The 112789-nt window shown below is 38.1% G+C and overlaps 6 protein-coding genes and 1 long non-coding RNA gene across 8 annotated transcripts in view; 2 read left to right on the forward strand and 5 right to left on the reverse strand.

The window, feature by feature from the left end:
* Positions 1-2919, forward strand: part of LOC148853913 (GDSL-like Lipase/Acylhydrolase superfamily protein) — a 2988-nt gene extending 69 nt beyond the window's left edge. Inside the window, exons 1-5 of the mRNA XM_088986742.1 lie at positions 1-411; positions 634-828; positions 977-1155; positions 1335-1605; positions 2398-2919. The exon at positions 1-411 is cut by the window's left edge and continues 69 nt beyond it. Of these exons, the coding sequence (XP_088842868.1) occupies positions 174-411; positions 634-828; positions 977-1155; positions 1335-1605; positions 2398-2639 (1125 nt within the window). The 5' untranslated portion in view covers positions 1-173 and the 3' untranslated portion in view covers positions 2640-2919. The remainder of the gene's footprint in view (positions 412-633; positions 829-976; positions 1156-1334; positions 1606-2397) is intronic.
* An 8203-nt stretch (positions 2920-11122) lies between these two features.
* Positions 11123-15626, reverse strand: KLCR2 (Tetratricopeptide repeat (TPR)-like superfamily protein). Of its 2 annotated transcripts, none has more exons than XM_088986332.1 (3): positions 15151-15626; positions 12497-14530; positions 11123-11618 (listed from the first exon to the last, which is right to left on the reverse strand). In XM_088986332.1, the coding sequence occupies exons 2-3, from the start codon at positions 14494-14496 to the stop codon at positions 11408-11410; spliced, it is 2211 nt and encodes a 736-aa protein (XP_088842458.1). In that variant the 5' UTR covers positions 14497-14530; positions 15151-15626; the 3' UTR covers positions 11123-11407. The 2 variants fall into 2 exon arrangements, with proteins under 2 accessions (XP_088842458.1, XP_088842457.1); XM_088986331.1 differs by having other exon boundaries at positions 12497-14535.
* Positions 15627-21643: 6017 nt separating this feature from the next.
* Positions 21644-28671, reverse strand: LOC148853915 (serine/threonine/tyrosine-protein kinase HT1-like). Its single transcript, XM_088941106.1, has 3 exons — positions 27440-28671; positions 25019-25474; positions 21644-22040 (listed from the first exon to the last, which is right to left on the reverse strand). The coding sequence occupies exons 1-3, from the start codon at positions 27797-27799 to the stop codon at positions 21792-21794; spliced, it is 1065 nt and encodes a 354-aa protein (XP_088797232.1). The 5' UTR covers positions 27800-28671; the 3' UTR covers positions 21644-21791.
* Positions 28672-46641: 17970 nt separating this feature from the next.
* Positions 46642-48681, forward strand: LOC148853916 (uncharacterized). Its single transcript, XR_016112818.1, has 2 exons — positions 46642-47189; positions 48506-48681. It is a non-coding gene; the product is annotated as an uncharacterized LOC148853916 (long non-coding RNA).
* Positions 48682-48951: 270 nt separating this feature from the next.
* Positions 48952-50502, reverse strand: LOC148853917 (CASP-like protein 4A3). Its single transcript, XM_088983957.1, has 3 exons — positions 49626-50502; positions 49355-49490; positions 48952-49247 (listed from the first exon to the last, which is right to left on the reverse strand). Exons 1-3 carry the CDS (start codon positions 50147-50149, stop codon positions 49050-49052), a joined length of 858 nt encoding a protein of 285 aa, XP_088840083.1. The 5' UTR covers positions 50150-50502; the 3' UTR covers positions 48952-49049.
* Positions 50503-51567: 1065 nt separating this feature from the next.
* LOC148853918 (protein EXECUTER 2, chloroplastic-like) lies at positions 51568-62871 on the reverse strand. The gene is made up of 11 exons (XM_088983958.1): positions 62327-62871; positions 60011-60127; positions 59867-59932; positions 55452-55558; positions 55295-55376; positions 53983-54684; positions 53137-53263; positions 52850-53019; positions 52692-52766; positions 52242-52334; positions 51568-51986 (listed from the first exon to the last, which is right to left on the reverse strand). The coding sequence occupies exons 1-11, from the start codon at positions 62582-62584 to the stop codon at positions 51885-51887; spliced, it is 1899 nt and encodes a 632-aa protein (XP_088840084.1). The 5' UTR covers positions 62585-62871; the 3' UTR covers positions 51568-51884.
* Positions 62872-65124: 2253 nt separating this feature from the next.
* LOC148853919 (E3 ubiquitin-protein ligase SIS3-like) lies at positions 65125-97293 on the reverse strand. Its single transcript, XM_088985483.1, has 10 exons — positions 96918-97293; positions 96735-96773; positions 96469-96535; positions 96283-96356; positions 94859-94997; positions 94678-94770; positions 69567-69632; positions 67465-67584; positions 66344-66457; positions 65125-65758 (listed from the first exon to the last, which is right to left on the reverse strand). Exons 1-10 carry the CDS (start codon positions 96944-96946, stop codon positions 65345-65347), a joined length of 1155 nt encoding a protein of 384 aa, XP_088841609.1. The 5' UTR covers positions 96947-97293; the 3' UTR covers positions 65125-65344.
* Between the last annotated feature and the right edge of the window lie 15496 nt (positions 97294-112789).

The following is a 112789-nucleotide window of genomic DNA, read 5'->3' on the forward strand; positions in this document are numbered from 1 at the left end:
GTCCTCCACACACTACTCTTTCTATTATGTATGTAGATTTAAGATAATATTCCACGTTTGCAAGCCTCCTCAGGTTTGCCTTGTTTCCATCGGCAAAGCACTAGCCCCTTCTGAACCAGAGAGATAGAAGTATTGAGCTGATGAACTACTGAGGAAGAGTTTTGGTTGAAGGCATGGCGTTTGTAACGACATGTTTGGTATTTGGGTTCTTGCTTTTAGGATTATTAGGAGGAGAAACAATGGCTTCATCGAATTGCAATTTCCCAGCCATTTACAACTTCGGAGATTCGAATTCCGATACCGGGGGTAGATCTGCTTCTTTTGATGCGCTTCCTCTTCCCTTTGGCGAAACCTTCTTTGGCAAGCCTTCTGGAAGGTTCTGCGACGGCCGCCTCGTCATTGATTTCATAGGTGAGCACAACCGTTTTCCTTTTCTGTGCATTCATCACTTAAGTTATATGGTACCTAGCTCCGCCGTGAGGGGCTGCCGGAGTCCCATTATTGGAGCGGTGTAATTACATTAATCCGTGTCTAGTCACGGGTCAATAGGGAAGTATTTGTGTTTATCTCCAAATGCTGGAGAGAGCCAGCGGGCATCCCTATTTTTAATCAATGTGTTCGATTTCTGTGCAGCCGAACAACTGGGATTACCATATTTGAGCGCGTATCTGGATTCCATCGGAACGAGCTTCCGGCACGGAGCAAACTTCGCTTTTGGAGGATCGTCCATCCGCGTCGGTGGTTACAGCCCGTTCCATCTGAGCATCCAGATCTCTCAGTTCCGACAGTTGAAAGCACGTACCACTGACCTCTACGGGCAAAGACAAGGTTTGTAAATAATGAAGCTTTATCATGACGCCTTGCATGCAGAGGGGTGGGCTCAAGGACGAAGTGACGACAAAATCATTTGCCATCACTAGCCATCCCCTTTCTATGAAAACTCGTTTGACTCGTGACTTCTGTGGTTGATATACAGGTAAAGCACGAACACCATCGTCGAAATGGAATCTACCAAAGCCAGAAGACTTCTCTAAGGCTCTCTACACCTTCGACATCGGACAGAACGATCTCGCTTACGGATTTCAGCACAAAACAGAGGATCAAGTTCGAGAGTCCATCCCTGATATGCTGGACCAGTTGTCTGATGCCATACAGGTAACGTAAAAACCCAGAATGTTAAGCTAGCTGTATATAGAAAAGAAAGATATCGATCGATGCCGGGAACCATTAATGCAGGGAAATTAATGCTGCGAAATTGCAGCTCATGTGTTGGATAATTCTTTCCTTCACAGCAGTTATGTGACTGTTGTTGTGTTGTTGATGGTGGTGGCCAGACGCTTTACGAGGAAGGAGCAAGAGTGTTCTGGATACATAACACAGGCCCGCTTGGTTGTCTGCCTTACAGCTTTATATATGACCAATCGAAGCCTGGTAATCTAGACGAGGGCGGGTGTGTGAAGCCGGAGAACGATGTGGCTCAGGAATTCAACAGGCAGCTTAAGGACAGAGTGACTCAATTCAGGCTACGTCTCCCTCATGCGGCATTCACCTACGTTGATGTGTATTCAGTAAAATATGAGTTAGTCAGTAATGCAACAAAGCAAGGTACTTACGGTCCGTTTGGTTTATAGGAATTGGAATCAAAATTCGGAATTAAAACAGTCTATTCCCATAGTCTATTTGATTCAAAAAGGAATGGGAATGAGAATTAAAATTAACATGAATGAGATTTTATTCCTGTGGGAGAGTCAGGGAAAGACCTTCTCTCGAATGGGAGAATGCCATACCAACATAAATAGAAATAGGATTTTAATTCCAACCAACCATACAATTGAAATCAGAATAGCCTATTTCAATTCATATTCTAGACCCCTATTCTTGGGAACCAAACGGGGCCTTCTACTACTACTTCTCTTCAATGGTAGAGATTATAGGCCGAGTCTGAAATGTCACGGTTCTAACTCGTAGCAATGGGCCAATCCTATCACAATAGATCGTGTCAATTTTGTGAGATCGGCTTCAGTCAGTACAAAACCCGTTCGAGCACTATACGAACAGGCTATGATGGTTGTTTGAACAGACTTTGCTCTGAATGAATCCGATTTCCAATTATGTCACGTGAACACTGCCACGGAATGCTGTGTCGGTTGGCCTTTATGTCACGAGCGACTCAAATGAGGTTGGCTAAGTACCGTAGTTTTGACGAGTGGAACTGTATATGATCCCAAGTCGGAGACCGGATATGCTCCTTACACAGGGCGCTTCACACCGACCTTACAGATACATGGCCATGTGTTTGTGAGGAGCATATCCCAATTCCCCAAGTCCCAACCGGATATGCTTATAAAACGGCGATGGTGAGTCTTTTGACGGGGAGGGCGCGGTTATCTGTTGCAGGTTTTGATGATCCAATGAAGTTTTGTTGCGGTAGTTATTACGGTTATCATGTGGACTGCGGTAAGACGGCAGTGGTGAACGGTACGGTGTATGGTAAAGCGTGCAGTAATCCCCGAGCGCAGGTGAGCTGGGATGGCATACACTACTCCGAGGAAGCCAACCGACGGATTGCCGACCGGATACTGGGCGGCCAGATGTCGGACCCACCGGTTCCAATAACCCAAGCATGCCGTAAGTCGTAACTCTAAACTCATGGGCCCGTACGTGCCTGTTGATTCTTTGAACTTTAAAGGCCATGGCCCATGGGCCGGTATCCACAGTTCCACCCTTACTTTTTTAATAGTTTTTTTGGCTATTGAAATGTAATAGTAATATTATCCACAAAAAAAAAAAAAGGAAATGTAATAGTAATAACTAATATTAGGAAAAAAGTAGAGTAAAAGTGTAAAACCGTAAAAGCCGAGAGGCGCTTATATTGGACTAAGTACTTACTCATGATTGATTATAACTTTTCACTACCAACAGTTCTCCCCCCTCCCCCCCTCCCCCCCTTTTTTTCTGGCTTTATGATGTGGGCCCATTTGGACGAACTATAAAATATATGGTTTATTTGCTGAAGTTTTCCTAGGCTGGTTTGAACGCGGTTTAAACACAGGACCAGAGGAATTCTGCACCGTTGGAGTTCTACACCATTAGTTTAAAACTCGACCAACGAAGAATTTTACATTGATTTTCGATGGTAATTTATGCTTTATCCAAATGGCTATGGCTACAGAACCAGACCGAAGTGTAAAATTCCTTCGCTCCGATATTTAGACAGCAAACAATTGCAGCCTTAGTGACTGTTTTAAGAGAGTTCAGTCAAAATTACAGCACTCACAAGTCTTTGAATTAAGGGTAATTCTTTTAAAGCATTTTTAAGGTTTAGGAAATTGACTAACTGTATATTCTTTTTGAGTCTTCTTAATTCTTCTGGCAATTAACGCCATCACATTTCGTTTTCGTTGAAAATCATTTGAAATCCTTGTATTATCATTTGAACTTTAGGCTTATTTGGTTGCAAAGCAAATAAATTTGCACTCATGCAAAACCGTGGTAGTGCATTGTTGTTTCTTCTTTAGAGAGGAGACCCTTGTTTACGGTTTTTCATTTTTCCCTCCCTTCCAAAATCAGCTTTTAGAAGAAGAGTTTTTAATTGGGTGTCATGGAATTAGGCCGCTGCAGATATTGTAATTAGTTTGGGTTGAGCATCAGTGGGTGACATTGAACAAATAAATTGCTGCACAGTTATAGAAAATTCCTCTGGATCTCCGGATGATTGAAGTTGAGCAGGTTTGTTTCTATCAACTTGTCTCTTGGAGATCAACAGATTGCTGCACAATTTCAAGAAATTCTTCTAGATCTTCGGATGATTGAAGCTGAAAGGGTGGAATTTGATATACTAAAGACAACAATGGTAGACAAAGGCCCTTCACCGTTTTGACCTCTTCATGGGGTTTAATTAAAAGATTAAAGTATGATTTTAAATCTTTCTGTGAGAATTTCGAAGGTTTTGATTTAGTTTTGTTATTGCGTCAGACATAGTATATATTTAAAATTTGAAGAATAATAAAGGATAAAACAAATTTGAAGAAAAATTTAGAATTTAGATCATTACAAGACCTTGATTACACCCTGTAAGTTAAGTTGAAGGACTCCATTTTGACAGCTAAGGAAGCTCATTAGCTGACTCTGAGATGAGAAGTAGCTGGCCGGGTAGAGTTCGGATCGGCTGCACCTTTTTGTTCTGTACTTGTCATTCACTTACACTCACATTCAATCTGTGACAGGTGGGCAAGAGCTGGACAGGTAGAATCCGGATCTACTTCACTTTTTTGTGCTGTACTTTACATCATTCAGTGTGTAAAGCTGGACTTGGACCGGTAGAGTCCGGATCTGCACAGTGAAGTGCAGTGTAGTTATCCAAAAAAAAATCGAAAAAGTACAAATTGTGCATTCAGATCTGGATTTGATATGAATTTGGATATGTTGTTTCTTAACCAATTGGATCTGCTCCTCACACTGACCTAATAGATACATCTCACCACATTTCAACATAAATTGAGAACATCTCCTGTAAATAATAACGTACAAGTATCAGAAATATTTTCAATGCATAGTGGAATATTTTTATAAAGTCGTTATAAAGCACCCTGTGTGAGGAGCAGATCCAGTCTCGTTTGCCCAAACCCTAAGGCTGACAATCAATAGACAAGCCTTGGCTTAGAGCTAGCCCCGTTTGTATTGAAATTGATCATCCAGCTAAACTTTTCTGGACCAGGACTACCAAAATCCATTGACTATCAGTATTTATCATACCCAACACACTTGATACCGATGAGACATGCCTGATAACCTGGACATTACTTGACCCAACCTACTTCCGATCTCTGTTTCATGTAACAGAACTTGTACCGTTTAGTTAGTGAATACTCACATTGATCTCTGCTCAAATAATAATAATAATAATAATAATAATAATAATTTCCTTTAATATTTTAGGTCTCCTATGGGTTACATTTCACATGGAAGGATCGAGTTTGATACAAAAAGAGCACGGATCTGTTAACAAGTAAAATCTTTCACATTGCATCCAGCCACATATTAGGAATATCTCCCATCTATAAAATTATAGAAATATTCCCAATGTGAGGCAGGATTCTCATGCTTTCACGGTGTGTACAGAGTTTTTTGGTTATAGGTAATTTCGTCATACAAAACACCGTTGTTTGTCACCGAGCATCCCACCTAAGTGAAATCAGCAGCATAAATTTTGTTTCTCATTCTAACGCTTAGCTTAGCAGACAAATGATCTTGATTGTTATGCATCACTAACACTAAGGTGGCTGAAGAGCTAATGAAATTGAAAGCTTCTACCTTTGCTTTTGAGTAGTGGTAGAAGTGTTGAATGATTGGGGAAGAAGGAATGACATAAATATGTGGTTGGTGAGGGGCTGATGGAAGCCATCTACCTGAAGCTGAACAAGAAATGTCGCATCCAAAGTCACTCATGATAATAACTAGTTACTTACGCCCACAGAACTCACTTTTAAGGCAATGAGACAAGGAGTTAAAAGGGAGAAACCCTATTCATCAAAGCAATCAATTGGTTTGGTGGAAAGTCGATTTTCATGTAAATTGAATAATAGTTACAGTCTTTGCTCTTTTCTTTATCTACATCACTTGAGATCTTATCCTTCATGTGTTCAAACTAATTCCCTGCAAGGGTCGATACATGCCCTTATCAATCAGGTGTTCGATAAAAGATGCAACACCCAACCTTGTGTATTGTCAGAACCAAGGTTTAAAAATTATCAATACGTATTGGGCAAATTTTTTTAGTTTTTTATTTTTTTCAATTTCGGTTCAGAGGGGCCGGTTTAAAGTCTGTTCACCCCCTGAACCGGTCAAAACCCTGATACATCCTCTATATGGGCGTATAGGGAATCTCTCGATACAATATATATGGACTGGTATGTATCGATATTTTGAATCTTGGTCAGAACCCAGAAGTGGCTTTTCAAAACATGTCTGTCACCTCTTGGCGTCTCTAGTAGCAGAAAAAGATTTTGGTTGTTGGTTGCGCTTGGTGCTAATCCTGCTTAACTTCTACCTGAAACATTATTCTAAAATTGTAGAGAAGTAGAAAAGGTAATGTTTATTTCATTCGGTTAAATATTTATAGTCAAGACACTTATCGACTTATTCAGGAATAACAAACTCATTTGTTGCCAGTTGTACAATTCTTTCTAACACCTCTAATATGCCTCCTCAAGTTGGAGCATGGGGATTGATCATGCCCAATTTGGGTATAATAGGAAAGCAAAATGATCAGCTCCTAATGCTTTAGAGAGCAAATCCGTTGGTTGGAGACGGGACGCGAGATGATGAGTAGCAATTTGTCTTGCCTGTAAATGTTCTTGAACAAAATGACAGTCAATTTCCACATGCTTTGTACGTTTACGAAAAAATGGATTATTGGCTATATGAAGTGCGACACTGTTGTCACAATATATACCTCATAGGCCGTGCATGTAGTAGTCCAAGATCATGAAATAACTGTCGAAGCCATAGTAATTCACTAGTAGTTGTGGCCATTGAATGGTAGTTAGTCTCGGCCAATGATCAAGCTATTATTGGTTCCTTTTTCGTTTTCCATGACAAGGGAGTGTCACCAAGCATGGTAAGAAATCCAGTGGTGGAGCATCATGTTAATGGACATCCAACCCAATCTGAACCACAAAAAGCACGGATCACTAGATCACTGTTGGAAGGAAGAAATAATCCCTATCCAGGAGAGGATTTCAAGTATTGTAGCACATGAAGGGTTGCATCCATGTGGACTTGTCATGGTTTAGCCATGTATTGACTGAGAATATGCATCGAATAAGCTATATCGGGGCTTGTGACAGTCAAATAAATAGGTGACCCATTAACCGCCTATACTAATTTGGGTTTTCAATAATGGGCCCATCAACCAAAGCAAGAGTTTGTTGGTGTTGTTGGGCCATTGGAAAATTACTAGGCCTACATCCAAGCATACCAGCTTCACGAAGGATATTGAGTGTTTACTTCCTTTGACATAAGAAGATGCCAGATTCCAAATGGGAAATCTCAATCCCGAGAAAATACCAGAGAAGTCCAAGATATTTAATGAGAAAATAGGCTTGAAGATGAGCTTTAAGGCTATCAATATGGACTTGATTGTCACTTGCTATGATGATGTCATCCACATAGATTTATACTGCCAAAAAACTGCCTAGCCCAGAAGATGTGAATAAGGTATGATCAACCAAGGACCGAGTAAGACCATAGTGTTTAAGTGATGTGGCAAGGTGCTCAAACCAGTTGTGGGATGCTTGTTTGAGCCCATAAATGAACTTTTTCAAGCGACAAACCTAAGTGTCATTGGGCTGAAGTAAACCTTGAGGAGGGATCATATATACTTCTTCATGCAACGTACTATGAAAAAAGGCATTGTGAATGTCCATTTGATGAAGATGCCAGTTGCACATTGAGGCTAGAGCAAGTAAACACCGTATAGCAATAGGGGCAAAAGTTTCATTGTAATCTATGCCCTCGGCTTATGTGTAACTTTTGGCAACTAAACACGCCTTATACCTATCAATCATCCCATTAAGTTTGTACTTCGATTTGTATACCCATTTGGACCCTATTGGGGTTTTTCCAGTTAGTAAATCTGTAAGTTCCCAAGTTTGGTTTCGGTCAAGTGCTTTCAATTCAGATTTTATGGCTTGGCGCTAGTAAGGATTAGAGATGACCTCAACATAAGATGTGGGTTCTTATTATGCAGTAATGGAGGTAATATAGGATGATTAAAAAGGTTCAGATGAAATGGAATGTGATATGGGATGATTGGTGTTGGACTTGGTGGGTTTCAAAGTAGAGCAAATATAGTCAAGCAAACGTATGGAGGCTTAACAAATCGATAAGGACGTGTGATAGGTTCTGATGGGCATGTAGTAGTAGGTTCAATTAAATTAGTGGGTTCAATGGGCATAGAAACACGTGCCTCGATGCTATTACGAGAGGCAATAGGCTCTAGATTGGTGTCTATTTATGTGCTCAATAGGTGCAGTAGGTGGGCTCACTTGTATTGATTCTGAAACCAAATCATTAGAAGCAGGCAAAGGAATCGTGGGCCCAGATTTTGAATCATGAAAAAAGGAAAATGAGATTCGTAAAAGACCACACGTACTCTCCGGAATCAAGGCTAAACAATTTATATCCTTTTTGCCCATGTGGATACCCATAAAAACATATTTAATTGCTCTAGAAGCAAATTTATCACCAGAATGACAATGAGCATAGCACAAACATCTCAAGACTCAAAGGTGTTCATAGTTCGGAGTCTTGCCAAAGAGTAACTCATAAGGAATTTTGCCATTGAGAACTGATGTCGATAATCTATTAATAATTTAAGTTGTTGTCAATATGCAATCACCCGAAAAGTGAATAGGTAAGCTAGCTTGAAAACGAATTACTCGTGCCATCTCAAGCATATGCCCATGTTTGCACTCAACCACGCCATTTTGCTGTGGCGTGTCAATGCAGGAAATTTGGTGTTCAATCCTATGTAGGTGATAATATTGTTGCATGGGCTGAGAGAAGAACTCACTTCCGTTATCGGATCGGATGATCTTAACCTATGCACTGAATTGAGTACGCACCATATTGTAAAACATGATAAGAAATTGTGATGTTTTTAATTTGAATTATATCAAAAATACCCATGTAGCCCGTGTAAAATCACCCACTACTGCTAAAAAATACCTTGCACCTGAACATGTTGGTATTCAATATGCACCCATATGTCACAATGAATTAATGAAAAAGGGGCAGTTGTCTTGGTAGTGCTAAGGAAGAAAGGCAGTCCGGTGAGTTTTGCTTGATTACATGAATCACACAAAAAAAAAGAAAGGAATTCAAATGAACATCCAAACTATGTATCAATGACAACTTATCAGAACCGACATGTCCAAGTCTCTGATGCTAGTGCTCTAGATCTTTGTTAACACCAATATATAAGGCAATAGAAGAAGAGGGGTTGATGAAATGTTACAATCCATTTCGCATCTCACCCACTCCAATTAATTTCTTCGAGTGTAGGCCATGCATTACATAGAAGGTAGGGAAAATAGAATTGCACAATTTAAGTCTGCGGTTAGTTTACTGATTGAGAGTAAATTGCACTTAAAATCTGGTATTTGTAAGACACCATGTAAGGAGAGATCATGCCCCCAAGTCATTGTGCCTTGTTGTTGCATTGGCAACGAAGCACCATTAGGGAGTTGGACATTTTTTATTGTAATGGTATTTCTGGAGAAGCCAATCGATGAACAGTTAGTGGGCATCATATGGTCAAATGCACCATTATCTATAATCAAGCATCAATATGAGGATCAGACAGAGAAGACAACTTACCAGCAAAGTTGGCCAAGGGCAAGACCGATTTCTTATCAAGATTGAGCAATTCCATCAATTGATGGTATTGATCCATATTGAGAGCTGAAACTGGTGAGTAGGTTGATGCATTGTCATTTTAGGAAGTACTGGAGTTAGCTCGTGGTTTTTGACAATTCTTTTGACAACCAAAATTGCCCTATTCTAGAGCAGATAGCCCCCTTGCTTCCCAATTAGGTGGGTAGCCCAGGAGTTCATCACATCGATCTTTGGTGTGGTCATTGTGCTTGCAATGGTCACAACACAGCTGTGGTCGGGAATTCTTGGAGGTTGAGGACAAATTTTGTCCAGCAACGTGCACTATGGTGGCATCAAGATTCTGGGTAGGATGAGCAACAAGATTTTGATGACACTCTTCTTGGCTTACAAGAGAATACACTTTGCTAACTGATGGCAAAGGTTCCATTGCCAAGATGCTGAAACGAACTGTATTGAAGACTTCACTCAAACCCAGCAAGAACAGGTTAACACGTTCACGATCCCTTTCACCAGCAAGATCTCTTATAGGGTAGACTGCTAATTCATCCCAGGTTGCCTTTAAGCTGAAAGATTCGTGGAACATGTATCACAAGCAGAATCCACATATGTTACACTTTCATATAAATTTCTTGCAAGAGAATTAAAAATCCATGATACTACCATTGAATTACATTTGATCCATGCTTGTTCCTCATTGGTAGATCTCCTGCATTTCTGGATTGAGCCATCCACGAAACGAAACTGGATTGAGCCATCCACGAAACGAAACTTGTTTTTCGCACAGAGAGCATTTCTCATTTCTCTTTTCCATGCCGCATAATTGTCCCCATTAAGCAAACAAGAAACCAGCAAAGCACCTGGGTTATCTGACAAGCGCAAGTAGTAGGGTGATGCAGGATCAAAATGGCGATCTCAACGTTCACCGAACTCGCATTGTTGTTGCTTAATTCCGCCATGAAGGAAAATTCCAAGAAAAGTCTTTTCGCTTTACCTAGTATAAGGCTTTGATACCATCTAAAATTGCAGAGAAGCAGAAAAGACAATGTTTATTTTCATTTGGTTAAATATGGTTAAATATTTATAGTAGACACTTGCCGACTTATTCAGGAAAAACAAACTCAGCTGTTGCCGACTGTACAATTCTTTCTAACACCTCTAATAATTTATAGGTTAGCCAATAGAAATGTATTGTTATGCCACATAATGCCACATATGAGAATCACTTCAGCTAAATATGTTTGTGGGACTCATCATTGATATTTACAGTTGAAACATCAAATCGACATTTCAGGTAAGGTATAAACAGCAATTTGTATTGATCAACCCAAAAAATTTTCAGGTAGAAAATATATTTCTCATCAATTCGTATTAATAATCAACCGAACATCAAATTGTTTTGTTTATGACTTGTAATTCAATAGCGTCTGTTAATAGATATATCTGTAAAGCCTTGCTTTCCAAACAATGATATCCGGCAACCATTTGCATGATCTAGGTTAAATCTACTTGAGATGTTTCGAATTTTCTCTTGGAGAAGTAAGAACCAGGGGACATCTAATGAGACAACCGTGTGGACTTCCAGTTTAACATGATCAGATCAACGGCATCTCATCTCTTTTAAGTGTTCTTCACAACCAACCCCCCCCCCCCCCCCCGAAAAAAAAAAAAAAGAAGAATAAAAGAAAAGAAAACACCCTGACTCAACTAGAGCAGGGTTACTGTGTGATGCTTTAATTATTTGATCATATTCTAATAAGCGTTATAGAATACAAAAATCAGAATGTCACCATAGGAATTTCACCAATTCCTAAAATAATAAAAGACAAATACAACCACCGACCCCCTTAACCAACGAAAAGAATAATATAATCAATCATTCCAATTAAAAGCTCCTCCCTTTGTAATTTCTTTCAACCCTTCCAACAAGAATCTAATTAATACACCCATCAGCTAATCTTTTCCTTTAACTATGCTATTTTACACATGCTTTCATGCATCACCAGAATAATTATACCCTTAAGGCATCTTCTTTTACAGAATGAGTATTGGTATCAAGAAGGGTTTCTAGTGATCTCACTTTCCTGTTCCGCACCCTACCTGCTTCCTTCAATAATTCAGCCAACCTCCTCTTCTCATCATCCACATCAGGATTTGCTGTTCCTAGCTTCTCCTCTCTAATCCCAACAACATATTCTAAAATCTCAATGGCATCACCCAACCTGAAAAAAAAAAGATAACACTTAAAACATCAATAACAACAAACCTGGTCTTTGTGGATTTTCAATGAAGGCATGCATTTAAAAATCTGTAATTAAATAAATCTGATATTATACTTGTAGGCTCATCATTTGCAAAGAGCATTTTTGGATGTTTGCAATAAACAAGTTATCAGATTGAATCTCTCATGGCATTTGAACCTATACGTCATCATTTTAAAGAATAACTGTCTGTTGTCAAGTCCTTAACATCTCTTGAAATCATGACAATGACCTCATTTATATCTGTTTTGAGCAACAAAAAATAGATCCACACTTTGAATTAAAAAAATATAAAGGAAATTATCCATTTTAGATGATGAACTTGTGCTCTCTAGGGCAATGAATAGCGAAAACCACAATGATTATTTCCTTTCAGGTGGTTTCCAAACTCCCAGAAAATGTATGTAGTTTTTAAAAATAGTTTTGGGGGTTCCTAGTTTGTGTGCTTCTAAATATCCTAGTCACCTCCACATATGTTAGCTAATCTGATAGCATCCAAGATAACGAAAGCAGAATCCTCCATATGATTAGCCAAAACTTGAATATCCCAAAATTATTACTCTACATCTCTGTTCTCTCAAAAGAATTAATCTGCATTTATCAAAATAACAATGGGAATAAAAGAATTTAAACATTACCATCCCCTTTGTGAGACGTAATACTAGTAAAAGATCAACCCCAAAAAATATGTAGTAGTTAGTATGAGTTGGTTAAAGAAAACAAGGACATTTCCTTTAAAAATGTAAAGAGCCAATTGCAAATGGAAGTTACTACATGACAACTAGTAAATTGAATACATCATGCTTAAAAAAGGATAGATAACAGCGAAGTGGACATACCTGCCCATTGCATCATAAGTACCAGCAAGGTTGCTATAAACTCCTAATGTATCAGGATGATATGGTCCATATTCTTGCTCCAAAATATTCCTTGCTTCTTCAAATAGATCCGCAGCCTCATTTATTGCATAACGTTGAACACAAGCAAGTCCCATTTGATTCAGAGCAATCCCAAAGAAAGCAGATTTCTTCTCCCCACTCGCCCGAAGCTTTGTTATAGCATTACTGAAGGAAATATACGAGTCATTGTAGTTCCCCATCATGTAGTACATGACTCCCACCTGGGCCTCGATACCTGCAATGGTGTTCTGCTGACCAGGAACATTGTCATATATCGTTAAAGCTTTCTGAAGCAACTTCAGTGCCTGCTCGAGTTCATTCATAGATTCATAGATAGCTGAGACATCAGTAAGACCACTAGCAATCTCCTCCGGAGATATACCTGGAATGGGCTTCTCATATATCCTTAGGGCATTTTCACAATAAGACTTGGACTCTCTGATTTTCCCGGTCTTGTTATATAAATTAGCAAGACGGACAAAGACATAAGCAACACTTGGATGGTTCTCCCCTTTGCTGGACTTGAACACTGTCAGTGCTTTTTGATAAGCAAAATCAGCCTCGTCATACCGAGCCAATGATAGGTAAGTATCTCCAATACTGCAATCAACAGAAGCCACCTCTGTTTCTTGGCCATTAGCCACCATGGTCATGCTAGCTAAAACAAGATGCTCAAGAGCTGCTTCATGGTCTCCCTTTGTCTCGCAGATAAGACCCATCAGCCTTCTGTCTGCCGCTTCTTCCAGCGAAGCAGGTGCACCGTTCTCTTTATGGATGTCAAGAGCCATCTTACAGAGCTTCTCAGCCTCATCAAACTGCAATGCCTGAACATGAGCTTCAGCCAAGTAGCGACAAGTCTCACCAACTCTTGGGTCCATTTCCCCTAATGCTTGTTTCTGGACCTCCAAACCCATTGTGTAGTATACTATGGAATTCTCAAGCTGACCTAACATTGCATATGTATCACCCAACTGCATGTGTCCAGCAAATTTAGCAAGAGCATGATCTTGGTCTTCTTCCACAATTGGAATCTCAATTGAGCGCTCAAGCACAGGAATGGCCTGAGCATACTGGCCTAAGTTGCAGTATATTGCTGCTATAACATGCAAACTCATGACCAAATCTAAACTGGGTTTCCCATTCGCACATCTTTCAAATGATTTTGCAGCTCGAAGAGAAAATTGAAGAGCTTTGTGGGGATTACTACCAGAAGAAATCAAGTCTCTCGCTTGTTTAAGTAGAAAAGGCCCATGGTTTTGGTTGTCTACACCTGCCTCTGATGGATACTCGGTTCCGTTCTGTAGTATTGTCCTTCCTAGACCAAAATTTCTTGGTTTCTTTACAGGGGAAACTCCAGTATTTGGTTTTATTGAATTATTATCACCTAGTCTATCAAGAGGAGGTTTACCGTGTGTCCTAGGACTTGTTTTTGTTGAAACCTCAGAGTCTACCTGCAATCGAGAAGGTCTCTTTGATTTTATTGAAGAAGTGGACTTTGCACTGGTAGATTGAGTATTATCAGTATGCCTGGACTTCTTATCTGTACCATTTTCTTGCTTAGAAATTGAACCACTTCCACTGTCCACTTCTGGCTTCTCCACCACCTCCTCTTGCACTATCTCCACCTCCCTCATCTCTCCCCCAACAAGGTGGCGTAACTCAGAATCAATCCTTGATTCTTCACCATCAGATCCATAGCTAATTCTGGATGGTGACTGGTCAGAACTCTGCATCTCATAGACATTCTCATAAAGCTGCTCGATGGAGGTGTCGACCATGCCATCCAAAGGCATACCAAGAGCACTCTGGGGGCTTTGGGGACTCAATGTACTCCTCGGGGACCGATTCACAGTTAAATTTTCCTTAATAGGTGATGAGTTGCCATTTACTTCACTCTCAGTACCCTCTCCATTGATTCCATCCATGACAAATTCAGGCATACTTCAACTCGATACAAGCTCGCAAAACAAGTAACTAATCTGGATTATTTCCAAAAAACATAATCAAAAGACCAAATCAAACAATCTTCCGTTAACAAATAACGACAACTTTAAAATCTGACTTCTTCAATAGATATAAAACCGCTATCTAAGAACGGTTATAGAGTAAACGGTAAACAACGAAATCTGAAGACAGATTCAAACAACACCAAACGGCGACCATTGGAACTTGGAAACTTGACCAAAACCGACTGTATTTGCGAAATGACAGGACCATATTAGGGTGTAAGAAGTGAAAAAAAATTTGACGTTTCATTAAGACATGAACAAAGACCAAATAAAACAGAAAGTCCTTCTAAAGTTCTCTACTTTTGAAACAAACAACATGAAGAAAACACAGGTCAACAATATTAGGGAGCTTCTGCAGCGGATCTCCAGATTTCCACGAATCAGTAGTCTAAGCATCCAAAACTACGAAACACCACTCAAATCCTTAAGAAAACAAAAGGAGAGGCGGAAAAGAAAATCTACATAAAGAAAAGGTACTGAACAATTCTTAATTGATGCAACGGCAGATTAGAAACGTCAAACTAAAAAAAAAAAAAAATTCAGGAACTGAACGTCACACTATATATGAAGAATACAGGTCCATACCTTAACAATCCGCCATGAAAAATAAGGCCAAAGTTTTGTGTTGTCTGAACTCTGAGAGGGAGCGCGAGAGAGAAGAGAAAGTTCACTCTCTCTTATATAAAGAGAGAGGGGCGGTAGAAGAAGACAGGGGAGAGGAATTAAGCAGACGGATGAGGGCAGAACTGGAAGCCAGAGATCTATATTATATTCTAATAATAATACAAGTAAATTAATTTCCGGGGGAGGGTCGCAGCGGTGGAACGTCGAAGCAAAGAGAACTAGCGAAGGCGACCGCTCCCCCACCGCGCCTGCAAGGCTGCAACCGTGAAGTCCGAAACTCCGATTTGCTATCGTTGTTTTTGTATTGGTTGAACTTGCCACGTGGCAATACACTCGAATTTCCCTTTAAAAGTACGAATATGCCCCCGCCTGCATTAGTTAAGACAGCCGCTCAAAGCCCGAAAGTGCTGCTGATTGGAGGCCTTGATTGCCGGACTTTCATGAGATTAGGTAGAGAGAGAAGCGTTTACTTTAAAAGCGGGTAATGTAAAATTTAGTGGGGCCCACTCTATCTCTAACACGCGGAGAAAAAAAAGATTTTATAGCAATGGATTGGGGTGGTTTCGGAATTTAGTAAATTTGCGTTGAAAAAAGATTGTCCTTCTGGTTATGGCCTCATGGGTTTATTTTCCCACTCTTTCTCCGAAGGAATCAAGTAGGGTGGATTGACATGGTATCCGATGATATATAAACAGTATAAAAATATATAAAAAAAGTATGAAATAGAATAGTGGAAGCTGATAAGCAAGTGGTATTAAAAATGACTTTTTTCTTAGAATCTGCTATTTTGTGCAGTATCTAATTGCATGTAAAACGTGGCTGTAAAATATTTTCCAAGAAGTGAATAATAATTGTAGAAAAAATGATATTCCTTCTAAAATTTGGGGTTGGCGAGTCATTTTCTAAACAGAATTATATCTTCCGGCACCTGTGCATTTTTCAACTATATACTCAGGTTTGTTTTCCAAGTAAAACAACAAACCACAAACTCACTGGAAAAAAAAAATTTGACAATATGATGACCGAAAAAAAAAGTTATAATCAATAGGAATTTTTTAGGGAAATAACTTAGGGTCCGTTTACTCACAGTTGGAATCAAAATTGGAATCGAAATCTAAATCCTTTGGAATCAATAGGAATCAAAATAGTCTATTCTCATGCTTTGTTTGGTTTAGAGATGAATCGGATGGGAATTGAAATTGGAATCAAGTAGAATGGGATTTTATTTCCAAGGGAGGGAGAGAGAATGGCCATTTTCTCAAATGGGAAAAATGCCATTCCATCAGAAATACAAATGGGATTCCAATTCTGCCCAACTAAACAATTAGACCATTCTGATTTGATTCCAAACCCTTATGCCCTCAAATCAAATGGGCCCTTATTTTTCTTCATTGTACATGCAACCATGGTTTTTAAAATCGACCCGGTGACTGAACCGGTCAGGGGTCCGATTACCGATCGAATGGTCCGACCGTTCGACCCGAATGGTCGGCCCGTTTTGACAAAAAAATAAAAAATAAATTTTTTTGAAAAAATGGCCAAAACAGTTCGAACGGTTAACCGGCTGGTTCAACGGTTTGCTAACCAAAATCAATGGTTTTGGGAAAAAACGGAACTGATCTTCCCGATTTTTCTGGTCTGATCCGGTTTTGAAAACCATGCATGCAACCAAACACAACCTTTAAGGGTATTAAAGTGTTTTTTTACTTATTATCAATGTAAAACCCATCATTTTATTTCTATAAATTTTGGCTTGGTGAATGGTGATTAGGGGTGCAACTTGGGTAGGCCCAGCCCGAGCTAGAACTGGCACAACTTAAAATTTTACACGGCCTAGGCTTGGACTTTCGGTCCTCGGGTTGGGCTCAAGCACAATAAGTCAGGCTTTTTTTTATTTTTCAAGATGGGCCCGGGCCTAGCCCTTAGGTAGCTTGAACTCAGTTCGAGCCTGACCCAACTATACACGTTTATAATTACATAGGTGTATATATGTAAATTTTGCATACATATATACATATATACATATACATACATATAAATATATTTATATATTATTATTTTAGAGTAGGTTCATTAACCAACTCGAGTCGAGCCTAGGCCCGAGCCCAACCCGAGTGCATCAAATTATAGTGTGGGTTGGGTTTGAATTGAAAAAATTGGGCTTGACCTTGGGCCCGGTCTGGGCTTGGACCTTAAGCCCAAATTTTAGGGTCGGGTTTGGGTTAACCATAAACCTGGCCCAACTTGCCTAACTTGCACCCCTAGTGGTGATGATGACTAGATGCATTGAGTCCCTGCTAGCAGTGACAACTAGGAGCTCAGCAAGAGTAGTTGGGTGATGAATTTGCAAGACAAATGACATCAGAGGGACCAAGGAGAATTTCTCAGGCAAGGAACTCCGACGATCAAGTAAGTACCAAGCTGGCAAGGTGGAAGAGAGCAATAGAGCATGAATCAGAGAATCATAGTGCGTGCAGAATTGTGAGTGTACCTTTTTAGGGTGAAGGCTCGCCCTTATATAGACCTCGAGATTTGGCTGAGACGTGTCCAACATGTTTGGTCTATTAAAGTCTATTTGTTCGTTCTTTATGGGTTGTACCATACGACACTACGAGTGTCCTTAGTGGGCTTATCCTTGGCAAGTAGGCATTGTGTTCACGTATGTCTCAGGCCAACTATCTAGCGCAAACGGAGAAGAGAAACATCGTGCTACGTAGGTCAGAGGTATACTGAGGTCGAAGAAGTCCCTTAGGTTGCAAATTGCCCAGGTCAAATAAGTAGGTTGGGAGAGCAGGGACAGTCAAATTGGTTATGTGCTCCAAGTTGGTAACCCAATCTACTAATGTGCTCTTAAGTGAGGTCGGAGTTCGACTAGACTTCATAAGCCAATCTATTGAGGTGCATTAAGGCAGGGTCTGTCTCCATGTAATGCCAAAGTGTCATGGTAATGAATTTGGACTACTGCATGGCACAACATGATTGGAGGCGGTCTGGATGAGTTGGAGACAAAATTTTACACACCCAGCCAAGGTTCAAAATATCGATATGCTCGATACGTCGGTAGGGATGTATCGGGTGTTTTAATACTCATTTTTTTTATCTTTTTTATATATTTTTTTTTCAAAACTGGTTCAAGGGAGCTGGTCTAGGTCCTTTGATTCGGTCAGACCCCCGATACACCCACTGTAGGGGTATATCAGAAGGGTCCTAAAACAATACGTATCGGCCGATACGGGCCAATACGTAACGGTACTTTAAACCTTGCACCCAGCTGAACTACCTATCACTATTGAACACACCAGTGATCATTGTGGGCCCCATCTAGGACCCAACTGTATTGAACATTGGCGTATTCAACCATGATAAGTACAGCCGGGTGTATAGCCAATCCTCTCCCGATTGGAGGGGTAAATGGTGATCACTGATAACGTTATAGGTTTCGAAGGGGTATGAAAGGGAATTCAGTTCAGTCTTTAACTCTTGAATCTTCATAGCTCCTATGATGAGGGTACTCTCTTGGGAGAATGACGGTCAGCAGGGTCAGAATTCTTAGGCCCGAATTACAGTTGGGATAGGTATAAACTCGAAATTCATGCCAATTCATAAGTGGGCATTGATGTATAAAGTGATGGTATTTGACATTTTGATTTTTTATAGATTTGCAGTGTAATTCAAAAATCTACTCCGATCCTTTTCCGTACCCTCTTTGCTGCTTTGGCCTTTGCCCCACCTATGAAGCTAAAACCACATCCCACATCTCATGACTGCTTGTTAGTGTTCTGCTGTGGCTCCTTAAATCAGATGTTCAGGTATTAGTCTATTTTGGGTACGTGGGTATCTGGGATGGTATATTGGAAACTATATGCTTACAAACTTAAATTAAGAGAAGCGAGGAGAGAGATAACTAGATAACCCATTAATGGCATATAAGAAGAAAATAAGTATTCTCCAAATGGATCCATCTGTTCCTCTTTAGACAAAATTTATCATTAATGGCTTTTTAAAAAATTTCTAAATGAAAATTTACTTGTATCATGCCCCCTAACCCTTGACTAATAAAACTAAGCCAAGCAAGTAAAGTTCATAATTCTAAAATTAAATTGTTCCAACATATATTTGTTGACCTAAACATTATTAACTGAGAAAGAGTTATTACATGATAAAAAAAAAAAAAGTAAAAACTATGGATCGTTTTTTGACATCCGTCGAAATACAAAAAAATAAAAAAGTCTATCAAGTATCAACCACCGAATTATTTATGGCCTTCCAATTGAATGGACCGAATCCATCTCTGCCGATGGATGAGCCTGTAACTACCGAGCATCTCCAATTTGATGGTCCTGTTCGTCCAACGGTGTGAATTATTAAAATTTAAAAAGTCATATTTATCTCATTACGGTACCCCAGGCCAGGCCACCACCACCAGCCAGCCAGCTTTGAATTGTCCCACGAGAGGCTTGGGACCCAGTTTTTCTGTGTTAATAAAAACTGAAAGATAGTGTCATGTGTGCCGCTGCCACCTAATCTAATGGCTATCCTAAAGTACATGACCCCACCCTCACCTACTGAATGTAAGTTGGAAGTCCAGTGGGTGAGAAGGGAATTTGGAGTCTTCAATCATAGCCACCCTGGATTCTCCGTCCTCACTAAAAAAAATTAAAAAAAGAAATAGTGGAATAACACGAGAAGGGTATCTGCTAAACTGTGGTACAGGTGGCAAATGATATGGGGCGAATACAGCCCAAGCAATCAAGAAGTTAAGGACTTGTTCGTTTTCCAGTTTTTGCCTCTTTTCCTGCTACGTCAAAACACGAAAAGATACAATATTGCCGAGTTAATACAGGAATAGGATAAAGACACTATTAAGTCATTAAGTGGCTACCCAACATTTAATGGGTGGGGAGCCACAACAATCAAACACTGTGGTTCTCAATTCTGCCAGTTGCCAAATATATAGAAGAAAAAAACCCTTCTACCTTATCGATCACTAATACAAAAAGATGCAAATCTAACCAAAGAAAAGAGACCTTGTTTTTGAGCATTACCAGCTAGGCTACCTGTAACCTTTTATGTCATTGGAGATCTCAACAAGTCATCCAACGATAGAAGAAAACAAAAAAAAAAAAAAAAAAAAAAAAAGAAAACAGTTGGGATAAAGATCAACTTTCAACAAGATTCTTGTCATCTGCTCTATGTGGAAGCCATTCTACTGCAGGGCTGGATCCTCCGGTTAAAGTAGTTATGGGTCCCATCTATGGCCCCAGGCTCGAGTTTATTCCTTAATTAAAGCCAAACTCATGAGTTAAGCCTCTAAAATATTTCTGATGCGCAAGGGAGGCCAAGCAACAGGATTGTGGATAAGGCCGTGAGGTTTTCAATGGGTTTAAAACTCACTGGCCGTTGACTAGTAGGACTAGGATATATACAAATCCTCCAATCGGACAAAAGTCTCATCACATTCACATGGACATGGTTGCATAATGCTCAGGTGACCATGTCAGTATACTTAGTTGTGAATATTGGTATAACCCTAAGACTATGTCAGTATAGTGAGGATAAAACTCGGATACAGCCTTCTGGCCTTACAATGACAAGAGTTGGACAGTCGGTGAGGTCACTATAAAAAATAAGAAAAAGCCAGTATTTCCTGCCTGTCATGAGGTACTAACTGTACTAGATGATGATTACAAAAGTTGAGTTAATATGGTAGCTCTGTCTACCATGGCTTCACTCTGTGGATGTTGACTACTGTAGCCTATAGGTACATGCAACTTCTGTATAGGGCTCATATGAACAATCGACCCATAAAATCACGGCAACAACTGCCTCCTCTAACATTCTTAATATGCTCAAGTGACACTGGTGATTGATTACTCTCCCCACACTTCTGTATAGGGCTCATATCAACAATCGATCCACTTGTGTTGCAATGCTACAGATACTGGGCCTGAGCACAAAACCTAGGCCCAAGTGTGGAATTTCCTGGCCGGACTGGTTTTTGTGGGCCAGGCTGAAAATGATCACTCCTATTTTAGACTACCATTTGAAACTTGCTTCTTGTATCTCTGAATAGATTGTTTTGTTTACCCAGCAAAAAAGAATGAGAAAAAAGGAGGCACAGAAGATGGCAATTAATACATCTTCCAAATATGAGTCTACACATCTTTAATATCCTTTTTTTTTGTAATCCACATCTTTAATATCTAATGCTGCTTGATTTAGGACTAATTATCAGGATACCGTTAACAAGAAAATTTCAAAGACACAGAAAAAGTTCACACTCGATATAACATAACATGACTATGCAAAGCTTGGTCAATTTAAAACAAAAAGAGAAGAAGAATGAGAATTAGAATAATCAGATATTTTCAATAACATTTCAAGCAATTTAAGAGTTCAGTTATGGATTCTGCACAAAGATAACAAGGAAAATGTGGCAAATATACACATTCACTTACCAAGATAAGGAACCCTTTTTATTCCTGTTGTTAATCATTTTTAACCAGAAAGTTACATAGAAGGCTCATAATTTAAAATATGAACCACAGGAAGAAATATATGGTACATACTACATGTCACACAATTCAAGATAAAAAAAAATTCTAGGCTTTCAAGGAAGTGGACCTACAGAGAGTTTTACACCGTGGGATGCATTGCAGAAATGTTTGATGTTTTGATGGCTTGTAATATGAGAAAAATGTTGGATCCTCTTCAAGAGCTTCTGTGTAATTCTCAATGATTGAGATGATCTCATCAAAGTGGGGCCGCTTATCTGGGTTGCTTGACCAGCATCGGCTTATGAGATGGCGGAATGCCTTTGGGCAAGCAGGGGGCAAAGGAGGTCTTGCATTCTGCACCAGTCCAGCAAATATGGCACATAAGGCACTTGTGAATTTTGTTTTCTATGACAAATCTTAGCAAAGATTTTTTTTTTCAGTAACTGTTAGAAAAGAATTAAACTATCATACTATCTCCTGTATCATACATTCTGTACAATCTTCTCATTAAATAAACTGTACACTTTACCATCAAATCAACACATAACTTGGTTCATCTTTTTTCTCTTTGTTTCGCATCAAGCAGATTTTCCTGTCCATATAGGGGCGTTTTGAAGTTTTCAAGGTTTGAGTTTATGGATTCATATTTTTCTGATTTTTTTGTTATTAGAAGTCCCTGGATGAATATCAGCACCAGATCTGGCAGAATAGGGTATGAAGCAGAGTGTACTAGGCATTTCATCTTAGAAATTCTAATAACTGGTCAAAATGAAATAGGTTTGCCGATCTGCTGAGTGGAAATGAATGTAAAGACTAGGTCACCTTCAGTAGAACAGATAAGAGTGAATGCCAGATTACAATTTATGGGACCTATGAAGTCTGAATAATGGCATGATCGACATCTATCAAGCAACTAACTATGCTTCTAACAAATAAATTTCAAAGCACACTGACATCCTGTATCAAACTACATGTAGCTTTCTGCATTCATATGTCCTCTCTCTCTCTCTCTTTCTCTCTCTCTCTCTCTCTCTCTCTCATACACACATTAATACCACCACTGATGAACCAAATTATAAGTTCAATAAGAATTAACTGTTCAACACACTCGAGGAAGCATCATAAAAAATGCACATGCAAGCAGAGGCAGCAGCAGGCAATTCAAGAACCAACACAAAGGGGAAGGAAGAAATTGAGAGCCACAAGAATTAACTCTCTACTTCAAAGTAAATTATAGCTTTATAGCCACAAATGACCCATTTTTGTACTCATAAAGACTAGTGAAAATTAAGTATTTACAATGGGAAAATAATGTGGATTACATCTATTTTGACATATCAAGGTATTCTAGATAATTTCTCTGGCAATTCTTCCCTAGAGACTAAACTATACTAAAGAGGAAAAGAGAAGTGCAAATCCTGTCATAACGTACGTTTTCTTGCTAATTTAATGCTGTTACAATGTGCAAGGATAAAAGAGATGTCTGCTTCATTTTATTCCGAGGAAAATATAGCAATTTACATTGTAATATTATTCACAAATATGCTAAGCACAATGCCCTTCCACATTTCTCATTAGATAATAACCATGAGATTTAGTGTTGATGGGAGGCAGAAAATGGAATTGAATTTTTTTTTAATATATCAGCAATGAAGTGATGCAATTGCAAATCACCAGAGCCACAGTTAATAAAACATAGGATAGAGGATTTGAATTACATAACTTGGAAACTTTTCTAAAATGAAGAAAATAGAGTATTTTAAAAATGTAAATTGGGAAACAAAAAAAAGTGCAGAGTAGGGAAGAACAACAAACAATATCAACATGGGAAAAACCAGAAGAGCACTATAATTTATAGGGACATTCATTCACATCTTCAGTCATTCATAGAAATTAGGAATGATGGATCATCATCATCATCCAAGCCTAATCCCAAACAATATGGGGTTGGCTAAATAAATCCTGTTTGCCATTCTATTTCGTTTAATGCCAAATCCATTGTTACATTATGAGTGCTGAGTGCTTAAATTACTTCTTACTGCTTCAATCTATATCCTTTTACCTCTAGTCCTTCTATCCTCCTCAACTTGCAATAGATTGAAAGGAATGATGGGTGTATCATGAAACTATGACTCATCATATATGATTTTTTTAAATTGATCTAATTGATTGATATCTTATGATAAAACAATCTGATGTCCACTATTGACACATGGGACATAGGTCTTTTAAATCAGTTCTACTCATTTCTGATATCAGCCATGGACAAAACTGCAGATCCACACAGGAAGTGGACAAACTACTGCAAAAGGATTTTCAGGAACCAACTCATCAAGATCCAAGTGCAAGACAATCTATTAGTCATTAAAGCCTACAGTAGTCAATTTTGACATATTTTCCACCTATTTGGGGGAGGGGGAAGGTTCTCTTTACCCAGGAAACCTAATAATTGGGGTTTCTTATCTTAAAGATTAGTAAAATTTTCTTTTTCAATACCAAGGTTATGTGCTACTTAAACATATAGCTGAATATAAATGTTATTCATAAATAGCAAATAGACAAGCATGCATCAAATGGTACCAATGTTATGCATGGATGTTTTTATCACGTAATAGGGGGGTGATCATTAGAGGCTTCTTTTCTTTTTCTTTTCTTTTTTTCCTTTTTTTTTATAATAGTTCATTGGTAATATGGAAATCCTAGCAATGTAATAATCGTCGTATCATACAGGAACCCTGTTTCTCAAGAGAATCCACATTCTCATAAGAGTAATTCCATAGGTTGGTTTTAATGGTAAGATTGATAACAAACATAGTTTTTCTAGGTGCAGAAGCTGGTAGAAATAGGAGAACTTGGTAAAGAGGTAGAATGGAAAAACTGATTTCTTTTTGCTAATACCACCTTTTATTTAATTCTATCTACACCAGCAAGTTACCAGTTCCAAATTCTTTGTCTATCATTACAAAGGGCCTAACTACACATTGCCAAGGCATCATGTAATGTTAAAATCCTACTCTACTGTGGAAATATAAAAAAACAACGAGACAAGTTACTCGAGGTGCAGCAATTGGTCAGATGCTAATATAAACATTAACTAATCATGACTATGCAAGAAAATGCCCCCATATCTCAAGGAAAATTAAATAAAGGGCAGCCTAGTGCACGAGGTTCCCACCAATGCAGGGTCTGCAGCCTTACCCCTGTGCACATACAGAGAGGCTGTCTGCCTGTTTCCAAGATTTGAACCCTGGTTACCCAGGTCACAATGGAGCAATCCAACCGTTGCGTAAATTAAAAAAAGTAACATGTGAAAAATTTTAAGGTGCCTGTACCTTTTCTGAAACAGCAAAAGCAGCCTGTTCTGGAGTCATGTCCTGGAAAGGAGTCAATGCTGTTAAAATCTCCCAAAGAACTATGCCAAAACTGTATACATCAACTTTCTTCGTGTGTTTCTTTTCCTTTATCATTTCAGGTGCCATCCAGCGGTAAGTACCCATGAACCCCTTTCCACTTCCGCACTGAGATTCTAGACAGGAGATACCAAAATCTGCCACTTTGACACACATATCCTCACCAAGCAGTAGATTTTCTGATTTGAGATCCCTATGAAGTATCCCCTTAGAATGAAGATAATGCATTCCACGAGCAATATCAAGGGCCAACCTTAAAACCAGGTCAAGGGGAAGAGAATATGGTTCATGCTGGTGGAGGTATTTTCGCAGTGAGCCCCCTGCCAAATACTCAGTGATGATACAGAAAACAGGGGGTTTCTTACATGCTGCAACAAACTGCACGAAGAAAGTAGAATTAATACATTTTGGTCAAATAAAGCAATGTGGTCATGGTAGGGCTCCATTGTTAAAACAAGATAAATACATTCATTACGTTAATAACTAGTTACTTAGTTGACATAATTACAAAAATAAGGCAGTCACATCTCACACAGATACATAACTCCATACCTATATTTCTTTTATATTGAACATTGCCATGCTTTTCATGTTTTCATAGCTCAACTGCATGATTTTTTTACAAAATTGCCTGAAGCAACTGTCATTTCCCCATCATGTACTAGTTTCTATTACTTATTCCAAGAAAAAACACTTCACAAAGTTTTGGTTGTAACAAGTGACTAGTGCGATCCCCTGAAGATGAAATTTAAAGCATTGACCTCATGGGTTGAAAGACTTCTCAGCCTTCCTTACTGTAGCTTTGATTAGGGAAATGACTTCTAGGTTGCACATGAATATGTTTGAAATATAATGCATATCATATTGTCATTCTAGTTGGGTAAAATAAAATATCTACAGAGAATGAATTTTAAAGCAAATTGCCAAATGTTGTTGATTTTGAATTCTGTGGATGATATCTAGCTGCAAGGGTATGATTCTCTCAGCCCAGAGCATGATAATTGTATACAGATCCTTCATCCATTAAGTTTGTTGGTCTCCTGGTTATATGATTTGCAGAAAAACTATTCTTCATTTTCACACTCTCCTGAAATGACTGCAGTGGTAAACATGTACAGTGATCTACTAAAGGTGCAATCAGATTCTGGATTCCAGAGAAAAGAAACTTTAGAATTTGGAAGTAAACAACTATATCAGATCTTGTTCCACTCTCACCCAGAGGATGCTCAACCTGATGCAATTTTGTCTCGAATAAAAGACGGGATAGCTGGAGCTCTGGAGTAATGGAGACTTGGATGTGGATTGGGAGTGCAAACTCTGTGAGAGAGCTGATACTGAAAGACAGTGTTGAAGATGGCCAACAAATCCAAAGGCCAAAAGAAAATGTAAGAAAGAGACGCTGGTATTATTATAAACACATTCTTCAACAGAATTCTAGAGAAGGGTGAATGCATAAATAGAAATTTGTAGTTGGAAAATTTTGTCCGACTTATTTCAATGAAGATTAGATGAATAAGCAAAATATTTGATACTCATAAAAAATGATGCGTTTGTCTTTTCATAATTCGAGAACCCAGAAGGACTCGTGAAGATCCTGGATCCAGATTGATGAGGAAGTAGTGCTTGCATATATTTGATACTCATCCAAAAAAAAAAAAAAAATTGATGTGTTTTCTTGTCTTTTCATAATTCAAGAACCCAAAAGGACTCATGAAGATCGTGGATCCAGAATCATGAGAAAGTAGGGCTTGCATATGAGATTAAGAGGTCTTACCGTTTTCGGAGAAAGTGCATACACTAGAGTCTAGACTCAACAACGCCATTTTATTTAAGGACATTGATTGCGGGACTAGTAAGGCTTAAATGTTCAGTTCGTCAAAAGAAGTAACAAGTATGGTGGTCATTATTACAAGCAGATGATATGCTGATTGATAAAAGTGAGAAGTGAAACCATTACTGAAGAAGCGATGGGGAAAAAGGATGGCATGCAGTTAGGCTCTCTATGTAGAAATAAGGTTTCAAGTGAAGTGTTACCCTCGATAGCATTCTCGTCCATCCTTAGCAAGCCATTAAAGGGTAAAATTGGCACGGAGAACTTAACAAAAGGCAAAAGAAATTATAGATTTTCAAGGCGATGGTAAGTTCGTTGTGTTTGAAAATTCTATTTTCATGCAAGGCCAAACAGGAGAAAAGTAATTACGATGTCTTAACACCCTTGTACCACAAATATTTCTTCTCGATACACCCCAACAATGCAAGAACAAGGGGGAAATGCATTTCAGAACACACCCAGTGAATTGTGATATAAGCAATTTTTAAGAATGAAGGAACACCAGAGCTTACAGTCACGATATTAGGATGCCGGAGCCGAAGGAGCAAGGCGACCTCTGAGGTAAACTGCTGCTCCAACATAGTAGCTAAGTTCTCGTCTTCCTCGGGTTGGCTAATGAGCTTTATGGCCACGTCCATCTGCTTGTATACCCCGCGATAGATCCGACTGTGCCGTCCCATTGCGAACTTATTCCCGATGAACAGCTGAGACAAATCGGCACTCCATTCATCTTCTCCATCACCTTTAATTGCTGCACCAGAAGAAACCAGGTATTTGGACCAAGAAACAGTTCGTTTATATTCTCCGAGGGAGAGCCTCCTTCCGGGTCTCCCATGGTTCGTTATCTGCTTAAACCACTGAGATTCCTTCATTGATCCGAACCAGTATCATTAAATCTTTACTCATAAACCTTTTGGAACAAAATGTGGGTTCGAAAGGCCCTAAACTCTGCTCGTCTCCTAAAGTTCAGCTAAACACGATAGAGTTAAACGCAATCTTTCAAGCGAATAAATTAATAAATCATGTTTAACTTGAAAACTGAAACCGTTTCTATTCCAACTACATTTCGGACATTATCAAATTCTTCCTTATACACCACTCTGGTGCACTCATACTTGAAAGCATTCATTCACTTCATTTATTTGAAGATCTGGAAAAGAATATAAGCATCCAACCTCGAAATCGAATAAAAACACCGTTTTCTTCGAAAAAACTGAAATTAAACTTCAAATTCCCCCCACATTACGTATCTATTCGAACTAAAAAAGAAAAACTGTCGTTCTCTTTCGCAAACATCACCCGATTCCTCTGCAACAACATAACAAACAGCAAAACCATCCTCCTTCCTCTAAACCTCAAGCCTCCATCTCCAAATCAAAAGTAAAATAATAATAATTTGCAGTAATAATAATACTAATAATAATTTGAGACAATCAACAATTATTCATTGCTGCCAGACTCAATTAGGTGAAAAGGCAAGGCATTTCAAACCCAGAAATAGAAATTGTCGAAGTTAGAGGAAGAGATAGATAGCTTAAAAGGTCGACTAATGGTATGTACCCCGGCGAGGAGGTTAGAGCTAAGGATTACGAGAGAGAGAGAGAGTCAGTTAGATTTCGTTGGGGGTGGTTTTCCGGTGCAGTGAAAGCATCAGCTGGGAGCTGGCGGGTTCTCTCAGTCTTTGCCCAACGTGGGACGATTCATGTTTGAGGGGACAAAGCGGGTTTTTGTGATGGAGACTTCTATCAGATTTTCAGTTAAGTGCCCATTTCATTACACAGAATTTCGAGAATGCCACTGCATCTAGTTGCTACGGGTTTAGAATATCCCCGCCTCCTGTGGACCATAATGCCCTAATCCATCCCCCCATAGGGTGTTCAAATTCGGTTATCAAACCGAATAAGCCAATTCGTTTTTTTTACTTTGGTTTTGGTTTTTGGTTTGGTTCGGTTTTATAAATTTAGAAATGCCAGTTTTTGGTTTGAGAAAAAAGTTTAACTGAATCGAACTGAAAATTGAATTAACCAAAATAAATATATGTATTTATATTTTAATTATAAATATTAATATTAATATTAACATTATTATATTTTTAACATTACTATTTATATTAATAATAATATATATTTATATATTAATTGTAAATATTGATATATTTTAATAATTAATTATAAATATAAATAAAAAATATATTTATATTTTAACTAACCAAACTAATCGAACTGATTTAAATTTGATTCAATTCGACTTGATTTTCATAAAAATGACCTAACCGAAATATTGATTAAATTCTATTTCCGAACCGAACCAGCACCCCTACCCCATCACATCTCGATTCTCGAGAGTTCTCATTTTCCCTTTCCCCGTGGATGTACTTTTCATCTAATATCTAACCTCATAAATTAAACAAACAAAATATCTCCCCAATCCAACCCAAAGATCCAATTGCAGTGAAACGTGAAAAAATATTTGCTTTTCGAAGTAATTTTAAAGAGTGATCCCGTGTGTGGTAGAACAAAGCATTGAATCCCCAGAGTAGAAACCACTCAGGTTTAATAAATTGGTGATATGGGCACACGTGATAATGTGATATTCTATCCATCAATTAGATCCTAAATACCAGCTTTTGGGGTCAGTTTGTTGGCTGTTACATTAATTTTACACATTAATCATTAAAATGTTAAAAAAATGATTTAAGGATTCATAATTTAACAATGGCTATACAGAATGACAAAATAATATTTAAATAATGTACTTTATATTTAATGGATATTAAGGTTTAAAATATCGATACAATATTAAGGTTTAAAATACATCTAATACCAGCATTGTTTTAAAAGGTTTAAGCCTTGAGTCAAGTCACACAAAATTTATCTCAAGGCTTAAGCCTCACAAATTTAATGTCAGAATGAGGCATAAGCCTCAAGCCTCCAGGCGTGATGCCTAAAAAGGTGTATGCCTCAAATGTCAATGATTATATAGTTATTTAATGCAAAAATATAAATTTTTACAATTTAAAACATGTAGAAAAAACACTTCAATAATTATAAGTCAAATAATAAAGTAAAAAAGATAAAAAACAAATAAGACAAATCAAATTCTATTTTCAAAAGAGTTGAATTCAAAAAGGACAAATTAAGTTCTTAGTGTCTTATTATTCTAATTGTAATGCCTCAAGTTTGCTATTTTTCATATTTCTTATACTAATGGATCTTTTTTCTTTTTTAATAATAATAATATAATAATAATAATAATAATAGATCAAATCAACTAAGTTGTTTCCTTTTTTATAAATTTGTTTTTTACATGAAATATAAAATGTTTATAATTTCTAGTTGATTAGTTATTGTTTTATTTAATGCTTAAGTGTTAAACTTATTGCTTATAAACTTCTAATTTATGAATTTGTATGTTTTTTTGGGTCATTACACTTCAACTACGCCTTTAGCCTTTTAAAATCTTGGATACTAGATGTATCATATTGTTTTTTTTTTAATCCTAATACATCTGTCAAGTGTATTTGCAAAACCATTTTAATATAAAACTAAAATTTGAAAATAAAAAACTAAAAAAATTATAATACATATCCATCAAAGTATTAAAAATATTAATACATCTTTGCCGATACACAGGTGTATCAACAAAGTTAGAAGTCTTAGATGATGATGATTAGGTTTATTGATTCTGAATATTTTTTTAAGCTATATTCAGCTAAAATTCAACTTGGAAAGAACTAAATCTTAAAGTGTATTTTAAGCCTAAAAGGGTTCCAAACTTTAAAAAGAAAAAATCATTTAAAAATTAAAAGAAAAAAAATCAGAATTAATATCTAAAAGCATGCCAAACACAACCCTAATACAATACAAATCATAGCAAATTAGATGATAACAAATACATTGAACAAATTAAACAGTTCACGAACTCCCCATGTCATACACTCACACCCAAGTTGGTACGAATTTGTGGCCAGAAAAAAATAAATATCAGCAAAGAGATTCTCTCTATCTCTCCTTTAATGGGGAGAGGACAGTGGTGTTGTGTGTGTTGAGTGTGTTGACTACCTTAAAAGGTAAATGCCACATTTTAACGAGGGTTGTTTTGTCAATCAAGTGATGGGAGGGCACAGGGCAGAAGAGAAGGGCAATTTCGTTATTATGAAGGAGAGGAGGCGGTTGTGGAGCGAACATTTCAAAATTTAAACAAGGGTAGGGCGTAGGGGCGTTGGGCTTGGGACAGATGGCAGACATGGTTACTTTGGGATGGGCAAATGGGCCCCACAGAACATGACTATCCGTGGGAGTGTCGGACTCGGACAGCCGTATGCTGATTCCGTATACGGTCCATTGCTATAATCAAGAAAATGGAGATGTTGATCTTGATCAGACCCCCCCCCCAATAATAAACCTCTATTATATTATTTATTCCGTACAACACGCGGTAATACGATCGAGTTGGCATCTTCTCCCAATGTAAACTGTTCCAACAATGTCCGAAACCCACCTTGCCTGAGACATGCGGGTAGAGATGATGTTGGAACGAGTTTGTTGGAAGCTGTCCGGTAGCATTTCTCTCTAACCGAGAGTGTAATCGCGTTTAATTCATGGGTTGGAGGTGGTTGGTTCTGGAGAGAGTGGAGTGATGGAGAATGTTTGTCATTTAGCTTGGAGAGATGTGAGTTTGTTTTTAACGCTTGCAACGTGGCTGATGTGGGAAACCACGTTCCATCTCTACCATCAATCCATCATTTCTTGAGGTCATAGTCCAGCAGATAATAATAATAATAATAATAATAATAATAATAATAATGAAGACTGAATGAACTATATACGATATTCGTACTTTCAGCCGTGGGTTGGACTGGGAGCCCACTACAAATTGAATGGGTCCAAGTCCAACTAGATGATGTGACTATGGTCATCTGATTTATAAGCATTCTTGTGGTTACTGATTTGTGGATCTTGGCCCACCAGATCGTGGGTTGCTAGCACACCACCCCGTAGGCCACATGTCTAGGTCCATAGGTCTATATGGCCTATTTCGCACATCTTAGATGACAGCTAGCTTAATCCCCCTTAAAAAAATAAATAAATAAATGTCCAAGAATATTGTCAAGACTCAAGAGGATACCGTAGTAAGAGAAAGAATGCTAGCACCGAAAGATTGGCTTTTTTTATCCCTCAGACTTGGGAGATTGATTTATTTAGGATAAATAAAGTTTTAGCTTTTCTTAAGTGTTTATATAATAAATAATTATTCAATTTTTTTCTTAGTTGAATTTTACTTTTATAAAAGTATTTTCATAAAATAATTTTTATAAAAATATTTTTATAAAAGTATTTTTTATAAAAGTAATTTAATGAAAGTACTTTCAAAGGGTATGTTTTGAAATTTTGAAAGAAAATGAAGAACAAAATAGTTATAGATTCTTACTTAAGTGCTTATTAGAGAAAAATACTACCAAACGGCCAATACAAAATAAGTGCTTATTTTAACTCGAAAATGTGGAATGCCAAATGCAAATAAGTACTTATCCAACCTTACTCTCGTAAGCACGAAATTTGTGAAGATTGCTAACATGCAACGCCATGGTGCTTCACTGGCTTCAGCTCCGCTAAAAGACACATTAGGATTTTGAAAATAGCATGCACTGAATGATCTTTTATGCTTTATTTTGGTCTATATTTCAGGAATAAGATAATTTGAAGGCATTAATCTATCTATGACACACTAAGGGTTTGCTTAGTTTGGAACAGAATGGTCTATTCTTCCTACCTATTTAATTCAGATTGGAATCAGAATCAGAATTGAAACCAGTTAAAAGGAATTCTCATTCCCAAGGGAGGGGGAGAGAATGACCATTCCTTTAAATAGGAGAATGTCAGTACTCGATCAGAAATAAAAATAAGATTCCAATTCCATCCAACAAAACATTTACACTGTGTTTGGTTTAAAGGAAAAAAAAAAATAGGGAAAGAAAAGAAAACATAGGAAAACCTTTATAAACCTTGTATGAGTTTCCTTACCATTCCCTTCCTTTTCTTACATTTTTTCCTTCAAATCAAACATAGTGTTAGATCATTCTGATTCTAATTCCAACCCTTTATTCCTATGAACCAAATGAACCCGGTTGATAATTTTGCTTCTATTGTCGCTTGATGTGACTTCCATATGCCGCACAGTATCGAGTTAGGGAACAAATTTTTTGAAAAGCTGAGTTAGGCAGCCAAACTCCAACACAAGGAGAACAAATGAATTGTTTAATTAAGGACTGGTAATAACTAACTTTCAACTAAACTCTTGTCCCTCCTCCAGACAAGGTTTAATTCCACATGGGTTGTCACATATCTCATTTAGTCATCCACCCATAAAGAAAACCAATCTCTATTCAGAAAATGATTTGTGCGAAATCAGAAGGAATGCCACTTCATTCCAATTAGTAGTTGGTTACTCTTACTCAATTTTTGGAAAACTATTTTCCCTTTTTCCATAACCATTTTGCATATTTGTCTGGAATTGAGTTGGTTTTCTTAAGCATGCTGCTGAGGGTGTTCCTGTTCCTAATGTCTGCCAGTTTGTCTTTACAGTTTTCTGAATGGACATTTCTTAACGAATTTGATATTAGGATTGATTTTGTTGTTTGCCCACTTTGTTTATTATTATATCAGGGGGTCGATTAATAATTCATTCTCCCCAAATCCAACCTTCAAGGCTGGAATTTATAATTCCTTATTTGATATTAGGTAGAGTTTTATTATTGGTTTGATCTTAGGGTCCGTTTGGTTCATAATCGGAATTGGAATTGAAATCCTCCAGAATTGGAATTGGAATGATCCATTCCCATGGTCTATTTGGTTCAGGCAGGAATGAGAATGAGAATTAAAATCAGCAAGAATGAGATTCCATTCCCAAGAGAGAAGCAGGGAATGACATTCCAGCAAAAATAGAAATGGGATTCCAATTCCGCCCAATCAAACAGTTGAAATCGAAATAACCCATTCCAATTTCAATTCCAAACCCCTATTCCTATAAACCAAACGCACCCTTATTAAGCCAAGCCCAGAGGCCACGGTTAGCTGGATAATATTCTTAACAACATTCCAAAATCCAGGTCGTGAAGGAGGCCTGTATTTCAATTTTGTTTTCTTCCAGGCCTCCGACTAGACGACTTGTGGTTCATTTGGACTCTGGGCCCACCAGTCCACATACTGGTGTAATGGACCGCAGATCCATTATTATTGTCTTTAGGGGCAACTTATCAAGCTACTTCTTTTTAATTTCCAGAAAAAAAAATAAATAAAAAGTAAGCTATTGCTTTTAAGTTTTAAGGCTTAAAGCTGGTAAAAAAGAATTGTCTTTCGGGGTTCAAACAGGATGGAATATGAACACCCAATATGCAAGTTTTTTTTAGGAATAAAACAGCTGCCACGTCAGTAATATTATTTTAATAAATTAACTATTAAAATGGTTCACGGATCTACATTTCGAAAAAGATAACGGGCCTTACTTTTTTTGTATGAGCCCATAGATTGCACAAATTATTACCATAAAATAGTTTGGATTGTTTGATTGATTGAATGGGTGGAATTGATAGATAGATAGATAGAAATAGGCCACTTTAGTTTTGTGGGCTTTGAAGTTTGAACCCACTACCATGAATCGCACGGAATCAAAATCCGCCCGATTCTCAGTTCTCACTTCTTCTTTCTTTTATAGATAAAACGACACCACACTAACAAAACAAAATTACAGAATAGGGTATTATCCAAGATTTTAAAAACCGGGCCGGTTCCCGTTTTGAATGGTCCAATCATCTTATTTAAATAGATGGTCTATTCTGATATAATAAATAAATATATCAAAACTATTGTCTGGGTTGATGGTTCAACCACCCGAATTAATAAATCATTAATTAAATTAATGATTTTTGGCCAAAAAGCAGTTTTAAAGTGAAACAGAACCGATTCCTAAATCTATTGATCCGATCATCCGGTCCAATACAGTGATTATCCCACCAAATTTGATCCATCCAGAAGTTATATTTTCAAGTCAAAACTCAAAACAGGAGATTGTGAACTGAGAGAATCCACAACATTCTTTACATCGAATGGATGTCGAATCCTTTTTAACATACCTCCCATTTCACGTCCAGCTATAATAAAATTCTTGTTACAATCATACACACAAATAGCATAAATAATTCTGCTTGTATTAGCAACATTCCATCACATTTAATAATCATATTTTAACGCAAATTTCCCAAGCTTTTCTTTCAACAAAATAAAATTTTCAATAAAACAAGCAGTTGATCTATTGATGTTTTATTAAAGATATAATTATTAAAAGCTCCCAACGACTGATTCTTTTAAAGAGTGAAATTCCGTGTCAGATTTGGTGGTGTGAGAGGATAAGCGTGGCGGTGAATGACTGATTGTGTGCTCTGTTTCCTTTTTCCTTTCTTTAGTCTTCTCTTTTGATCTTGAACCTTTTTATTTGCTTTTGTCCCACTTAAATATTGTTGAATGAGCTGGAAGAACCCATCATCATCCGAAGAATGATGCGAATCTCCTGTGTGCATGGTTGTGTCACCTCAGAAGTCAGAACCAGATCTCCAGACGGGTCAAAAAGAAAAAGAAAACAGAGAACCCCAATTGGAAAATCACACAGGAGATTCTTCAAAATTCAAATTCAAAGGAAGAATCCGTTGGACCCACATAAGTCAAAAGAAAACGAACAGTTTTCTTCTAACACTCCACTCCCCACCCAGCTCAGAACAAAATTCCGAATGACAATAAATAATGTAAACAAGGAAAGATAAAACAACGCATCCCATTTCATTTCATCAGAAATCTTTATCAACTGACCATCAATTTTTCATCATCCATACAATGAAACGAATACATATAGTACAGGAAAACAGCAGAGAATCACTAACACCACAAAGTTGGGTCTCCAGCTGCAATAACTTTTGGAAAGTTTGCAATGATTTTAAGGGGAATTCTGTAAAACTATTCCTAAGTTTTAGGAAATGAATTTATACACTATTAGCAAATTCTCTTAATGTAAGAATTTTGACAATTGAGACCGTCTTTAAATAATTGATCGAAAGAATGAAATGTCAAACTTATACTTCGTTGTTCTTAAAATTTTAAGAATCTAAGCTGTAGCCATTAATCTTGCCAAATATCCCTACTGGTCATTGCTTGAGGATCCGTTTGGTTCACAGTCGTTATTGGAATCAGAATCGAAGTCGAAATCCGTAGGGATCAGAATTGGAACGGTTTATTTCTATTTGATTCAGATAGAAATCAGAGTGAGAATTGGAATCAGTTGAAATGAAATTTCATTTCCAAGGGAGAAGAAGGGAATGGCTATTTTCCATGAGGAATAGGAATGGGGATTCCAATTCCACCCATCCAAAAAAAAAATGGAATTGGAATGGTCCATTCCAATCCCAATTCCATACTCCTATTCCTGCAAACCAAGCGGGCCCTCATGCTAGTTTTGATCACGTTTCGGTGTCATCCATAACCATGCTCCATGGTGGAGAGAGGAGGGGTGGTTTGTTTTCAAATAGTCATTGTTGATATAGGTGTAAATCGGGTCGTGCGGCCCACAGCCCGACACGGCTCAACCTGACTTTGGACCGGCTTGGCACAATGGTCCGTGCTATGTTGGGCCTGGGATTCAGAGTCCATAGGCTGGTACGACACAACACGACATGTAACACCAACGGCCCACAGGCTGGCACAACCCATCATGGGCTGGCACGACACGACCTATGGGCCCATAGTAGGTTGCACTCGCACCGTCCAAGAACTAGCCATTAGGGATCCCTCCAATGACTAGTTTCAACTTTTTGGGAGGGTTTTTACAGAAATACCCCCAACAACTATAAACAGCTATATAGGGGATATTTATGTAGTATGGTTACGAGGGGAGTCAAGTTAGCAACTTAGACTCTTGGAATTGAAAGGCTTCAACCGTTGAAATCAAGTTAAGATTCCGAACCAGCAATCCGGGTAAGTCTAATTAAATTAATTTTTACTTTTTAGAATTAAAAAAAAAACAACCAGCTCCTTCCGAAACCAATTCCCCAACAGGTTCAATGTTGACGATATTTAGTCGCATCATGTTAGTGTTAACACTAATATAGATGCTATTGATATTAATGGAACTTCTACCCCTAGTAATGATACTAGGGGAAAGAAAAAGAAGGCCTCTAAGTTGATTAGCCCGACTTGAAAAGTATTTAAAGTAGAGGATGTTGAGGGGATGGGAAAAAGAATTGTTTGCAAAAAATGTAGGAAAGACTTTACCTATTGTAGTAAGGGTGGTACTGGCCATTTGAATAGACATTTGCTCACCAATGATAAAGAAGAAGAAAAAGGGAGAGAAACAACACAAACACAAATCGAACGAGGGGGATTGGTACATTTAAATATTCTCAAGAAAAAATGATGTAAGAATTAGCAAAATACACTGAACAACCATTTTTGTTAGCTGAAAATATTAAACTTGAAAAATTGTTACATAATTCTGTAAATCCACAATACAAAAAAGTTTATAGGAATACTATTAGATCAGATGCTTTAAATTTTTTTTTATTCATATAAACAAAATTCAATCTATATGTTGTCAAATCTTAATTCTAAAGTTGCAATTACATCTGATGTTTGGAATTCTAAATTTAATATAAATTGTATTTGTGTTATCAGTCATTTTATTGATGAAAATTGGCTTTTAAATAAAATAATTTTAAGTTTTATTAGGCTTGAATGGCCACATATTGGCCAAGCTATTGCTTCAAGCATTTTAAATACTTTACATGCTTATGGAATTGGGAATAAATTATTTTCTATTATTTTTTATAATGCTAATAATAATGATTCGGCAATAAATATTTTAAAGTCTCAAATAGAATCATGTTTAAATGGTAAATTATTTTATATAAGATGTGCATGTCACATTTTAAATTTATGTATTCAAGATGCTTTAAATATTATTTCTACTCATATTTCTAAAATTAGAAATTGTATTATATCTATTAAAAGTTCTAGAGTAAGAAAACAAGAATTTAAATATTTATGTCAAAATTATGGTTTAAAATATAAACATTTTATATTATATGTTAAACATAGATGGAATTCTGCCTATGCTATGTTATAAAGTGTATTTTTCATAAACAAATTGTTACTGGTTTTTATAATGCAAAAATTACTAATGATATTATATTTGAGGAAGGCTGAGAAATGACAATTTGTATAAGAGATTTTTTAAAACATTTTTATAATGCAACTAATGAAATTATCTAGTATTTATTATCTAACTAATTGTAATTTACTTTATCAACTAATGGTGATTAGTGATTGTTTTGCAGAATATAGAAATAATCCATAATTTAAAAGTATTGTTGAAATAATAGAAAATAAATTTAAAAAATATTGGGAGAACATTTCTCCTCTTTATTGCTTAGCTACAATATTAGATCCTAGGATTAGAAAATATAGTTTAGATATTTTACTTGAAACATATTGTGGAAATATGAATATTGAAATTTGAAATAAAAAAGAAGAATATAATAGTTTATTATTTGAAATGTATAGTTTATATGAAACTGAATTAATAAGAAATAATTCTACAAATTGTACAGTTGCATCTTCTACTTCTGAACTTGAGCCTAATAGTAGAAGGGAAAAACATTTTTATTTAATAAGTACAAGGCATAAATCTACCACCTCGACAACAAGTTCATTTACTAAACTTAATTTTTATTTACAAGCAAATTTTTCTACTTTAGGTGAGGAAACAAATAATTTTGATATTTTAGCCTGGTGGAGTGAGCACTCACAACCATTGTATGCTTTGTAATTTGTATCATTCAAATTTAAATGAAATAAAATTCTTATTTTTCTTCCAATTTGTTATTCCATTATTATTTGGTTAAGTTTTTTTTTTTTCATTTATTTGGTAGATTTCTCATTTCTTATTTGTTCAAATAATTCCCAAAGCCCAAAGGAAAGTTAAATATTCTAGTTTTACACATCTACTTAGCAAAGAAATAAAAAAAAATCAAAAATTAAAAAAAAAAACAAAAAAGAGGTAAAAAACCAATCTAGCCCGATTCAACCCATGCCCAAGGCCCAACCTGTGGCATAGCCCGGCATGGACCTGTAGCCCAGCCCGGCCCAGGCCTGCAGCATGGCACGGCACGACACAGGCCCGCACGGGCTTGGGCCGTTGGCCGTGCCGGCCAACCCCCAAGTTATCCCAGGGGAGGGCGGAACGGCCCAGGTTTACACCTCTAATTGTTGAGATGGGTTTTCTAACAAACAGAGCAATGACAGCCACGAGACGACGATGGTACCATTGTCCACGAAACAGAGAACTGAATGTTCCATTACTTCATGCAAATGGGTCCCAAATGTAGGGAGTTGATCAAGCATTGAAGACATCGTATAGATTAGAATTGCATTCTGGACCTACCGTCATAAGACCTGCAAACCACTGTAAAAAGTTCTTCTTGGGTAATCCAAATTCCAAATTCCAAACTATTGTTCTGACCAGAAGACCAATAATATGATTCTGTGCAAGCTTCGTCCCTATTCTCAGGAAACCAGCAATCAGTCTCTCACCTTCTTAAAATGCTCTCATAAAGCATCGGTTATGACGGCCAGACATTCCATCAGGTGTCTCTGTATTAACCAAATTATATAGCAAATTAAGCAAAACAATAGAGGTTTTGTTGTAAAGAAGAGGAATGGCAGACCTTCCACTTAGAGAAGATTGTCCATTTTTCTTGCTCACATCTCATTGACAGACCAAGCCTTGGATTATGCCCAGGTTTAATATGAAGCAGTGAATCAGTCCATGACAGAACCTTCAAAGAAGTAACTTCTCAAAAATAGTGGAAATAAAATTTTCCTCGTATGAATCAGCCCATTAATTCTCTACCATACTAGCGGGACCCATGCGGTGCATGGTTTTGTTAATCAAGAATCAAACAATCAAGACTTACTGATAATTAATGTATTGAAAATGCAGCTTTTCTGGAGATTAGATGTAATTATTAAATTATAATTACTTTTAATTACAGTTTAAATAATAAATACTATAATTATTTAAAATATGGTTAATTAAAGTAATTATTTAGAAAAAAAGTAATTACTGTTATATGTATTTAAATTATAATTACTGTTAAATTAAATGTAATACTGTTTTTCAATAAATACTTTTAATTAATTAACCATATTCATTAAAATATAATTACTGTTAAATACTGTTAATTAATAAATACAGTAATTTCTGGAAATTAAATGTAATTTTCTGCTATTTATATCTTAAATTATAATTATTGTTAATTGCAGTTTAAAAATAATTTAGTTATGGCTTAAAAATAATTACTGTTAATTTCTGGAAATAAAGTAATTAATAATATATGTAATAAAATTAAGTAGTTATTTAAAATATAATTATTAAACTACTGTATTAAAATAAAGTAATTAATTAAATACTGTTAATTAATAAATACAGTAATTTCTGGAAATTAAATGTAATTTTCTGCTATTTATACGTTATATTATAATTACTGCTAATTACAGTTTAAAAATGATTTAGTTACGGTTTAAAAATAATTACTTTTAATTATGTTACTGTTAATTAATTACTATTAATTTCTGGAAATAAATGTAATAGAATAAAATAATTATTTAAAATGCATTTATTAAACTACTATATTAATATAAAATAATTATAATTTAAAAATAATTATTGTTAATTAATGTAATGAAAAAACATTTTTTTTGGGAAATTAAATCTAACTATTAAATTATAATTATTGTTAAATTAAATGTAATGCTGTTTTTAATAAATACTATTAATTAATTAAAATACTGATATTATTATTATTGTTGTTATTAAGCAACTCGTGTAATACACGGATTAGACCCATACGATCCACGGGTTTAGTTGCACTGTGCACGGGTCCAGCTGACAGGTATTGCGTATGGATTGGATCGGTTGGACTCGTCATTTCGTATTTGGGCTTTTCAAAAAACGAATAATCGCTGACCCACGTAGGTCATCTTCTTCGCTCGAACTGTCACGCGGGTCATGCGTCGAACCGATTAGCTTTTTGAATGTTTTACTCCTTTTTTGTTAAATCTTCATTTTTTTCACAATAAAGAAGGTGTTTGGCCTCCTACCTACTGTTTGCAATCGTTTGAAAGAGTTGAAATGTCCAAGACCTCTAAAACGTTTGCTCAATCCAAAAAGGAGGTGAAAACATCTAAAACCCCTACAACGTTTGCAACGTCTCAAACCAAAGAAGTTGGAAGAAAACTGTGTAAAAAACAAAAAAGTGAGATGAGAAGAGAAAGCAAGAAAATAATGAAAATGAATAGAAAAAGTGGATGTGATGGCTCTGTTTGGGTTATGGTTGAACTGGCCTTGGGTGCCATGTGGCAGCCTCTGTGGTCATCTTATCTCTTCGGCCACATCAGCATCGCATAGGATGATAGCTCCATCAGGGATTAGGACTTATCCCAAAGACTTTGGTGGGCAACTTCATCCCGACAATCCTGGAAGCCTCATTCGAATCGGACATGGATCTGTGGATATAAATAGGTAACCTCTGCTCAAGGTAAGGGACTTTGGCTCATCGGACTCCATACTATTATTCTACTTTTGCTCAGTCCGACCACCCATCTCTTCCATTACTAACTTGAGCGCTAGAGTGCCACTCGAGGAACATCTCCTTGAGCCTCTTTCTTGGTTTTAGATCTTGATCTTGGTGTGCAGTTTCATCCTTCCACCTCGGCTTTGCCAATTGGTAGCAAGGTTCAAAGTATCGACACATATTGACCGGTATCGGCTAATACATATCATTTTGGGAGCTCCCCGATACACTCCTACAGAGGGTGTATCGAGGTTTTGATCGGTTCAGGGGTGGAGGAGCCTTAAACCAGCCCCCCTGAACCGATTTTGAAAAAAAATTAAAAAAAAAAACAATATCGATATAGACCAATACGCCCCTACTGGCATATTGGGCGAATCGATATTTTTGAACCTTGGTTGGCAGGACTATTTGACTGCAATCTTGATTCGGAACACCTTGAATCAAAAAGCATCAGGTTCAACCTTTTGGTCTCCTGTTGGAGACTAAGAGAATGTGAGAGATGATAGACGTCTAGTCGTGCGTGTCGATAATATACAAATCAATATCAATGTGTATTGCACCGTATCGACCAATACAGACCAATACGTTGCGATACACGCTGATACACACACATACCTTGTCTTGTTTATAAAATGCTCCTGTGAAGATTCGAACTCAACTTATGATACTAAGTGAAATAAAATAAAAAATTATATTAAAATTTACTATTTTATAAACATTAATGAAGCAAAAATTATCAAATTTACGTTTATATAAAAAATTGTTTTTTAATCTCAATAAATTATACAAATAAAAATATTAATAATAGCTAATTATTTTAGTTCTTAAATTTCATAAATTTGTACATTATATGTATCTTCAAATTTTAATATTTTTTATAAATTATTCATTTATTTTTTAATTTAGACTAAAATATAACATATTTATTATTTACAAAAATTAAAAAAAATTGTTTACAAAATATTCAAGAATACAACATTAAATTGAATTTATCAAATCCACTAATTTAGATTTATATAAAAAATGATTTGTTATTTCAGAAAAAAAAAACTATAGAAAATAAAAAGTTAAGAATGGAATCGTTACTTTAATAAATAAAAATTATGAATTTCATATGATATGTATCTTAGAAATTTTAATAATTTTGATATACTTTTAGTTAAGATTAAAACTAAAAATATGATAATAATATATGTGCCTTAGAAAAATTATAAATTTCATATGATAGTGATTTTGATATTAACAAATATTTCAAAATTTAATATTTAATTGGCTTTTTTGGTTAATGTTGAAAAGTAAAAATAGAAAATAATTGCTATAGTAATTAAAATATAATAGTTGCATATGTTTTGTGTCTTGGACTTATAGGATTTAACATAATAATGGTTTTGTGCATGCTTTACATTGTAAGAACTATATAATATGAGTCTTGGACTTTTGATTGTTGGATTATCAATAAAATTGTATGATATTTATGTATCTTGTTATATTAGTAATATATTTCTTTATGTATTTATGCTTTATTTGTGACTATTTTGGCTTTTAAAATTAGTGTAATTGATGTATTTACAAAAATTTGTATCATTTTCCTAGCGTATCCATGTGGTTTTATATGTTTTGTCCGTATCTATATGTTTTCAAAGTGTATCCGCATCTGTGTCCAAATTATTCGATACGATACCCGATTTTGATATTTTGATCCTTGTTTGAAGGTGCTAAAGTTATTAGGAAGCTTCAATGAAAGAAGTTTGATCCTCACATCTATAAATGAAAATGTTAGATAGATGAAATGTTTGGACTTCTCCCACCGTGTTTCAGAAGTCCAATTGTCCAAACGTTTGGTCTTCTCCCACGGCTGTAAATGAATAAATTGCAAATTCGTTTGGTTGGTTGCTGAAAAGGCTGAAATTATGTGGATTAAAAAAAGAAAAGTAAAAAAAAAAAAAACATAAAACTAGAAGGGAGTTTCTTGCAAGAGAGATGTGCTGACATGACACATTGCCTTTTAGTATATATATAGACTCGCAGGGACCTGTGTGATGTACGGGAAAATCTGAAAGATTTAATAGTTTTATTTATTATTAATTAATATTAATTAGTAATCAAAATTTGTTGTTAATTAACTAAAAGTATTCAAAGTTATTGTTAATATTTAAAATTTTAATAATTGTATTTTCACTTAATGTTGATGTACAAGAAATAATTATTGTTAATTTAATATGAATAAATATTTTTTTAATAAATTTAGTTTTATTAATAATTTTAATAATTGTTATTATTTTTAAATAAAATTTTGATTGACTTTAAATAAATAAAAATAATTACAAAAGCTAACATTTTTATTAATTTCACTAAGAATTAACAATTATATGGGAATGGCAAGGGGGTGGGTTTAGGGCAGGGCACCACATCCCTATCCCTACCCCATAGTCAAAACACTTTACACCAACTCCACCCCGTCCCTAGTGTCAGGCGGTTTCAAGGTAAGGCAACCACTCCTCAATGTTGGGTGAGTTCAAGGGCGAGGCACCCCACTCCTAATCAAGGATGTGAAATCCTCGAGTTTCCCTGCCCCGTATCTAGTATTGGGCAGGTCCAAGTAGAGGTGTAAATTGGGTCATGTTGGGTCGAACCTTGGGCTATGATAGGCCGTAGACCGGGCCAAGCTATGAGAGGTCCATTTAAAAAAAAATTAAGAAAGATGTTTAAATTTTTATTTCGTATGACTTTTGATGTATACAATTGTTTATATATCTAACTAGACCTATTCATAGGCCAAGTAGCCCAATGGCCCGACCTAGCTTGACCCGTTATTTTTCAAGCTTGGACAAAATTTCAGGCTTGTGTGTTCTAGCTCAGGCTTTCTCAAATAAGCCCAACCCGATACTATTACATATATAAAAAAATACTTTGTTATATATAATAATATATATATATATATATATATATGCTTCTTAAACTATTAATAAATATCAATTTACTATTAGGAAATATAAATTAGTTTATTAATTTATTAAATTATTACTAAATTAATATAATATTAGTTTAAGACATTTTGTGTACAGATCGAGCTTCGGGCTCGGGCTTGCACTTTTTCTATTGATAAATAGGCCCGTGTTAATTATAAAATTATGATTTTTTATAAATTAAAATTTTTATTTAATTCTAATCTAGTATAAAAATATATAACATTTCTATATATTAATATAAAATTTGTTATTTAAATATTATATAATAATGTTTACCATATATGCATATAACTTCCAAGTTGAGCTTATTATTGATTGTTTAGCTTGGGCCCTATCTGCTAAAGCCATCATTGAACTCCAAAAGTTTGATAACCAATTAGACTTCGGATTTGATTATCCCTAATAATGTGTGGGCATGGTACATATCTTAGCTAGACCTAACTCAAAAGAAAATAGTTGCTTGAGCCTGCAAATTTATAGATCTAATCGGGTTAGGTAAAGTTACAAACGATTTGTTACTTTTTATTATTAATTATTAAAATATTGTTAACTATTAAAATACTGTAATTATTAAATTACTGTATAAAATACAATAATTTCTAGAAATGATCATATTTTCAGAAATATTGCTAATTTCTTGGCTAAAACTAGTTAAATGTAATTTTTTGGTAATTAAATGTAATTGTCTATTATTTATAGCTTAAATTATAATTAATGTTAATTATAGTTTAAAAATAATTATTGTTAACTATATTACTATTAATAATTAAAGTACATTATTTTTTCATTATTACTCAATATTTTTTGCAATAAAATACAATTAATTTAATTTTTTATTTATTTTTAGTATTTTAATTAAGCTTTAGGTTTTTCAAAATTTTTGGATTTTTAATTAACTTTTGGTGTTTTTTATGATTATTCAATAATTTTTGCATACGAGTATTTTTCAATAATTTTCAGTATTTTCATAATTTATTTTTGCATATTAGTCACTACAAAATTAATTTGCATTTTCTTTCAATAAAAATAAATTAAATAACTAAATGAATACCATAATTAATAAAAAATATAGCTAATTTTCAAAATTTTTCAATAATTTCTGGCTTAGATATTTTTTAATAATTTTGTTATTTTTAATAATAAAATACTATTAATTATACTTTTTAATTATTTTTAATAAATACCCTTATTAATATAAAATATTTTTATTTTTAATATTTTTTAATTATTTTTAGGTTTTTCAGAATTTTGGATTTTAAAAACTTTTGGAGTCCAATGATGGCTTTAGCGGATAGGGCCCAAGCTAAATAACCCCTAATAAGTTCAACTTGGAAGTTATATGCATATATAGTAAATATTTTTATATAATATTTAAATAAAAAAAATTATATTAATATATATATAAATGTTATATATATATTTATATTAGACTATAATTAAATAAAAAATTTAAATTGTAAAAAATCATAATTTTATAATTAATATGGGCCTCTTTATCAACAAAAAATATACAAATCCGAGCCCAAACCCAACCTGACTATTATACCAGCCTGACATGGCCCACTGTACACCTCTACCCTTCCTCTATGCTCAAACAGTCTACAAGAAAAATCCCATCCAGTGATAATCTCATAAGTAAAAAGGAAAATGAAATTAAAAACTTAAATTGAGAAGAGCCCACATTTATTTTCGGGCATTCTAGTGATAACCTCATAAGTAAGATAGAATCCCAAAATTAAGAAACGAAATTAACAATATAGGCGAATCCATGCTTGACTGAGTTACTCTGTACCCTTATAGTAATGGTAAAATATAACCGGAGAAACAAAATTTGTGTTTATTCAGCACTTTCTCAAAGCAAAACCAACAGTAAAATTCTTCAAAAAGGATTCGCGTTTCGTCCAAACCCAAAGTTAAAAAAAGAAAAGAAAAAGTTTGGGATTCTGGAATGTGTCCCCAAAAAAAGTCGAACGTGCATTTCAGTCCAGAACGTGTCCTTCCAAAAAAAAATCAGATCTGGAGCGAGACCCTTTTTACAGGCTTCTTTGTACTGTTTTCCTCTTTTAGTAATACATCTTTCCATACAAGTACAGACCCACTTCGATGCTACTAAGCAACTCCAAACCACTCATGCGATTCTAGGGTTAAGACTTAAGACAGATTGCAATACAAAAGACAGATTGCAAGAACCAAGCAAGAAATTACAAAAGACAGATTGCAAGAACTTAGAGGAAATAACATACAGGCAGAGGAGAATCGGTTGCCTTGATCATCCCCTGCCTCTTCTTGGCATCAATAGGGTTAAGAGCCGCAGCAACAACCTTGAGCAGCACCTGGCACTAACACTTATGAATCAAATTCCAGAACATCAACGCTTCCGTAATCTCCGTAAACCCAAAGGTATGGGAGAAATTGCAGATGCCTCCATGGAACAGATTGGGAATCAGCAGAAGAGACGCAGAGAGGAAGTGGAGGTAGCTCCTCCAAAAGGAAGTAGCAGCCGTTCTTCCGAAACCTCCTGACAATGTGAGAGACAGAGGAAAGAGGGGAGCGGTGGTGGCGTCGGACTCGAGGAGGGAGGGTGGCAGTCAGTGAATGGCCTTGAATTGGCTTCTACTGGTCCGTACTCCGAAGAGTTTCCATTTGTATACCACTTGCTTATGTTGTGTTTTTCCGCTCTTATTCGAAAATCTTCTGCATTCAGGATGCAGGAAAAATTTATGCACCCACCAATAATACTGCTTGCTTATGTTTTTCCGCTTTCTTTCTTTCAACATCTTCTGAATCATCCAGGATGCAAGAAAAATTTATGCATGAACTTCGATAGCTAATCCTTGGCTCGAGAACTTCGATAGCTAGCTGTTTTAAGGGGTGGGTACAGCGTCTAGTATGAACACAGGACTAAACATGTATAATAGAAAATATGTGCATGATACAATGGGGAGTAGAAGTGCAGTATAAGATGTACAGGAGATTAATTCGACTGAAGTCGTGTTGGTTTTTGTAAAAAACTAAAAACTAACCGTAACGGCTGAAGTGGCCTCAATGGTTTGCCACTTTCTTGATTTTAAGTTGAATAAAATATTTTAATACACTATTAAACAATTTATTGACTAGGAGACAAATCAACAAGTCAACAAATGAGTGGTGGCCAGTCGGTAAGTTGGCCGGGTATTCGAATTAGGGGTGTAAAATGGATCCGATCCTATCTGGTCGGATTCGGATCACCTCTGACCGGATTTTCAGATCGAATCCTATGATCCAGGCAGAGATCGGATCGGATTTGAATCACCCTATCCGATTCGAGAAGATCGGATATATACATATTTATAAATATATTATTTATTTTTTATTTTTATGAATTTGTTATAATATTTATTTTTTATAAAAATGTGTATGCATATGATGAAAATAATTAAAAATGTAACTAATATTGGGAGAATCTAGAGAAATTGAATGTGATGTTATTTATTCTAGTGGTGTTTGATCCTAGATATAAATTTGAATATTTAGAATTTGGGATCTCTCAAATGTATGAAACTGATAAGGGGGCATTTGCAGTAAATCAGAGTTGGATAGAGCTGAAGATGTTATAGAGTGTGCTAATGATTCATTTGATATCTTGTTGTGGTGGAAAGTCAATAGCCTAAGATTCCTTATCCTCTCACAAGTATCACATCATGTATTGGCAATTCTTGTTTATTAGTATAGGTGGTCGTGTTACTGATTCTTTTAGAAACTTATTGAGTCTTCAGATAGTGGAGGCACTCATTTGCATTCAAGATTGGCTTCAGACATCCCCATAACCGCTTAATGTTGAAGAAAAGTTAGATGATGTTGAAAAAATATAATAATATTTTGTTTTTTTCATTACTTCATGCTCATGATTTTATACTTGCTATTGTATCTTGATTTATTTTAATTTTCTTATGCAGATATTAGCACTATCACATTGCCCCCTATTGTGATTGAGGTAACATGCTTTTGAATATATGGATGAGTGGTTCATTTTGAAGTGACCAAACACTATCTTTTGGATATATATTCTCTATGCTATGAGTTGTGAATTCAAGAAAACACTTTCATGTTATACAACTTTGAATTTGTCAAACTCTACCGTTTATGGTGTTATCCAGTTATTCTATATTATTATATTGATATCTATATTATTCTTATTTTATTAATTAATTTTTTCTATACTAATTTAGCATAGAATGGTTTAAAGTCCCCAAACCGTATTAAAAAAAATTCTAAATCATAATTTACTAATTTAGCATGAAAAATTCTCCAAACCACATCAAACTAGACCGCGAACACCGCTAGTCCTAATTCTCGTAATGGGAAGTGCTACGATGAGAGTAGAGCAAATACAAATACAATGTGGGAGACATAAATTAGCTTAATTAATTAATATATGAACAGATATATTTTATATAGATTATAGATGACGAAGGTGGGGACACGAATGAATTTGTTGTTTCAAGTGTAGGAATAACGAGTACAGAGGTGGTAGCCGGAGATGAGGGAACTGAAGGCAAAGGCCACAAATGCAAGGAATGACATAGCGATGGAGGCGCTGGCCATCCTGGTGAATTCATCCTTCCCCCAATTGGATACCCAATCGTCCACCCGGGTGGCTGCCGACGACGATGCCGATATCAGAAGATACGTCAATATCTGCAACTTACAAAAAAAAAAAAAAAAACATAAACCATCACCACTCTTCAACTAATGGAGGAGGGATGAAAAGGGGAATTCAGTCGTCAGTGGACATGAGAACTTGCCTGATCAATGGAGAAGTCCAAGAGGCAACGGAGGGCGTGACGGATGACATATTTTCCGGTGATTAAGTGGTAGGACAGAGCGTACGCCTGAAACCCAGCGTAAACAAATGCGATCACACTGACCGATACACAGTACCTGCATTCACAGTCACATGATCCCATCGAATCACTCAACCCCCGAACTCCAAAACAAAAACACTGCAGCTTTTCACTGGCAGATCTCTCGTATTAGGGGAGGGGGTGTGGGATAATTGGAAGTGAGAAAACGAACCTATATTCCTTGTATCTATGGAATGAATCACCACTCCAGCCCTGCGTCTTATCGGAGGCCATGACCGAGAACGAAACCAAGCAGAAGACGGCCGCACAAATCCTAAACCCCAACGCCGCTCGCTTCACCATCACTTCCCTTCTTGACTTCCTGAGAATTGATAAAACCGCCTTGGATCGCCTCTCACCACCATGACCATCCTCAGTAGTGTCGCCTCCTGCGCCCCGGTCCGCCAAACCGTCCCTCCCTCCCGGATCCACCTTTGTCACCACGGGTAGCTCTTCTCGGGTGGACCGGTTCACCACGACAACCGGAGAAGGAACGTTGCGGGGTTCGTCGTGGGGAAGTGGCACCGGTTTTTTGTCTTCCATCGGAGAGGAACCACGGGAGTAGAAGTCGACTGGGACGATAGCCTTGGATAGAGAATTGTCGGGTGGAATGTCATCGTGGTCCGGTGGGCTTTCCGGAGGGGAGATGTATTTATCTTCCCCGGGTGATCGGAGGGGAGAAGAGTCGTCCTCCATTTCAATCTGTTGTTGCTGTTTTGAGAATTGAGATGATTGGGTTTCCTCCGTTTTTTTTTCTGTAAATTTTCTGACCTTTATTTTTCACGAATCACGATCTCCTTTTCACTCTTTTCTTTTGCTTTTATTTTTCTCTCTTTACATATATAAAGCAAGCAAGCATCAGCATTCAACATATTTGTGCGCTTAAAAGAGTTGAGAGTTGGAACTTAAAATGAAGTTAGTGGATCAGCGGAAAGGCATGAATGATACGAAGGACAAGTGGTGCTAGAGTAAAGATTCTTTATCTAACACAATAAAGAAATGAAGATAGACAATGTTGCTTTAGCATCATCTCAGGTTATTCTCAGGCTGAGAGCGAGAGGTGTGGAGAATAGATTAAAGAGAGGAGGACTAGGGAGGGAGGGGGGTCCATAACACCTAACCTCTACTTTGTTAATTGTTAGTGTGAGATAAAGGAAAAATGGTCATTTGTTAGCATAAAATAACTGTAAAGCCAAACCAGCAGACCACCCCATACCTCCTTTATTACTAATTATTTTTCTCACTTAATTTCTTGTAATTGATTGGACATATGAATACTTTATCAATTGGAACTACTTACTTGTCAACTAAGCAAATTCTTTCGTTTTTACTTTTCTCTTTTTCATCCGCAATCTTGGATTTTAAAGTATTATTATTGTTATTATTATTATTATTGTTGTTGATTTGCATTTGTAATTTACCATTATATAAGTGGAAACCCCTGGGTTTGCATTTGATGCGTTTTAACCAGCTGTTGAGCAATGAGCATCCTACAACCCATCACCGGTCCACTCAAACTGTTAACAGACCTTTTCTTTTTCATTTTTGACATTCCTCGTTGTCCAGAAACTTGTGGTGGAGAAAAGGTAGATAATAATCCCTCCCTAATTGAGAGTTAAGAGTAGTTGAATTTATAAGGTTCCATTTTCGTGCCTTAGAATTATAGAGCGAAAAAAAAATGATCGAAATTGGAATCAAACAAAAGTAGAGAATGCAATGCTAAGTGGTGGAAAGCCCTGCTCATTAAGCTCTGGCAATCGCGTGTAAAGCTATCTTTACACTTTTTTTTTTCTGTATTGAAAAAGACAAACGATCTTTGATGTCTACAATTCTAGATTTCTGTTCATCAAATAATTTTCTTGGGGTGCTGTTCTGATTGGTCAAAGTAATTCCGGTATCATACCTTTCAACCATCCTAGACATTGCCAAACCACGAGCAGAGACAAAGTCATACTAATACTAGATCGCAATCAGCATTGCCCAGTCAGGAAGAGTGTTTTAAGGCCACTCACTCAGACTTGACTGATGATGATGGCACAGATTGATGGGCGGCACATCAGGCGGTTTTCTTCATTCTTTTTAAAGCAAAAAAAAAAAAAAAAGATGGTAAAAAATTAGCATTATTTCACCGCATACATTTATAATTTTAGAAAACAGAGTAGCTCTCTAACATTCCGGTTGATAGGCCGCAAAGATGATATACTACACACCTCAGGAAAAGAAATCCACGTACAGGCAATTAATTGGAAACAGCGCCATAAGCTCAAATTTGTGTACTTTATACAGCTCACTTCCGAAAGACACTACCGATCAGAACTCCTCTGTACACAGTTGCCCTTTTGATCTAAAATGTTGAAACGGGGAAATTGCATTCTTGAATGAACTCTCATTTATCAAAAGCCAAAACAACTGATGATCAACGATACATGGCTCACTCCGGAAGCTTCAACCGGTTGAACAATACAAGGAAGCTTTGCTCTGGAATAATATAAAGGAATCCAAGGTCTGCCCCTCTGGCATATGGTCCCATGCCCTAATTAAACAATCAACAGGGAGTTAAGACTGAAAAGTTATGTGTAAGCAACGAAGAAAAAAATTCCAAGTGAATAAGTGATTGTGAGTGGTTACCGGGCATGATGCTTGAATGTGATGCTCAAAGCAACAGTATTTCACTCACAATCATTGTATGTATAATCCATTAGAATACCATACCTCCTAGAGAAAAATTGAACTTTGCCTAGAAGCTATCAGAAGAAACAACTAATAAGCTCTAAAATAATCTCTTTACCTTGCCACTAAGCTGGAGTAGTTCACCATCAACCCACTGTGGATTCTTAAAACCAAATTCTGCTATTCTTCCTTGACCTTTGTAACTAGCAACCTGAATAAAAAGGTTTTCACATAATTTCTATCAGAAAAGTTCACCAATATACCCCCTCCCCCCCAGAGTGAATTAACTGGCCCATAAATGAAATAGATTGAATGCACTGGTGACTCAACTTTCTCATATCTAAGATTGAATCATGCATGCTGTGCCTATGTGTATCCCAACTTTCATTGTGTGTGTGTGTGACTGAGAGACAGACAGACAGACAGAGCCAATATCTAGAAAATAAAATTTTAAAACCAGATTTTGGTTCCATTGAAAGTGATTTGGCTAACAATGAGCATTTTAGAAGCTTATCACGATACCAACTTCTGAATTTTGTTAGAGGAAAAGAAGAACAAGAAGAATTACCACTCCCAGTTCATCTGGATACATCCCGCGGTTAGGAATGCGATTCCCTTTACCGATTTTTGCACGGAATGTTACCTGTTAAAATAAAGAAATATTGACCAAATAATACATATAGATGCATGGTAAAGAAACCATAAACAAGTTAAAACTCTACAAACCTGGCCAGCAGGAACATTTAAATCCCCTGTCAGCTTTACTGCCTCAACATACTCAAAAAAGTCCACATCCGACCAGTTGTCTGTGTCATCCACACTATGCCAATGGCCAAATTTACGCCTCAACTGTACCACCTCAGTGCCATAAGGGCCAAAGGCCCCAACGTAGAGACCTGCATGGCAACCAAGTTCTTCCCATCCTCAGAGAAATCATTACTGTTTACAAATACAAGGTCACATTCTTTTTCACTATTCAGCACACACGTGCACATATGGAGAAGCAATTTTACCATCAAATGAATCCAAATTGTCTCTGGAAGTGGTGATCCGAGTAAAAGTTGTAGTCCCAGATAGTCTATTTCGTTTCTGAGCCTGACTTACAGCAAGCTTGACAATCTCACGTACATCTCTAGAAACCTAAAATAGAGTTAGCAACTAATCAATTTTATCTCAAGAAAACATCCATAAGATATAAACAGGAAGTCACCCCAAAATCATGATTAGATCCCCTTGAAAAGTAGTAAGAAACATGAGTTGGAAAGACAACTCTTATGTTTCCTATCAAGGATAGTGTTCCCAATTACATGCTCAGGGCTTTCCTAGTACTGATGGATTGGTTTAAGGTGTCAGACCTGTTTAGACAGTTCAATTTGCCTACAGAAAAGGCATCACCTTAGCCCGAACTGCTATTGTGGTCTATGTTACCTAGATACAGCAAGGACAGTGTTGAATACGAACTTTATACTGAAAGTTGAAATATCAAACATGATACAGAACCCTTTTACAGGTATCCAGGTATCATAGATAGTGGTTAAAAGTAAAGTTGTGGGACCATGGCATTGTGGATTCATGTTAATCCTCCTAGGGTTTCATATTTCAAAATCACATTTCTTTCTTTTAGATAATACACATTGACATTTGCATATCAAAAAAGTGTTTACAAGTGACAAATGAATGGATTACCATGTTTGAGTGCAATAGAATATTATCTTCAAGTAATATCCTTCTAACCTTAGTCATTTTCAAAACCACATTGATGGATTATGATACAAAATTATCAGAGTTGGTTTGTTAAGAAAATTCTAATATCAGTTTTCAATGTGATAATAGAATCATAAAATTTATCTTAATCCCACCTTTGAAGGAACCTTATCAACACCCCAAAATGCCTTGGCAACATCAGGAGGCATGAGCTCAGAAACACCTTGAGCAGCAATAGCCGCCACTTTGACCTTAGGCACTTCACTTTCTCCAATATCAGAATCTTTATTTCTCTGAGGGACATGTAGTATAAAAGAATCCTTTTCGATATCCTTTATTTCCGCTGGCAATCGCACATATTCATCTTTAGAAGGAGAATCCTCACTGTTGTGTAAAACCCCACCAATAAAAAGCTTCATGGTGGCCATATCACTTCCCTCATCCCTTGTATTAGTATCTCCTCCCAGAGCAACCCCCTCACGATGAATATCATCTAGATCACCTTTGTCCTCAGAATTCCCAGTTGATCTTGCCTTCTCATTGTCCTCCTGCATTAGCTGCTCTGCAGTATTATCATCTCCTACTCTCTCCTCTGGAACATTAATGTTCATGACCTTAACTTTTAATCCTGGAATTTTGTCTTTAAGAAAATTTATAACACTTTTTATCCCTTCTTCACTAGCATCCTTAACGTTGTTTGCATTCTTATCATCAGGTTTCTCTGCATCATCCTCTTCATTCACTGTAGTATCTTCTACAGAAGAGTTAGTGGCCAAAGTGGTTGGACCATCTGTTGGTTTTGATGGTGACGATGTAAACTTTGATGAACTTCCTTTAGCTCGCTTCAAGTACACTACCTGTCAAGATATGCAATCTCAAAATTATTAGACCATTGAGTGTCTATGCTGACAAAAAGTTAGGACATATGAAATGCCCATGGGACAGCATTCAACATCCAATGAATCCCCCAACATGGACTCTGAAAAAAAATGACCACAAGAAATTGCAAAATTAATTCTAAAATTATTTTCCAGACCGGTTATTTTTTCTGGCCATCCAAAATAATGCATAAATTGAAGAATATCATTAAACAGAGTATCTTTCTTCTTTCTGAAGGAGTGCGCATGGAAAGATCTAATTCCACTTTCCACATGTAATTTTAGGCAAGTCAAGACTCTTTAAGGCTACTAATTGGTTATCCATGGAATTCCCCAATTTTTGTTAGCTCGTATAGACAAGTCAATAGAATATCTAGATATGCGGGGATGAGGATCAGTATATCAGCTAAGCCCATCAGAATAGCCACCGCCTGTATCTGTTTGCTAAAAGCCTAGTCAAATTTAGCAATCGCCAAATCACTCAGTTACAACCTTATTTTGAGTCATCCAACAACATGGCCTTCTATGCCAAGAAAAGAGTTAATTTCATACAATAAAAAGAAAAAAAAAAATAACATCTTTACATTACCTGCATAATATATGTCTCATTGACATCTTTGACAACAAATATCTCAAATAATGGTGTCCCAGGAGATGCAGTAACCAGTTGCCTGAAACAAACCAATATTATTAATTTTGTTGGTGGTAAGGAAGAAATTAGACAGCACTAGTCAAATATTTTCCACCTTGGACTGTAACTCCTGGCTACAAATCTGCCCACACCAGGGGTTATTCGTACTAACTTGCCAAAAGGATCATCAGAATCCTTTGAACAGCCGACCCACCATCCTACCTGCACATAAAGAAAAAGGACATTAATAGGGCATACCAAAAGCTTCATCTACACATGCACTTGCTAGTTACTATCATAATTGTCAAGGCAACGTCTAGGTGGGCGCCGAGGCGACTAGGCGCTTTTCAAAGAGCACCTCGCCCAAACGCCAAGAAAAAATATGTTAGGTTTTAGTTTTTTTTTCATTAAAAAGGGGGGGGGGGGCAAGGGAAGATGTACAAAGTAGGGGAAGAACCCCTGTAAATTACAAAGGAGGAAGCTTGTCACTATAAAGATGCTCTAAGAACACTCCACATTTAGCTAAGCCATCTGCTGTATGATGGTATTCCCTTGGAATCCAAACTAACTTTACATTTAGGAAGTCCAAATAGTCCCTGGTCTCATCAAGATAGTGGCTTAACCTCCAAGGTCCTCCCTCTTTGTCTCTTAACCATTTTATAGTATTGGCTGAATCACCTGCAGTTGGTTTTAGTTTTTATAATAGAACCTGTCGCATGTTATCATGTCTTTGTTGTGAGGAAAGTAAAAACAAAATAATCTTCGAGGTTTCACTTTGACAAAAGAATCGAATTGACGAAGAGGAGAGAACAACAGCCCTCCATCGTTCCCACACAGTCCTCTAAGTCAAGATGAGTTAGCTCCTATTTGAGAACACTTATAAAAAGTACTTCTTTTAAGAGCTAGGACCACACATTAAGTGGTTATTATGTGGTTTTATGTGTTTGGTAAAAAAGTGGGGAAGAAGTACTTTTTTTAAGTACTTCTTAAAAAGGTGACCTGAAGTTGGCTTTTTTTTCAGCACTTCTTCAAGAAGTACTTATCCAAAAAAAATGGGACGAACCAGTCCCTAATATTTTATTGTAATACCTAAAATACCCCTGCATGAGGGTTATACTTCTATCTCCTCCCATTCGAACATATCTACCAGGTAGCGGCGCACCCAGTTATAGGTCCACCGACGACGATCGACGGTGAGGAAAAGTGGCCTGTGGACCTGTCATTTGGCCACTTTCTTCTATTTTCTGAAGTTATTCTTCTTATTTAACCTTCGTGCTCATTTGATCCTCTATTGCCTATCAGCTGAAAGCCTAAAACGCCAACACACGTGTTGAAGCAGAAATCATGGCGAGTAGACAATGCCTCAACACTCTCACTCATCAGCTTCGATCTCTAGCCCCCTTAAAATCATAGTTTCAAAGCCTTGGAGCTCTTCATCACCTTCACACCCTTGTTGCATCTGATCCTCTCTTGCTTGAAAGTCCCACCTCAATCACCTATCGTATCGGTCATACATTCGAATCTGCCTCCTGCATTCAGTCCCAAACCGTTCGCCCTTATTCATCTGGAAGGAGAAATTCTAGTAAACCCCAGAACGATGATGATGACAACGAGGCCAACGAAGATGATGATATAGACGAAAACGAAGAAGAAATGGGAGAAAGCAGTGATGGTGACGGAGAAGGAGACCATATTCCGGTATCAAATTGTGCATCGAACAGATCTTATTCATTAGAGGAGACAGAGAAGGAAGCAGATGTAGGATATCGAATAGATATTATTGTTATTTATCAATATTATTCATTATTCGTTAATATTAGTTATTATTATTATTTAATATTATTTTTAAATTATTATTATGATTAATTATTACTATTATTATTATTATTATTATTATTAATTGGGTCCACATGGCGATTCACGTGTGGATCCACGTGGGCTCTCAGTTGAAATGTACAGTATAACATGTGAAAAGCATTGTATATATGTATGAGTGAAGTGAGGGCTCAAATTGTTATCTGTGCCGATATAAACACTTATGGGGAAAGTAGCTTACCAAACATCCCCACCCCAACAAGTACTTCTTTTAACAACCCACTTAATCATCAAACAGAGCCTTAATCAGTTTCCTTCTTCTTCATTTTGTTCTCTATTTCCTGGTTAAAACAGTGGTTATGCCCCATTTTTCTCCTCTTCCTTTTTGTATCCTTTCCCCAAGTTTTTTGAATCATTTTATTGGACTAAAATAGGGGTTCCGCCCTTTTTCTTTTGTTCTTAAATTTTTTGTGTTTTCAGTTTTTTTTTCTCATTATTGGTGTCTGAAACAAGAGTGGAACAGGACTCCACCCCTTCTTTTATTTTAGTATTTTTTTCACCAGCTTTTCTAGGTCTAGAATAGGAGCTCTGCCCCCTTATTTTGTTCTTAATTTCTAGCATTTTTTCAGCTTTTTTTATTCTCATCATTGGTGTCTGAAACAGGAGCTCCACCCCTTTTTTACTTCTTCATTTATTCTTCTTTTATTTTAATATTTTTTCACCATCTTTTCTGGGTCTAGAACAGGGGCTCTGCCCCCTACTTTTCTTCTTTTATTTTAGTACTTGTTCTCATCAAGCAACACTGCAAGAAACACAAGCACAAAAGTAAGTGCAGAATACATAAAACTAAAAAAACTAGTTCAGAAGGGGTAGAAATCCATCAACTTCTTATTTTTAAATTCCATCGCCTAGGTGAGGGCTAGGCACTTGAGCACCTCATGGTAACCTAGCCTCGCCTTGGCGCCTTGAAAACTATGGTTACTATCTTTCAATGTCAAACCAAGCAGCATCATTGTGCTCAACATGTAAACATTGTCCATTCAGGACCTTGTTAGTATATATATGACATGTATGAGAAATTCAGAATGTGGCAGCCAACAGAGCTAGGAAAAGACTCCCAATCATGTCAATGCAGAAAAACAGAATTTCCATGTAAGTTGTAATGCTGACATATCTAAGTAGCCAATTTGCATAAACCAGTTTATTGAACAGAAGTTCCATTTAACCAGAAGTTACCCTACACATCACTCACCATCTCAGCATATCATCAAATATTCATGATGCTGCTGACATGCCCATGCTATTCAATTTAGCATATTGAAAGTTTTCTCAGAATATAACATCTTTAATTAGCTATATCACTGAACATCAATACAGGCACAAATGCAATTGTTAAGAGCTAGTGATAATGACGTGTCAGCATCTCCCACGGTCCAAGACAAATGCAACCATCTGGCTAATATCACTTAGTCAAGCTCCATGTCCCCAAGTAAACTGCAATATCATATAGACACTTCAAAATGGGTGCCATGCCATGCACTTGTTGGACACTTTTTTAGTGCAAATTCCATGTTTGATGCCTTGTACATGCTTTGCCTATGCTTTAACATTGCTATGTCTGCAATATAAGTGATCTCTTAGGCTGTTTGGGTTTGATGGAAAATAAGACTGAAACTCCTTAAGAGTTTTCCCTCAACTTTCTGTTTCTTATTTTCTATCAAATCAAACATAGCCTTAACATCTGCCATGAAATGGGATGTCTGTAAAGGATAAAAAACACCAAGTAACATATAGACAGCTACCTAGCTACACCTCCTATTTGGGGATTAAAATTCAGCACCAAGTATTGCATCCAATAATTTTGGAGTTGTATTTTATAATGGACACGCACAGGAACACAAGGATGTGCCAAAATGATTAAGGAGATGTTTGGTACCATGGCTGTTTCTACTTAAAACACTGCCACATCAGCACCACCTAGGCATTTTGAGTTTAATGGTCAATTTTCTGTTTGATTGAGACTGTTTTGAGTTAAATGGTCATAAAACATTTCTACTGGAAACATAAATCAGGGGGTGTTGATGTTTATTGTTTTGAGAGGCAAAGTCTCAACACCCTGACTGATGTAGTGCTGACATGGATGAAAAACACATATTTCTCACCAAACAGGATTCAAGAACAAGCAACAGTGTTTGTGTTTCAAGTATAAACAGTGTTTCAATTTTCAACTCAAAACAGTGTAGGTTGAAATGGCAGTGATACCAAACACAACGTAAAAAATGCATGGAAACACTAAATATATGCATAGAAATCATCTAGCGCTTCATTGTTACCTATATTAATTCCTGAAATTAAAAGGTAAATGCATAAACATTAATTTAACTTCATAAATTGTGAAAACCTATAGATATATAAATCACCAACATTCAACATTTGCATTTTTTCCATTGAAACTTCTATATGTTCCAATAGTATATGATCATCATACCGTAACTTATATTTATTTGCTAATTATCTATATGATGGAAACTTCTTATCTGAAACTTTTCTTCTAATGCTTTTTTGCTAGCCATCAGGAACAATAAAGAAAATTCAGTAAACTGGGCAACTTTATGAACAGTTATTGATGGTTTACCCTTTAGATAATGGAGAATTAGATGAAATTTTTGTGTCTTTTTTATATGGACTACAAGTGATAATGGCTAGGAAAATTACCAGCCCACTTCCAGTAAGTTTGCACAGCACTGATGCATCATGATAACGCTCTTCATCAATTGCATTCTGCCAATCAACATAAATGAAAGCTTAGATTTTGAAATGTGATGCTACTTCACACAACTATACAACTTATGATCCAACCTTTAGATAGGACATAATTTCAGATACAGCATCCTTGGATGTTGCCTCTGCAATAGCTGTTTTCAGTTTTGCAGCTTCCTGAAAGTCTTCCTTCTCAATTGCATCTTCTAGTTGAAACTGCAAGAGAAAATCACTGCTAAGAATGTTTGGAAAGAAATCAACTACACCTTTTACTTGGTATCATTAAGGAATTTTTATATCCCGCATAAGCAAGAAAAAGGTATCTTATCGATTCTTCCATATGAGTACAGATTTGATGACGTGGACAGGCAAACTTGATCAACGAATTTCTGTTTTTTCTTATGATCAATAAACCAATAGTGAACAGTGAAACAAGGTTGCCAGAAGTTACTCAAAATCTATCATAACTCACATAATCTTAACCAAGCTTAGGGGAAAATCTGCAAACATTATAATGTTGCCCCTTAATCAGTAAAAAGGTTAGCAATTTACCCAATATTTTACACACCTAAGTGACTTTAGAATAGAAAATGCACGCTGTAAAAACTACAGAAATTTTTCAAATACAAAGCATAACCAATAACAAGGAAGCTTCATATTTTTTTCCTTCTGAGCAAAAGGGGGGTCCATGCTGATACACAGATAAGGTAGGGCTTTACTTGAGGTAATTGATCTACCAGATTTAGGTTTCAACCCAAAGCTGAGTACCTTGTTAAGTTTAACAGCATCAAGTTAACATACATTCCCATACCTTCTCCATGTGTGCAGCACAGCACACACCTTTGAAATAGAAGTCTGCACGCTTCTATAATGCACAAAGACCAGTAAGTCAATGGCAATATTTTTGGGCACAGAAAGATTAAAATGGGCGGTTTCCAACTATAGTACTGGCATGCTCAGATGTGCTTCGGCAATGCAGAGGAAATGGCCTAGGCACTAGGGGCAAGGTTACATGGGAGACAAAACTTCAGCTCAAAGCAGCTCCCTTCAAAATCCTAGGATATCCAACATTATTGCCATGTTCCTAAGGCCTAATAGAAGTATGTATTGGGCTTACAATGGACCTATTAGTGATGCAGATACCACAAAAGCCAAGGTCCCCGCCTCCCCCCCCCCCCCCCGCCCCCCCACACACAAAATGGGCAAAGTGATACTTAAAATATCAAGTCTTGCTTTTTCTGATTCTTTGGCAGTTGAAAGAGAATTGACTAATGCTATAGGATAGGGCCAAGGGGCATAAAGAGGACTGGGACTGCACTTAGCAGACTATCTTTACAAAATAAGGGGAAATCGAGGCATTAAATTCTACTAAAAGTAGAAGAATTCCTAGAGATATAAACACAATGGTTTGCAGAACTGGAAATGGTTTTGGAAAGGCCCATTGTAGTTTTTTAATAAAGTAAATAGATTCTTCCTTTGCTAAATTTTTTGTTTGGATGTATAGAGATATTCAAGGGATCCGAACTCTATTGATAGTTTGGCTATATCTGGAATAAAAAGGGAGAGGATGCATAGAGGATGTTCATTGCCTCAGATTCCATATATAGCTTTCTTTTGCTTGCATTAATGGACTTTTTGTTGTCATTCTATCGTTAATTTTTCTCCAGAAAAGGGGAAAAAACTCTTTTAATTCAAATAGCTCACAGCTCAATTGCACATGGCTTAAGAGTGTAACCAAACCTTCTGCAACACTTTTTTTTAACTTCCCTCGTCCTTTTGGAAGTTACGACAGGAGCAAAAAAGTGATGGTTTAATAATGCAAGCCACAACCAGATAACCTCTACAACGTAAAGATTGAGCACAACTCTCATGCAATTTGGTGCTATAGCATTACCATAAGCCTTGGCATCTTTCCCATTTTATCCAAGAGATTAGATTCCCAGTTAGCTCCACCAACACACTAATTGCGGACTGTTCCAAGGACAACAAATAGGATGGCCAACGGTCCTCCCAAATCAAGGTTTGAAGGAATTAATTTCCCCCTCCTTGAGCAATATTGAGGATCCATGAGTTCAAAATGAACAGCAAAAGAACCGGATTGACGATACAAGAAATCAAAAATGGAAGAGAAACAGCCTTGAAAGGAAAAGACAAAACGGATAAAACCTAAAATAAAGAACGTAAAGATGGTGTAGAAACTGAAATAAGTCATTCAATTGCATTGAAGAACGAAAGTACAGAGATCACACACAGAAACTTCCTCGTAGAAAGGCACCCATATGACATAGAGATAATAAAGGGAATTAATTCAATTTCGATGCGATAGAAGGGGGTGGGGGGAGGGGGGGAGTACAACTCACAGAACCAGTAAAAAATATTTACTAACAGGATGCAGAAGAAAAAGGAAATGGGCACCTTGAGAACCGATGCAAAGTTTTCGGCCTGTTCAATTTCTGAGAAATGGCGGGTCCAGCGATTCCAATCCCAGTCGGAAGAGTTGCTGCACCGACAAGAAAGACTGAGATTCCGGCCACTTCTCCAAATAGATTTGTCGAGCCTGAAACCCACGAAGATGGGATTACACCCTTTTTTCGCAAAAGAATCAAGGCAAGAGTGTCTGAATTGGCATAGCGGGGCTGTTTTTCGCACGCCCCATGCATTAGCAACAGCCATCTCTAAGTCTCTCTCTTCCGGTCCTCCCTCCCTCCTTGTTTATGAGAATTTAAATGGATTTTTTGACGTAGAAGATTTTCTTTTTTTTTTTTTTGGGGGGGGGGGGGAGGGGGAGTAATCGCTGTAAACGAATTAACCAAATTGGGATCCCCGACTGTGATACCGAGAGGGCATGATACCTAAAAATCAAATTCAAACCGGTATCATAGAATTGGAAACCACTAACCAAGCATCCCGGTAAAAATGCTTTAGGTCTTGGCAGCAAAGAGGATGCAATTCGTTACAATAAATCCAGCCAGCTTCAATCGTTCAACCATTTAACCTGCAAATGCATTCGGGTCGGATCCGGATTTAATATGGGAAAATCTAAGATATCGGAAAGACATGGTACCGAAAGAATATTGATGGATAACACCTGATTGATCACACCCATATACGTCTTTCTGATATCATACACGAACCCTTTTAATATATGTAAGAATACGCCTCTAAGAGATTAGAGTGGATATAAACTCCATGCCTCCATGGTTCTAAGTTTAAAAAAATAATAGGTAGATAAATATGCGAACCCGAGAACAAACCATAATCAATCAAAATCCCTGAGAATTTTGATGAAAACCTCGACAACAAATCACAGGATAAGCCCAAGACTCCTGGCCCAGTGATTTTTTAACGCGTCAGTATTCAATAAAAAAAAAAAAAAAAGACAAAATATCACGTTAAGCTGGTGTCCGATTAAAGTACTAGCGTGTTCAAAAATCACTGGGTCTTGGTCTTGTCCTGGATCGGTGGTGGCAGGAAATATTTTTTCCAGGTAATTTGATACAGGTTTATTGGTTACAGTATCATTGTGAGATAGGGGGCAAGTCGGATTGGCCCGAGTTAATAGTTTACACTGTTTTAGGCTCGGGTTCGGTTGGGCCAATTGGAATTTTGACAAAATCCAAACCTAACCCGAAAAGTTGCATCCCTATTGTGAGACCCATATAGGATATCCAATCCATTTTTTGAATTAAGTCCATTTCATCCTAATAACATAGACCCAAAAAAATATGGATACGGTACAAGACCAGATTTCAGATCAACCCATTTCATTATATATAGAGGTATCAATTGTATTCGGAAATCCGATTTTAAATTCGAGATTCAATATAATCGAATCGAATTTGGATAATTCGAATATTATAACCGGTCGGATTTGGATATCCTATTCATACTTGTTAAGTAAACGGATTTGATTTCAGATCAGCCCATTTCATGACCTGATTTGATTCGCTAAATATCCAAATTCAACTAATTATTTAATTCTTATATATAATATATATAATATTTAAGTGTTGTATATAATATATATAATAATTAAATTATATAAATAATTTATATACTTTATATAAATAAAATATTTATTTATATATTTATTAATTACCTAAAATAATTAATTGGTTATATTCGAATATTCGAATATTTTTAAGTGAATTTGAATTCAAATATCAATTTCCAAATCCGTCGGATATCGAATCAAATTCAGATATTGTCTGATTCGATTCGAATTCGATCCATTTACACCCCTAATTACATATCCTAGAACTATCGGTGTGCTTCATGGAGCATTAAATTCATTGCACTGATTTCCCTTATTCTTAAACCTAGCATAAACCGATTTTTATTTGCTTACTATTTTGTCTTTAAGAAGAAAATAAAAACGTTCCTTATTCTTTCTCTTCTCTTATTCTAATTTTTTTTGTAAGATCTCTTATTCTAATTGAAACATAGCTTTGTAGAATCAAATTTCCAGAAATCCAAATAGATAAAAGATCGATTAAATAAAAAATAAGAGCCAAAGAAACTTGAAAATGTAACTTAGACGTTTAACCGTGTGCCAGAGTACCAAAACGAAAGGAAAGTTTAGTTATAAATAGCGAGACAGCCCTGGATATTTGTAATTTGTTTTTAATTCAATAGAGTGGATGGTTGAAAACTTGAAATTAATGGCAGATAAATATATTTTTTATTATTTGATATTGATGATTGACCAGTGAGACCACGGGCGGGCTCTCCGTGCAGAGAGTCATCCGGATCGAGTTCAGGCCAAAAGGTAGAATGAAAATGACAAAATAAGCAGATTCCTAGCATCCAATTCTTACCACCACACACATTAGGCTAGCTCAGCCCATGGTATGCATCTTATTTCTATTTCATCGTGCCTTTTTTTCTAAAACCAGTAAGAAAAGATAAGATTAACATCAAAGTGTGAGTTTGACAGCCTTGGAAGCATGCGGCTGTGCAAGATCATAACCATGACCATTCATCACAATGTGAGAACTCATTCAAGTCATTATGTTCCAAAATATCCTACCCAGCAAAACAACCATAGCCACCAAATCCAAACGTAAAAGTTAAGGCTTAGTTTGGGAAGAGTACAAATATAAATATGTACTGTGTAAATACAAGGATTAGAAATACTTGTATTTGTACTCTTCTCAAACTAAGCCTAATTCTCGAATGGCCCAGAAAAAAAAAAAAAAAAAAAAGGTTAGAGATTGAGAATTAACTGCATTCACCAATTGATTGATGGTAGATGAAAAAGTACATCACCAACCAGGCAACCACACAGCCTACATCCATGAACAATTAGCTCTGATGTGTGGAACAAAGGAATTTCTCTTTTACTACTCACAAGTTACAACCGGGGGTCAGTACTCGGTACAATTAATGGACAATCAATTTCTCCAACGGACCTGACTTTTGAACCCAAGACAGTTAAGGGCGAGGTTGAGGTGAATGATCCAGAACACATTCCATGGATGGTGCTGGTCTGGCTGGCACCTCTGTGCTTGAAGGGCTCTCAATTACCGTTGAAAGACCTCCATTCTCAGCAGCTTCCAAGGCGATGTCTGGATCACTGATTGACACAGCATTTTCGGTGCGAATTGGGCGGAGAAGACCCTGCAATCTCAGTAGATAGCTCTGCCCAGGTGGTTGAGCTCGTACGTAGCTTGTTGTGGTCACAACACTGGCAGAGGTACGGCCAGAATCTGCATTGAGATTGGAGAGAGCACTGAGGTCGAGGTTGGGGAAGACGGAGCAACGACAGCGGGGGCACTTCACATTCAGCCGAAGCCACTCATCAATGCACTCCACATGAAAATTGTGAGCACAAGGGAGTCCACGAACCTGAAACACTTCTTATGAGCACTTGCAGCTTAATAATCCTAACATATCCCAAAATAAAAGAGGCAGTGTGTAATAAAAACCAAGTGTTATAATATCAGAAATGTCCCTTTCAACCATTATTCACAATCTGTCGGGACTGAGGACTTGGACCACCATAGTTCCTCTTGGATGCAACCCAAAAGACAAAACGTCCTAAAGGTAGAAAACACAAAATATGCTGGCTTTCTAGACGCATTGAGTTATGATGAATGGTCAAGTACATGAAAAAATTGGTTAGAAAATTCTTCATGCCATGAATTTTTTTTTTTTTTTTTTTGCTTCTGTGAAAAGGACATCTAGATAGACTATGTCAAAAAAAAAAAGGTGCACCATGGGCATAGTGCAGAGCAACGAGGAATTTGTTCTACTGGATGTTAATTGTCCCACCCAAAACCAACCTTAATAAAGAACATAAAAATGAATGAATTTTCTCAAATGGTTACAGAATCATGAGTCTCAAATATAAAAAGAAACAAGATGATGAAATCTGTCCGGGATATATGTTCGGCCATTTTGATAAAAACAGTGGACAATTGAATTATTTACCTCATTTCCAACATGGAACTCTTCAAGACAGATGGGACATTCACTGCAATCAGTTGGAACAGCCTTCAGTCTGAACTTGGGAAGTTCCTGAATAAGTGCTTCCACTGCTTCTCTCTGTGCAACAAAAAACAAAAGCAACAACCATCAGAATTGGCAACAAGAACAAAACTAAAGGTGGGATAAGAACTTTTTAAACAAAACAATATTGGCAAAGCATACATCCCTGAGAGTCTCAGACAGGTATATATGCATCTCCACCACATCTATTTTCATAGAATATTTCATGTACCACATTAAATGAGAAGCTTAAAGCACAGAATCCTGTCTTACTAATGGTTTGTGATACTGTTAATACATAAACAATATGAAAATAACTTGAGCAGTGGTTTCATAATTGATACAGTTGACCTGGATTCTGGAAGACATCATATTAATGCCTAGTCCATGATCAAGATGTTATCAGATACAGCCTTTCGAGTAGCAAGATTCAAAACGGATGCACGCGCTAGCGCAACAAGCAACGGCTTTGAATCGCTTGCTCGGCTGCGCGTTAGCGCAACGGCTTGAGCGCGTCAGTGCGAAAGCATGCGAAAGCCGGAGTGCGCGTTAGCGCACTTACGTTTTCTCGCTTGCTGCCCAACCGTTTTCTTCGCTTCGCTCGGTTGCTTGTTGCTTTCGAGCCTTCGTTTGCTCCAGCGGCTGTTTTTCCTAGATTCTTTCAGATGGCCCTGCTACGCCTGAATGTCACAGCTCCAACCATCTGAATTCTGAAGTAGTGACTAGCAAATAAAATAGAAATCCTTCCTCTCCAAAATTTTGTGGATACCACATGAGTACCAAGCAAGGGATTGTTTCATAGGTTCAAAATATGAAAGATCATTAAGATCCCCCTACCTCTTGGGGTGTTGATCAATTCTCTGATATCAATTACATTTACCTAAGCAATAATAATTGTTAACAAGATTTAACAATAACATTTGCATGATCAAAACAATATCATGCTCTAAATTTGAATTTGGAAGGGCATAAGATTCTGGTGTAACTACTGCAGTCCAGAAGTACGAAAAAATGACAACAATGAAAAAATCACCACTACATGGAAAACCCAGTAATACCCTTACCTGAGGAGCAGTTAAGTAAAGTCCTGGATGATAGGCAGCAGTATCTTGGCCCATCCCTCTCATCTCTTGACCAGCAGCTTCAAATGCCCAGTCAGGTACCCGGATCATGTCAACCAAAACCTGAAATCAGGAGGAATCAAGTTTCTATAATGTGGTCTGCCTTAGAATATGTAAATAAGAAAAATGGAAGGAAATTCACTGTCAAAACAAGAATCAATATAAGGTTCCACAGACCAGTCATAACCAGCAAATCGAAACTTTATTATAGAATTGCATCAGGCCAGGAACAGTCCTGAGAGAATGTTCTATATCATATGGAGAACAGAATCATGATGATTGGATAACCTCAACTAGCCAATAATTAGTCAACCTCAGACGTTCTGAATTTCTATGTATCTATGGTTAGTGAAGGTATGTTATCTTAGAAAGTCAAATTTACGTAAAATCAGAGTCGTATTCCTAATCTATTGAGGTTTATCTTATTCCTAGTCCTTAGCCAACTAAGGTTTGTCCTAAATCGAAGTCCTGGTCCTTAGCCAACCAGGGTTTGTCATACTCCTAGTTTTTTATTAATGGTGTTTCTTGATTAGTTGTGGTAGGAAAATAATAGAAAAGGACTGGCCTCCCCCCCCCCCAAACACGCCCACCCATCTCTGCCTACATAAAAGGCCCTCTCTTTCTCGCATAGTCACATCAGATAATAATGTTAGTTATTAGATACTAACATTGGAGTAGCAATATAATCTTGATGGTGTTGATTCCTTTATAAGGGCCCGACTATGATATGGAAAAGATATGATATCCGAAAAACATCTGACCAATCAACTGGAATCATAAACTTAGTAGTGAATCAGGTGTTATTTATCAAAATTAATGGGTGGGTTTTGATTGGTCAAAACTCCTTCCATACCATATCTTTTCCACATCATAGATTTCCCCCCTTTATAAAGCTATTTAAGTATTGATTCTCCAAGAAGCTATTAGGTGTTGATTCCTGGAGAAGCCTAGGTGTTGATTCCTCGGATTCTTTTTTCTTGTTTGTAGGTTCATCTTGCACCTGTCTTAAAAGGGGTGTCAGTCTTGTGACCTGAGGCTCGTCTTGAGTTGAGGCTTAAGGAAAATACCTTGAGGTTCAATCTTGAGGTTCCACATATACTAGTATGAGACACTTTTTCTTTACACCTTTGAGATGTCTTATGTCAAGGCATGTTTCATGCACTAATTGCAGTTAGGTTCTCATCATGAAATAAAATTAAAGATCACTTCTATGTTTTTTGGACATATGTAATTGTTTAAATATGTATTATTTTTAATACTAATCTGCTTTTCTGGTCCACATTTTACACTTTTGAGATGTCCTGTGTCAAGGAAACATGTTTCATGCACTAATTGCAGCAAGGTTCCAACATGAGATAAAATTAAAGATCACCTCTATGTTTTCTGGGTATATGATAATCGTTTAAATATGTATGATTTTTATCACCAATTTGCTTTTCTAATCCACGTTAGGAATTTTCTAATGGTCTTGAAAGATTTGAAAGAAATTTCATTACCTTGTACAGTTGCACCTTTGTTTATACTCAACCGCATATCTGTAGTCCTTGTTTATATGATAAATGATGACTAATTAAATTGCACATTGTTATCATATAAAAGTTTAGTCCTTTGCTGCACAATTCTACTTCTTCACATCTTAGTCCATGATTTTCCTTGAAACAAAACTTATGAGGCTTAAGCCTTGTGTCAAAAGATTCTGGTGCCATGCCTCATGCTTTTGCTTTTAAAAACATTATCCCACATCATATTTGAATTTTAGAATGGTCAGTAAACCTAGGATTAACTTCACCATCTGTGTGATCTGCCAAGACAAATGAATTTGCCAATTTGGCATCATTTGATTTGCTAATTCTGGGGTACACAGAGCTTATTTACCTCCTTGCCTACTCATGTTTTCACTTTGGGAGGAGGCTGTCATGTGCATATCTTTTGTCACTGTTGTAACATCCATAAATGTACACACCATCTATCTCATATTAATACCATACAAAGTGTCTTTCTTGCCAGCACTTAAAGGTTCAAACAATAGGAATTTGAAAGCTTACACTATATTCTGAAATTGGAATTCCATGTTGAGCACGTTGCAAGTGTGCTTGTCGTCGTGTCAACCACTAGAAAATAAATTCAAACGGTTAGATTCTAACTTGCAAAAAAACCCATTACAACATTATCAAATGTGAGTGTTAAAGGGAAGGAAGAAAAGAACATATTATATATGGAAGAAGAAAACAGTATCAACAATGACAGAAGGATAAAATAATAATATTAATAATAATAGGTGGCTGGGCAATCAAAACGAGGAAAGAAATAGAGGAAACCACGTTTTCTGTGTTATACATTTGGTTTAACAGACCAAGAAAAAAAGGCTACAAGAGATTCCATATAAACTGCATATCATCGGGTTTTTTTTTTTTTGAAGAAGAAGAAGAAGGTGAAGTATAGTATCATTAAATAGACAAAAAACATGTACAATAGGTTGCTATACACAGGGATTTCCACTGCATGCAGGCCTAAATCCCCAAGTCCTGCTTTACAAAATGGTTATCATAAACGAAAAAATGAATCATAATTTCTATCCCTAAATTAAGTGTTCATGGCAAGCCAAGAGAACATTGTTCCCAAAATTTTCTGATACACCATGCCTGTAGAGCTACTTTTGTTGTTGAATGTCTTTGCATTTCTCTCCTGCCAGATGCACCAAAAAACTGCTGCAGGAGCCATGTTCAATGCCAGTTTCCCCCTCTTAGTGAGACCTTCAACTCTCCAGCCCTTCACAAAATCCACCACTGATTCTGGGCAGCAGCTTTGTAGCTCAAACAAATTTCCAACTTTAGACCATATCTAAGAAGAGAATTTACAATGTAGCAGCAAATGGTTGACTGGCTCATTTTTCTCTTCACACAAAACATTAACGGTGGAATTCAGCAGCATACCTTTCCTTTTTTTTTTTTTTTTATCAGCAGCAGCATACCCTTCCTTACCAAGTTCTCCCTAGTAAGGATTCTATTCAAGTAGGCAGTCAGAACAAAAAAGGCTGCCTACCTTTATATGGGCACATTCTTACACCAAACAATCTTCAATGGAATTTGTCTGTTCCTCTGATCTGGAGATGTAGTTGTAGAAAGACTTGACTGAAATTTCCCCAGATTTCTCCCACTTCCAAAATCTTCTATCATTTCTTCTAAATTGAGGAGCCCATACCACATTCTCACTTGCACCTGCATATAGTCTGCCACACAAGTCTCCTTGTCCACTGTCAGCATAAACAGAGCAGGATCAACTTCCCTTCATAGATATGCCTTCCAACCAAGAATCATTCCAAAATTTCACCCAGTGTCCATCTCCAACCTTAAGGGTTCAAACCCTATTCCCTTCAATAAAAGGTCATAAGCTTTCTCAATACCTTTCCAAACAGACACCCATAGGATTGATTTGGCACCCCCAGTTCCCAACCAGAATTTCCATATCCATATTTAGCCACCACCACCCTCCTCCATAAACCTCCTTGATTCTCTCCAAACCTCGAAAACCACTTCCCCAGCATAGCAATATTTAAATTTTTCACTCTTCCCACACCCAAATTTCCCTGATGCTTAGGCTTGCAGATCTTATTCCAACTCACCAAATTAGATTTTTTCTTCTCGTCCCTCCACCCTCTCCATAAAAAATCTCTCATCAACTTCTTTATGACAATTGCCAATCCAGCTGGAATTGGGTACAATGAAAGCAAATGCATAGGAAGGAGGAGTGCACACTTCTCAACAACATAACTTTGCCTCTATAAGGCAAACAGAAATTACGAGAGGAAAAGAAAACCAAAAGAAAGGTGGGCTCTCAGTGAAGAAAGAAGAAGAATCACAAAAATATTACATAAAAATGGATATTTCTATGGCTTATAGCTAGCCTGAAACCAAGGGATATATATATATATATATATATATATTTTTTTTTTTTTTTATTTATATATACACCTCATTCTTTTCTTTTAACTTTCTTCCTATTTAACTCCTGAGCATTCTGTGTACATCTTCCTTCGGGATTTTTTATCAATAACTGATGAATGTCATTAAGATAATGAAATAATGTAATTGTTGAGCAAGAGCAAGAGAAGAGAGGAGAGGAAGAGAGGAAGAGAGGAGAGGAGAGGAGAGAGGACTGAAAGCCCCAAAGAATACTGCAGGCGTGTGCAGTAGATAATATTTATACTAGTCTAGTCATACAACATAAAGATGGGGAAATTACAATAGTACCCTTGTGGTACTAAACCTGTGTACACTCCCCCTCAAGTTGGAGCATAGATATCAATCATGCCCAACTTGTCACAGAGATCATGATGTCTGGAATGGTGTAGCCCCTTTGTAAAGATGTCTGCAAGTTGGTTCTCAGAGCTGACATAGGGAGTACACACTTCGCCTGTGATGACTTTCTCTCTGATAAAATGCTTGTCAACTTCGATGTGTTTTGTTCTATCATGTAGCACTGGATTGGCAGCAATGCTTATAACTGTTTGTTATCACAGAATAGAGTCATAGGTTTGTCCACTGGGAAACCCAACTCACTCAACAAATTCTTTATCCACATGCCTTCAACTACCCCGTGGGCCATAGCACGATATTTAGCTTCAGCACTGGATCTAGCCACCACGTTTTGCTTTTTACTTCTCCATGTAACAAGGTTCCCTCCTATAAAGGTGCAGTAGCCACTAATAGACTTTCTGTCACTTTGAGATCCAACCCAATCTGCATTTGTATAAACTTCAACTTTCAAATGCCTGTGCTTTTGAAATAACAAGCCAGCGCCTGGAAACTTCTTTAAATATTGGAAGATTCTCTCTGCTGCTTCAAGATGAGAGAACCTAGGTGCATGCATTAACTGACTGAGGACACCAACAACATATGCAATGTCTGGGCGAGTCATAGAAAGGTATAACAATCTCCCTACAAGCCTTTGAAACGGTTTCACATCCTTGAGAGGTTCACATTGGTTGTCACCTAATTTATGGTTGGGATCAATGGGAGAGTCAACTGGCTTCACCCCCATCTTTCCGATGTCCTGAAGTAAATCTATGGCATATTTCCTTTGAGAAATGAAGATACCCCTCTTTGATCGGGCAACTTCAATTCCAAGGAAGTATCTGGCAATGTCTGGGCGAGTCATAGAAAGGTATAACAATCTCCCTACAAGCCTCTGAAACGGTTTCACATCCTTGAGAGGTTCACATTGGCTGTCACCTAATTTATGGTTGGGATCAATGGGAGAGTCAACTGGCTTCACCCCCATCTTTCCGGTGTCCTGAAGTAAATATATGGCATATTTCCTTTGAGAAATGAAGATACCCCTCTTTGATCGGGCAACTTCAATTCCAAGGAAGTATCTAGCAGGTCCTAGATCCTTCACTTCAAACTGAGTGGCAAGAAAAAACTTCAACCTCTAAATTTCATCCTTCCAATCACCAGTAACAATTATGTCATCCACATATACAATTAGGGCAGCAATTTTACCTTCTCCTCTTTTCACAAACAGTGTGTGATCTGATTGACATTGCTTGTATCCTTTCTGCCGAACCGCAACATGGAATCTGCTGAACCAAGCTCTTGGTGATTGTTTCAGCCCGTATAAAGACTTCTTCAACTTGCACACTTTCTGTTCATTGCCTTGAGCCAGAAAGCCAAGGGGTTGAATCATGTAAACTTCCTCTTCAAAGTCACCATTCAAGAATGCATTCTTGATGTCATCCCAATACAAATTAGCAGCAAGAGAGAAAAGAACTCTAATGGAGTTCATCTTGGCAACAAGGGCAAAAGTTTCTGCATAATCAAAACTCCGTACACCTGAATAAACCCCTTTGCCACTAAGCGAGCTTTATACCTCTCCACCGTTCCATCAGCCCTATGCTTGACAATGAACACCCATTTACATCCAACTGGAACCTTACCCTTAAGAAGATCAACAAGTTCCCATGTGCCATTTTTATGAAGGGCATTAATTTCTTCCTTCATAGCATTTGTCCATTCAGGAACTGAAAGAGCTTCTGCCACATTCTTGGGGATAGGGACACTGTCAATAGAGGTAAGGAAAGCACGAAATGAGGGTGAAATGTTCTCATAGGAAACAAAGTTGGAAATGGGATGTTTAGTGGTGCACAATCTAACACCTTTCCTGTGAACAATAGGAAGGTCAAGGTCATTAGCAGCAGAGGAATCATTTTCAATAGAATCAGAAACATCATTGGGAGCCAAGTTACCTGAGTGAGTATGATCCTCCCCCGAGGAGTTTGGTGGCACTGGGGGTACATCTCCCAGATTCTCCCAGCTCTTGAATTTGGTTGGCCTTTGCGACGACGAGAAAAGACACGAAAAGGCGAAGGATCAGGAAGAGAAGGGAGCTGAACCAGTTTCTCCTCATGCCTACACTCCCCCTAAGGAGAAACAGGATAAAAAGGCTCATCTTCAAAGAAAGAAACATCCATGGAGACATAGAATTTCCGAGAAACATGATCAAAACAACGGTACCCCTTTTGAGTGAAGGAGTAACCAAGAAATATGCAAGGGATAGCACGAGAATCCAATTTCCCACGAGTGAGTTTTGGACAAAGCACCGACAACCAAATACACGAGGAGGAATAGAAAGAAGGGGAGCCTTAGGAAAGAGAAGCTGATGTGGGGCTTTGTACTCTAACCAACGAAAGGGCATACGATTTATGAGGTAAGTAGAACAAAGAACAGCTTCAAGCCAAAAACGTTTGGGGACATTCATATGAAGTAGTGAACCCCGAGCCACTTCAAGGAGATGTTGGTTCTTCCGTTCAGCCACACCATTTTGTTGTGGTGTGCGGGCACAAGAGCTCCGGTGAAGTGAACCACGCGAAGCAAAGAATTCAGTAAGATCACTATGAAAAAATTCTTTTGCATTGTCTGACTGGAAAATTTGGATTTCAGTCTGAAATTGAGTTAAGACCATCCGCTGAAAATCTTGAATGATTTTTTGTACTTCCTCCCTGGTTCGCATCGGATATACCCAAGTATATCTAGAATAATCATCAATGAGGGTAATGAAATACTTGTGGCCACTCTCAGATGGTAAAGTAACAAGGCCCCATACATCAGAATGAACAATGTGAAAAGGAGATTCAGATTTACTATTTTTCTGAAGAAAATGAGTTCTACAATATTTGCTTAACCGACATGTTTGACAAGAAAAATCAGAAACAAACATTGACTTAAACAGTTCTAGGAATACAACTTTCAAAGACTCAAAAGACAAATGACCATGGCGACAATGCCATAAATAAACTTTACTCTTATAGGACTGACTCATAAAACTCTGTAACATGAAGACTAGCCCTATTCTCTAGCATATAAAGTCCATCAACCATACGTCCCCTACCAATCGTCATCCCCGAGGCCAGATCCTGAATCACACAATGAGAAGGGAAAAAATTCACGGAGCAATTTAAGGAATTAGTAGCACTACCAACAGAGAACAAATTAATGGGAAATTTTGGAACATGAAGGACAACGGAAAGGGTAAGACCAACTAGAAGAGAGAGGGTTCCTTGACCAACTATGGAAGTGTATGATCCATCGGCTAGTCTCACCTTGTCTCTTTCAGAAAGAAGGTGATAGGTTTGAAAGTTAGAGGACGTACCAGTCATGTATTTTGACGCTCCAAAATCAATGATCCATGGAGAGTCAGGGGTGTGAGAAGCAACATTGAAATGTGGCAGGGTTACCTGACGTAGATGCAAATGAGGTTGAGGGAGGAGCATCCATCTGACGAATTACTCTATCATAGAGCTCTAAATGGTCACGGAAGGAATTCATAATATCCTCCCTCGGGTCAGATCCAGTGAGATGTGTCTGAGTCACAGTAGAAATGGGGGGCTGATTCTCCCGAGTAACCATGTTGGCCATGTAGTGTTTCTTTGTACCTTGTTGCCTGGACCTCTTATTCACACCTAAACCTTCTTAATCAGATCTTGAGCCCATTTTGGTTTCCCATGAAGACCCCAACAGGTATCTTTGGTGTGTCGGGGTTTCTAGCAATGAGTGCACCACAATTTGTCATTATCTTCTGTTTTTTTCTGGAGATCTCCTTTCCTGGAAGAAGATTCCACACTAGTAGAGATACCCCCTTTTGCTACCAACACAACTGCATCCCCACCAGGGTTGTTCATCAAATTCCTTATGCTCTCTTCAGATTGTACAAGAGCATAGACTTCCTGAACTGATGGGAGATCCTTAGAGTTGAGAATCTGTACTTTGGTAGATTCATACATAGGATTCAGACCATGTAAGAAGGCAAACACTCTTTGTTGGGAGACAAGTTTCTTGTACATTTTGGCATCCTCATCACACTTCCAATCCACATTCTAGTAATGGTCCAACTCCTAGACAGAAGTCAAGTCAGAGTAATATACTGATAAACATCTCTCCCCCTGTCTACAAGTAGATGATGTTGCCTGCAGTTGATAAATCTTCGCATAGTGTCACAATTCTGAATATGTAGATTTTGCTTGTTCCCAGATCTCATTTGCAGTTTCAGCCCACATGAAATTCTTCCTTATTTGAGGTTGCATGGAGACCAAGAGCCAAGACATAACCATACCATTCTCCTGATTCCATCTATCATATTCAGCACTCCCAGAGGGTGGTTCTTTGATTCTCCCATTAATATAGCCTATCTTCCCCCTTGAAGTGATGTATAATTTGATCCCTCTTGACCACTCTAGGTAATTTAAACCATCAAGAGGGACAACAACCATAGGAAATGATAGGTCACCCCCACCCATTCCATTCAGCATTGAGGAAACTCCAGATGTGGCTGAATCTTCACTACCCATGATTTCGGGTTTAAGAAAAAAAACAGCAGCAACCAAAGGAGTACTGACGTACAGGGTTGTTACAGAAACAGGTCCTATTGACCTCCAGTCCACAAAAGAAAGAACACTTGCTATCTCAGCGCAGCAACAGGTCCTTCTGACCTACGATTTCACTGGGAGCAAAGACTGAACACTACCGTTGCAGTACTTGAACAGGTATGTATGACCTACGATTTAGTAGGAATCCAAAAAACCAACACTGCAGTTGCAGTACATAACCAGGTATGTATGTCCAACGATTTTACAGAGGTCATATGACCCCCCAACAGAATGGAAAACATATAAGGTGAAGTTCACCACACACCTAATCGGCAGACTTGGTAGCCGAACAGTCAATCAACAGGGTAGCCGAACAGTCAATCAACAGGGTAGCCGAACAGTCAATCAATGAGATCAATACAACACCAACTCTTTGAACATCAGAAGATAGCCTCTCTGTAAACCAAACCTTCCCCTACAAACCTCAAATGATAGCCTCTCTACAGTCGAACAGACAATGGATACAACTTCTGAGCTGGAAGATGAAAAGTCTCTATAACTAGAACCCTTTTTCTGTGCTGGAAGATGAAAAATCAGGCAGGCATCTTCTTGCATAAGGTCGAACTGAACACAACAAATTAGCAGTTCGATGGATACAGCACTGGGAGATGAAGAGACTATCTGCTCGACATTGACCACAACAGCTTTGCTTGACACCACCCTTCAGGCCTGGACGACTTGCTCTGATACCATGTTGAGCAAGAGCAAGAGGAGAGAGGAGAGGAGGAAGAGAGGAAGAGAGGAGAGGCGAGAGGACTGAAAGCCCCAAAGAATACTGCAAGCGTGTGCAGTAGATATTATTTATACTAGTCTAGTCGTACAACATAAAGATGGGAAAATTACAACAGTACCCTTGCGGTACTAAACCTGTGTACAATAACATCTGTCAACAGTAATAAAATACAAGGTTTAACAGGCTTAGTGCCATTCCTTAAGGTGAACTAGTGAGCCAGCCCCACTGCTACTTCCCCGGATACAAAAAAGGTCCTCATTCAGATATATGATCCTAACAAGGGAGAAGAACCCTAATACAGAGAATGTCTATTGGCTCTCTCTGTTGACAAAGCAATAGCAAGGGAATTGATTGACCTAAGAATCCAGCTGAAAGAAGCACTAATCTTACAACCAATAAATCATCTTCTCCAATCAAATATTTCATCCTTAATGGACCAAACCTTCTCCTATCCACCTAATTGTTACTTCTGAATCTCCCTCTTGCTTCATGACTTTGAAGCTAAATAAGCCCCTTCTCAACATTACTTGGCCCCATTAAAGTGAAAAAGAAGAGGAAGAGCACTTGGACAAAAGAAGTTACCAATCATCTAGAATCTACTCAATACTTGCTCTTCAACAACAATCTTACCATTTTTAGTATGTTTTGTTCTAGACATTTACAGTAATTTTCTGATTTACTATTCATAGTAACCATTCTTAACATTTCTAGTCATGACTATATTTGAATAACATGCACCTAGGAATGTTACTTTTTCTTTGGGAGTGAAAATTACATTCTGTTTTAGGGTCAAAGTAGTATTTTTCTTTGTCTAGGAACACATCAAATGGAATTAGGAGTCTTAACTTAAAATTCTTTTCACTCAAGAAGAGAAAACTTTGCTATCCTTCATCACATCAGAGTCGGAGCATATTTAGAACATACCAATCATAAGTTTTATTCAGACAGCATATTGATCACTTAAGTCTCTATAGTCTATATAAATGGATCAATATGAGATTAAAGTCCAGATGATACTCCTTTTTGGGATTTATTCCAAAAAGGAAAAAAACAGGAAAGGATACGATCTCGATAAGATATCAGAGGCAGAAGAATGCCCAATAAGCGCCCAAATTCACCTCCATTTAGAGACTACTCTCCCCAATAATACTGAATTAATCAAGAAGCTACAAACAAAACCCCCATCCCATCAAGGCTCCCTCTCCCCATAGACCCCTACCAGATTAAATTTTACAATCAGCTAATGGATGGAATCTTTTCAACGGTAATTTTTAGGGGGTTAAATGTATTTAGATGTTGAGTTCTAAGCATGTGCACCAAAAAGTTGAAAATAAGGGTAGAAATATGCACATCTCATCATTTTGCCACCAAGGTGTTCATAAAATAATTTGTTATAAGTTTTTTTCTTGCTTTTAATTTGGAACTATTTCATAAATATATTGACAATTGGCGGACAATGAATTTTCTCCATATGGAGATGCCTAATCTGTCTGCGTTATATAGCATCTGAGAATAGAGAAATGCTATTCTCAAACTAATATGACATAGAAGGATGGCTCATTTGGCTGCTACACAGAATACTTCAAGCACTTTGCTATTCCTTGGAGATGGAGATGCTTAATACACAAGAAATCCACAAAACACAATTCTGTCAGAATCAGTTGCTTTCTTGCTTTCTTGTTTTCAAATTTGAAACCTCAACAAGATCTTGGTTGCAATAGGTTTTATCTTATATAACTCCAGACTTCCCTAGGGTTGGCATGTCATGCCCTTTGGGTAGATTGGAAAGGCCATACAGAGACATCTATCATGACAGTATTGATATAAGGAATAGCTCATTGGTCTCCAACAGTTCACTATTTGATTCCTTGTCTAGGAAGAAGTAGGAGATTGCAAGATCCAAGAATTGATGACACTGATGAAATACTAGTTCTTGACCCCTTAATGGCAAGGCCTAATAAATTTTAGCAATTAATTGGATTGGTGATCTGGGTACAATATAGTATTTGTGGTGTCTTTTGAGTCCGGAGATAGGTGGGAAGACGTAATAGTAATAGAGCTGAAGCTCTATCTCTAATTTTGTCAACTTGCTATAGGATATCTAACATGCTCGTTCCCTTAACCTCCAGGGACATTGGACAAGGAGGAGAACACAAAAATGGCCATACATTTAAGGTTACATCAATATAAAGTGCCTTGGATGTTTTTGCACAATTTTTGAAGCCCATGCATCCAGATTGAAGTATTGAACAACTTGTTTTATAAGGCCCAATATTAGCTCAATATTTGTTAAATCATCATAGTAGAGTGAGTACTAGGGTCGAATTATTCTGTGGAACATCTCTCTAGAGAAGATGGTTTATGAACTTGGTGGTGTAATAATTTTGGTTGCAATCCTTAAGAAGTGTTCACTATTGCATATTTATTCCTTTTTGTTTTCTTGGTAAAGAGGCAGTATGATCCCAGAATAGTGAGAGGAGAAGAAGGAGAAGAGAGAAGAGAGAAAAGAAAAAAAGAGATAGGAGAGAAAAAAGTCAGTTGGTGGCGCCAGCCTTTTTAATATTTATACTAGAGCGACCATTCAAAAGATAAAAAGTATGTGGCCTTGCGGCAATAAACTGAAATAAATCATCGTTCCGCAAGTGATGCAAGCCTTTTGTAAATATATCTACAAGTTGCTCCTTAGAACTAACATATGGGGTGCACACTTACCCATTAACAATTTTCTCTCTAATAAAGTGTTTACCAACCTCTACATGTTTAGTTCTATCATGAAGAACTGGGTTGGCTGCAATATTGATGGCAGCCTTGTTATTACAATACAAGGACATAGCGCTATCAACAGGAAAACCCAGTTCGCTCAACAAATTCTTTTATCTACATAGCTTCAGCCACCCCATGAGACATTGCTCTATACTCGGCTTCAGCACTAGACCTAGCCACCACGCTTTGTTTCTTGCTTCTCCATGTGACTAGATTTCCTCCCACAAAGGAACAATTCCCACTAGAGGACTTTCTGTCATCAACTGATCTAGCCTAATCAGCATCTGTATACACTTTAATCTTCATATGACCATTCTTTTGGAATAATAAACCAGCTCCTGGAAACTTCTTTAGATATCTAAGGATTCTCTCTGCTGCCTCCAAGTGTGTGGTTTTAGGAGCATGCATGAACTAACTAAGAACACCCACTGCATAAGCAATGTCTGGACTGGTCATGGACAAGTACAGGAGCCTCCCCACAAGTCTCTGGAATTGTTTTACATCCTTGACAACTTCGCCACAACAATCACCCAGTTTGTGATTTGGATCGATGGGAGAGTTAGTTGGCTTCACCCCTAATTTTCCCAAATCTTGTAACAAATCTAGGATGCATTTCCTTTGAGAAATGAAGACCCCCTTTTGTGAGCGGACCACTTCAATTCCAAGGAAATACCGAAGGGGACCTAGATCCTTCGCCTCAAATTGAGTGGCTAAGAAATCCTTTAGCCTCTGAATTTCAACCTTCCAGTCACCTGTGATCACTATGTCATCAACATACATTATCAAGACTGCAATCTTTCCTTCCCCCCTTTTCACAAATAGAGTATGGTTAGTTTGACGTTTGTAGCCAATCCGTTGTATAGCCAGATGAAACTTGTTGAACCAAGCTCTTGGTGATTGTTTTAGACCATACATAGACTTTATTAGCCTGCACACTTTCTGCTCTTTGCCTAGGGCACTAAATCTAGGAGGTTGTACCATGTACACCTCTTCCTCAAGGTCTCCATTCAGGAAGGCGTTTTTGAAAATAACTCAAATGGAATTCATCTCGGCTACTGGAGCAAAAGTCTCGGCATAATCTACACCGTATACTTGGGCAAACCCTTTTCCCACCAACCTAGCCTTGTACCTTTCTATTGTGCCATCAGCCTTGTGCTTCACTATGAACACCCACTTGCACCCTACCGATTCCTTACCCTTAGAAAGATCCACTAACTCCCACGTACCATTTTTATGTAGGGCATTTATCTCTTCTTTCATTGCATCTATCCATTCAAGTACCAAGAGAGCTTCTACCACATTTTTAGGATAGGAACATTGTCAATGAAAGAAATGAAAGCACGAAAAGAGGGTGGTATGTTCTCATAGGAAACAAAATGGGAAATAGGATGCTTGGTGGTACAAGACCTAACTCCCTTCACTTTTTCAATGGGGATGTCTAGGTCATCAATAGCAAGGGGATCAGAAACATCAACAGGAATGATAGTACCTGGTTGGATATGATCTGTCCCCGGTGAATCTGATGATGTTGGCGGTATAGTTTCAAGTTGCTCCACAGCTCTTCAATTTAGTTGGCCCTTGCGACGACAAAAAACACAGGAAGGAAGGGGGAGGACCTGAACTGGTTTCTCCTCCACCTTACTCTCCCCCTAAGGAGAAACCGGGACAAAAGGGTCACTTTCAAAGAAAGACACATCTATAGAGACATAGTATTTCTTGGAAACGGGGTCAAAGCATCGATAACCTTTCTAGGAAGAACGATAACCCAAGAATACACAAGGAATGGTACGAGGATCAAGTTTACCACGAGTAGGAGATAGGTCCTGGACGAAACAACGGCAACCAAACACACGGATAGGAATAGAGAAGAGGGGAGCCATGGGAAATAGAAGCTAATGGGGGTCTTTGTACCCTAACAAGCAAGATGGCATACGGTTGATGAGATAGGCAACACACAACACAACGTCCAACCAAAAACGTTTAGAAACATTCATGTGTACGAGTAACCCACAAGCAACTTCAAGGAGGTGGTGATTTTTTCTTTCAGCAACACCATTCTATTGGAGGGTTCTAGCACAAGAGTTGTGATTTATGGATCCACATGAAACAAAAAACTCTGTGAGATCACTATGAAAATATTTTTTGGCATTGTCTTATTGGAAAATTTGGATTTCCGTTTGAAACCGAGTGAATATCAAGCGTTGGAAATCCTTAATGATTTTTGGTACTTCATCTCTGGACCGCATAAGATACACCCATGTATATCGGGAGTAGTCATCAATAAGTTTAATGAAATACTTAAAGCCAGACTCGAATGTTAAAATAACAGGGCCCCAAACATCAAAATAAACAATTTGGAAAGGAAATTCAGATTTATTATTTCTTGAAGTAAAATGATTTCTAGAATGTTTGCTCAACTAACAAGTTTGACATGTGAAATCCGACACTAACACTGATTTAAATAAATCTGGTAATAAAACTTTCAATGATTCAAAAGATAAATGACCCAAACGAATGTGCCATAAATGGACTTGACTCTTACTAGACAGAATCTTAAACTCAATAGCCACAAGACTAGCTTTCTTCTCCAGCATGTAAAGACCATCTACCATACGACCTCTACTAATCATCTTCCCCGAGGCCAAATCTTGTATCATACAAGAGAAAGGAAAAAAAACGTTATTGAGCAATTTAACTAATTTGTTATACTACTAACATAAAACAAATTTATGGGCAATTTAGGAACATGTAGAACATCAGAAAGGGTGAGTCCAAGAGAAAGGGAGATGGTTCCTTGACCAGCTGTGGTGAATAAAGAACAATCAGCAAGTCTCACCTTATCCCGACCAAATAATAGATGATAAGATTGAAAACAATTGGACTTACTCATCATATGGTTCAAGGCTCTAGAATCTATTATCCAAGGAGAGTTTGAGGAATGAGAAGTCACATAGAAAGTTGTGGCAGAACTACTGTTACCTGATGTAGATGCAAAGGAAGTCAAGGGGGGAGAAGCAGAATCCATTTGATGGATTGCCCTACCATACAGCTCTAAATGCTCACAAAAAGAATTAATGATATCTTCCCTGGGATCAATCACGGAACGACACATAGTAGTGGTAGATGATTGAGGCTCTTGAGAGGCTAAGTTTGTTGCATTAAACTTCCTCTGACCTTGTTGTCTTGGCTTCTTATTCTGGTCTGGCTTTTTACTCAACTCGTGAGCCCACTTTGGCCTCCCATGAAGCTCCCAACATGTCTCCCGAGTATGTCTAGATTTCTAACAATGTGTGCACCATAGTTTATCTTTGTCATCAACTTTCTTCTGTAAGTCGCTCTTCGCGAAGGAATTACCACCACCCATAGTAACACTCCCTTTAGCTACTAATGCAATCTACTCTCCCTCAGGATTATTCATCGCATTCTGTCTGCTCTCTTCTAACTGTACTAGAGCATATACTTCTTGCATTGATGGGAGATCTTTACTCCCCAATATCTGAACCCTAATAGTTTCATATGGGGAATTCAGCCCTAAGAGGAAGGCAAATACTCGTTGTTGGGAAACCAAAGACTTATATGCTTTGGCATCTACATCACATTTCCAACCTATATTCTGATAGTGATCTAGTTCCTTCCAAATAGAAGTCAAGTCTGAATAGTAGACGAAGAGACTCCTCTCCCCCTACTTACAAGTTGAGGAGGTAGCCTACAACTGATATATTTTGGCATAATGTCGTTGTTCTGAATATGTAGATTTAGCTTGCTCCAATATCTCACGAGCTGTTTCTGCCCACATGAAGGTCTTTCTCACTTGTGGCAGCATAGACAATAACAGCCATGACATCACCATATTGTTTTCCTGGTCCCACCTATCATGTTCCACGCCTCCAGACTGGGGTTCTCTGATTCTACCATTGATATACCCCACTTTTTTCCCTTGCAGTTATATAGAGCTTGATTCCCCTTGACCATTCTAAGTAATTGAGGCCATCAAAGGGAATGACAGCCATGGGAAAACTCATGTCAAAACCTCACTCATCCCACTCTGACTAGAGGTCACACCGGACATACTAGAATCCTCAGAAGACATAGAACTTGATTTCGGTTCAGTCACAATCCAGTCAGAGAACAAGCTCTCGGTTCAGTTCAGAATCAGAGTTCAGTCAAAAAAGGTTGAAGTTTTAGTTCAGCCATAGTTCTGGGCACAAAAAACTTGTTCTCACACAGAATAATAAAAACTGATCACACACCATTACTTGTTCTCAGATTTCAACCCTACTAAACCAGTTCAGATGTGCAAAACCATTCAAAAAACAGGTCTGACCAGTCCCTCCAGCAATAACCCATCAACTTTCCACACAACAATTTAGGTTCTAATATGAACTGAAGAAAAAAAAAAAAGCTGCTGTCTCAGCAGTTACAGAACTGCAGACCTGAACAGCCCACCTTTCAGGGCATAAGAAGGATCACTCGATCCACATATATTGAGAGAAAGCACGCTCACACCAGCTACAGGTCATTAGACCCACATAACCCACTCACCTAGGTGCAAAAGGATCAGTTTGATCCACAAAGCTGAGGAAGAAAGGAGAAAAAACCTCACAGCATTCAGCTTCCCTCCCCTTGATGATTTCTGGGCTCACGACCAAGAGAGAAGAGGAAAAAATATACAGCAAGCTCCCTTACACATCCACCAGAAACCTCTTTCCTTTGATTCGATCACCACTAGACAAAAAAAGTAGTTGGAGGATGAAACACAAAGATCGCCCAGCTCCTAAGATTAGATCTGTTGCTCTGATACTATGTTTTCCTGGTAAAGAGGCAGTATGATCCCAGAATAGTAAGAGGAGAAGGAGAAGAGAGAAAGAAAAAGAGATTGGGGAGAAAAAAGTCAGCTGGCGGTGCCAGCCTTTTTAATATTTATACTAGGGTGACCATTCAAAAGATAAAAAGAAGTATAATTACATATGTGCCCTTGTGGCACTAAACTGAAATAAAACTAAGTTATTCCCCAAAATAACTCCTCCCTGTCACCTGCCCACCCCTTGCTTGGGTAAAGTGTCTGCCAAATTGTTTGCTTCTTGCTTGTCCATTGGAAGCTAGTATTTAGTTCTGGTGCCAGCTTCTTATTTCTCTCAGCAATTGTCAATACTGCCATGGATCTCAGCTGTTTTAAAGTAGGCAGCTAATCAATATGGATGAGTCTCTTTCCACCAAGAAATCCCTATAATTGTCTTTCCTAATTTCAACCCATAAACCTTGATATACCACAAACAGTTCTTCCCTTGGTGATTTCCCATGATTCCATGACTGGGGACTGAGTAATCTATTACCATCTCTAAATGCTCCGCCAATACCTGATCTTCCCGTTGCATGTTTGTTCTTGATCGGCCTTGGTTGTATCCTTTTGGTCATGTAATAGTTGTGGTTGTTTATCCTTTTTTAACTTATTTAATATAGCAATTAATTGCAAACTAAATCTAGTGTGGTCAACCATAATGGTACTATGTTTGGTCTGTTTGGCTTAAAGTTAAGTTGAACTTGGGCTTGTATTAATACCTTACGTTTAGTCCAGTAATGGTTGACAAATTCTTAGGTTGAGCTCATTGGCACCAGAAAAAATATCCAGCCTACCCAAGTTGTACAGACGGGGGGCAGGTGACTTGACCATCAAAAGTGTATCAGGAGCAAAATTGCTCTAAAAAACAGCCAAAAATTTTAAAAAAAAAAAAAGCAAAAATTTAAGAAGTATACCGGAGGTGACAACCCTTGTTTTTCCTTGCCGACCTTCAAACTTGGACCATCTCCTAGAAGTTCTTAGATTTACTGTTCTTTTTCTTTTTCTTTACTGTCACCCACTATTGGGACATTGTTTTCGTTTGGAAGGTCATTCTCAACCAGATCCTCACTAGATCCTCACTATTGTGGTTAACCGTCTTCACACGAGTGTTTGCAACTCCTGTAATCAATGTTTGATTCGCTTCGAGGTAACTCCACACTCTTAAAGTTTTTGTGAAAAGCTAAAGAGATCTTGCTATCGTTCATTAATTCAAAACCCCATGTCACCCAAGCTCTATTGATTTACTATGGCAACAAAGGAATTCTGCCTTTCATCATCTTCAACTTCACGTTCCTTCTTAGATTCCATATCAGAATTTTGTCGAACGCCATTCCAACATCCTTCTGAGCCATATTTGGATCCAGCACGGACAGAGATGCCTGGATCAAAGTTGTTTCATCTTCTGTAGAATTGCAAACCTTTTCAAACAAAACATCAAACACCTTTTGCTCTAAATCCTTGACCCATAGGTTACTTTAAAGCTAATTTCACTTCTGGGATTTTGCCTTCTGCCACCGCTTTCTTTACTGGTACCGCCACCATACCTATAACACAGACAATATCATAGCAACCCAGAACGATCATCAATATTAGTCATTTGGCTTCCTTCTTGATTCTCATCTACAATAGCCAAAATATTAATAGGTTCCACAGCATACACTGGGATCGAAACAAAGTTTACACCCACTGGAACCTCACTCCCAATATTCTGAAGTACTTGTTTAACCTTCTTCCCCACTTCTTTAACTGGAGAGATATCAGATCCATTATTTTTCAAAGGTTATTTGGTCAAAGGATCCTTGTGAGAAGGACCAACCACTTCTCGTTTAGCCTTTGCCCTTCACTCACTTTCTTCATGCCCATGCTTAATGCAGAAGGTGCAATACTTTGGCATATCTTCATAAGCAATCTTATACCAATAACTTGAAATTAAACTTCGATGGGAGTAGTCAAGGCAACCCAGGCCCAGCTGGAATAGGAGGGGTCATCAAAGACAAGGAAGGAAACTTAAGAGCACTCTTCTCAGGACCAGTGGGGAATGGAGACTCCTTAACGGCAGAATTGTACGCAGCCCTACAAGGTGTACAGATTGCAAGAGAGTTAGGATTGGAAAATTTGGTGATAGAAGGGGACTCCAAGGTGGTGGTGGGTTGGCTAAAAAACCCAGATTCAGTGATCTGGGTTTACAGAAATGAATTGAAGAAATTCAAATGGTTAACTCAGCAAATGGAGGTAATTATACAGTGGGTGGGGAGAGAGGCAAATGCTTTTGCTGATTCTCCAGCTAAACAGGGGGTAACTAGGGAACAGTTGTACTGGGCCCAATTGTAACTTTATGAGGCTTCTGTATCAATGAGTGAGGCTGCACCTCACGCCTCATATTGGGGTGCTTGTAACTAACTATTTATCATTCGCTTCTAATAAAATCAATTGAATTTTATCTATCAAAAATAAAATCTTATACCAATAACCATCTTTTCCCATGCCGATCCGAACCCTAGAAGGTTTCGGTTTTAACAGATCCAATCCCACACATACACGAGCAATAGTTATGCACATGAGTATGGAAGCTGCTACATCAATCTTTAGAACCCCACCCACAGTGTACGCAATCAACTTCAGAAACATCTCATTATAGAGATTGGTAGCAGAGGGAAGCTGATCCACGCAGGTAACATCAAGGGCTCCCAACCCAACTCTAAGTCAGGCATCCATTTAAGGAAACAAAAGAGGAAATCTTTAATCGTGATTGCCTCCCGCAACCAAACTCTCAAAATCTCATATTCATCCTCAAACCGAAGAACATGTCAGGGTCAAGTGAAGAGTGCCAATAAAAAAGTCCCACCAAGGCAGAAAATGTGCTAAAGAGAGATCAATCTCAGCCTTTAAGAAAAAGATAGCCAAATCACTTCCTGAGAGAGAAAGGAGGTTTCAAAGGAATATTGACCTAAGGAGGATTAAGAGGACTTGAAAAAGGAGTTGAAAAAGCATTCACAACTGCAATAAATGAGGGTTTCTGAGCTTGGGAACCTAGCGGCTCTCCCATCTTCATAACCCTAGTTCAACATGATCTTTTCGGGCTTAGTAGCTATAACTTTCTGATATTATATGGAGGGCCTAAAACAGCTGCTTAGTGTTTTGATTTTAAAATTTTAGATAGATAAAACAAATGAAGAATGGATTAAATAGAGCTTCCTGATACATGGGACTGTAGCTTGAAGCAATTTGTTTAATGTTTAAATTGATGAGCTTTAGATATGTCAAACAAATTAAGTTGCATGAGCCTCACATAGCAAACCTGAAGCTGGTTTGAAACTAGGATTGATAGACATGAATTCAAATTTCTGTGTACTAGAAGTAAGGCTAGTTGAAAAACAGTCCTAAAAGTAGGGACTGTGTTTGAAACAAAGAAAACTAGCAAGAGAAGATTAGAGAAGAAGAGAGAGCTGCGGCAAGAAGAGTTAGAGGATGAGGAGTTCGAACATAACCTCCCTCTAACTCTCTAATACACTTTTATTAAGTTAATCTTTTAGTAATTACAAAAGAGGTCCTTAGTTGGACAAGAAATTACAAAAGATGAACAATAAAGAGTATAGGCCCAGAATAAGGCCCATTACAGAGAAGAACATAAAGATAATATACAGTAACAGCCTATGGGCCATTCGACCCATCTTCTCTACACTCCCCCTCAAGCTGAGCATAGATGTCAATCATGCCCAGCTTGCCAGTGTCATGATGAAGTCTTGCCTTGGAGATGCCTTTGGCGAGAAAGTCTGCCAATTGTCCTTCAGAGGTAACGAATGGAAGGCACACTTCTCCGGAGGAGACTCTTTCTCGGATAAAATGTCTATCAACTTCAATATGTTTTGGTTCGAACATGTTGTACCGGGTTGTGAGCAATGTTGATGGCAGCCTGATTATCACAGTACAACATCATGGGTCTGTCATGATCAATCCCAAGTTCTTCCATTAAGGACCTTAGCCACAACAATTCTGAGACCCCGTGTGTCGTGGCCCTATACTCTGCTTCTGCAAAAGATCTAGCCACAACAGATTGTTTCTTATTCCTCCAAGAGACAACATTACCAGCCACCAGACTGCAATATCCTGAAGTAGATCTTCTATCATCCATATTTCCAGCCCAATCAGCATCAGTATAGGCTTCAAGTTTCAAGTGGTCATGCTTGGTAAATAGGATTCCTTTCCCTGAAGAGTCTTTCAGATAGCACAAAATCCGTTTTGCTGCTGCCATACGAGTATCTCTAGGAGCATGCATGAATTGACTAATGCAACTGACAGCATACGCAATATCTGGTCTACTCATGCACAGGTACAGGAGCATCCCAAGAAGTCTCTGAAAAACCCCTTTGTCTTCCAACGGAGTTCCATCTGTAGTTGAAAGTTTGTGACTCATATCAATGGGAGTTGCAGATGGTCTTGCACCCAGTTTTCCAGTTTCAGACAATAAATCAAGAACATATTTCCTTTGGGAATCCCATCATTGGATCTGGCAACTTTTATGCCAATGAAGTATCTCAACTCCCCCAGATACTTAATCTCAAATTTTGTACGGAGGAAAGACTTAAGAGCCAGAATGCCTAAGGCATCATCACCAGTCATTATAATGTCATCAACATACACAATGAGATACACTGCCAAAGATCTACTTTTCTTCACAAACAGAGTATGATCCGACTGTGTCTGAACATAGCCGAATTTAACAAGTGCAGCTCTAAATCTCTCAAACCAGGCTCTAGGAGATTGTTTGAGACCATAAAGAGATTTCTTCAATCTGCATACCTTTCCTTGCATATCTTTCCCATACATCCCTGGGGGAAGGCACATGTAGACTTCCTCATGTAAGTCACCATTCAGAAATGCATTCTTTACATCCAACTGATAGAGAGGCAAATCAAAGTGAGCTGCCAGAGATAAAATAACCCTCACAGATGTCATCTTGGCAACAGGGGCAAAAGTCTCCAGGTAGTCAATCCCATATGTTTGTGTATAGCCTTTTGCAACAAGCCTAGCCTTGTACCTCTCAATAGTTCCATCAGCCCTGTATTTAATGGTGAAAACCCACTTGCACCCAACCGGATCCTTCCCTTCAAGCAAATCCACCACCTCCCAAGTACCATTTGCATGTAGAGCATCCATTTCGGTTTCCATGGCATCTCTCCATTCTGAAATCCCAAGAGCTTCTGAGACAGACCTAGGAATGGGGTTAGAAGCAACAGAAGAGAGATAGGCAAAGTATGAAGGAGAAAGCATGTCATAAGAAAGGTGTTTGGAAATGCAGTGTGCAGTACATTTCCGCTTCCCTTTCCTAACAGCAATGGGGACATCAAGGTCTGGAAAAGATGATTCCAAAGGAGTTGAAACAGTACCTGTTATCTCATATGTGATTGGGAATGTATGAGCTTCATCTGTTGTAAAGGAAATCACTTGCTCATTCCTGGATCTCTGCCTTTGATACACTTTGGGATTATGAATAGGGCGAGGGGGTAAAGAAATAAGGTCCCTAGGACAAGAGGTATGAAGTGATTGATCCTCCTTTGACTCATTTGGTGAGGATACAGGTTTGTCAAGAGACTCAACTGGGACAGGAGGAGGAAGAGCAAAAACTTGTGACAAACTCTCTCCCTGTGGACAATGTCCATCCTTAGAGGAACCATAAAAAAGAGAAAGTTCATCAAAGGTAACATCCATAGAGACATGTCGGGTGCCAGTCTTTGGATCAAAACAGCAATAACCCTTTTGTGTGGGGGAGTAACCAAAGAAGATACATTTGTGGGCTTTCGGTTCAAACTTGTGTCTTTGCACACTTGGAATGTGAACATAGCAGGTACAGCCAAACACACGAAGAGGAATTGGGAAGAGATCCTTGTCTGGATGAAGAAGACTGAAGGGGGATTTAAACTCTAGTACCCTGGATGGCATACGATTTATGAGATAGGTAGCAGTAAGTACAGCATCACCCCAAAATCTTGTGGGAACATGTGAGGAAAACAAAAGGCTCCTTGCAACTTCAACAATATGTCTATTTTTTCTCTCAGCAACTCCATTTTGTTCAGGGGTTCTAACACAGGAGCTTTGATGAATCACCCTCATGTCTGAAAGATACAAGGATAAACTCTTCTCAAAATACTCTTTTGCATTGTCAGATCTGAAAACCTTAATTCTGGTACCAAATTGAGTTAGAACAAACTCATGAAATTGCCTCATAAGTCTTGGGACTTCATCTCGGGATTTCATCCCAGGATTTCATTAAGTATATCCAGGTGAATCTAGAGAAGTCATCAATAAACAAGATAAAATATCTGTAACCCCCCATAGAGGATAAATGGTATGGCCCCTACACATCAGAGTGCACAATATGAAAAAGAAAAGATGAACTTTTATTGCCCACATGGTAATTTTTTCTACAATGCTTTGACAACTGACAGGACTCACAATTGAGACTGGACACACTGACTCCCTTAAACAATTTTGGAAACAAATGACTTAAAGCAGAAAAAGGTAAATGACTCAACATAATTTGACTAACAGACTCTGAAAAAGTAGAACCAAAAGCAACATTCTTGGGATGATCAAAGCATTGGTTAGGGGTGTCGAGCAAGTATATTCCATTCACTTCATGGCCACTCCCAATCACCTTCTGAGACTTTAGGTCCTGAAACATACAGTGAGAAGGGAAAAAGGTTACACAACAATTCAATGATTTGGTCAAGCTACTTACAGATAACAAATTGGTATTTAATTTAGGCACATGAAGAGTGGAAGATAAGAGTAAGGAGTCTGTAGCATTGACAGTTCCCTTGCCGGAAATAGGGGCAAGAGAACCATCAACTAAGGTGATTTTGTCACGGATAGGAAGTAAATCATATGAAACAAATAAAGTGGAAATGTTGGTCATGTGATCAGAAGCACCTGAGTCTATGATCCAAGGGGTTTTGTGTTTACCTGAGGTGGATGCATGGTTAGCGGAAGCCCTTATACCTGAGTGAGCAAATGCAATGGTGGTTGAACTTCTATAAGGGATGGATGATGAAGATGCACCTTCAAGCTGACTGATCATTTTTCCAAACTTCTCATATTCAGCTTTCATGGCTGCCAACTGTGCACTGGTAGATTCAACCTCTGTATCTGTGCCTGTGGCTGCATGTGCACTTCCTGTCTTTCTACTATCATTCTTCTTCTGGAATCTGATAGGTACAAGATTGTGATGCAATTTCCAGCACTTGTCCTTTGAATGTTTCGGCTTCTTACAATATTCACACACCACTTCCTTCCTTCCGGTGCCACTGTGAGCTTCTGTAACCCCTTTGGGTTTAATTCCCATATTTGCAAAATGATCATTAATACCAACTCCTTGAACCTGCACTTGCCTTCTACTTTCTTCACTGCTGACCAGAGTATATGTTTGTGACAATGAAACATCTTCCTTGGACAAGATGTTTTGCTTTGTAATATCATATTCAGAATTCAGTCCTGTCAAGAACTCAAACACCTTATTCCGTTCAACCAATTTCCTGTATGTTTCAGCATCCTTAGGGGTATCCCAAGTCACAGTCTCTATCAAATCAATCTCTTGCCATATAGATTTTAAAATTGAGAAGTATGCTGCAAGTGACTTCTCCCCCTGTCTTAGATTTTTCACATCACTTCTCAATTTGTAAGCTCTAGCAACATTCAACTTCTGGGAATAAGTCTCTGCAACACTATCCCAGATCTCTTTAACCGAATTCATCCACAGATAATGTTGACTGATCTGTGGCTACATTGAGCTCACAAGCCACCCAATCACAGTGTAGTTTTCTTGTACCCATCTCTCATAAGATGGATCATCCTCTGAAGGAGCTTTCTTGCTCCCAGAAATAAAACCCCATTTTCCTTTGCTACAAATATGGATTTTCATTGATTGTGACCAAGCTAAGTAATTGGTCCCATCAAGCCTGACTGTAGTTACAGCTAGCATAAAATCGGTTGGGGTTCCCAAAATCTGCCCATATTCAGCAGTATTCTTGTTTTCAAAGTTTGAGAAATCCATCATGCAAAGTTCGGTGGTAGTTCTTTCTTTACTGTTTCAGCCTCCAAAAAAGACAACCAACAACCTCCAAACACAAGGTATTTCAGATTCTAACAGCCGATGTCCCAAAGAGAAAGACAAATGACTACAGTCCTTAAGAGACCTTTTGTCGAACACTCAGTGTGCAATACTTAACAACCCACTGTTTACTGTTTCAGCCTTCAAAGTATAGGGCACTGTTTACTGTTTCAGCCTTCAAGAAGGGCCTGGAATGAAGATGAGACTAGTACCACTTAGTTTTAACAGTCTCAGCAACTTCCCAACCCAATAATCAGCTGAATAGGACCTCCAAAGCAACCCAGAAATTTCTGGGTAGGAGCAGTCCAGCAACAGTGGTCGAATGAAGCAGTCTCAGCAGTAGTGATTCCAGGGGTATTTCGGCTACTTGATATCCAGAAAAGAAATGAAAAACAACCCAAAAATCTCTGGATTAAATCAAACCAGAGGATAGTCGAATAGTTGTACTGTTTCCAAAGAAATTTCGGCCTTTTAACAGTCCAGAACAGTGAAAAAAATTAACCCAGAAACAACTGAGCAAAGACTTACAGTAAGAGTCTCTGGTTTGAACAATAAACCAGGCCGAACACTTGTCCTCTAGGATGACTTCGAAAACCCTTTTCTCTGATTTTAAATCAGGCAAAGCAACTTGTTCTCTGATTCTTCCTAGTCACCAAACCCTTCTCCAAGTGTGTAGAAGCTTGGGAACCCTCCAATGACCTCCAAGAATCAGGCGGATGACTGTAAACTCTCAGCCCTAGAACCTCCTCATGTAGTTGGCTGGACTAGAACCACATGAGGGACACGCCAAGCAGTGGCCTGCTCTGATACCAAGTTGAAAAACAGTCCTAGAAGTAGGGACTGTGTTTGAAACAAAGAAAACTAGCAAGAGAATATTAGAGAAGAAGAAAGAGTTGTGGCAAGAAGAGTTAGAGGATGAGGAGTTCGAACATAACCCCCCTCTAACTCTCTAATACACTTTTATTAAGTTTCTTTTAGTAATTACAAGTGAGGTCCTTAGTTGGACAAGAAATTACAAAAGAAGAACATAAAAGAGTATGGGCCCATAATAAGGCCCATTACAGAAAAGAACATAAAGATAATATACAGTAACAGCCTATGGGCCATTAGGCCCATCTTCTCTACAAGGCTAAATCTGGGGCATGAGAATACAAAACTTGTAGAAGGGTTTCAAGCCCCATAGTTTGCCACCTGTTCCGTGTTTTCAGCCCCACCAAGTGATGGATCCTACCTAGTAAACCATCTATGCCAAGAAAAAGCTCGCAGAAAATACTATAATCAGTTCTTTGTACCATGTCTGAATTGGATGGTGGGAGAATTGTTTTTCTTAAAAGAAAGCTGCATAAATGATGTCTAAATCAGATGGTTAAAAATCATTTGAATATGCTTATATGCATCTTATTCTACACACCCAAGACACTCCCTAAGAAATAAGAAAATAAACCTTCCTAATCTACTTTTCTCATTAAATAATTTGAGTTACATTTGTACCTCTCTAGATCTATTTTGCAAATTACTAGGTTGCAAAAGTACTTCCTCAATCATGTAAACTAACATGGGGGCATTATGCATTCCCTTTCAAGCAAGAGTATGTCAAAGTGAGAATATTGTTGAGAACATAGATATAAGACAAACTTTGGACATCACACATGACTGGGTTTATTTTCATTTTTTTTAAGCTGCAGCACCATTAAACACTGATTATTATAAAATACCAAAATAAAAAATTTGTAGAGGAATTTTTGTAAATTATATGGTTATCAACATCAATAGTTAGAGATGGAAAAACTAACCTTTCCTGTAGACATGCAAGCAATGCAGATTAACCCACAATAGCTGAAAAGCAACCAAATAAGGAAACCCCATTTTTGGCCTTCCTCAGGTAACTGTAAGCATTCAAAAGCAAAGCGAATTAAATAAAACTAGCTTTAAAATAATTTCTTCCAAAACAGAGAACATAAATCAATAACTTACACAGCCTCTTGCACTTGTGAACCATAAGGTCCCAATTACAGTCCAAGCCCAAAGAAAGGGGTACAGCAACAGGGAAAGAATTGAAAGAACCACAATTCTTCCACAGAAGCGAGCATATCTTTGCTGCCATCCAAAATCTCTACATTTATGTAAAACAGAGGAAGAAGAATTGATGTGGTTATTTACAATCCAGACAGAGAACATATCACGAAAACAAAATATGATTATCTGGCAACCTTGGAAAAAATTTGTCTTTTTTCTATCTTTTTGTGAGTAGAAAGAAATTTAAAATGATCAAAACACCCAGAGAATCTCTCCGAAAAATTTGAGCTCAAATTATTAACTCTACTGGTGCGTGTTAAAAGTCTGTGATGTTGGTACCACAGACTCTGAAATCCCATACACAATAACCTTTTTTTATAAGTAAAAATTCTTTAATATTTCATTAAATCGGTAAAGATAAACAATTGTTACAAGTTTCCCTGATGGAAGCACGAGATGCAGCCTCACTCATAGAGAAAAGACAGCACAAGAACTACAATTGAGCCCAAATCAATTGATCCCTAGTTATCCCTCGCTTAGCTAATGAATCAGCCATAGCATTAGCTTCCCTCCCCACCCATTGGATAATCAAGCTCATCTGCTGTGTTAACCATCTGAATTTCTTCATTTCATCTCAATAGCACCATACCCAATAACCTATTAATCACTAACCTCCCTTGCCCATAAAATATAAAGCAAAATAACAGATCTACAAGAATAGAAAGGCCTTGTTATCGGTTTTGAGAGAACAAGATCATTCAATACAACAGAGTTGTGTGTAAACAAATTAGGGCTACAGGCAAAACTTCATGGAGATTTTCCAAACCAACTCCTTGTCATGCAAAATTATAAAATGAAATAACAGATCTACAAGAATAGGAGGGGCTTGTTATCGGTGACAAGGAAACAAAATTATTCAATACTACAGTCTACAGAAGTGATGTTTCTAAACAAATTAGGGCTACAGCCAGAAGTTCATGGAGACTTTCTAAACCAGGTCTAAGTAAGTTACCTAGTAAATTTGGAATTTCTGGATTTAACCCATTAGCTAACTCATAAGCATGACTTCAAATACAAAAGAATCAAAAATCAAACTGCTTCATCGGGAATAAGAACCTTTCAATCATCACTTCTTGGAGACTCACAAAATTATATAGCATTTTCAAGTAACTCGGAAATCAGAATTTCGAATGGCATAAGAGCAGTGCTACACTAAACAAAACAATGTCAGCTATGGGTTGAAAAGAGCCCTAATCATTACTCTCATTAAATCTAGTGTATGAAAGATAGTAACTCTTATATCATTGGATAACAATCACTACATGTATTGAAACATCAAATTTCATAACCCACTTCTATAAGTTCAAGACGGGAGTCCTTACAAACCCATTCCTGCAGCAAGGCCATTGTCTACAAACATCAACAGCCGAAAAACAAAGACAGTTGTATAGTCAACCTAATACAACACAAAAGGAAAAATAAAGGACATGAATAAGTTTTCTTCTACAACCCAACTACATATATGCACGAAAAATCTAAGTATGTATTCTTTAGGAAAGAAAGCTTACCACGATCCATATGTGCAACGGGTATGTACAAAGATGATAGCGCTTCCAATTAATGGAAACAATGATTCTAACAGCCAAATTGTCAAAGAAAACAGCAAAGGGTTATAGAGATGTAGTTCAAGTCACAAAACGGGGGAAAAGCAGAACTTCTTATAACATGAAAAACTACTCTAAGCCTCTAATTAAGCAATTCGTGTATCCTATCATGTTAATTTGAACATAGTTACCCTATGCAACTAAAACCTCGAGATCAATAAGAAGGATACACACTTGTTGCGAGCATCGACAAGAAAAATCCATCGTACCTGCAAAAGGAGGTTCCGCGACGAACATAAAGATAAAATCCTTCTTCTAGAAAACCAATAAAAATAACTGAAAGAAAAAAAAAAAATGCTACGAAAGAACTTCCAGCAAACGGTTCTCCATTTCCATGAAAAATTCGAACTTACCACTTGAAATCGACGCCTCTGATAGCCATCCAAGACGAACTACATCTAAACCCCTAAGACGATTCAAGATTCAAACCTTGGTCCAAGGTTTACATGCGTTAATTAAAGGAAAGAATCCGCCAAGAACCATTCAAGCGTGCTATTTCCACCAAATCAATGCTTCGTTTGAACAAAATCAGACAAACATGAGAGAGGAACTCACGGAAAATGAACAAAGACAGCACAAAGTAAAGGAAAAAAGTTCAAACGATAAGAGGCTGAAGAGGAGTCGTTCGGGGACAACAAAGTAGAGGACTAGAGGGTAAATGGGGATGGCAAACAGAGAAGTGAAGCAGAGCAGCCTTCTAATATGTGTCTGAAAGTTTAGGCCTGAGGGACCGTTTCACCGTTACTTGACGGCGTTAAGACATACTACTGACTGTACGGCCTACAGCCCCCTTTATCGGCTTGCGTACGGCTGCAAGTGGACACCACGTAAGATTAAGCGCTGACGTGTTTTGGTTGGGAGTTTTAATATGCTCGAATAAGACTTGTGCTTACCACGCGTCAACTTGTCTAGCATTTTAGAGAGATGATTCGGTGTAGGTGATTATGCTTGATTGTGATGCGTGACTGTATTTACAGTATTTAACGTGTCAACAATCGTTTGATGAATGGAGTATGAACTCTAGCTCGATATTTGCTCTTTGGTTGGTTGTTACTTGCAAGTCAGCCATGATTGTTAACTGTTTGACTTGCGTATCTACACCGAAGAGTCGGTGCACCGAATTGGATCTACCATGGACATCACCCTCAGGGTAAGGGATAAATAAGTTGAAGATAAGAGTTCAAATCAGCCCTACGTCTGACATCACATCCCCGCCGTGTATTGTAAATATTTTCCGACGATACTATACAAAAAATGATTGGAGATATTTCTAATATACTGTGAGACGTTGTGGGGGCAATCTTGTGGGAGGGGCTGATTTGATCAGGAAGATACAGGGGCTCGAGGCGCATTGTTACGTGGATGCGAGCAAAACGATCCTGTCCAGTTCTTATAACATGGTCTGGATGAATTGGAATACCTCACACCGACCTTACAGGCACATCCCACATTCCCACCGTGCATTAGTAACATTTCCCGTAAGTGCATGTTATCGGTGTGAGGTGAGTAGATTCGGTTTCAATTTGAATCATCCAGGCCAAAACCAGTGGTTAGGAGTGAGCATTCGGTTTGTTCGGTTAAAAATTAAATCGAATAAATCAAATTTTCAAAAACTGATATACCTATTTAGAAAATCAAATCGAAACCGGATTTCGCAAAAATCAAACAAATCGAATCAAAATTTTTTTTGGTTACTTTAGTTGATTCAATTAAAATCGAATTTGCTTGCTACTCTCAATATTTCCTACGAATGCATATAAAATTTACGGTACAAATTTTAAGCAAAGCACTTAAAAATTAAAGAATCTGGTGGCTAAAAATTTTTTCGTAGTTCAAATTCGGTGACTAACAAAAATACTAGGAAGAACTTAACATTAAAAGGGAAAAATAAAAAACAAAATACTTGTACTTAAAGATTCAAATGGCAAAGGAAAAAACAGGGAGGGAACTAAAATGAACCGAAAAACTATAGATTAAAGAAGACCCACCAGACTTTATCACTTGCCGCCGCCCGACAGAAAAATTGGTTTGTTGGATGTTGAACCTTGGAGTAGTGCAGTGGAACTGGAACTCGTAGCTTGCTGCTACTTTCTTGCTCAAACCGTCGAACGCTCACCGCTGCAAGGGACTCACCACTGTTACTTTCTTGCTCAGACGCTCACCACTGGATGTTGAACCTTGAAGATGAAGGTCGATGGTTAAAGAGACAAAGACTAATGGGTTTTGGCCTATGGGTAATAACCTTTCGGCTTTTCATTATACTTGCATATTTATTGATTTACCCCCTAAAAGTTCGGTTTTTTCGGTTAACCGAACTATTAAATCTCACAATCGAAACCGAAAATCGAAGTTTGGCAAACCGATTTTTAAAACTGTAACCGAACAGGTTTTTTTAAATAACCTAAGCGAAAACACCAAAACCGAATTTTTGATTCGGTTATTCAGTTTCTACCGAATTATGCTCACCCCTATCGGTGGTGACGTGGACGACTGAGCATGTGCCGTGTCAGCGTGTCTATTGGCATTATCGCATAAGTGTTGACCCTACAAACAACACTACAACCTCATGTCGTAATTGCTTTGGTCCCCATACAACGCGCCCCACCTAAAATCCCAACTCTCCAATAGAAACATCTCCCCATGCGTTGTGAGTTGGGGCGCCTGTGGTGGAGTTCAAATCAGCCCCCCACAGCACATCTCCTCAGTGTATTGGAAACATCTTCACGCTGGGGTGTTGTAGGGGGCAATCTTGTGGGGTTTTTTATGGAATTTAATTGGTATTACCAAATTTTGGAAAATTGGTAATCGGAGTCAAATCGAAGACAGTCGATTAACTAGTTGACCGATTTGGTTAATCGTTAATTCGGTTTGTTGGCTTATTGGTTTTTTACCTTTTTTAATTTATATTATATAAATATATATAAAATATTATCTTTAAATTAATAAATAATATATCATATATTATAATTATGCATATATATTTATATATAATGCATATTTATAAATTTATAATATAAAAAATAATATATAATATACATAAATATATATAATATATAAATATATGTATACCAGTCGATTCGGTTAACCACCGGTTTTCTATATTGGTTAACCAAAACTGAACCAGTACCTTGTGCTTTTAAAAAATACGAAACCGGTCGATTCAATTAACCTTTTTTTTTTTTTTTTTTTTTTGCTCACCCCTAGGGAAGTCAACCCACACTCCCTCGTATCAAGAACATCTCCGTTAAGAGATCATATTTACTTTTCGCAAAGTCTGCCTAACACTTTGTGAGGAGCATATTTGAATTCCTCGAGTAAGGTAGATTCAATCTTTACAATCATTAATTTCCTATTATGAATCCGAATCACCTACCAATAAAATACGTTCTCACACTCTACCAACAACATCATACATGACATGTCTCACTTTTATGGTGTGCCCAGCTTTGTAGCGAGGTGTATAGTGTGATGTCAAGTTGGTGGGGTATTGAAACTGGTTTTATTGGCAAGTGATCCCAACTCTCGTGACCAGTAGCCTCCCATACCCAAACCTCCATTTACAAGTTACAACCAATACCCTGTGAAACTTTCAGTTCCATTGCTTTTTTGGCATGCTTAACTTCAACAAATATTCTCAATGCCACCATCATGTATTTGTTTTTTTTTTTTTATCTCTAAATTATCCATTCCTTAATTTATGAGATAACTCCACCTTTTCCCTAACACTTTTTTATAAATATTTTATTTATGTACATGAATTTCCAAAATGTGTAAATTTAGTACAAAACTGTTAAACGCCTTTAAAATGCATATGAAATGACACAAATGCCCTTCAATTGTCATATAATTTTATTCATCAACCATTATAACTAGTTTTCATCCTTTATGCTACCACTCCAACAACTACTAATAAATCTAAGGAAAAAATCTTGATAGGTACCCTGTACTTTAGGCCGAGTGCAAATTTAGTACCCAAACTTTAAAATGCAACAATCTAGTACCTACCGTTAGTGGACCGTCAGTTATGTATAGCACATGACCTTATGTGCGATTAAGACTCTCGAAAATGCCAAATTTACTATTGGACATTGTTCATCATCTTATTTCTCAACAAAATGAAACAGAGCCCAAACATATTGTTCATCATATTCTTTCTCAAGAAAATGAAGATCAGGTTCCGGAAACCCAAATCTCTTAATGGAGTTCAAGCCTCCATCCACCACCACCCAAACGTTCTTCGCCACACCAAAGAATGTTTGCAGTAATGGCTCCAGCCTCGCTCATCGAATATCTAAATCCGAATCCTCCCCGAACAAAAAACAAATTAAAAAAAAAATCCACCTCAAAACAGAAGCCTCTGCACCGCTCATATTGTTTACTAATTGAAGAAAGAAAGTGTCACCATCACATATTACAGAGAGACTGGAGAAATGATGATGATCCAATCATCCATGGCGATGGGGTTTTCCATGACCACAACTGGCGGCATAGTAGTGATTATTTCTGTAATTTTGATTCATTTATCCTCAATGAATAAATAAAATAAGAGTTTTGGAGCAGCGGTCATCTGATGAAACGAGCTGGGATTAGGTATAAAATATCGTGTACTGGAGGTCAAGGAGATTCGCATTGCATTGACTTTGGATGGTGGTTTTCTTTTGGCGAAACCCACATGGACATGGGATGGAACAGGGCGCGAGTGCGATGATTAATGCCATCTCCAAATGAACTAAGGTTGATAAGGATGTATGGTCTTCACTGAACACGATTGGTACCATTTCACACATGCAAAGTTAGTGACATAAATGTATGAAGTGATGGTAGTTGGTTGCATTGTTGATTCGGATTTTGGATTTAAAACCGCAAGAATTCCATCCCCCGAATCCAATGGCAGTAGATGCACAGTGGCGATGAAGAGTATGATGCGGAAACCATGGTTCCGACTGGAATGGTGGCAGTGAACAGTGTTCATAAACTGGAACAGTAGAGGTGAACAGTTCAGGAACAATGGTGATGAATTTTTGTTTATAACACTAATTTTCTTTCTCTGGTTTTCTCCTTTGTGGCGATGCATAAACCATGGTTTGGATTGAAACAGTGGCGGTGAACTTTTGTTTAGTTAATACTCTATCAACACTAGTTTTCTCTTATGTAGCGGGGAACAATGGTGATGTTCAACGAAGGAGATGATGAATAATTGCAGCAAACAGTAGCAAAATTAGATGAAACTTAAGGGGCACTTGTGTCTTTTCCCATAACACTTAATGATGAGTTAACGCCATGTACTAAATTGTCACAAAATGAAAGTTGAGGTACTAAATTGTCACATTTTAAAGTTCGAGTACTAAATTGGCTCTCGACCTAAAGTACAGGGTACCTATTGGGGATTTTCCCTAAATCTAACTCCGTCAACCATATCCACCATCCCCACACTCTCCTAAAATGCACCTAACGTTTTCCCACACCTCTACAATGATGAACGGTTTTGTTAACAGAATATTCTACATCAATGGGCCGATTGATGTCTCATGTCTTGACCTCTCCACCATAAGATATTGTGCTTAATGTGATAGATGCAGGCGTTGACCGCATGGTCGATGGAACAATCCAAATGCAAGTAGGGACAACTAACAACATTGGCTCAAGTTTTCCAATTGTCATTCTCAATGGCTTATAGGTGATGAATATGAGCAACTGCAACATGAACTTGGACGGTATGTTCAGTGCTGGCGGGTCTTACTTAGAACTAGATACATGAAGCACTTCAGTGAAAATTGTTGCTAGTATTGATCTGGTCATGGGGGTGACGGCAATGTTGATGCTTGGGTATATTTTTAGGCATTGGTATAAGAGGGCACAAGATTGGGAGAAGGGCAACAACTTCTCATCATGGCTCCTCCCCACAATCTACTTTACCCTTACTATGTCTAAACCTGGTTAAAACTCATAAGCTACTCCTTAAAACTCAACACATTTATGTAGTACTTTAAAGGCAACCAAGTTTAGAATATAAAGTTAACTATTTGAACTTTATATTTGAACTTAACTCTCTCTTTTGAGAAAGAAATTTAGAATATAAAGTTAACAACCTGTAGTAATGTCTTCGCATATGTTAGAAATGAAAAATAAATTAAAAAACAACTTAAAATTCAAAGTTCAAACCCACTTGAAATTTCTCTACAGGAAGCATGAATCCTGGTGCTCCCTTTGACACTAACTAGTTTTCACTTAGATGAGTCTAGAGCATTCTAATGGAAACCTAGTGCAAGAGATAGGAGAAATTGAAAGAGATGCCTCTAGTGATAATGTCAACTTGATTGGCACATTTTGTAAGTTCGAGCAATAGATTGACACATTTTAAAGTTTTGGGACCAAAGTGACACTAGACCCAAAGTGCATGGTACTAATATGGAAATTCCCCTTTAGTTAATGTCTAAATTAAAATTGCATGAAAATTAAATAATGTGCTTTGCCCAACTCATTTTCATCAATTTGAAATGTAGTCATTTTATTGATAGGAATCTTGAAAGTTCAAAAGGGAAGGTTATTTGTAAATGAAAGTTCAAAGGTCTAAATATCGCCATCCTAGGGTAATAGGTGATAATTAATCTACAATTTACTCAATAAAAAACAAACATTCATAGAAATCAATTATCATTTATCACTCTAATAAACACAAATGAGTATGGGTGATCATTTCAGCCCGGTCTTGCTCAAAAATTTTGTGCCTACGTTGTGTTCAAGCCTAGACCCTTGCCTTTATTAGGCTAGCATAATTCATGACTGACTCGAGTCTCACACTTAAGTGCTGACCCACGCCTCATATATTTATATATATTGTGCATATATAATTTATGCATATGTATATGCTATTTTATGTCATGTTTTGTATAAATATTATAATTTGGCACTTAAACTATATATTATATATTATATAATGTATAAAATAAAATTTATACATATAATATAAGATAGGATAAATTGTTAAAACCTTTCCTAAAGTTTTGGTAATTGCAATCACCTCCTTTGAACTTTCTAATACAACTACAACTAGGCCCCTCTATTAAAATCCTCTAACAATAGTCATGGAAATGTCCAAAATACCCATGTAGTTACTTTTGACCAAGATGTTTATTTTTCCATTTTTTCTCATATCAAGTTTTATCCCAACCCTTCAAATATCTTTTCCCAAATTAATGTATTTTCCAAAACTGCCCTTCATGTCAATCACTCAAAGGAACTCTCTCTCTTTTATTAATTGTTCATAAAGTTTGTATTGTTTCTTTTTTATACATAGAAACCGGCCTCAATTACAACTACATTGACATTTTAGAGAATTCCAACAAAAAGGATCTACTTGCAACATTGTAAAAATATCACGAGAGGTAAACCAAGCTTTAGGTGAGAGATTTTGATAAATATGAGATTTCAGCAATCTACTCTATAAAACATAATACATTTGATGTATTTTAGATAGAAGCTATAAACCCAAAGAAAGGCTCATGAGCACCCTTAAACCGTTGACACAATTCTAGATTACCTTTAGGGGTGGATTTGAGCTGATCCAGCCAAATAGCCAGTTATTTGAGCTCGACTCGAGTCAAAAGCTTGTAAGCTCGAGCTCGACTTGAGAAAAATGTTTTATAAAATAAAATATGTATATTTAAAAAAGTTAAGAATTGTAATAATTAGTTATTATTACATATAAAAATAAAAATATTATATCTATAATATTTTTATTATTATATGTAGCTATTCGAACTTGGCTCGAAGCTCGATTGGAACCAAACTGAGCTCAAGTAGCTTGTGAAAAGCTCGACTCATGGTCAACCCTAATCACCCTTTTTTTTATCAAGAAGAACTAGGCCCACAAGGCACTCAAAAAAATGAACATGAACCGTACCACCGTTATTAGTGAATGGTATATTACTATTTTTTCAACGTCACCATGTCAATTGGTTAAGTTCAGTGTGGGAAAGCCCCAAACATGACGAACCCATTGTTCAATAGGATTGGGTCAAATCAGGTTATATATCATCACATAGTCACATTAAACCTACAAACTGACATCACTATTTGTGTATTCTTAGCCTAACAAGTTATATTGGGTTTGTAAGCTATATATGCAAACCTATGTTGTTTGATAGTAGGCTGGTAGCAATTTCTACAACCACTTATCAATTGTGAGATTATCAATCAACATCCTTCTATATCTTTGTCCTTTTGTTAATCAAGCCTTTTTTTATAAAAACTGTCTCACTTTCTTTATGTCGGGTGATTGCATTTTAAGGTGTACTATAGCAAGTAATTCATGGATTGCATGGGGTTGAATAGGGTGATCTCGTCAGCCTGGCCGCGCCCTAATATTCCGTGCTTGGGCCTGGGTTTTGTGTTCAAGCTCGACCAAAGCCCAAGCCCACATCAGGCCTGCAAATTTTAGGGTCGGGCTTGGGTTTAATACTTAAAGCCCGACCCAGGCCCAACCCACATATATTTAAACTTACACATTTTGTGTATAATGTATACATATGTATACAAGTTATTTTACATTATATTATATATTTTATATATAAATATTACAACATGACATGTATAATTTATAATATATGTAATATTTTATATTATATAATGTATAAAATAAGTTTATATGCATGTTATGTCATTTACTATAAAATATAATAGATATGTAATGTTTTATATATATGAAAGACATTGGCCCATAATTAGGCCTGGCCCATGGTCACCCCTAGGTTGAATCAAGGTTCAATGTATCGACACATATTGGCCAATATCGCCCGATACGTATCGCTCCAAGACCCCTCTAATACGCCCCTATAGTGGGTGTATCGGGGGTCTGACCAGTTCAAGGGTTGGAGGAGCCCTAAGCTGGCCCCCTGAACTAGTTGCGAAAAAAAAGCATCAAAAGTTATATCGATTCACCCGATACACCTATACCGGCGTATCGATATTTCGAACCTTGGGTTGAATGGAAAAAAATACTTTGCTATGTTTGGATTGGCAAATTTGGGATTTTACTTCAATCTAGTTACGGGTTAACGTTTAAGATTGTTTTGATCAAATTTGTCTAATTTGTACTCAAGGTTCAAAATGAGGCAATGTATTTTCCTGAGTAAGTTTTTTTGGGAAACACTTACCTAGGTAGATGTATTTGTCCATGTTCTTTTATTTCTCAGGTAAATGTTATGGGCCTGGGCGTAGGATCTCGTCACGGGGCAGTCTGGGGGGAAAACTCCTTGCCTTCCCTTGCCCTTGCCTTTGCGAGTCGACCCTATGGTGGTGGATTGAGGGGTGATTTGTTCAAGAGATCACCTAACTCTCCTTGCTCTCTTTCTTAATTGAAAATTCAATGCCTTTATTGAATAAAATAAGCTCCTTAAATAGGAGATTACAAGAGGGTTTTCTTCTTTTATTCGGCTAAGGTAGTCCCTCTCTTATTGCAACTTAAACTTCTATCGAAACTCAAACTCCTACTTCTAAGGGGAACACAAAAATAGGGGACAAGGGAAAGGTACAATTGGCGTTAGCGCGCAAGGCTACTGTGGCCGGATAAGTGTGGCCCACCCGGATGAGCTATTGTGTGGGCCTGCTCAATCGCTGGCATGTGCATCTCACCTTGCTGCTGCTATGAGGTGCGTGCTGTTGTCATGTGGTGTGTGCCGCTGCCGAGTGTTACTGCCGGGCGGTGTGCCGCTCGGCGTGCGGCTGGCAGCCTGTACCGCGGCGCTGCTAAGCGGTGCATGCCGCTAGGCGCACTGCTGCCTGCGGTTGCGACGCAGCGTGTTGCCGGGTGTTGTGTCCATAACATTACACCCCTCCTGGACAACGAACTTGTCCTAAAGCTCGAGGTCAGGGTAGGCATTGTGCAGGTCGGTCCAGGGGATCCAAGTGGCCTCCGCTTATGGTAGTCTGTCCCAGTCTACTGGAACCTTGAAGATGCCCTGATTGATGCGTGACCAGACAAGAGCTCTAGGTTGGAGGATGGGTCTGCCGTCCTTGAGAGGGGGTAGAGGAGGCACTTGCGTTGGGGGAGTTCCTTTAAAAGGCTTGAGTAGGGACACATGGAAGACGTAATGGATTTTACTATGCTCTGGCCGTTCAAGTTGATAGGCAACCTTCCTGATCTGTCGAAGAACCTTGAAGGGCCTGTAGATCCTTGAGGTCAGCTTTTGGGGGCTCCGTCGCCTGAGGGAGAGCTGCCGGTAGGGCTGGAGCTTTAGCCAAACGAACTGTCCTGGCTAGAAGGTGACCTCACGGCGGTGCTGATCGTAGGTTATCTTCATGCGTGCCTGTGACTGCTGCAAACATAAGGAGACTTCAGCCAGTAGGGCATCGCAGTCTACTTCTTCCAACCGTGTTGATCCCAATTCATATGAAAGGAGACAATGAGGGTCTCACCCATACACCATGCGGAAGGGAATCATGCCAAGGGACAAGTGGTAGGATGTGTTATAGCAGTATTCGGCCCAAGGGAGGCAGTCCACCCAGCGTTGTGGTTGGTCCCCTACGAAGCAACGAAGGTACATTTCTATGGTGCGACTGGCAACCTCCATTTGCCCGTCCGTCTGTGGATGATAGGTGGAGGAAAAGGCTAGGGTCATGCCCTGTAATCTGAACAGCTTCTTCCAGAAGGTGCTGGTGAAGATTGCATCCCTGTCATTGACGATGGACTCGGGCAACCCATGTAGGCGAAAGATGTGTGAAAAAGGCGTGGGCCATAGAAACTGTGTTGTAGGGGTGGGACAATGGAATGAAATGAGCATATTTAGAGAAGCGGTCTACCACTACAAATAAGATGGATTTCCCACCGATTTTAGGCAAGCCTTCAATGAAGTCCATAGAGATATCGGCCCAGATCTGCGTTGGGAGTGAAAGGGGCTGCAGGAGTCCTGCTGGGTGTAAGTTCTCCCACTTTTGTTGCTGACATACAGAGCAGTTTTGGATGAAATCTCTAACCGAGCCTCGCATACCATGCCAATGAAAATCTGCATGGACGCAGTGTAACATCTTCTACACCCCTTCATGGGCGGCATTGTGAATGCTGGCGAGGATAGCTGGAATTAAGGGACAATTTGTTGGGAGATATACCCTTCCTTTGTACAACACAAGTCCCTCGTGGATGGTCCAGTTTGGTTTGGTCATGCCAGACTGCAATTCTTGCACCAGGTCTCTCCACGTTGGTGATTGGGGCAACACGTTTCTTAGGTCCTCCAGTAGGGTCATGTGGGGCTGGGAGACCGCGCAAAGGTGTGCCATGTCCTCTTCATGCCTGGACAGCGCATCAACGGCCCGGTTAGAGGCTCTCGCCTTGTGGTCTACGTGGAAGTCAAACCCTAGCAGTTTGCTTGCCCAATGCTGTTGGGGTGGAGTAGTGAGCCGCTGCTCTAGAAGATATTTGAGGCTGTAGTGATCTGTCTTGACAACGAAGGGCCTGCCCCACAAATACGACCTCCAATGCTGGACGACCTTGGCCAGTCCGATCAATTCGCGCTCATAGGCTGATAGTTTGAGGTGCCGATCTGCTTGTTTGCGGCTGAAGAAGGCTATGGGGTGCTCTTTCTGTTGTAGTACTGCACCGATGCCTATGCCAGACGCATCACACTCCACCGTAAATTCTTGGTTAAAGTTTGGTAGTTGTAGTACGAGGATAGTGGAGAGTGTGTCCCTTAGGTTTGTGAAGGTGGTGTTAAATGCTTCATTCAATGAAATTCATCTTCTTCAACATCTTGGTCAATGGGGCCGCCAAGAGTCCATAGTCCGTTACAAACATGCGGTAGTATCCCGTGAGCCCCAAGAACCCACGGAGAGCCCTAATGGTCTGAGGCTTGGGCCACTCCCGGATGGCTTGAATCTTGGAGTTATCTACTGAGACTCCTTCCCTGCTGACTATATGGCCTAGGTAAAGGACCTACGGCCCTCCGAAGGAGCACTTGGTTCGTTTTAGGAAAAGCTTGTGCTGTCGTAGCAGCTCTAGAACTGTCCTTAGGTGACAAACGTGCTCCACCCATGAAGTACTATAAATTAAGATGTCCTCGAAAAATACTAGGACAAATCTGCGGAGGTGGGGCCGAAATACCTTATTCATCAGAGCTTGGAATGTAGATGGGCCATTGGTGAGACCAAAAGGCATGACCGGGAATTCAAAGTGGTCGTGATGCATTCAGAAGGCTGTTTTCTCCACATCTTTAGGGGCCATTTGGACCTGGAAGTAACCTGACCAGAGATCCAGCTTAGAAAGTACTGAGACCCGTGGAGCTCATCTAGCAATTCGTCTACCACCGGGATCGGGAGCTTGTCCTTGACGGTTCTACTGTTGAGCTCCCTGTAGTCCACACAAAATCTCCAGGTGTCGTCTTGCTTTGGCACCAACAAGATTGGTGAAGAGAATGGAGAGCGGATGGGCCGTATAATTCCCTGTTGCAGCATCTCTGTACACTGCCTCTCTATCTCGTCCTTCTGTAGGTGCGAGTAGCAGTACGGCCTCACGACAATGGGACCTGCCCTTGGTATTAAGGGGATCCGATGGTCACACGACCGGCCAGGTGGAAGGCCCTTCGGCTCTGAGAACCCGTATGAAAAATCGACAAGAAGCCTCTCCATCTCTACGGTGTGCAAGGCGTCGCCATGGAGAGTATGCATCTGTGGTTTTCTTGCTCTCATCTTGGTCCCTTTCCAGGTGACCTGTTCCCCATGTAAGTCAAACATCATTGTCAAGGCACTGAAATCCCATAGGATGGGGCCGAGGGTGATGAGCCACTTAATCCCCAACACTATGTCGGACTCGTCTAGGGTCAGTACAAATAGGCCTGCGAGGAATGGTTCAGAATCCACCTGGATTTGGACGCTTCGGCAGATCCCTAGACTATAAACTCTCTCCCCATTTGCTACAGCCACCTGGAGCCGTGGTCAGTCTTCCATTGGTAGCTTCAGTTTGAGTGCAGCCTGCTTACTGATGAAGTTGTGGGTGCTTCCTGAGTCAACCAGAATCCATACCTGTCTTCCTGCCACCTGGGCCTGCAGCTGCATGGTTTGGGAGTTTTGGACTCCAGTGATGGCATGGAGGGAGATCTCAAGTTCTAGTGCCGCTTGTCCCTCTTCTTCCTCCTCTAGCTCATCTACCAGGAGACAGAATAACCACTTGCAACGGTGGCCGGCTAAGTACAGCTCGTCATAGTTGAAGCATTGGTCCTTGGCTCGACACTCTGCCATCTCAGCCCTGGATAAGCGTCTGATGGGAGGTGCTGTCATGCTAGTTGCCACTCTGGTAGTGTTGTTGGTGAAAGGGCATTGTTCCCTATTGGCAGCCATCAAAGGCCCTCCTGTGGTAGACCTTGGGTTCACCCAACTCGTGGCAGGACGCCCCATTCTGGACGGCCCTCGGCTAATCTGCAGCTTGCGCTCGAAGGCTCGGGCCAGATTCATTGTTGTGACCAAGTTGAGTGGGCTCTGCATCTCCACATCAATTCCCAGGGGTTCAGATAGGGCGACTGTGAACATACCCACCTGCTGGTCTGGCCGAACCGAAGAGGCTCTGGCAAGAACAGTCTGAAATTGCCGTTATACTCCATGATGGTCCTGATTTGTTTGAGGTTAATGAGCTCCCCTAAGGGGTTGCTCGTTAATGGGGGCCCAAACCGGAGAAGGCAATACAATTTGAATTGGCCCCAACTAAGGCCTGGTTCTTCCTGCTCCACTTGGTAGAACCAGAGTTGTGCTTCATCGGTCAAGTGAAATGCTACCAGACTGACCTTGTCGTTCTCTTTTGTGCGTTGATTGCGAAAGAATTGCTCATAACAGTACAACCATCCAAGTGGGTCACTACTGCCGCTGTATGAGGGGAACTCCAAACGACTGTATTTGGGTATTATTGCTGATGTTGGTGTGTCATTCTGTCGCTCACCGCAACCCTCTATCTGATCTGGGTGGTGGCTATGGTTAGTGGCTACCCTTTCAGGGCTCCCTTCCCTGGTGGAGAAGTATAACTCTAGTAGACGTCGAAGTTCCTTGACGTCCTCTTTAACTTCTCTTACCTCCGCATGATTTTCCACGAGATGGTGTTCTAGCTCGTGAGCCTTGGACGATAGCTGCTCCATGTTGCCCATGATGCTTGGCTCTAATACCAAAATGTTCTAGGCCCAGGCGTAGGATCTCGTCACGAGGCGGTCTGTGGGGAAAACTCCTTGCCTTCCCTTGCCCTTGCCCTTTGCGAGTTGACCCTATGGTGGCAGATTGAGGGGTGATTTGTTTAAGAGATCACCTAACTCTTCTTGCTCTCTTTCTTGACTGAAAATTTGATGCCTTTATTGAATAAAATCAGCTCCTTAAATAGGAGATTACAAGAGGGTTTCCTTCTTGTATTCGACTAAGGTAGTCCCTCTCTTATCGCAACTTAAACTTCTATCGAAACTCAAACTCCTACTTATAAGGGGAACACAAAAATAGGGGATAAGGGAAAGGTACAACTGGCGTTGGCGCGCAGGGCTGCTGTGGCCAGATAAGTGTGGCCCACCCGGATGAGCTATCGTGTGGGCCCGCTCTACCGCTAGCGCGTGCGTCTCACCTTGTTGTTGCTGTGAGGTGCGTGTTGCTGCCGTGTGGTGCGTGCCGCTTGGCGTGCGGCTGACAGCCTGTACCGCATCGCGCTGCCAGGCAGTGCGTGTAGCCTGTACCGCGGCACGCTGCTGGGCGGTGCGTACCGCACGCTGCTGTGTGAGCTGCTGCTTGCGGTTGCGACGAAGCATGTTGCCGGGTGTCATGTCTATAACAGTAAACAAGGCAATGACCATTTTAGCCATATAAATCCATTATTAAAAGGGACATTTTTGTCCCATTCAAGTGTTGGCAACTTTCCCTTGTCCCCACATACAGCTGAAAAAAAAAAAAAACATGTGGGATTCTTGGTCAATGGGAACTAAAATCACATTGGCAAATTCCCCCCCCCCTCTCCAAATAAAAAAAAAAACCCTTAAAGGGAACTAATGGATTTAAGAGGAAAGAGAAATGTTACAAACATTGACTCTTGGAGAGGGGTGGTTTCATTATGAATTATTATATTTTTTTAATGGTTTAATTTATAAATAAATTACAACAAATATTAAATGGGAGAGTATATACATAATTTGCGTTATTTATTTATAAACAAATAACCACGTATATTTGGTTAGATCTAGATTGATAAATTTGGGTTTTGACATCCGTTTGAGTTTAGATAGAGTCCATGTTTATGGTTGGTCTTGGGACAGGCCTTAACCCAACCAACCTATCTAATTTACACCCTTGCTCTATTAAGGGTGCCAAATTAAATTTAAGATGACATAATGGAATTAATCAGAGAAGGGAGAAATTACATACATGCATGCATACCTTGTATAAAAATATAAAAATATACTTTATAATTTATATATGTGAAAATATATTTTTATACCCTGTATATAATATAAAAACATACCATATATTATAATATATAATATAAAAGTATATTCATTTTCAAATTTTCAAACCAAACTCGAGCTCATCGAATATTTAGTTGAATCGAGCCAAGACATACAAAAGTTTGGGTCGATTCAGCTAGTCTATTCAATTGCACCTCTACATGCAACTTGATGTTGCACGATCTGGGCACTCCTAGTTGGCTGTGACCTGGCTTCCGGCTTGAACGAACCGCACTTGAGAGGAAGGAGGAAGTGAAAGGTTCCTGGGGAGATATCCCGATGGGAACACTTCGACGGCTAAGTTAGAGCTGGGGAAGAACCTCAAAGAGAGAGTAGAGAGTAAGAGTGTTGAAAGTGCTTAAGCTTCAATACCTTTGCTTCGTGAGGGTGGTGGTCCTTTTATACCAGATGTCGGTCACATCAGGTGTAACCGTCACTGCAGTATATAATATAAAAATATACTTTATAATATATATATGTGAAAATATATTTTTATACACTAAATATAATATAAAAACATACCATATATTATAATATATAATATAAAATTATAATAATTTTCAAAATTTTGAACCAAACTCGAGCTCATCGAATATTTAGTTGAATCGAACCAAGACATACAAAAGTTTGGGTCGATTCAGCTAGTCTACTCAATTGCACCTTGACATGCAACTTGATGTTGCACGATCTGGGCACTCCTAGCTGACTATGACCTGGCTTCCGGCTAGAACAGACGACACTTGAGAGGAAGGAGGAAGTGAAAGGTTCCTGGGGAG

This window comes from Nelumbo lutea, chromosome 4 (genome assembly GCF_056320005.1).
Source record: "Nelumbo lutea isolate HS-2025 chromosome 4, American lotus-T2T, whole genome shotgun sequence".
Classification (NCBI taxonomy): Eukaryota; Viridiplantae; Streptophyta; class Magnoliopsida; order Proteales; family Nelumbonaceae; genus Nelumbo; species Nelumbo lutea.

Excerpts from the sequence above, each read along its gene's own strand:
- KLCR2 (XM_088986332.1), bottom strand. The coding sequence starts at position 14,496 with ATGCCTGAATTTGTCATGGATGGAATCAATGGAGAGGGTACTGAGAGT. Across the intron at positions 11,619-12,496 it reads ACTTATGATGCAATGGGCAG|GTTGGGTGATGCCATTGAGA; the intron begins GTATGTCCACTT and ends TTTTTTTTTCAG.
- LOC148853915 (XM_088941106.1), bottom strand. The coding sequence starts at position 27,799 with ATGAAGGAATCTCAGTGGTTTAAGCAGATAACGAACCATGGGAGACCC. Across the intron at positions 25,475-27,439 it reads GGCATCCTAATATCGTGACT|TTTGTTGCAGCATGTAAGAA; the intron begins GTAAGCTCTGGT and ends TTCTTCGTGCAG. Across the intron at positions 22,041-25,018 it reads CTTTTGCTGTTTCAGAAAAG|AATGCAAGACCTCCTTTGCC; the intron begins GTACAGGCACCT and ends GGACTGGTGCAG.
- LOC148853917 (XM_088983957.1), bottom strand. The coding sequence starts at position 50,149 with ATGGAGGACGACTCTTCTCCCCTCCGATCACCCGGGGAAGATAAATAC. Across the intron at positions 49,491-49,625 it reads CATAGATACAAGGAATATAG|GTACTGTGTATCGGTCAGTG; the intron begins GTTCGTTTTCTC and ends CTGTGAATGCAG. Across the intron at positions 49,248-49,354 it reads TGGACTTCTCCATTGATCAG|ATATTGACGTATCTTCTGAT; the intron begins GCAAGTTCTCAT and ends TGTAAGTTGCAG.
- LOC148853918 (XM_088983958.1), bottom strand. The coding sequence starts at position 62,584 with ATGGCTGTTGCTAATGCATGGGGCGTGCGAAAAACAGCCCCGCTATGC. Across the intron at positions 55,559-59,866 it reads AACTTACTGGAAGTGGGCTG|GTAGGATGGTGGGTCGGCTG; the intron begins GTAATTTTCCTA and ends CTTTATGTGCAG. Across the intron at positions 53,020-53,136 it reads CAATTTGGATTCATTTGATG|GTCTCTACGTTGGGGCCTTT; the intron begins GTAAAATTGCTT and ends GTTGCCATGCAG.
- LOC148853919 (XM_088985483.1), bottom strand. The coding sequence starts at position 96,946 with ATGGCTATCAGAGGCGTCGATTTCAAGTG. Across the intron at positions 94,998-96,282 it reads CTTGCTGCAGGAATGGGTTT|AGATTTTGGATGGCAGCAAA; the intron begins GTAAGGACTCCC and ends ACATAAATGTAG. Across the intron at positions 67,585-69,566 it reads TTCCAATTTCAGAATATAGT|GTTTTGGTTGACATGATCCG; the intron begins GTAAGCTTTCAA and ends TCCTGATTTCAG.